This window comes from Mus caroli, unplaced genomic scaffold, assembly GCF_978045245.1.
Source record: "Mus caroli unplaced genomic scaffold, Mus_caroli_1 scaffold_6, whole genome shotgun sequence".
Classification (NCBI taxonomy): domain Eukaryota; kingdom Metazoa; phylum Chordata; class Mammalia; order Rodentia; family Muridae; genus Mus; species Mus caroli.
The window spans coordinates 60,918,620-61,050,261 of NW_028227261.1; the positions used below are offsets into that span (position 1 = coordinate 60,918,620).

General features: G+C 38.6%; 2 protein-coding genes and 2 pseudogenes across 2 annotated transcripts; 2 read left to right on the forward strand and 2 right to left on the reverse strand.

Moving 5' to 3' along the window:
* The first annotated feature begins 9,160 nt into the window (after positions 1-9,160).
* Positions 9,161-41,999, forward strand: Plaa (phospholipase A2 activating protein). Its single transcript, XM_021159280.3, has 14 exons — positions 9,161-9,519; positions 19,656-19,849; positions 22,360-22,460; positions 22,546-22,666; positions 23,224-23,391; positions 23,715-23,850; positions 26,176-26,345; positions 26,608-26,765; positions 27,476-27,695; positions 31,968-32,036; positions 35,470-35,538; positions 36,604-36,705; positions 39,268-39,432; positions 41,263-41,999. The coding sequence occupies exons 1-14, from the start codon at positions 9,371-9,373 to the stop codon at positions 41,823-41,825; spliced, it is 2,385 nt and encodes a 794-aa protein (XP_021014939.1). The 5' UTR covers positions 9,161-9,370; the 3' UTR covers positions 41,826-41,999.
* Positions 42,000-54,675: 12,676 nt separating this feature from the next.
* On the forward strand, positions 54,676-111,091 carry Caap1 (caspase activity and apoptosis inhibitor 1). Its single transcript, XM_021160373.2, has 6 exons — positions 54,676-54,994; positions 60,174-60,374; positions 61,134-61,218; positions 62,423-62,498; positions 92,418-92,491; positions 109,755-111,091. The coding sequence occupies exons 1-6, from the start codon at positions 54,752-54,754 to the stop codon at positions 110,144-110,146; spliced, it is 1,071 nt and encodes a 356-aa protein (XP_021016032.1). The 5' UTR covers positions 54,676-54,751; the 3' UTR covers positions 110,147-111,091.
* Positions 69,580-69,930, reverse strand: LOC110292795 (cysteine-rich protein 1 pseudogene; annotated as a pseudogene).
* Positions 111,092-113,659: 2,568 nt separating the features above from the next.
* Positions 113,660-114,237, reverse strand: LOC110293360 (ATP synthase peripheral stalk subunit b, mitochondrial pseudogene; annotated as a pseudogene).
* Between the last annotated feature and the right edge of the window lie 17,405 nt (positions 114,238-131,642).

Consider the following 131,642-nt stretch of genomic DNA (forward strand, 5'->3'; position numbering starts at 1 on the left):
TACGGATGGTTGTGAGGCACCATGTGGTTGCTGGGATTTGAACTCCAGACCTTTGGAAGAGCAGTCGGGTGCTCTTACCCACTGAGCCATCCCACCAGCCGCAAGGCTTTGGTTCTTAAACACATAGGTACTCTGCATTCCCAATACTGCCATAGCACACTAGTGCTAGCTGAAACACCTTGGCTCAGATTCCAGGCTACTGTATGCTGGGAATTGCAATGTTTTTACTATGTAGTTTCTCTAGTCTTATGAAAACATAAACTTTCTGGGTGCTGAAGTAACATTTTTACACTCCATCAGAATCCTATAACGAAAACTTTGGAATTTTGGTTTCTTTTAAAAACATAGAAATATCAGGGTATGTTTTCATTTCAATCCTAAATATGGGATATGGGCTGCTTCAGATGGTCCACAGCAGCAGACTATGATTTATCTCATGCTCAGGCAGGGGTGTGACTTTGCCAACTGTAGATATTTCTGCAAGTTTGTGACATTTGGAATTCTGAAGACTTTTTTTGAGTGTATATAAATGTTAGGACCCTGGGAGGCAGGGTGGGTTATGAGGTGGTCATTGTTTGTCATGGTCTGTTAAGTAGTCATGTGCAAAGAAAAAACAAGAAGAAAAAAAATTACATATCCTGATCAAACTTGCCCCAGGGAACTCAAAGCCTCTAATTAACAGTAAGTAGCCCAACAATAAAGTTGCCCCTTTCAGACCCTTGACCTTATTAAGGGATCTCTTTCCTTTCCTCTCTGTCCTTTTTTCTCTCTTATCTAGTGTTTGGGGATTGAAAGAATAGAAGAAAACAGGGTGGAGAAGGGTGGAAGAAAGAAGAACCCACAAAGTAGCAAAGACAAGCTACAAAATCCAACATACATTCTATCCTTGAGGCAGTGCTTTTGAAAGTTGGGCTTTCTTTTTAATTCCATTAGGTATGACTAGTCACTGATTATATTTTCTTTTTTTTTCAAAGATTTATTTATTACTATATATAAGTACACTGTAGTTGACTTCAGACACACCAGAAGAGGATGTCAGATAATTATGGGTGGTTGTTCCCATGTGGTTGCTGGGACTTGAACTCAGGACCTTCAGAAGAACAGTCAGTGCTCTTACCCGCTGAGCCATCTCACCAGCCAGCCCACACTGATTATATTTTCAGTGACTAATTTTAAAGGTTTTTGTTTGGTTGGTTTTGGGGGCGTGATTTTAGAACCTGAGATTTTTTCTTTTTCTTATATTTAAAAACTATCAGATCTGTGAGCTGGAGTGATCTCTCCTGTCTCGAAGAACCAAAAAGAAAAAAAAAAAAGAGTTATCAAATCATAATGTTGATCTGTAAAACACTCGAAATTAAAGATATTGTAAATCCTGAGTTAGGTTGCCAGCATCCTTATCCAAAGACGGAAACTGCCTAGATTCTACTAGCACTGCACTCATGTGCACATAGACACACACACACACTTAATTAAGAAGCTATGAGTAGTATTTGTTATAGGGAAATTGATTAAGGCACTGCAGGGTTCCCTGCAAAGCTCTCCTGCTGGCAAGGACACAGTCCATGTGAAGTAAGGAAGAAATCTTGGTTCAACTGGACTTAGTCAAGCTGGATCAAACTTGTAGAGAGGCTGATGCCAGGCAGTTTATTATAAGCATATTCAACACCATACAATTTGGAAAAAAGTTTCCAGGCAACAATCATTCCAATTCCAGTCATACTATAAAGTTTAATGCATGACTATATAGGAACTCCTTTGCATAGTAGGTGTGATCATGAAGATAGCTTCTAGAGGTTAAAGGCCTAGGACCTAGTGTGGTCTCTGACTGAGACAGCACAGAGGTCAGCAGGCTAGGAAGTACTGAAGTCATCTCCCTTAGGGATGACTTCTGTTAACTGAGAGCTAAAGATAAAGGTCTAGGGAGGAAGTACTTGGGATAAGCATTCAAAGGATGTCATTGAGGTCTGGCTCTATAGATAGCACAGGTCACTAGGTCATTAGCAATGTCCACTCCCAGCCTTTGCCAAAGACCAGCATCTGCTAGGTCTAGGTTCCTGAGAGAAGGAGTGTCTGGGAGCAGGGAAACAAATGACTTGAAGTCAAACTGTGGGTCAAAGCTGGTCACCTATGCTCTGCTTTCTGTCTTTTCTGCTTTCTTTCTCTGATCTGCTTTTTTGGAGATCTCTAGACAGCTCTAAGTTCTGCTCGAGGCAAGCAATTGTCTTTTCCTATTCTTTGGATAGCTTACCTTCAGAAGACCATAAGCCCAGCCTTTATTTTGCATATCAATCAATATTTTACTTCTGGATTCCTTTTGATTATCCTAAGAATCAGCATCCAGCATCCGGAGACAGTTGGCACACATTTTCCTTTGACTTTACAAAAGAATTCAGAGATCTGCCTGCCTCAGAGTATCACAGATAATAAACTAGCAGGGTGGGAACCCCTCCAGAAATTACTATTTCCACCATGCCTGGACCTGGACTCATTATGTCCCAGGCTGACCTTGAACTGCGAAATCTGCCTATACACAGTATAGCTACCTCTTGTTCCTTTAGATTTGTGAAGCCCCTCATAATTCATATTGCATCCTTATATTTTTACATAGTTGAGAAATTATATATTTTTGAACTCATGTTTTTAGAGTTCTTTTCCACAGCCTAAGGGCTGTCCTGAAGGTCCCAGCATTTACCACTTTCTAAAACCACACCTTCGCCTCCCAGACTCATGTATCTGAAAACGTTAACAGAGAAATTATAGAGGAAATGAGGCCATCAAGGGTGCTTGAGCTGTTACCTTGCAGAAGCTACAAAGGCACACCTGTATAAATGGGGAACACCACACACTTCCTAATTTGCTCCCCTGGATTCCCACTTGTATTTCCTAAGGCATCAAGGAATGTTATTCATTGACACTTTTCTTTAGCATCACATACCAATTTTTTGTACTAAGTTGGGCCTACAAGCTTTTAACCATTTGATGAAACAACTGTTTCCTTTATTAGCTCAATTTGTGTAAGAACTGACTCTTTCTCCACTTTCTTTTTTTGAGGGTGGTGGGGGTGGGGTTGCGAGACAGGGTTTCTCTGTATAACCCTGGCTGTCCTGAAACTAACTCTGTAGACCAGGCTGGCCTTGAACTTAGAAATTCACCTGCCTCTGCCTCCCAAGTGCTGGGATTAAAGGCTTGCGCCATCACTGCCCTGCTTTTTTTTTTTTTTGGGGGGGGGGGGGATTCAAGACAGGGTCTCCACATTTTTAAATATGTATTTTGTTAGTTATTTCCTTTTTGGAACAGTGCCTCTTGTAGCCCAGGCTGGTCTTGAACCTGCTACATAGCTTCTGACCTTCAACCTGTAAGTGCTGGGATTACAAGCCTGTGTTCCTATGCCCAGTTTTGGTTTTCTTCTGTTAATTTGTATGATCCCAAGATACTGAACACAATTGGGTAGATGAAAAGAACTTTTCTTCCCCAACAACATGGAACGGTATTCAGGATATATTGTTAAAGAAAGATGAAGAAGTGTTCACAGCAAACACATTCTTGCATATAAATAAATGATTTCTGGGAAGCATACAGGAAGGCAATAGTAATTGTGGCCTCCAGAGAAAAAACTGGATGGTTAAGGCTTGAAGAGTTGCACACTATCCTGTTGAAGTTTGGGGTTTTAGTGCAAACAATATTCTATTTTTGTGACAAAGAAAATAAATAAAGAACATAATTAATTTTCACACTTACTAAATGAATTCAACAATTACCTGGACAATGTTTCCAAAGCACGTGAAAATACATGAGTTCCTCAATGTTGAGCAAAAAACCAAAACCAAACCAAAACCTTGTCAGCTCAGGAAAGTATCTCTGTTCTCTTGGTGGACCAAGCTTGAAGACAGCTATTACCTTATGCAACACCATGGGAAAGAATGTTGAATTGTATTTGCTTTAAAAGCCGTTCCTTATTCTCTATTGCTCTATTGCTGGTAAGTACAACACAATGAGCTGTAGAGACTTCATGATGCACCCTGCTTCAGTAACTCCACATCATATGAAGCAGTACTTGTCAGGCTGGGCCATGGGCTGAGTGACTCCATTTTATAAGACAGCAATTAGCTTCCTTTTGAGAGTAAATGCTGAGGCAGTCTTAGCTGTGCAAGTGAACAATTACCATCTGTCTAACAAAAAGTACAAGCACAGACAGATCATGTAACTAAGTAGAATATGAGTTTTTTACACAGAGCACACAGCTATACATGGCCACATGAAAACCACATCAGAAATCCAGACCCATGAGCTTATTGAATACATTATTCCAATGAGGGGTGTGATCTTCCATTAGGATCATATAAAAGTAGTACAGTGGTACTAAGAAAATCCTACTACCTAGGACTGAAGTAAAAGGATGTGTGATTGACAATGGTCATGACTATGAATGAAATTAGTGGCACTTGGCAGCAAAGGCCAACAAATGTTTATTGGTGTTCGATCAATTCTGACAATGCAGAGCAATACAAGTGTGCCAACCTATATTTCTGATAAGCTGCTCAGCTTTTTAGTAAAATAGAGTTCGAGTTAAAGTATTTGCTTTTATAACCTTTGATTATGAAATTGTGAGTTTGTCAATTTTCCACAAAGAAAGGAAAAATAAAACTTTCTTTTGATATTCCTGCAATTAAACATAAGAATATGTGGACAACTGTAATGATAAAATAATATTGATGATTAATTTACAATTTGCTGATGCTAACTTTTTGTTTGTTTGTTTTGTTTTGTTTTGAGATTATAATCATTTTCCTCTGCCCTTTCCTTCCTCTAAACCCTTCCAAATACCTTTCCTTGTTTCTTCATATTCAGGCTTCTTTTCATTAATTGCTGCTGTGCATGTGTGTGCCTCAGTGTATGTATGTGTTCCTAAATGCATAAATACAACCAGTTCAAGCTATATGATATTACTTGTATGTATATTTTTAGGGATGGCCACTTAATATCAGCTAACCAACTGGTGTGCTCTTCCCTAGAGAAGACCTTCTTTCCCATCACCTGCTCTCCTTAGTTGCCTATAGTTCTTTGTGTAGCACTGAGGCCCTGAGTGTGTTCCCTGTCCATGTTAGCATGGCTGTTGTGGTTGTCCATGTTCAGCTCATTACTAACCATTTCTAAAGCTAAAGCTGGGGCCAGAGAGACAGGCTGCAGGTAAAGATGGCTGCTGCCAAGGCACCTGAACTGGATCTCTGGTCCCCATGTACGTGGACAGCTGACTCCTATTAGCTGTCCCTTGACTTCCACATGAACTCCATGGCATATGTAGATGGTGGATGTGCATACACATGTAACGAAGCATTTTTTAAAGAGGTGAAGTCCATTTTATCTTTCCCTTTTCTGTTCTAAGGGACTTGGACTTTTAACAATTACCCTTTTTGGGGGAAGCAGTCTGAGTCTCAAGTTTTAAAGAACTGTGACTACAAGATTCCTGCCATGTTACCTTCATGCACTTTTAACATTTTATTTCATGTATAAACCCATGGTTCCTAACTATCAATCGTTCAACCTTGGTGGTTTTGAGTATATGATACTGTGGAGGTGATGTGGATTACGCAGAAGCCACAGTTCACATACGGTATTTTGTTTTTTCTCGATGGACTGGTGGAATATATGATTTTTTTGTCTTTTGGTTTTTTGAGACAGGGTTTCTCTGTGTAGCCCTGGCTGACCTTGAACTCAGAAATCCCCCTGTCTTTGCCTCCCAAGTGCTGGGATCTAAGGCATGCGCCACCACTGCCCAGCATATGATATGATATGATACTCTGTTGCAATACTGAAATGCAACAGATCCCAGCCAGCCAAGGCGGATCACAAACGCATAATTGTTCTGAGTGTGATTAAAAAACAGACTAAGGAGCTAGTCCACTTTTCCTTACCAAATACGATTTGTGCCAAGAGCTTTTGCTCAGCAGCAGGCTAATATAAATGTTCTAAGTGTATCTAAGGTGGAATAGGCTAACAATGGTACTCGATAGCTCAATTTAATGTTAAATGCATTTTTGAAAGTTGTAGTTACTATGAGTAGTGTGTGTGTGTGTGTGTGTACACACATGCTTGCAAAAGTATACCCTTCTGTGTGTGTGTGTGTGTGTGTGTGTGTGTGTATCAGAGGATGACTGTGGAGTCAGTTCCTTTCTGCCAACTTTACTGAGGTTCTGGGAATTGAATTTAGGTAGTCAAGCTTGTATGACAAGCATCTCTACTTGCTGAGCTATCTCTCTGGCTTCTTAACTACATTTTTGCTTATGACATTTGCAACTTGTGAGAAAGCAGCTCCTTTATAAGTTGAGGATCACCTATATTTTGGTATTTTAATCCAAGCATTTGGCACTTTGGCCAAAGAAGTTAAAATTTTTGGAGACCTAAAAGAACAATATTCCTAAAACATCGTTCTTTTAAAATACTCTGCAATTTGACTTGAAGTATAGTACACTGCTAAATTAAAACCACCTTAAAATTCTGCATTGGGAGTGGGGGAAAGTACAGGAAGTCGGCAAAGTTACCTTTCAACCTGACCAGAGCAGCCAAGAGGAACAGAAAGCCTGAATCTTTCTACTGAAAAATCTCATTAACCAGAGAAGACTAAACTCACACTGCAGGACAAAAGCTTAGAGTCTATTAGCAACTGGACATATTTTTGTCACAAACGACTGTCCCTTAGAGAATCACCCACAAACTGAGGTTTGTTCTTTGAGTCAGCCAAAGTTTGTCCCAGCATTGTATGCTTTTCAAACTTACTTTTTACAAAAACTGCTTACAGCCACTTAATATTTTCTGTAACTCCAAATTTCTTTTCCCTTTAGACATGAAGAGGGTTGGAAATATAGTGTAGTAGTGTATGCTTACCATGTTTATGTGAACCCTTGGTTCTACTTCTAGAATGATAAACAAAAGCTCAACACATCTACAGACATGAGGTATATCAGCATCTATCATGTGTGACCAACATATGCCCATGGGCCACTGGATAACTGACAATGTGTCCCAACCAATTGCTCTCATAGCCAAGGCCAATGTGAGACTGTTTAATAAAACAAACCTGGGTTGCTGAGATGTCTGAGTGGGTAAAGCTGCTTGCCACCCCACCAAGCCTGAGGACGTGAGTTATAACCTCAGGAACGATGTAGTAGAAAAAGAGAACCTCTTTTTGTAAGTTTGTCCTTTGGCCTCTCTGTATGTATATCCTGGTGCATGCACAAACACACACACGCACAAATATACACACAAAGAGACTAAACATAATAAAAACTAAAAGGAAAAAAAAAAACAAAGCAACAGCAACTATAAAAACATTGAAAAAGAGTGAAATGTCCTAAGAAAATTTAATCTTGCAGAAATGATCACTATACAAATATGTCACAACACCATGAACACTAAAGAGGCAATAATAAAACTGTATTAATCTAAAGAGGAACTAGGAGGGTCCAGAAGATATACAGTATTGAACTGTGAAAGATGGAGAAAAGATTACAGACTGTGTGTGTGTGTGTGTGCTTGTTGAGGGGTATGTGTATATGTGTGTGGTGTGTGTGATGTATGTAAATGGGTGTGTGGTGTGTTTATGCGGGTGAGACATTTATGGTGTGTGGTCTGTTTGTGTGTGGGGGTGGGTGGGTGGTGTGTTTTCTTAAGATAGGAATTCTTCCTGTAGCCAGAATGACCTAGACCTCACTAGATAGGCTATGCTTCATTCTCATGATCCTCCTGCATCAGCCTCTCATAGCACTAGTTTTTGTTTGTTTTAGGAATCTAGAAACAACAACTTCAAACATGGTGTGTTCAGAGAAAGATGGCAAATTCAATATGGCAGAGGCAGACACACACCTAAAGGAAAAGACCTTAGTAAAATAAATTAGGAAAATGGGGAAAGCCTTATATAACAGTGTATTCTCAAGAACGAAAAGCTGTTGGGGCTGGAGAGATTACTCAGTGGTTAAGTTAAGAGCACTGGCTGCTCTTCCAGAGGTCCTGAATTCAATTTCCAGAGACCACATGGTGGTTCACAACCATCTGGAATGGGCACCCGATGCCACCTTCTGGTGTGTCTGAAGGCAGCGACAGAATACCCACATAGACGAAATAAATCGATCTAAAAAAAAAAAATAAATAAATAAATAACGAAAAGCTATTGGGGTTACCGAGCAAAGTGGAATAATACATTTCAGAGCTAAAGTCAAGAGAAACACACACACACAGAGGAATTGTGATTTCAAGCCTAGAATGAGGGTTTTAAGAAGAGTGAAGAAAAACACACACAAATTGGATTTGGCAACTTAACAAAGGTTTGTGGTGTGATGGATGCCGTGCTACAATATGGAAAGCTAACTTTACTACAATGTAGACTGACAATCTCAATGCAATGTAGTGAGACTCCTACCTACACCATCGGGGTTTGGCTAAAAATATATATTCTCACCTGTAATTTCAGAGTTCAGAGACTGGAGCAAGGAACCACGAGTTTTAGGCTAGCCCGAGCTACCGTAAGACCTTTTAAATAATTAAAGGCATTTTCTGCTTCACCTTAGACCTTCTGAGCCAAACCTCGGGCAAACAGTGGTCACGTTAAGGAAGAATGTACTTGGTCCATCGTATCTGCAAAATCTGATATTATAGGTAAAGAACATACGGGGTAGCTTGAGGTGAAGGCAAGTTCATTAAAAGTTCCCACTTTGGCTTCAGATTCAGTCATCTTAAATGAAAAAAAAAAATTAACTGATGAAAATCTTGGGAGACTCTCCAGAATCAAGCAGAAAGCGGGCAAACAAATCGTGGCGTAAGGCAAACAAGCAATTTTGCTCTACTACTTAGAGTAGTCAAACGAGCACCTAGATTTAAAACATCCGGATTCAGCGCGCCGGCGAGCCACCCGGGACGCTCGGCATTGTGGGATTTGTAGTTCCTATTTACCCCCACCAACTACTACAGATTTTCGGTTGTTCTCTGAAATGGACCGGGTTCGGACGGGACCCAGACCTCCGGCGCCTACGCAGAATTTCCTGATCTCACCGTCCCTTCTTCGGCCGGCGATCCAGGGCGCAGAAGGCTAGCGGGCCTCGGTCCGTGATGCTCAGGAGCCCGACGCACACACTCTGCGTCACCGCGGGCCGCGGCGGATGATGAATTCCGGCGTGTGTGTTAGGGTTGCTGTGTCACTCAGGCGGCTCGGCGCGCCCCTTCCCCCGCGGTCCTTCCGCACCGGCTGACTGGCTCTTCCGGTCTCCGGCGCCCCTCTCCTGCTGGCTGGTCTCGGGCCGCAGCCTGGCGCACGCCGGCTCGGGCCTGTGGACGAGTCTCGCGCTGTGCCCGGGAGCCGGGCTCCGGATCCACGCTGGCCATGGCTAGCGGCGCCTCCAGATACCGGCTGAGCTGCTCGCTCCCGGGCCACGAACTAGACGTAAGGGGCCTGGTGTGCTGCCTCTACCCGCCGGGAGCCTTTGTGTCTGTGTCCCGGGATCGGACCACCCGCCTCTGGGCTCCAGACAGGTGAGCGCTGCTAGTCCCGCCGCCCACGGGTGGACCTCAGGCTTGCAGACACGTGGGAGGAGTGACCCTCCTTCCCTGCCCTGAATCTCTCCCTCTTCCTGGTGTCCGCGCTGCTCCTGCCTCCCTGCCGAGTCCTGAGCTTTAGCTTTCCGGGCGCTGTCTGTGAAACGGACAAGATTTCGGGGGAATGATTATGGATGGGATTGGAGGACCTGGCTGGCTGTCCTAACTTGACCACTAACGGGCGACTTGACCTTGGACGAGCATCTTAAAACACCTTAAGGGCCTTCAGCTTTGGCAGATAACCCCTTAGGTTTCTTTTAGTCTTTAGTATTTATTGCTGCTTGCGCCCTCCCAGTTTCGGCGCTATGAAAACATCTGGCTTGCCCCTCGGGCTCCGATCTTAGGAGTTGCTCTGTAGTCATCTCTCAGATTTAAATTTTTGAAGACTATAATTCTCAGTTATTGCTTTACAGAGAGTTACACATAGTGTCCTCTCTTGGTTGTCCAAGTTATAGTCTGTTTGGGGAGGAGAGGATGAACCTCCTCTCATGTTAACCTCAAATGTTATCGTTGTGTAGGAATGTTCTGTTTTCTCGAGGAGGAAAAATTATCATTGCTTTGAAGTTCAGCTTCCAATCCCCCCCCCACACACACACACACACTCCACCCCCCCAAAAAAAAAATAACCAAAAAGTTAAAATCCAGCCCAAATCAATATCAGAGGTTGCGTTTAAAGCCCCGATTAGTCGAAAAATTTATGACAGCAAACAGGTTAGTGATTTTGGGAAGGTAAATTGAATTTAGATGATGAGATACATATATGTGTATCTCCTGGGGAGAAAGACATCACTGACAGGAAGACAGGTGCTCTCTGTTTATAGGACTTTCTTATATTCTCTCGTGAGAATATAGAGTTAGACCGGAAAAGATATTAGTAGGAACCTTTTTTTTTTCTTTTTCTTGGAGGTGTTCCTCCTGTGTGTGTGTGTTGAAACTGATATCTCTTATTAGATTGAGTAAGCTGATCTTGAAGGGTGGACTGGGGCAACTTTAAAGTGGAAAAACTGTAGTTGGAGAGCTACGTTCTAGAGCGGCAGAAGACATAGTATGCCGTGAGCGCAGGTCCTGAAGGCTAGCAGAAGCCAGGTTGTAGTGTTTATATGGAAAAACTTTTGAATTGGGGCCTGGAGAGTTGTCTCAGCCGGTAAGAGCACTGACTGCTCTTCCAGAGGTCCTGAGTTCAAATCCCAGCAAACCACAAGGTGGCTCACAACCATCAGTAATGAGATCTGATGCCCTCTTCTGGGCTGTCTGAGGATAGCTACAGTGTAGTTACATATAATAAATAAATAAATCTTTTTAAAAAAAGAATAAAGAAAAGTCTAAAGGCAAAGCATGGAAGTAGATTTGTTTGATGTCTTTTGCAGTGCAGCCAATGGACGTGGTAGAGTAAGAATGTTATAGAGCCAACTGCTGTGTTGAATTGGATATGGCCTCACATAGTCTCTTCCAACTATTCAGAGTCTAACATTCTAAACCACTTAATAAAACTAGGAATAATTATAATTATTGGTGAAAATTGTACCTCTAAAACGTTTAGTCCTTGTTCTCATTAAATAAACTTCAGAAATATTGGGGTATAGCACGTAGCTCACTGCTTGGCCTACATAAGACCCTGAATTCAGTGGCCAACAAATGAAGAAGCTAAGTCCAGTAGAAGCATATATCTATCTAAAAGGATGAAAACATTGGTTTGAGGAGTACCTATTCTAAAGGATGCCTGTTTTAGTAGTTGATGAACCAAGAGTGGTGGGAGAATTTAGGAGGTAAAAGGAGCTGGGTTTTAGGGTGGACTTAACAGCTAGGTTTTTGCCAAAGTCCACTGAAAAAAACAAAAGGTACAGCTTAGCAGAGAAAACGTGGTCTTATGAACTAGACCAGCAGCCTGCTGTGGTTTCACACGGCTTCAGACCTCTCTAAACTGGCATCACACTAAATATGACTCCATTACTCTGTCACAAACTTGTGGGGTGCGAGAGATGAGGTATGACTTCAGCATCTTTGTCTTTGTATTGATTGGCCTCTTGAAAGCCACCCATATTTGGAGATACAATTTAAAATTTATGACCTTACATTTTATCTTTCTTGACTCTGCTAGTACAAAAGTGTCTCCCTCTGGTTAACACTGAGAACCTGGGATCCTAAATCAAGACGGTTCTATGGGGTTAGCTAGGAAAGCCAATTTCTTTTCTCTCCCATCCCAGATTTCCTTTCCTCAGAGGCAATGTTTTTATCTAACTGCTCATTTTGTGTTTTATTCCTATGTCAATGTAAATTGCAATGTTGCAATATTTATGTGTTGATTTTTTTTAAAGGAATTATCTGTTAGTTTCTGCTAGGGAACATTTGAAATTAGTGTTACCTATTTTCTGCCCACCCTCATCTAGTCTGTCTTTTTTTGTATGCTCACCTTTGCTTAGCTTGACTAAATCAGTGTTTATTACTATTTTCCCCCCTCTGGTTTGGGTTTCCATTTACTGAGTTTTTTATGTATTTATCTTTATTTATCTTAATTCTACTTAAAATTCTTTTTTTTTCTTTTTAAGAGAATTACACTCTCTTTCTGCATCTTGTTAAAAATGATTTATTTATTTATTGTATATGAGTTCTATAGTTGTCTTCAGACACACCAGAAAACGGCATCTGATCCCATTACAGGTGATTGTGAGCCACCATGTGGTTGCTGGGAATTGAACTCAGGACCTCTGGAAGAGCAGTCAGTGCTCTTAACCACTGAGCCATCTCTCTAGCCCCCTACTTCAAATTCTTTAAAGTAACATTTAAAAACGTTGGATAATTTAAGGTTTCCTCTTCTGACAATGAAGCTTTCTCCCGTTACTAGAGCGCAGGTAGTCGTGGGTAACTTTACTGTCCCTTTCTTTAGACTGCTGGTGTTGGATTTCTGTTATTTAGACATTAGCTTTCACTTTCTTGGCGTTCTTCATCTGTTGCCTTATAGCAATCCAGACGCTACCTGAATGTAGGTTATCAATAACAAAGGTGCTTGTTTGTTTGACTTGCAAGTTTGAAAACATTTTTTTTCTGTCTTGCTAGAGTAGTGACAATTGTAGTGGTTACACAGTTCTGATCCTGAAGTAATTTTCTATCCAGAATTTGCAACATTGCTCCATTGTTTTATTGATGTTAGGCTGTTCAGAAGTCTAAACCATCCTAGTTTTTTACCTATTCTTCTCCCTCCCCTCTCCCATGTGCACACTTTAAAACTAGTCTGTTTTCATCCATTTTCCTGGATCATTAGTTGGCTTTTTAATTTTGATAACCTCTGCCCAAAACGTTTTCAAATTAACACTTGGTTTCTTTCTCCCTTTCTTTTCTGACTTCTTTCTTAGGAACTTCCTATTCGGGTGTTGAGTTTGTTTTTTCTACACCTCTTTTCTCAGCACCTGTGCTGCTTTCTAGTGGGTCGTGGTTGCAGTGACTTCCCGTGTCTCTAGGGTTGCAATGAGTACTGGTTTAATTTTTAAGTTCTTTTGTTCTTGGTGGTCTGCTTCCTCCAGAGTTGTGTTTTCCCACACTGCTCTTGGAATGTTGGAAGTTCTCCCTGGATGCCTGTTATTTATTATGTGCTCAGTTCCAAGGAGGAAGATCTGAAAACCTTCTGGGAAGCTGTGCTCTTGGGTGGGGATTGCTGGCTGAAACCTTTACTAAAGTAGCACTATCAGGGAAGCTATTTTACTGTGTTGATCTGCCAACTGGCTACCAGCCTGACCTCAGGTGTTTTGTTTTTTTTATGATCTTGGACTGTGATGTAAATGTACTTACACTCTAAGATTCAATGATTCCTGTGTGTCTCTGCTGCACTGCCTCCCTCTCCTCCTCAAGACTTTTTCTAAAGTAAAAGTTTCAGATATTCGAGGGGTAGAAGAGGGCCGCTGTCTCCCTGCTCTGCCTCTGTCTCCCCCACCAATGCTTCTTAAGTATTTTGTCATTGACTTATGAATTACTTAATACCTTGTAAAATATTGTGGTGGAACTTGGGAAGATATAAAGAAGAAAATGAGACAAATTGTGGAACTAAGAACCTAATAGATCACTGTAAATAACCTAAATAAACAGCTATGCTGGGGCCTGCTGAAGTATGCACATATGTTACATGATGCAGATTGTGATGCTGGGAGTAACACTCATGGCCAGAGAGTGGGTCCTGTGAGCTAAGCTTGGACTGCCTCATACCACTGCTTCAGAAACAAACAGAAACGGAGTCTTCGTTGTTTTCTGTGCCCTCTCTTCTGCCCCAGAGACATTTTAGAAAATGTTTTATCTTAAATTTCTCCAAGCTTATTAATAAAATAATTTGAAATCACATTTTAAAAATCCCATTAAAATAGATAAACTAAAATTACCTACTACCAAATAGCCTTAAAAGAATTTTCTCTATGATAACTTCTGACTGGTTCTAAAGTCTTTCTTACAAAGGTCTGGTTTTTTTGGTGCTATTTTAAGAGATTCACTGAACAGATAGCCCTCTTATCCACTCTTCTCTGTAGCTCAGCTTGTCCTTGAACCTTTGATCTTACTGCCTTAGCCTCAACATATTCCACACAACCCATTTTTTAAAAAAGAGTTCTGTGCAGAGACACCATGATCAAGGCAACTTATAAACTACAATAAAGCATTTAATTCGGGGCTTGCTTACACTTCATGAACCTTATGGTGAGGAGCACAGCTGAAGGCAGGCAAGCATGACACTGGAGCTCAGAGCTCACATTTGATTTCCGAGTTGCAGTCAGAGAGCAAGATTGGCACAAGCTGGGATGGTGAGATGGCTCAGCTGGTAAGAGCACTGACTGCTGAGGTCCTGAGTTCAAATCCCAGTTGTTTTTTGAGCCATGTCTTCTGCCCCAGAGACATTTTAGAAAATGTTTTATCTTAAATTTACATGGTTGCTCACAACCACCCATAATGAGATCTGACGCCCTCTTCTGGTGCATTTAAAGACAGCTACAGCGTACTTATGCATAATAATAAATAAATCTTTGGACCTGTGCAAGCGGAGTTGACCTGAGTGAGTAGGGCGACCAGAGAAACTGGAGCAAGTAGAGGTCCTAAAAATTAAATTCCCAACAACCATATGAAGGCTCACAACCATCTGTTCATGTACTCACATACATAAAAATAAATAAATAAGTAAATCTTAAAAAAAATAAAAGATTGACATAAGCTTGGCTTTTGAAACCTCGAAGGCCACCCTCAATGGCATAGCTCTTTCAATAAGTCCATACCTACTCTTAACAAGGCCGCACCTCTTAATCTTTCCCAACTAGTTCTACTAACTGGGAGCCATATATAAAAATAATATAAGCAATTCTCATTCAAACCACCACAGCACGTTTGTCTCCATGCTTTTGCAGACACCCAAGGATGGCTTTGAGTGTTGTGTCCAGGCTAGGCTGGCAGTCAGGCTCCAGGGATTCTCTTGTGCCCACCTCCCTCTGGGCAGCACTGACTTTACAGTTGCTCACAGAGATGACTGATTACTTATATCAGTCCAAGGGATCCAAGCTCAGGTCCTTATGCATGTGTGGAATGTGAGCTTACCAACTAAGCCGTTGATATCCCTGCCCAATTTCTAATAAACGACAACAGAATTGACCCTCGAGTATTTTTAGGTGTATAGTTTGGTGGTGTTTACTACAGTCATAACATTGAACCACCTTTAGCAGCAGCATCTTCATAATCTGTTCTTGGAAAACTGAAACTATATACCCATTAAAGTAGTGGTTAGCTCCTGGCAACTACCATTCTGTATGTCTTCAAGATTTTGACTAAGTAACTTGTACTTCATATAAGTGGACTCTACCGTATTCACTTTATAACTGGCCAGTTTCATTTAGCATAATGTCTTCAAAGGGTCATATGGTGGCATGTGTCAGAATTTTTACATACAAGTGAGACTGGTGAGTGTAGACAGCACATACTTAGATCATATGTTTAGGCAATCTGTCGATCTGTCTTTTGATCAGAGCACTTAATCCATTGACATTTAAAGTGACATAAAATTCCCCTTTCGGGCTGAATACAATTCTATTTTTGCTTAAACATTTTTTTTTTCTGATTGATTCATCTATGGTGGACATTGGATGGTTTAGCTATTGTAAATTGCTATATGATAATTTTTGCTTAAGGAGCTCTTTGAGACTGTTTTTATCCTATTGCACATATAATCAGAAATGGAATTGCTAGATCATATGGTGATTGTGTTTTAATTTTCTGATTAGAAGAATTGCCTTGCCTTTCATAATGTTTTGTTCTTGAATAGAATATACTGTTATTTCTAGTTGACTTACTGTGCAAGCTGTTTTCTTTATTTTATTTTATTTTATTTTCTAATTTGGCTTTGCTGGAGATTGGACCCCCAGCCTTACCTGGGCAGAAAGTGTTCTGCTGCTGAACTGTACCCCAGACCCTTGGCTTATTCTCTATGTTGTCATCCTGTTATTGGGTGGGATATTGAGGACGCAACTGTGACAATGCAACTCAGCCAGTCAGTTGTCACTTGCTGCATTTTGATGATCATTTAGATACATAACTGTATATTTATTGAATATTATTGCTGTATTTATTCTTTTTTGGTTTTAATTTCTTGGTACAAAGTTTTGCCATGTAACCTAGAGTGACCTAGCCTGCAATTTGCTGGAATCACAGGCATATGTCAGCATACCTGGCATGAAATTTTATTAATATGTAATAATATATTTGACTTGATACCTGTTTTTAACTAAAGATGTTTGGTTTAATATTTATATAGCTCCCCCTTGCTCTTTTTTGTTTACTGTTTACATGCAATATGTGTTTTCCAGTGTGTTTGTGTTTGGGGAGCTAACTGAAACTCTTGTGCGTAGACAGCACATACTCAGATCATGTTTTTAGGCATTCTGCCAATCTGTCTTCTGATTAGATCATTTATTCCATTGACATTTAAAGTGAATGCATTTTATTATTTTCTATATTAGCTTAGTTGATTTTGGGGAGTATCTGAAACTGTGTGTGAGAGTGTGTGTGTGTGTGTGTGTGTGTGTGTGTGTGTGTGTGTGTACAGCTAGTAGGAACTAATTCTCTCCTAACAGCTCTTGGGTGCAAGTCATTGAAGGCTGGCCTCAAGGTGGAGATTCTGCCTTGATTTCCCAAGTGCTAAGATTATAGATAGGTCTGTACCTTTAGCACAGATGAGGACTGTTGTTTCTTTGCCTGACTGAATTCATTTCATATGGAAAACACATACTTCTTGGAGGGCAAGTTTGATAGTATGAAATGCACTTGCTTTTGTTATCTGGAAATGTCTTCATTTACCTCCTTTTTGAACAGCAGTTGAACAAAACATAGCACTATTTGTTGATGGGTAGGTTTTGTTTGGTGTGTGTATGTCTCTGTGTTTGTGCACGTGTGCAAGTGTTTGCACTTTGAATACATTGGCCTAGTGTCACATGCCTCAGAAATTATTTGTATAGGTACACAGAGGCACGCCTTCAAAGGGTTTGTTGTTGCTTTTGTTTTGTCTTTAATGGGAAATTTACCTGGTGTCATTTTGTGAATAAGGTTTGTGTGTATGTAGAGGGGAGAGGTGGATATTGATGGTTTCCTCAATCGCTGTCCACAGTTTTTTGAGACAATGTATTCCACCGAGTCTGGAGCTCATCTATTTAGTTTAGCTGGCCAGTTGAGCTCTAGGGATCTGCCTGTTTTAGCTTCTCTATTGCTGAGGTTACAGACCTGGGCCACAGCCTGACTTTACATGAATGCTGAGGCTCCAGACTTGGTGGACTCAGTGCTGGTTGCACAGCAGATCCTTTATCACTTTATCAGCTGAACCGTTTCTCTGTTTCCAAGCCTGGTATCTTACAATTCCCACCCCCACCTCTTACATTTTTATTACATTTTATTTATTATGTGTATATGGGAAGATACAATTTCCACAGTATTCTGTGGAGGTCTGAGAACAACTTGCAACAGTAAGTACTTTCTACCTTGTGGGCCTGTATGATTGAACTCATGTTTTTAGGCATTCTGCCAATCTGTCTTCTGGTTAGAAGCACCAATACTTACTGAACTGTCTGTAGGATGCCTCTTTTAGATTTTTTTTTTTGACTAGTGGGCCTGCCATTTGGCTTTTTGGTCTTTTTCAAAAACCACTTCTAGTGATATATTTTGCTCCTTTGAGTAAGCCAGAGTTTGTTAATGGTTTGTAGTCCCATGTCTCTGTGTCAAATCCCAGCCCAATGTGTATACTTGATGTGTACACTTAGATCTTTTCTCACTTGCGTTTCCCCTCATCATGCACATTCAGTTGTAACATCCCTGTATATGCAATCGGCTTTTGAATATCCTTGTTTTAAGGCAGTTTGTATTTTGAGACAGCCTCTACCTGTGTAGCCAAAGCTTACTTAGTTCAAAGTCCTCTGAGTGTTGGTATTGCAGACATATACTTCCACACCTGACAACTAATATCTTGGGTTTTATTACTTACTGGCTCTCAAAAATAGGTAACGAGTATGCTAACGGGGCAAAATGGTCAGTCCTTTAAATTTCTTATAAACCACCACTTGGAGAGGCAGTTGGTATGAACAGGGCAGACAGGAAGTTTCAACAATGGCCATCTATTTTTGAATAGCAAACAATGATCAGAGAACTGATCTCTGCTGTGTGGAGAACAGGATGATTTATGCACACTTTGACTTCTGCTTCTGTGTTCAGCCAGTCTACTATATGTGGAGGATCACCCACCATAGAGTTAGACACTGACAGATCAGTAGCTACTGTTCCTATTGCTAAAATTGAGTAAAATTAGCTTCAGTAGGCTGGATATGTGGTGTGCATAGGCTCTGGGTTTGACTTCCAGTGCATTTGCTGTCTAAATGGGGAGAAACATTCCTGGTTCTTCCTATCAGCTAGCATTTTCATGGGGACCTCTGTAGTTTTTGCCCTTTTGGGGAGAGGGAGAGGACTGATCGGTACATTGTTTCTCCTCTAAACCTGCTGTCAGTGTAGAAATCATTTTTCCACGGGTCTCCTAGGCCTTTACTACTTCTTCACAGCTGGTCTGACAGTATTGAAAAGTGTATTTTTGTTTGTTTGTTTTTACCTTCATCCTCCCTGCAGTGCTTTTTTATTTATTGTGAGGACACTGTAGCTGTCTTCAGACACTCCAGAACAGGGCATCAGATGTCATTACAGATGTTGTGAGCCATCATGTGGTTGCTGGGATTTGAACTCAGGACCTTTGGAAGAACAGTCAGTGCTCTTAACTGCTGAGCCATCTCTCCAGCCCCCTGTAGTGCTTTTATTGAACCATGAACTTTGTTACAGTTAGATGACTAGTTAATGTGCTTTTGTCCAGGAGTTTAATCTTGTTATGTGCACTTGCCTTAGCTGTTGCACGTAGTTTGTAAACTCTTTTATTGCTAGAGACATACCTGTACGAGCCTCTTAGTTACTAGCTTATTTTCTACATAGTATATGGTATCATTGTTTGATTTACCTAGGCGGGGATGCTAAAAGATTGATGTATGTGAGAAGTGGGTAATCTAAGGCACTTATTAATGTATTGTGCTCCCCCAAATAGTACATTGGTTTCTCGTTTTTATTGTATACTAAAAATGATTCATTTTTAGTTGTCCAGATGTATTTATTATACTATACTAAAGGGTAGTAAGGTAGTAGTTCATTTACTTTACCGACAGTAGATTTCATTATCTTAATTTTTGTTTCAGTTCCCCAAAGATTTCTTAGAGCAGCAATACCTGATGAGTAGAAAGGTGATGGGGGCATGAGAAAAGGGCACTTGTAGTATTCATCCCCTGCCCTTTGCTTTCTTGTTTTTCCTGCTAATCAGTGTACTCGTACTGAGAACTCACATCAGATTTTTCCCAATCTGATATATACTCCCTTACTCATGCAACATAGCTATTTAATGTTTGATTAAAAACAGTATGTTCTTTGAATGGTGTATTACTACTCGACCTGTGTACTGAGTAGTAATGGATGTCTTTTATGTTTGATGTCTTAGGGTAAGCCAGGGGCCAAGTGTGTTTGTATTAATGATCCTCTCTTTCCAGTCCTAACAGGGGCTTTACAGAAATGCACTGTATGAGCGGCCACTCTAATTTTGTGTCTTGTGTGTGTATCATACCCTCAAGTGACATATATCCTCATGGACTGATTGCCACTGGAGGAAATGACCACAATATTTGCATTTTCTCGCTGGACAGTCCAATGCCACTTTATATTTTAAAGGGTCACAAAGATACTGGTAAGTATAACATGATGGTATTTTTGTATTTGAAGAAGTTTCACTACTTTGAATTACAATCCATGTATTTTTCTTCCTTATATTTTTAGCTATGTTTGTTAGTGGAAACCTTTTTGGACCATCTGGGGTCTGTAAATTTTTCGTTATAAATTTACTTGCAGATTTAGAGACTGGTATATTCAAGTAGTTATTCTTTTTTGTTCTGGGTTCAGATAGCTTTGGGGATCTGATATTATTAATGGGAAAATACTTCAAAAATATCACAGCTCTTTCTTATAAAATGATGTGCTAAATCAGTGTGGCCATGCATACCTATTTTTATTTTAAGATTTATTTGTATTACTTTTAACTATGTATGAATGTCTGTGTGGGTATATACACCTATGCTCAGGTGCCCAGGGAGATCAGAGACAACACTGGAGCTATATGTTGTCATCAGCCACTAGATACGGTCTGGGAGCCGAACTCAGGATTCCTAGAAAAGCAGTTTGCACTCTTAATAATGGAGGCGTCTCACAGCCTCCTATACTTTGTAAATTATGTGTAGAAGTTTGGAACATGATTTATAAACACTTAACATTAATTCCTGTACAGAGTAAAGATGTTTGTGTATATGTAATATTTTAAATACAGAATGATACAAATTTTAAAGTTTTTTTTTTTAATTTTGGAAAGTTTTAAATGTATACAAATTATAGACTTGGTATTTTCGAGTGAGTTCTAAATAAATATGTGTACTATTTACAACAGTAAATAGTATAAAAAGTCCCCCATGAGTTTATATAGCTTCTGCTTTAAGGATTATCAGTGTCTTTTATTATTTAATTTTCTTACCCTACCATGGTATTATTTTAAAATGAAATTCTTGATTTTTTTTTTCTGTACTTCAATATGTAGCTTCGCAAACTTTTTCTTTAAAGTGTTAGTTATTAAATGCTTTAGACTTTTTAGACTATAAAGCTGTTATAACTCCTCAATTCACACAAAAGCATAAATCAAAATGTCTGTTTTTCAGTAATTCTCTAGGGCTTCTCACATGATAGGTAAGTGTTCAGCACTGATGCATCTTAATTGCACAAGGTACTCTTGGACTCATGGTATATATAGTATAGGAAGGCCTTTAACTTGTCATCTTCTTGCATTAGCCTCCTGGGTAGCTGGGATTCTAGGCTTATGCCACCAGGTCCAACAAATAATCTTTCTTTATGGACACTTGAAATGTTTATTTCATGTAGCTTTTACATGTCAACAAAGGTAGTTGTCACTTAAGGTAAAATTGTTTGGCTTTTGTGGGTTGTGAAAAAACAAGTGGTTTGTGTGCATTAATTTGCTGATTTTTTTCCCCCACTAAACAATGAATGGCTCTGGGGGCAGGGAGGGAAAGCTTTGGGTGTTATTCCTCGACTGCTGTCCACCTCCCCCAATCTTCCTTTTGGGCCAAGTGTGACATCCTTTAGTCCTATCACTTTTGAGGTAGAGATAGTTTGGGGCTAGCCAGGGCTAATAACTACATAAAATTATTTTAGTAGTATATTTGGCAGATGTATGTCACAGCACATGCAAGGTCAGAGGATAACACTTGGGAGTCAGTTCTCTTCCTCCTTCTTAGGAGATCCAGTGATGGAACTAATATTGTCAGGCCTGTGCACAAATGTCTCTTCTCATAGAGCCCTCTATCCACACTCACCTTTTTAGTTTTGAGAAAAGGACTCTCAGTAGCCTGATGCTTGCCAAGTTACCTAAGCTGCCTGGCCAGATAGATAGCCTGTGGAATTTGCCAGTTTTCACTAGCACTGGAATTATAAGCATGTACCACTCTTAGCCCCTTGGCATTTTTGTATGCAGCTTGAACTTAGTCCTTTGTGCTTCTTTGTAAGGGAAACACTTTACCATCTGGCCCTTCTCCCTAGCCCCAACTTTTATTTTTTTTAACCTAATAGGAGGAAATAACCATATTATCATAATTATACTTAAACAAACAAAAAATTCTTACTATCAACTATCTAATGAGTAGTTAGAGTTGCTGAGCTGACTCAACATCTTTTTTATGCTTTGAATTCTGACCCTCGCAAGGTCCATTTGCTAGTTCTTACCTGACACCCATGAAGGTTGGGTAGCTCACAACTGCCTGTAACTCCAGTTCCCAGGGTATCTAATGCCTTTTTCTTGTCTCTACAGGCACCTGCGCACATGTGGCATACACTCATACACAGGCATATACATATAAATGAAAATAAGAATAAATTAAAAACAAAACTATCTCAGAACACTTGGACTTTTATGGCCACACGGCTTATAAATGGCTCAGCTAGGCCTTGTCCCTAGACATTCTGGCACCAAAGCTTGTAATCTTGATCTCCATGTTCTCTTGCAGTTCCACTAAATAGAACTTTATTGGCTAAAAAAACCATCACTTCACAGATTTACTTAAATATTTTAATACTTCAAAAGATTGCCAGTTGAACATTTGTTCACATAAAAATGTACTAACTAATCATTTTCCCCCTTAGTTTGTAGTCTTTCTTCTGGAAAATTTGGGACATTACTTAGTGGCTCATGGGACACCACTGCTAAAGTCTGGCTGAATGACAAATGCATGATGACATTACAGGTATTGTTTTTGTGTGAATATTTTAGATAAAAAATGAAAATGAAGGTTCTGTGACATCTTAAGTTGATACCCATTTTCCTTACAGGGTCATACAGCCGCAGTATGGGCAGTAAAGATTTTACCTGAACAGGGCTTAATGCTAACTGGATCAGCAGACAAGACAATTAAACTATGGAAGGCTGGAAGATGTGAGAGGACTTTTTTAGGTAATGTCGGGGTTAACAGCTTTTGTAATACATAATATACTTCTTACCTGCTCAATTGTTTACTCGAAAGTTTAGAAGCTGAAAAGTGATAATTTTAAAAATTCAGTATAATTGAGGCCATTTGGGTGAGTCTGATTTTGTGTATGTTGTAATGTGTGTAACTTCCTAAGACTGGAGATTAAAAAATTAGTATATTGCTAAATGGTCTAGTTACCACACCACTTTCTACAGGAGAAAATAAATTTCTATAACTTTTTTTTTTAATGTATTTATTTATTATATGTAAGTACTCTGTAGCTGTCCTCAGACGCACAGGAAGAGAGCGTCAGACCTCATTTCGGGTGGTTGTGAGCCACCATGTGGTTGCTGGGATTTGAACTCTAGGCCTTTGGAAAAGCAGTCGGGTGCTCTTACCCACTGAGCCATCTCGCCAGCCCATCTATAACTTTTAAACTTGGATTTTACTGCTTTCTTACAAGTTTTATGGTGTTAATAAGCTGCATAGTACAGTCAACCAAGTGGTACATTTGTTGATTTGTATTCTTTTTAAAATCTAGGGCATGAAGACTGTGTAAGAGGCTTGGCAATCTTGAGTGAGACAGAATTTCTTTCCTGTGCAAACGATGCTAGTATTAGAAGGTGGCAGATCACTGGCGAGTGTCTGGAAGTATACTTTGGACATACAAATTATATTTATAGCATATCTGTCTTTCCAAACTCCAGAGGTAAGATTACCTTAACTTCTGTATTTACATTTGTGCTGTTAAATTCCATTTTTCAGAAATTCTTTTACTACCTTCATATTAGTTCAGAGTAGATTGCTGTATTATTAAAAAGGCTCTTGAGTGATTGAGGAAAGACTTTGTATAATTAATTGGTCCAAAGAATAGAGTGTATAATGTGAAATGAAAAAAACATGATTTTGAAGTTGTAATAAGTTACAAAATCTAAAATTAATTTTAAATTAGTATACATATGAAGAAAGACATTGTTTATGAGCATACTCAATTTTATCTAAACAAATTCATTTCATTTTCATGAATTTTAGATTTTGTGACAACTGCAGAAGACAGATCTCTAAGAATATGGAAACATGGTGAATGCGCCCAAACGATCCGACTTCCAGCTCAGTCTATATGGTGCTGCTGCGTACTGGACAATGGTGACATTGTGGTTGGTGCGAGGTATTTATATTCTAGTCAGTCAATACATTTTCTGTGTCTAGGTGGTTGGTAGGTACTTAAGCATTGGAGGATTGCTTGCACATTTTTGTTATCAAGTAAAACAGCAGTAATAAGAACTTTCCAAGTATTGATGCTTACTTTGTGGTATAGTATTATAAATTATATAGTGAAACCACTGAATACCAAAGAAATTAGAAAAAATAGAGATCTCTATGGAGAAACTTTCTGGAGAAGTTAAATTGGATTTTCAAAGTTGAATAATGGACATTAGAATTCTGATAAATAATAATATAGTAAGTTCCCATTAGAAGTGAATGTTCTGTGTTTAGATTAGGGAAGTACTGGATTAAGGTTGGAGGATAGCAAAAGGTGGACTTACCTGTGGCTAAGATTCAAGCTAGGTCCTTTTTACATTTGTTGCTTAGTGTTAAAGGATTGTAGCTCTTGACCAAGATGTGATCAGATTTAAGTGGGATATATAACTTTTGCAGATTGAGTTCAACTAGAGGTAACACTGACCTCACAACACTAATGGATAAAAGGATGAAAGAATTAGGAGAAAAACAAGAAAAGGACAAAGCTTAAAACAATAGTTTGTGGTAATCCTCATTAATAAACAATAGAAAAATGGGAGAATTAAATTGGTCTTAGTGTCATAAAGAAGGTAATACTTTGACTTAAGACTTAACTGAAGCCAGGCGTGGTGGTGCACGCCTTTAATCCCAGCACTCGGGGGGGGGGGGGGGAGGTAGAGGCAGGCCGATTTCTGAGTTCGAGACCAGCCTGGTCTACAGAGTGAGTTCCAGGACAGCCAGGGCTACACAGAGAAACCCTGTCTTGAAAAACCAAAAGAAAAAAAAAAAAAGACTTATTGAATCTGAGTAGTATCTTGCCACACTGCCAGTGGGTCCTGAGTAGTCAGTTTGAATCTAGTATAAGAATGATAATGAAGATTTACACAAAACTTTCTCTGAGTAGACAAATATAGAAGAGAGACGGAAGACTAGCAACTGAATTTTGTGAAATACTCCGAATATAGAAAGGTCAGTAGGTTAAAACACACATACAGGATTCTAGATGTCAGAAATGGAGGAGATGGAAAAGAGGCCTGAGGGAGCTTTCTGTCAGTGTCATAAAATGCTGAGTGGTCCGAGAATGGAAAGGTAGAAAAGCAATGGCTTCATTTTGAAAGATGGCACTGCCTGTTATTGCTGTTATATTTTAGTAGAAAATTCTACAGCAAAATAAAGGAAATAAAGGAGTATTTGATCTAGGAAGAGATTGGGAACAGAAGAGAAAGGTGGACAGCTCTGAGTGCCGAAGGTTTGGTAGACCTCTGATTTATGGTTGTGGCAGGGATTCATTTGTCAACATAGGTATATTTCACATGAAGCTTGGTAACCATCAAAGAAATATGAGCCAACTGAGAAAGTGAACAGGATATTAGTAGAAAGTTGGGAAATAAGGTATTCTGTAGACTTCATTAGAATTAATGCAATTTAAATGAGCTAGCGTGACTCCCTCACTTTAAAATCAGAATTGAGAAATGTAGTCATAAGATTAGAATATTTTCTTGGGAATATAGGTTGAGGACTATATTTAGGTAATTATGGAGCTATATTTGAGGATATTTGAGCATATTGAACATAAGACTAGGTTGGGTCTTTGAACCAATTTTGTAAAACAAACTGGCCCAATAACCCGTTTTTGTTGTTTTTTGATTGCTTGTTTTAGTTTTGTGTTTTCAAGATAGGGTCTTACTGTGAAACTTAGGCTCATTGTACATTCCCCAATGCCCAGCCAACTCTTTTTGATAGTGTATGTTGACTATGTGGTAGTGATTTCAAAAAGTAAATGCTGTATTTCTAAATTATTGCAGTAAATACTTAATATAGAATTGAAAATTGTGCTGGACACAGTGACCCCTGTAATGTCAGCGCTTGAGAGGCTGAGGTGGGGAAACAAGTTTAAGGCTGGCCATGGCTATGTACCAATACCTGTCTGGGAAAAAACAAATGCTAGGAGACAGCTCAGTGGAGGGGCACAGGCTAATGGACACAAGGCTCTGGTGTGTTTACTCACTGGCAGTTCTTTTAAAAAAATTGAAAATTGTGTTTTAATGTCTTTCTCCTTTGCCTGCAACTTTTTTAAATAGCTGAAAAGTAATATATGTCAGCTATACTACTACATAGTCAGCTTACTTCTCCACAATACATAGTGATATTTTTTCATATTCATGCAGACAGATAAATTATTGCTTTATTCACATGAGAGAATGTTAATAAACTGTGGCAATGACTTAAAATGTGCCTGCTTTTCTCGTAGTGATGGTATCATTAGGGTGTTTACAGAGTCAGAGGAGCGGACAGCAAGTGCTGAGGAAATCAAGGCTTTTGAGAGAGAGCTCTCTCAGGCAACTATCGATTCCAAAACTGGTGACTTGGGGGATATTAATGCGGAGCAGCTTCCTGGGAGGGAACATCTCAGTGAACCAGGTAACTATTTATAACAATGAAATCATAGCTAAGAATGCTACCACATAGCCTTTTGGAATATCAGGAGTGCTAAGGGGAGTGACGTTCCATGTGTTCTAAATGCCAGGTACTGATACTTGAGGATTAGTCCTGTCACACATAACTGACAAGACAAGGTTTTTAAACTTGGAAGCATCCATAAAAAACATGTTAAAATTTGTCTAAGTGTTTTTGCATTTTACTCTTCTAGTTGACCTTTGACTCTTACAATATTTGTTTTAAGGTACTAGAGAAGGACAGACTCGTCTAATCAGAGATGGAGAGAGAGTTGAAGCCTATCAGTGGAGTGTTAGTGACGGGAGGTGGATAAAAATTGGTGATGTTGTTGGCTCATCTGGTGCTAATCAGCAAACATCTGGAAAGGTTTTATATGAAGGGAAAGTATGTCAATTTCTGCTTTCTAATTATTATTTTAAACTATATACAAAATTAGAAGTTTTCTCTGCTAATAATTCTCTTTGGTATTTTGACATTTAAAAATAAATTGTAAAAATCTTTTATCCTAAAATAGATTTAAAATATATATCAAGATATATATAATTAAAGCATTTTAAATATCCGTATAAAATCTTTCTATGTAAAGGAAGCTACATGTGACAAATTAGCCATTATCTGTCTTTTAGAATTTCCCATACAAAACTGTTTCCAGCCATTTTTGGATTGGAAGTTTCTTCCATTTCATGCTTAATGCCTGTCTCTGCTAAACTTGGGAAGTCATGAGAGACACTGCAGGACTGTGCTTATAATGCCAGTATGTCATGGTTACTGGGGCACCCTAACAGCTGATCATTTTAACCATAAGATCAACCATTTGGGAATCATCTTTTGGACCTAGTATTAATAAATAGTTACAGTCCAGTCCCACCTCAGCCATCACCTGCCCCATTCATAATGAAACAACTAATTTTGCAGCACATGCACACTTTGGTTCCTTATCTGCCAAAAAGAAAACTTTATCATTGCATTGTAGAGAAAAGTTTTAAATCTAAATGGTTAGAATAAAAAGACCGCATACCATCTATATTATGCTATATATATCTTCAACATATTCGAACAGGTAAATTATCTTTGATTTTCTGTTTCCATTGCAGGAATTTGATTATGTTTTCTCAATTGATGTGAATGAAGGTGGACCATCATATAAATTACCATATAATGTCAGTGATGATCCCTGGCTAGTTGCATACAACTTCTTGCAGAAAAATGATTTGAATCCCATGTTTCTGGATCAGGTGGCTAAATTTATTATTGATAACACAAAAGGTCAAACACTGGGACTTGGGAATACCAGTTTTTCAGATCCGTTTACAGGTGAGTTTAGTCTTATATACTAAAATTAGTATTGGGGATTGTGTATGTGGTATTTGTTTTAGTGGAGATATTAATCAGTGTCATGTATGTACAAATCTGTACTCTTACTACTGAGCTACAACCCAGCCCTTGCCAATCTTTCTCATCGTCTAATGATTATGTTATGTTTTTAAATAAAAACTAGGATAGACAGAGTTTTACTTCATATTCTAATTAGTAAGCCTCAATGTATACACCAAGTTTATATTTTACAGAAACAATTACAATACTCTCTGCCCAGAGAGATGGGTCGGTGGTTAAGCACATTCACTATTCTTCCAGAGGACCTGGGTTTAATTCCTGGCACCTACATTGTGGCTCACAACCATCTGCTACTCCAGTGCCAGGGGGCCTGGTGCCCTCTTCTAACCTCCTTGGGCACCAGCATGCATGTGGTATATAGATATACTTACAGACAAAACACCCATACACATAAAATAAAATTAAAAAATTAAATTACTGTCTTTTGAAATACAGCTTTGTGGGGCTAGAAAGATGGGTAAGTGGTTAGGAATGTTTGATGCTTTTTAGAGGACTTGAGTTTGGTTCCCAGCATATCAGGAGGCTCACAGCTGCCTATAACTCCAGTTCTAAAGAATCTTAATGCTGTCTTTTGAACTCTGCAGGCACAGTACACATGTACATACCATCATTACACATAGGTACATACATAATTAACAATAAATTCATATAGATATATATGGTCTAGACAGATGGCTCAGTGATTAAGCACTCTTGCAGTGCCTAGCTTCAGTTCCCAGTACCCACAAAGTGGCTTACTACCATCTGTAGCTGCAGTTCCAGGGATTCAGTTCCCAGTACCCACAAAGTGGCTTACTACCATCTGTAGCTGCAGTTCCAGGGATTCAGTTCCCAGTACCCACAAAGTGGCTTACTACCATCTGTAGCTGCAGTTCCAGGGATTCAGTTCTCTCTTCTGATATCTACAAGTATTTTGATGTCCATAGGTATAGGGCACACATAAAGTATACATACATAACATACAAAGCACTCATACATATAGAATAACAAGAAAAGAATATCTAAATTTTTTTTAGATATATAAAAATAACCTCCCAATAAATTAAATAAAATCAATGAGTTTTTAATGTTTATTTTGTACACATTTTGTGGACATGCATAGGACGTATGGAGGTCAGGAGACAACCTTCAGGGGTTGCTTCTCTCCCACTATGTAGTTCCAGAGGATCAAACATGGGTTACTAAGCTTGCTAGCAAGGTGCTGCTACTCTGAGCCATCTCACCAGTGCTGTTTTTTAAAGAATGTGTATCATGGTTGTCTTTGTTACTTTCTTCTTGCTCTGATAAGATGCTGTGACCAAGGCAACTTATAAAGTGTTTATTTGGGGATTAAAGTTTCATGGTTAAATTCCATGACCATCATTGGTGGGGAGAAATGGTGGCAGGCAGGCAGGCATGGCGTTGGAGCAGTAGTTGATAGATCACATCTTTGGACACAACCTGGGATCTGCCTGGGCTTTCTGAAAGCTCACAGCCTTCCCCTAGTGACAAGCGTCCTCCAATAAGGCCATTCCTCTAATTCGTCCCAAACAATTCCACAAGCTGTGTACCAAGTATTCAACTATATGAGCTTATGGGGCCTATTCTCTTTCAAACCACCACAGTGGTAAACAAATTAATGTTTTCATATGGGGCTAAATTACATAGATTAACAGCAACTTTAGGACAAAGTTTGAACATGTGATTTGTATTCCGTTGCCTGTAATTTAACATGTCATCTATAATAAAAAAATCATTAATGGGATTAGGAGTTAATGCCGGAATCTAAATTATAATCCAAGGAGTATTACGGTAAGTACAGGGTCCAGAAATTTGAGGTACAGAGGAAATAGATTGTCTTGTCTCCTCTTTGGACAAGGCTTCCTCTAAAATTTTAAAATAGATACTTAACAGTTATTGTCTTTGTTTTGGGGATGTGTGTATATGTATTATAGTTGGGTTGGGTTTTTTTTTGTTTGTTTTATGGTTTTAGAGCTTTATTATAGAAAGGCAGGGGGAAGGAGAGAAGGTTGAAAGAGGGGGAGAGGCCGGCCATGGCCACGTGGAGAAAGAGGTGAAGGGAGAGAGAGAAGGAGGGCTAGAGAGTAAGAAAGGTGAGAGCTTAAAGAGCTCTAGTTAGGATTTAACTCAGGGAAGGCCTTGTACATTCTAGTTGGCCATTCTTTTCAGTCTCCTGTTCTTATTTCTATTTCTTACCACTGTTTTTCCTGTATTTTTAGTTTAGTTTGTTATTGGTTTTTGTTTGTTTGTTTTTAATAAAAATTCATTTCACCTTCCTCTTTCAAATTCTGTAGTAGATGTTATGGTTTGAATATGTTTGGTCCAGGGAATGGCAGTATTTGGAGGTGTGACCTTGTTGGAATAAGTGCATCGCTGTGGTCGTGGGCTTTAAGACCCCCATCCTAGCTGCCTAGAAGTGAATATTCCACTAGCAGCCTTTAGATGAAGATGTAGAACTCTAAGCACTGTCTGCACCACGCCTGCCTAGATGTTGCCATGCTCCCACCATGGTGATAATAGACTGAACCTCTGAACCTGTAAACCAGCCCCAATTAAATGTTGTCCTTACAAGACTTGCCTTGGGCTGGGCAGTGGTGGTACACGCCTTTAATCCCAGCACTTGGAAGGCAGAGGCAGGTGGATTTCTGAGTACTCGTCCCGCCTGGTCTACCAAGTAAGTTCCTGGACAGCCAAGGCTACACAGAGTAACCCTGTCACGAACTCCCCTCCCCGCCCCCCAAAAAAAGACTTGCCTTGGTCATGGTGTCTGTTCATAGTAGTAAAACCCTAGCTAACAGCAGATCTTAACCCCTTTCCTCACAAATACTGCATGCTCTTCACATTCTCTTCTCTTCTAGGGTTTTCTTCTTCTAGGCATTGCCTATTTACATAGTTGAACTAATTTAACCTATATGTTATCATAATTAAAATTTCAAAATAATTTATTAATATAAGTGGCTTAACCCTCCAAATACTTGCGTTTAGCACAAAGAGAAGTGGTGAGGGAAACTGCATGCTTAGTGCCTGAAGATTTCCATTGCTATTTCAGACTACAGGACAAAACAGTGAATATATTGAATATTGTAAAAACTAACCCCCTGGCTATGTCTAGAAAATTAACAAAATACTTGGCTTCTAAGACTCTTTAACTTTTTAAGAGATGTGTGTGTGTGTGTGTGTGTGTGTGTGTGTGTGTGTGTACATGCAATTATTTCCTCCAAAGGTACTAACAAAACTATTTCACATACCACATTTATGTACATGTCAATGAAGCTCTCATTCCCTATAGCATTTTTCCCCACTGACTATCAAGTAGCAGCATCAGAGGTTACAGTTAATGTACCTGGCTAGAATCTCAGCACTGAGGGCACATTTGACATGTGAGGTAAGGAACCCAGGGCTTTCCCCAGAAGATTAACATTTAATGCTTGTGGTTTTCATGCAACAGCAGCCACAGGAATCCTAGTAAATCTCTACAGGATCAAGGATAGGAATTACATATGTATATTGTTGACTCAGAGACAACCTACAACTTTCTTATATCGATTTCACTTATTTCCATATTTATGTGCTGGGGATAAGACTTCAGAAAGGAGTTAGTTAAGAAACTACACTTAGGAACTGGAAAGACAGCCCAGTAGTTAAGAGCACTCACTGGAATATACAGGTTCTGGTCCCAGCATCCATATAGCAGCTCACATTGTTTGTATCTTCAGTTTCAGGGAATCTGATGCCCTTCTCTAGCCTCAGAGGACCCTAGGCACATACATGCTGCACAGACATAAATGTAGGGGAAAAATACATATTAAAACCATTTTTATGCAATATATTTTAAAAAGGCAAAAAGGCTGCAAAAATACAGTTGATTTTGTTTTGCATTGACCATCTACTACTGGGCACAGGGTCTGCCCTGAAGCATGGTTAATATCCCTAGTAAGACTCCATTGGAGAAAATTAATATTTCATTTGCAAATGTCATATACATAAAATTAAAAAGGAAAGGAGCTATGCTTGGAGAACCACTGAAATTTTAGTTTCTGCGCAGTACTAAAACATTTGACTATAATTCCTATCATGTGACAGCTTTGCTTTTGCTCTTCTCTCCAAGCTTGGATTCATTTATCATAAGCATTGTGCTATTAGGAATCTGTTTCCATATACTCAAGCTTTCCCGCTGTTTTGCATACATAGGTGGTGGTCGCTATGTTCCAGGAACTTCAGGACCTTCCAACACAGTGCAGACAGCAGATCCTTTCACAGGTGGGATGCAGTTTTCATTAATATAACCATGGCTCAATATATAGTACTTACATGACATTTATGTATAACGTGTATATATGCCCCTTACATTTTGGAGATATAATCCAATAATGATTAATTCCCTTAAAACTATTTTAAATTTTGATAGATCTTTAATTTTTACATTTTTCCTACAATGTATAGATTTTCTCCTGATTTTAAGTAATATATTACCAGAAACATTGTTTTCTCCAGTGGTTCTTTCTATCTAGAGATCAGAGTAGCTGGAAAGAGTTAGAAATAGAAGGTTTGCCGGGTGTGGTGTTTAATCCCAGCACTCGGGAGGCAGAGGCAGGCGGATTTCTGAGTTCGAGGCCAGCCTAGTCTACAGAGTGAGTTTCAGGACAGCCTGGGCTACATAGAAAAACCCTGTCTCGAAAAAAGGAAAGAAAGAAAGAAAGAAAGAAAGAAAGAAAGAAAGAAAGAAAGAAAGAAAGAAAGAAAGAAGAGAAAGAGAGGGAGGGAGAGATGAGAGAGAAGGTTTAATGTAAAATGACTGTAGTTCAAAACCTAGCTTTTTCATATTCTTGCTTTGAGAAATTGGCAAGTTACTTAACTCATCTGTGAAATTAGGTAATAGGTTGTTCAACCAAGATATAGTATCACTGTTATTGTTGGCATTACACTACCATAAATTGTGGACAAGGAGGAGCCATGTGAATCCTTCATATTGGAGAGCGCAGTACAATCAAGGGGTCTGCTCACACTTTTTGACTAAGCACGGAAGGAGGCATTCTACCCAGCTATCCAGGATCAGTGTTCCTAGTTGAAGTTATTAATGGCCTTCTTGAAGTCCTTGAAGTGTCATTGTAGGAATGCATTTACTTCCTGAGATATAATAAGCAAGCCTCAGTTGAGTCAACGCTACTGGAAAAACATTGCCAGAGTTGAACTTTAATGCTGCTGAAGAAACTGGTAGTTTCAGAATGCATTAATTTATCTTTATACACCAGCGTTGGATCTTGAGGTTGAGTTTATGGACGGTATATCCAGTTTGGAGGAGATTTGTGACCTTTAATGGAATCCAGTGGCCATCCAGACTTAGTACTATGAGCTATGGAAGTTGAAACCCGTTACCTTTTTTAGCCATAAATTGTTTCACTATAACTGTAGATCAGTGTCATAAAGCTCTGAATTTCTCTCATTGAGATTCCTTTCTCTAATGAATAATGTGATCACTGAAATGCAAGTGGTTGTACCTTGTACACTGACAACCAGATCTCAGGGCTATATGCTTTGGCAGTATGGTGTCTGTTAGGGAATGTTTTTTGAGTACATGATTTGATTTAAAATGGTAATGAAGACCTGAAGAGTATTTAAATGATGTCTTTCTCTTTATCAGTAGTTTTCAGAACAGTGATGTCCTGAAACTTAGTCCAGCAGAATTCCATAATTATTTTCCTGACCTCTTTTTTTCTTTTCCTAAAATAGACTAAACTTACCAAGCTTAAACACATACTAAGAAAAATCAGGAGAACTTCTGGGTCCATCATTACCAGAAGATACCTTCTTAGGCAAGTTGTCAGTGACTCAAGAGGTGCAACAAGCATATAGACATACCAAGTAGCCTACTAAATATCTAAGAGAATTAAGATACTGAACTCCACACTTACAGAAAGTAGATTACAAAATTGTATATGATGGTACCGATTTCCTAGCACTCGGGCGGTTAAGGACAAACTGAGAGTCATAAAAAACCCTGCCTGTTTTTTTTTTTTAATTTTTAATATTTTTTATTACATATTTTCCTCAATTACATTTCCAATGCTATCCCAAAAGTCCCCCATAGCGCCCCCCACTTCCCTACCCACCCATTCCCATTCTTTTGGCCCTGGCATTCCCCTATATTGGGGCATACAAAGTTTGCAAGTCCAATGGGCCTCTCTTTCCAGTGATGGCCGAACAGGCCATCTTTCGATACATATGCAGCTAGAGACAAGAGCTCCAGGGTACTGGTTAGTTCATAATGTTGTTCCAACTATAGGGTTGCAGATCCCTTTAGCTCCTTGGGTACTTTCTCTAGCTTCTCCATTGGGAGCCCTGTGATACATCCAATAGCTGACTGTGAGCATCCACTCCTGTGTTTGCTAGGCCCCTGCATAGTCTCACAAGAGACAAACCCTGCCTGTTTTAAGAAACAAGACCATCAAAATGGTAATATCCTACCATATAAAGATAAGCAAATTAAGTGGCATAATGCATACAAAGGTTTTTTTTTTTTTTTTTTTTTTTTTTTTTTTTTTCAAAATATCAGGAGGACATTTAGGTCATCAGCATTTATAACTAGTATTGCTGCTGCTTTTTCCACTTTACCAGCGATGTGAAGTTAAAAGATGAAAGAGTCCCTCATGAGGCTCACAATTTAAAGTTCTTAATTCTTTTCCTTATTAATGTATGTAGCAGTCGAACTTTTAATGTTTGTTAGGATGATCTGGGGAGCTTGTTTAAATTACTTATTTTAGTATTCTGGTTGGCATACACTTAAAATCAACAAATTCATTTCCTCTGTCATTATTATTATGTACATTTTTTGTTGGTTTTTGCTTTGCCTTTTTTGTCTGTGATGCCTTGCTTGTGCCATCTAGATTATATGTAAACTTAGGAAGTTTTCGTCTTCCTTCCCTCAGGCTGACAGAGGGCTCTGAACATCACAAAATTCTGTTGGTGCTCTGCATCTAGTATTCATGCTTCTGTCTGAAGTAACACTGCCAAAAGTACAACCTGAGATGTGGCTAGGCTGTTGTTAGAGCATCCCAGACACATGTTTAAGTCTTTCTGATTGACTCATGCACCAGCAGCTAGTCCTGTTCTTTTTCCTTAGAATAAGAGATTCATATATCATCCATTATTCATATATCATTGAAGGAAAAAGGCCATTTTCCCACTTCAATCTACTTATGTTTTGCAATTCACTAAACTGCTATAATTATGATGTAAAAAGCTAGTTTATTTTGTCACTTGAAAAGTTTTATGTGTAATAATTTTAAATTATTTTGTTTATTTGCCATGGGTGTTTTGCTTGCATGTATGTCTGTGCACTGTGTGCATGCAGTACACTGAGAAGCCAGCCAGAGAGAGCAGCAGATCTTTTGGGGCTGGAGTTAGAGATGGCTGTGAGCCACCATGTAGGTGCTGTTAATGAGCCATCTTATTGAAAGCCCAGGTCCCCTGGAAGAAAATCCAGTCATCTTAACCATTGAGCCACCTCTCCAGCCCCAGGAATTACTTTTTATCGATCATGTGATGACCTTCCTGATAAGCAGCTCACTGGAGGCATTTTCTTAGGTGCTGTTTTGAAGTGTGACCAGTGGTTTCATCGCTAGGATAAGGAAGCAATGGTTAGGCTTTATGATGTGTACTTACCTTCATTCATAGGACTCTTTTTGCACTGTAGGTGCTGGGCGTTACATGCCAGGTTCTGCAGGTATGGACACCACCATGGCTGGAGTTGATCCATTTACAGGTAGCTACTTTAAAGTTCTTTTTCTTTTAGATTTTTTTTTTTAAATTGCATTCAGACTTTTCAGGCCTTAGCTCAGTTGTTGAGTTCTTGCATGAACTCAACATGAACACTGCCTTGACTTTGATCTCTGATGCTGCAGAAGAAAGTTTTGGGTTTGATTCTGTTAATTTTAGCCCTGTGTCTTCCAAGTGCTGGAACTAAAGGTGTGCACAAGCACATTTAGCAACAAAAGACAATTTTAATTTGAAGTCATTTTATTCCACTAAATATTATTGAAATCTCAGTTTGTTCTCATTTGTTAGTCCTGGGATCTCTCTTTGGAGTGTGACTGTTCTCAACCTTGTTATGTAGACCAGAGAAATCTAGAACTTACAGAACTCTGCCAGCCTCTGCCTCTTGAGTGTTGGGATCAAAGGTGTACACCATCACACTTAGCTATTTTGAACCATTTTGTCCGTTATCAAGTAACTGAGTTTAAGTTAACATGGATAATTTATGAAGAAAATTATGCCACTGTCATTTGGCATAACCTATGAACCACATGAGAAAAGAGTTGTTAGCATAGTATTCAATTAGGAGAAGAATGAAGGTTCAAAATTGTTTTTTTGTTTGTTTGTTTGTTTTTTAAGATTTATTATTATATCACTGTCTTCAGATGCACCAGAAGAGAGCGTCAGATCTCATTACAGATGGTTGTGAGCCACCATGTGGTTGCTGGAAATTGATTTCAGGACCTTCGGAAGAGCAGTTGGTTCTCTTAACCAACCACTGAGCCATATCTCCAGCCCCGTTTTTGTTCTTTAACCAGAATATTTTCAGTTGAATATGAAGAGCCAAATTAGGAAATATGACATGAAAAGGCCCTTTCCTAAATCTTCTTCCATTTCCCGAACCAGAAATGATTACATTAATAAACACAAGTACTATATAGAAGTTTGTGAATGGCTTAAAGATGGCTCGTGTTATTGCGTGCACATGTCTCAGTAGTTGTGAGAACATAGTCAAGCATTTAGAAGAATCTTACTTTTTAGTATGCCTTATGACTTTCCTGATCTCTGTAAATAGGGAATAGTGCCTACCGATCAGCTGCATCTAAAACAGTGAATATTTATTTCCCCAAAAAAGAAGCTCTTACCTTTGACCAAGCAAACCCTACACAAATATTAGGTAAGTCTATATTCATATTTTTTGCTTGCATATTCAATGACCATTAGAGATGCTCTCAAAACTTAATCTTCCAGATGCCAGGATTTGCCTACCTAAACAGAGACTTACAGTGAGACATTTGTTTGTTTATGTTTATTTTTAAATTTACTTTATGTATACTGGTATTTTGTCTCCGTGTATATCTATGTGAGGGTGTTAGATCCCTTGGAAATGGGGTTACAGAGAGCTCTAAGCTGCCATGTGGGTGCTGGGAATTGAAACTAGGACCTCTGGAAAACAGCCAGTGCTCTTCCCTATTGCACCTTATCTCTAGCCTCCTTGAGGTATTTATTTTCCAGCTGTGTTGACTGCAGTCTAGTAATTTCACCTTAATGGATTCTAAGAAGCTTTGTACAAATATAAATGTTTTATCCTGACTTTAATAAAAAAATGAAAGTCCTGCCCTCAAACTCTTATTGTTGTTTGGGTTTGTTTGTTTGTATTGGATTTTTTAGGTTTTGGGGGTGACAATGAATGAATCTTTAAAAAGAAATCTTTGAAAAATAAAGGTCATAATTTTTTTTTTTTGGTTTTTTGAGACAGGATTTCTCTGTGCAGTCCTGGCTGTTCTTGAACTCACTCTGTAGACCAGGCTGGCCTTGAACTCAGAGATCCACCTGCTTCTGCCTCCCAAGTGCTGAGATTAAAGGAATGAGCCACCACTGCATTTTTTTGTTTTTTTTTTTAAAGCAGGTTTTTATTATGTATCACAGACTCACTCTGACTCCTGATCTTTCTGCCTTAGCTTCAAAGATGTGTGCATCTTTGTTTCTAAATGTTTCTTGACCTTTTTATTTAGCCTCTTTTCTCTTCTGTTTTTTTGACATTTACTGTGTTGCTTTTCTTTTATCTAATTATTCTTATTATTGATACTGATTTATATGGTTTGGAGTGGGTGGAGAAGCAGGGAGGATCTGAGAGGAGTTGGGGAAGGAGAAACCATATATTATTTTAAAAATATGTTTTCAGCTGGGCGTGGTGGCGCATGCCTTTAATCTCAGCACTCGGGAGGCAGAAGCAGGTGGATCTCTGAGTTCGAGGCTAGCCTGGTCTACAGAGTGAGTTCCAGGACAGCCAGGGCTACACAGAATAACCCTGTCTCGTAAAATCAAAAAAAAAAAAAAAATGTTTTCAATTTAAAAGAAAAAATGAGTGTCCTGTAGACAGAGGCAGTGTAAAGTACTTGTTGCCATGCCTGAGCAGAGTTCAGTTCTTGGGACCCACATGGAGGAAAGAAAATGGACTGCATGTCCTCTGACCTCCATACCTGTCCAGAGTCAACAGTTTATTGTGAACCCTGCACCTTGTGTCTGGAGATCCTAAAGCTTTTAAAATGATGAATAAAAACAGGTACTAGGGGTAGGTGTTCTTAGCATTTAGGATGATGAAGCAGGAAGAGTTTAAGGGTAGCTTGAGTTGTATATGAAACTATCTTGGAGAAAGGGGGCAGCGATGGTGAGAGAAACTGTGCTGTTTGCTTTGATTGCTTTTCTTGTAGTTTTTCTCAAATTGAAGTGAATAAAGAAAATCTGTGACTGTAAATTACTTTATCTCTCAGTCACAAAGCAGATGGTGACAAATGAAAAAAGGACTGTACCTAGACATAGATATAAAGCAAATATTTTATTATTATTATTATTATTATTATTATTATTATTATTATTTATACTGGTACCAGGAGCATTGATAGGCCATAATACTTTGACCTAAAAAGTTAATGCACACTTAGGCATTTGTTAATTCTACTACAAATCTAAGAGATTTTTACATTCCTTAAATGTTGTTTCAGATAATTTGCCAGTTTTTAAAACTGTAGTACCAAATACAAGTGAGATAGGTTCAAAGTCCATTTGTGATTGTTAAAAGATTTGTGAGTCTGAGACTGGCAAGATGGCTCAGCAACTAAAAGTACAAGCTTGATGCCCAGAGTTTGATCCCTGGAATCTGTGTGGTGAAAGGAGAGAATTGATGCCTTAAGAATATTTATTTCAGCCGGGCGTGGTGGCGCACGCCTTTAATCCCAGCACTCGGGAGGCAGAGGCAGGCGGATTTCTGAGTTCGAGGCCAGCCTTGTCTACAAAGTGAGTTCCAGGACAGCCAGGACTATACAGAGAAACCCGGTCTCGAAAAAACCCCCCAAAAAAAAAAAAAAAAAAAAGAATATTTATTTCTGTACACACACACACACACGCACACACACATGCACATACATACAAACACCATACACAAAAATAATAGATAAATGTTTTAAGTCATTGTGAATTTGGGGAAAATAGGAGGTGACTTAACTTAAATATACATAACTTCCTATTGCTTTGGAAGACAGATTGGCTCCAGAGCAGTACCTGAATGTCTGGAAAAACAGGTCAAGTCAAAACCAATGTGGTCACCGTTCTTATGCTCATAGACTCAGTTTATGGTCTTTGATAATTGCCAAGAAGAATGGTGCTGTACAGAGAGTTTTCCTGAAAAATGTTGTCTAAGTTCAGTAGGGAATTTTGAAAGATTGATTTTGGTTTCTAGGAAAACTGAAGGAACTTAATGGAACTGCACCTGAAGAGAAGAAGCTAACTGAAGACGACTTAGTACTTCTTGAAAAGATACTGTCCCTGATTTGTAATAATTCCTCAGAAAAGCCAACGGCCCAGCAACTTCAGATTTTGTGGAAGGCTATCAACTGGCCTGAAGGTAAATAAGTAGTCTTCAAAATTTAACCAAGAAGTTTTTATTTCTAACAAATTACTGATATTCCTAGATTAAATAGAAGTTAACCTGGGTATTTCTCATTTAGATGATAGACAGTTGCACAGAAAGGCTTTGCCACATCACTAGAGTTCATAATTATAGCCTATGAGAATCTAATAGTGTATGTTTGGTATTCCTTAACTGAAAGTTAGGAACCAGGAATGTTTTAGAATTTGGAGATTCTCAAAGTTTAAAATATTTTTATTGACTTTACTGATTGATTTTTGGGTTTTCAAATTAGATACCTAATGCTAAAACATTTGAGATTTGAGATTTTAGGATTTAGGATTCTCAATCTATACTACAATGATCCCTGTACACACAGCAGTTTGTGAACTCTGTCATATTGTCTGATCTCTTTCAGACCCTTTGGCCTATTTTATGTGTGTATAGCTGTGTTGCCTGCTAGTATGTATGTGCACCACATGAGTGCTTGATGAATGTAGGAGTCAGAAGAAGGCAACAGAACCCCAGGTGCTCCAGTTAGAATGGTTGTGAGCCACCATGCGGGTCTTGGAATTTGGACCTGGATCCCTGTAAGAGTAGTTAGTGATCTAAATCACTAAGCCATCTCTCAAGCCTGTGGTTTATTTTCATGACAGTAATTTATTGGGGGTTAAAAGGCTGCTTTCCTTTCCTACGAAACAGCCACTTTAAAGATTTAACTGATGCTTTGGCTGTTTATTGTGTTTCCCTATCTCTGTATTTCCTTTGAGTGGCAATTAGACTCTAGCTTACTAGGGTTGTTTTATTCTAGTTCATGTGAAGATCTTTTATACATGATGGTGCCTTTTGTTTTTGTATTATGAAGCATGTAATGTCCCATTTTTCTTAGACTCAAAGAAGGACTGTTCAATAAATGTTCAGATGACATCTATGTGGCCCTCAGTTACAAAGCTCTACCAACTTATGAGGATCCTTTCAGCATTTGTTAACTGAAATTCTTCTTTAACTTTTCCTTTAACTCTATAGCCTAGTTATCAAATATTTAAAATAAGCCCTTGTAGCATTCATTTAACTCATTGATGGCTTAGCTGTGTCAGACTATTTGACAGTGGAGAGAGTTGCCTCAGTTTTGAAATGTATAGCAATCAATGTAGTCTGTGTTGTGGTAAATATTATTTGGGGGTTTCTATCCCACCTTAGATCATTTAATTCCCAAATAAAAGACACAAACCCTTTATATTCACAGTAAGCCTTAAAGCTCTAGAGCTGGGCAGATATCAACTCTTTATGCTATTTTGTCTATTTCCTGTTACTGTCAATAACCCTGAGATATAGATACCCCTGCCATGTTCCTCCTGGGTCTCTCCTACTCCAAGTGGCCAGCCCTCATGGCTGTGCTTCATGATCTGCCTACCCCATGGCATCTTTAGACTTCTCACCTTTCTTCCTCATGGTGTCTGCCTCAGACTACGAGCCCAGGATCAGAAGCCCCACATACCTCTCTTCTGCCCAGCTACAGGCTCAAGCATCTTTATTCAACAAATAGTTTTAAATTAAGGAGCCAGATTCAAAGCATCACTTGGTATACATGAGGATCTCATTGGGGTTGTCATTGGGGACAACCACATCTTGAGGGCCAGTATTTAGCATTAAAATACATAGCAACAGACCAAATCTCAACACTGTGCAAATATAAAAATAACATTTTTTATGTATTCTAAAAATGATTGTTTTGTAGTGGGAAAATAAAGTACATTTGAATAATAGGTATAAGGAATTTTCTAGATTTTTTTTTTATACACATTAATGAATATTTCTTTTTAACAGACATTGTCTTTCCTTCACTTGACATTCTTCGGCTATCGATTAAGCATCCCAATGTGAATGAGAATTTCTGCAATGAAAAAGGAGACCAGTTCAGCAGCCATCTTATCAACCTTCTGAACCCCAAAGGAAAGCCAGCAAACCAGCTGCTTGCTCTTAGGACTTTTTGCAATTGCTTTGTTAGTCAGGCAGGACAAAAGCTCATGATGTCCCAGAGGGAGTCACTGATGTCACATGCAATAGAACTGAAATCCGGGAGTAATAAGAACATTCATATTGCTCTGGCTACGTTGACCTTGAACTATTCTGTTTGTTTCCATAAAGACCATAACATTGAAGGGAAAGCTCAATGCCTGTCAGTAATTAGCACAATCTTGGAAGTTGTACAAGACCTAGAAGCCACGTTTAGACTCCTTGTGGCTCTTGGGACACTTATCAGTGATGATTCAAATGCTATACAATTAGCCAAATCTTTAGGTGTTGATTCTCAAATAAAAAAGTATGTCTCCGTATCAGAGCCAGCTAAAGTAAGTGAATGCTGTAGACTTATCTTAAATTTGCTGTAGCAGTAGAGAAAGGAAGCTGAGGGGTTTTCTTTTTTGTTTTGGGGGTTTTTTTTTCCACATTTTACATGACTGATTGCAGATGTTTAAGAAGAAAGAAAGGAAAATTGGATTAAGTTCAGATCTTGTAGAGTTGTGTTGAGGAGAAACAAATTATAAATAAAGTTTTTGCACTGATGGTTGTGAGGTTTTCCTGTGTAATGGAGTAGATTTTCAAGGGTGTAGAAATGTTAAAAACTATAATAACAGCACAATTACAACAGCATTTTCTTCCTTACCTTCACCACTCAGGAGAACACAGAGGTTCTATAACCTGTTTCTGATCTATGACATCTTGTTCAGTTGACTGTTCTCTTTTGTACATTAGCTTCTCCACTTTCACTGTTGTATTCTTTCAATAGCACTGATGCATTTCAAGGTCTTCTTTTAGGATTTACTTGAAAAATCATTTTAATTAAGTTTGTTATAAATTGTAAATTGGTAGATAATAATTTCTTGAGCCATTTGTAAATAGAAAGTGTCATCTTTCATGGTTCAATTTTACATGAAGAAAGCACATTGGTAAGCTGTTACATTACATATCATTTCAGACAACTGAGGCCTTAAATGAGTATGGCTTAGGACTTTCTTACACTATATGAGGTAACTTCATTTTTTCTTGTTTTGATATCTTACAAGTTAAATCGTTTCTTTTATCCTTCACCATTTGAAGTAGTAGTGTCATCTTTCATTTCAGTTTTGATATGATTATGTACATGTTGATCATATTCATTATTTCAAAGAGAATATTTGGATTTTTTTTTTACTTTTACTAGACAATTGTGTAAGCAACAATTATCAGACTTTAAAGTAAAAAACCTGTCATGTGAAATTAGTATTTTTAGTCCCTGGAATGGTCCAGGTATTACATTGCTATCTAATTCTCAAATCAGCTTTCTTTGAAAAGTGGTTATTGTGCTTCTGTTTTCAAAAAGAAAGGTAATAGAATAAATTATAGGAAGGTTAAACATGAACATAAAGGCACGAGTACTCCATGTAGTCTAGTCTACACAGAGCACTTGCCATGATGCAGCTTCCTAGAAAGCCACAGATTTGTTTCTAAATATCCCAGCAACTAAAAACAAAGGAGGAAACATCCTTTAATTGAACAATTCATTATGTCTATGACAGTGCTGTTTCTTCTTTCTTTTTTGGTTTCTCAAGACAAGGTTTCATTAGCAGCCCTGGCTGTTCTGGCACTCACTTTATAAACCAGGTTGGCCTTGAACCCCGAAACCTGTCTGCCTCTGCCTCCTGAGTACTAGGATTAAAGCCACCACTCCCAGCTCAGTCCCTTTTCTTAAGAAGTGTACTTATATTGGTATGTGTATGTGTGTGCCTTTTGGTTTTATTTGTTTTTCGGTAATAGGGACCACACCTGGGTGCATGTTGGGGAAGGTCTACTCACTGGATTACATTCCCAGTTCCAGGCTTTCGTCTTGATTATGGAAGAAATGGTTTTATAAGGACTTTGTTAAAAATGGTGAGCAGTGATCTCAACATTGCCATTATGGAGAGCCATGGGTTTCCTGACTTAATGCCATATCACAGTCTAAGAAGAACACATTTTTTTTCCACTAAGGGGAAGAAGATTCCGAGTGTTGAGATTAATACAGGAAAGAACTTGTAGAATATCAAAAGGGAGTGAGGAAATGTAAATAGGGGATGTGTGCTTTACTGAGTATTAAATTCCAAGTTCCTTGTGTGTACCTGAACTTTAAACTTTATGTTGCTGGTTCATTTATGTACTCATACTTTACCTGTATTGAATTGAGATTTAAATTTTTATATCAGAATTAAATGGTAAAAAAATCATCCTGGTGCCATTATAATACTTGGCTTGTTAATACATCCATTCTAGCATGCAATTTTAAGTACAATTTATGTTATATTTTGAAAAGCAGGGTGGGTATCTTTGGAAAAAGGATGGATGTGGTCTTACTTAAAACATGAGTTCACTCTTCAGAATGTAAGAGGTGGCAAATTGTAAATACTTTTGTTTCTAATCACTGGCTTTTTTATAACTTTTATTTGTACAGCCTAACAAAAACATAATCTCACTTGAACCTGTCAAATGGTGGTTTACATATTTTGTTTTTCTTTAAACTTTTTTATAGACCTCTTAATGTTTTCTTGAATATAAAAGAAATAAACATACATTTAGTAAATCATACACACATCTTATTGACTGTAATCCTACTAAGTAGAAAACCATTCTTAGTTTTATACTACATTGACATGTCTGTAAATGTGCATTTTAATTTTTCAAAAAGGGAGGTATTGGTCAGAAACTTTAATATACCCATTCTCTATTATCTGAGACTTTCCTGCTTTTGATTATCAAGCGATGCTATTAAAGATTGCACAACAGTCTTTACCATTCCCTTAGGAATATATTTTATGCATGAAATTGATGGACCAAGTTAATAGGCAATTTTGGATTGATGTCTGTCTAAATCAACTCCACTGGGACAAATACAGGCTAGTGAATTTCCTACTGTATTTTCAACTACATTATACATTCAACTACAGACATACATGATGTCCCTCTCATAACTATTGTTTTTATCTCCTTATAAATGCTACTGCTGTGGTTTTCTTATGACTAGCTGCGTTTGTTTTACTGGTAATATATCACCACACAGCATTATAGTTAATTTTTTTTTAATCCACTGCAGTTTGACAAATGATGGTAGAAACATAGCTAAAGATAAATCTTTTACAAAGATAATTTTGGAGTTAAATGTAGGTTACTTGGTACACAGCATTTTATGAAGAAGTGATAAAATGAATAGACAAGTGTTTGATGTGTTATTTTTCCTTCAGGTCTTTAAAGGGTTTCCTCCTGCATGTCTTAAGAGAGAACTTAACTACTCAGGATTAAGACTTACCCAGGGGCTGGAGAGATGACTCAACGCTTGGACACTTGTTGCATTTACAGAGGACCTGGGTTCAGTTTCCTATACCTAATGGTGGTTCACAACCATCCATAACTCCAGTTCCAGAGGATCTGATCTCTTCTGACCTTTGTGCACCAGGCACAAGCATGTTGGACATACATCATACATTCATACATTCATAGATATATACAGGCAAAACCTGTATCTGCAAAAAATATGTAAATTTTAAAGTGTTACTTAGTTGTATTAAAATATACTTTCTAGGGACTGGAGAAATGGCTCAGTGGTTAAGTTTGTGTTCTGCTTTTCTACAACTTGAGTTTGAGTCACAGTTCACAGGTGGCTCACAACTGCCTGCTAACTCCAGATCCAGAAAGACTGGATTCCTCTGGACTCTGTTGGCTCAGCACTCAGGTGCCTATGTAGACCCACATATCTACGCATAATTTAAAAGTAATAAATCTTTAAACTTTCTAATTTTAATTCCTAATGCATTTTCTGTAACAAACTGAATAGTTTAAGTATGATTATAGATACAATACCGAAGACCCTTTTTAACATTTTCCCATGAGTTTTCCTTTAATATTCATAAAAGTTACAAAAAAATTCAGTGAACCTCTAAGGACTTAAAGCTATATAGTACTCCTTGACATGGAGTTAAATCTCTTCCCAAATCTACCACTACCTCAAGTTGAAAACACATGTTATTATACTGAACCTGTTAAACAGCAGCTTGAGACACTGGAGTACTGATTCCTGTCAGGTTAATTTAGCTGTCCTGCATTGCCTCTGCTTTCTACAAAAGGGTATTTTAACTAGATACTGCTATTTGAGAAAAGCTTAAAATCTAGTTTTCTTCTGAGTGGCATTACTCTTGTGCCATCATAAAGTCTATCCACTGCTGTCCAAGACTAGATCCTACATTTTCACCATGTTTGCTTTCTCTATACTTTAAGACTGCATAAATTGCAGATTTCTCATCAATTAAACACTTCAATATAAATCCCTGAATACAAGCATATTTACACATTTTTGAAATTACTTATTTGCCCTAATATCACTCTTGCTTTAAAAGTACCTACTCAGAAAAAAATCATCAGGATTTATGAGTTGTAGGCATGTATGTAATATTTCTTACTCTAGAATAGTCCATCTTTTAAAGGTACTGTCTTTAGAATTCTGACTACTATAGAATTTGAAGTAGCTCACATGCTAAAACATTTCCTATAGCCCTTCTGTATTACATATTGTTTAATAAAATACCCTACAACTTAAAGGTTTGAGATAATGTATTATTACCTAGCTTACCCAATGGTGCCTTGTGTGCTACAATACAGACTTGCAAGGCAAATGTGCCCATTGGGGCAACGGCAGTATGGCTCTTCCAGAGGTAACTTGCCACTCTGATTGTATCTCAAGTCCACCTCACAGGAAGGAATTTATGCCTGGTATTGTAAACCTGGTCAAAAGCCTATAACTGAAGCAGTCATAGGTCCCAGTGGGGAACCTAATACTGTTGTGTTGCTAAATGGACATAAGGCCAAACAGGCTATGTAGAGAAGTACTGTTCTCAACCTTGATCTAAGAAGCTTCTTAGTGAAATGCAGAGCCTAATGGCTGCTCGAGGTGCTGAGCACAGGTGACCATTGCATACTCATCTCTAAAGAGGATATCTTACCCTGTCTAAGGCTTAGAACATAGTAGGAGAAACAGCAGAAAGAATCTAAGAGCTGGATAATGGAGGGCAGAGCCAGGAAAGACCACCTTTGAGCATGCGAGGTCATTGCAATCACAAACTCAGCTGCTGTAATTGATTACCTTCAGTGGGCCTGCATAAGATTGAGCTTGTCAGCATTCAGTCATGACTTGGAGAGGGCCTCATTGATAGGTAATGGGGTGGGAGTGGGGAAGTCATTGCATACAGTGGGAGGAACTTGAAGGGAGGGGAGGACTGGGGACTAAGATAAGAAAGGATGGGGGAGTGCATATAATTGGAATATGTGTGTGTACCCACATATGTATGCTAAGTCACCATTGTATATCCAGGTCTAAACAGACTATATATTATTCTCTCCAAGGCTTAGAAATAAAATTGTCAATACAGTTGAAAAAAACTTAAAAGACAGATGGAAGTCGGGCATGGTGGCGCACACCTTTAATCCCAGCACTCGGGAGGCAGAGGCAGGTGGATTTCTGAGTTCAAGGCCAGCCTGGTCTACAGAGTGAGTTCCAGGACAGCCAGGGCTATACAGAGAAACCCTGTCTCGAAAAACCGAAAAAAAGAAAAGAAAAGAAATAATGGCCTACATAAAAGAATATTTACCTTGACTCAGCTCGAAGGTACGCAGAAAGGCTAGTTACACCCATTTGCAAAGTAACTGGAGTCCTGAAACATGAAAGTCAACCCAAGGGTGACACCTTGAGGGAGTTATGGTTACAAGCAGCAAGCTTGTCATACATTCCTCTCTTGTCACAATCAGGAAATCACTCATCAAAACCTGGGCAGTAATTTTGCTTCCTTCCCTTCCTAGGTATCAGAGGTTGGGGACAGGCAGGTCCTGAGAGCTCTCTAGCTAGAAACAGTGAGGTTCTGGTTCAGTGAGAGACTCTTAAGACAATAAGGTGGAGAATGATACAGGAAGCCATCCAATATGTAACTCTGGCCTCCACACATGCATGTCTGGGCAACTGCACCAGCACACACAGGTGTGAAGGGGGTGGGGGAGGAGAGAGAGAGAGAAAAGGAAAGCGGTGGGGAAGAGAAGATGGAAAGTGCCAATGTAATTTGGTGACTACCCCTACTCCTTTCCAACTAATAACTCTCAAAGACTTTTCAAGAGAAAAAAACGGACAAGTCCTTTTAAAAATGAATCTTCAGCTTCAACAGCTGTGCTAGCTAGTTTTGAATGTCAAGTTGACACAGACTAGCGTCATTAGGGACGAGGGACCCTCAACTGAGGAAATGTCCCCACCAGGTTGCTTGTGGGCAGCCTGTGGGCATTTTCTTGATTAATCACTGAGTGGGTGACTCCATCCCACAGAGGGCAGTGCTAGGGTGCGTGGTCCTGCAATGTATAAGAAAGCAGTTGAGCAACCCAGGAGGAGCAAGCCAGTAAGCATTCCTCTATGGCTTCTGCATCAGCATCTACCTCCAGGTTTCTACTCTATTTGAATTCCTACTATGACTTTTCTCAGTGAAAGACTGTGATGTGGAAGTGTAAGCTGAAATAAACCGCTTCCTTCTCTAGTTGCTTTTGGTTGTGGTGTTTTATCACAGCAATAGAAACCCTAAGAAAGACAAGAACCAACTGGTGAAACCAAACTTTCTGACCAGACATCCTTTGACAAGAAAAATGTCCTGAACATAATAAAAGAGTTTGCTGTGGCTGCTGTAAAAGGCCAGGGTACCTAAAAAGGAACTGTAGAAAATCCAGATATTAACAGGAGGAAATTAGAAGAGGAACAGGATTTCCTGTTTTACATGAAAATAAAGAAAACACTTTAGAGGGTCTTACTAAGGAAAAAGAAAAGAAAAGAAAATAGCAGACAGAAGAGACTTCCAGGATATTACTGCCAACAATTAGTCCAGTAGTCAAAGGTTGCTTCCTTGTTTCAGAGAGCCAGCAGCCATACAGTGACGTCTCATAAGTTGAAGGACAGTGGCTGTTCTATTTGTATAGCTCATCCTGTAACTGACTACCAATACTGTCAGTAGGCCTGCCTCAGAAACAGAGCTTCCTTTCTCTTTCCTTAAGTCTCTCTGCTTGTCTCTCTACTACTCCTGCCATTGCGTTCTGCAGAGCTTCTTCTCTATGCTTATGTTGCCTGACTGTTTGCTCTTCATGCTGGAGAGAACTCTGAGAAAAACTAACACATATTGCTGATGTTATTTGCTTTATAGAGCAAATGTGTTTTTAAAAATTCTAATAAAAGGCCGGGCAGTGGTGGTGCAGGCCTTTAATCCCAGCACTTCGGAGGCAGAGGCAGGTGGATTTCTGAGTTTGAGGCCAGCCTGGTCTACAGAGTGAGTTACAGGACATCCAGGACTGCACAGAGAAACCCTGTCTCAAAAAACAAAAAACAAAATACAAATTCTAATAAAAACACCACAGGGCGGTCCTTTGTCTCTTTAATGGAAATCAAAAAACAAACAAAGAACCCAAAGCCCTCTCCCAAACTATCACCAACTCAGCAAAGTAAACTGATTACCTAAACTAGGTCCTACCACGTGGCAGAAAGTAATGTGACTAGTCGTTATACAGACAGTCATCAAATATTTGAAATGGCACAAGCTCTGAGCATGTTGTGCGGGGGTGGGGAGGGAATGGTTTCCTTCCCTCTTCAGAACAACCCATTAAAAAATAGTCGCCCACATTTAGACATAAAAGCAATTTTAAAACCTAGCTAAAGCCATCGTTTAAGTTTGATTGTTGTTCAAGAGTTACCATGTATTCCAGGTTTAACTTGAACTCAGTCACCTGACTGTCTCCCAAGGGCCAGGATTACTGTGTATCATGACACTGGGTGGAACAACAAACTTGTTGACTTGCCCTTGCATAATCAGGCCCAGTGCAAATTGTTAAGAGAGAGCTGCTGAGAATGAATGATGAATGAACCATGGAGAAACAATCTTTTTGTTTGCTTGGCTTTAGGTCACTATGTAGCCCAAGCTAGCCTCAAACTTCAAACTTGATATATTTCCCTGACTGTTCACCTCCCCCTCTCTCTCTCCACCTTTCCCTCCCTCCACACATACACATTACACACAATATACATATGCATACACACTACATACACACTACACATACTGCACACTACACACATATACACATACATTACACACACCACACACATACTACACGCATACATATATATTACACATTATATATACACTATACACACACACACAAACAGTGCTTCTATTGCAGGTACATGCCAGGGTACTCAGACCTTTACCAGAAACTAACTTACGGTGTGGCACAAAGAACAGACCACTTCTCCATAGTCCTTCAGCCTACCTTCTTACAACATGTTCATGTGTTTATTCTTAGGAACCACATAAACTGCTTCCTTATTAGGCTGGGATACTTCTTTTTTTGTTTTGTTTTGTTTTTTGTTTGTTTCTTTCTTTGTTTTTGAGGCAGGGTTTCTTTGCGTAGCTTTGGCTGTCCTGGAACTCACTTTGTAGACCAGGATGACTTCAAACTCAGAGAGAGATCTGCCTACCTCTGCCTCCCAAGCGCTGGGATTAAAGGCGCATGTTACCACCACCCGACTAGGCTGGAATATTTCTTTGTTGCAAAGCCATGGCTCAAAAGGTAGTGGAAATCTTTCCAGAAACTCTGTTCTCTTCTGAAGAGGTCCTTCTGAATTTTAGTTTCCTGGGCCACATGATTTAGTTAATTTGTAACATGGTGAATTCTCTTAGACTGCAGTTATACTTACTCTCCATAGTTTTAAGGACGATGGAAGACACAATGTAACAATAAATCCCAGTTGTTAACAGTGGTTTTCAACTTTGACTGGGCAAAAGCTACTTTGTTGATTTTGCTTAATTAAACTTTGTTCCAATCTCATTTGGAAAAAAATCAAGATTTTTTCCCCTTTGAAATAATAACAGGAAGGCCCATCTGCCTAGGAGAAGGGAGCACATGAGCTAACTCTCCTCCAAGGAGATAGTTTCCACTGCTGGTGAGACCTAAACTTAAAAAAAAAAAAATCCAAGATTTTAATGGGGAGCTCCTGAGGATAAAGATATCATTCCAGATCACAGCTTCCAACCTGGGGGTTGAGTTTACTGGAAGCTAAATAAAGCGCTCCCTCCAGCTTCCTGGACATATTGTTATCCCATCCTGCGTCACTAGGCATTGACTCATTTGAAAAAGGAAGACCTCACTAGAGAGCCTCACTAAAATTGACTACCAGTTCTATTTTTTTCCAATTTACAAGCATTTTTATTGAGATAGGGTCTCTCTATGTAACCCTAGCTGTCCTGAAACTCACTTTGTAGTGAGGGCATGACCTATAGCAGGGTTTCCCATGGTTCACTGTAACCTGATAGTTTCCATTAGAACATTTGATTAATGAACTTGTTCTGTTCTGTGACAATAAGTATTCATTTAACTGCTGCCATGTTGGAACATGATATTTGGAGCAATCTGGGATCTTGTTTCTGTGCAATGGTTTTTCACGCTTAGCTCATAATAAGTAACCCTTACTCTCTTTTAGGTAAGAGTTATGTTTTGCATCGACAGGTTTACAGGTCTGGATACTCCCAGGAATGTGACTCGCCAGTACAAAGCTAGACACTGGGCAAGTACTGATAAAATACTGGAATCATGGATAAAAATGGCTCCATTGGAAATGAAATATATGACTAGAAATATCTCTTCAATTATTAGGAGAATCACTTCTTTTGTCAGAGCTACTTGGGTCTGAGAATGTTCTGTGACTCTTCATCTAGTGCAGTTTTTGTTTGATTTAGACAAGGTGTGTCATTGAACCTGGAATTTAGTAATTAAGCCAAATTCGAAGGCCAGCAACTCCCATGATCCTCCCATCTTTTTCCTTGAGGACGGGATTGCAGGCACAAGCCATGGGACTTGTGCTGTTCAGGCTAACTTCCCTACACATAGCTTTGGCATGATCATGACTGAGTGGAGAATTGAGCCAGAACAGAGACTAACAGGCCTCAGGCAACAGTGAGCTCAATGACAATGGACACTTGCAAGCAGCTTCGGTCAGACAGCTCATTATATCAGGGGAACAAAGCCCATTTAAACCTTTTGGGGGTGAGTAGGAGCTATAGGGGTGCATAACATTGTTGGCTGTGATCAGGGGGCTGGGGATGCCTCACTTGCATAAGGAGGAATTGCAGGTGCTGCTGGGCATGACCTTATAAAGGGAGAGGAAGTTTAACTTGGTAGGCACAGGGGCAAGGGGCATCAATACTACTCCTGTTGATCTCAGGATGAGATGTCCAGGCTTTGGATGCACCTCTCCCCCACTCTTGCTGCAGGCCCCTCCTCTCCCTTCCCATGGCTCCCTGGCCCCACAGACTTGGCTGTTGACTTTATGAACTCAGGTCCTCATGCTTGATTGCCCCAAAACAGATTGTGCTAGTTACAAAGGCGCTTATTTTTCATGCTGTGTGTGGTTAAATGCCCCTCAGGTCAACTGTGAAACTATAAAGGTATTTGAGCTTACCAAAATTGACAGAAGGTCATAGTAACTTTCCAGTTGGCTTGAATTCAAGCTTTGTGACACTGGTAGCTGGTTACCCTAGGAACTGAGTCTCCTTTCAGATGCAGATCTCAGCATTTACGATGTATGCTTGCTGTCTTTCATAAATATTATTGTCTCTCTTAATGTCTTAGAACCACACATAAACTTACTAGAATTATGGATGCTCAACAGCTGGACATGATTCAGGAATTTTTTGTATTACATGACAGAAGCCCTCACTTAGGAGACCCTTGCTATCTAAAATTTAGTTCAGGACTCATAACTGCAGCTTTGTAGGATAACTACTTAGGATCAAGTTTCTAGCAACATGGTAAATTCAGTTCTATTTTTAAAAAAGATTTATTTATTTATTTATTTCATGTCTGTCAGTACACTATCGCTGTCTTCAGATCCCCATTACATATGGCTGTGAGCCACCATGTGGGTGCTGGGAATTGAACTCAGGACCTCTGGAATGTGCTCTTAACCACTGAGCCATCTCTCCAGCCCTACATTCAGTTCTTACGTCTTGAGAGTGATCAGCTGATTATCCCTATGTCCTAGAGAAAGATTTTAATCAAAATGGGTAATTAAGAGAGCCTGGGAAAAAATCACAAAAAATGAGGCCAAAATTCTTTTTTTTTTTTCCCCCGAGACAGGGTTTCTCTGTGTAGCCCTGGCTGTCCTGGAACTCACTTTGTAGACCAGGCTGGCCTTGAACTCAGAAATCCGCCTGCCTCTGCCTCCCGAGTGCTGGGATTAAAGGCGTGTGCCACCATGTCCAGCTGAGGTCAAAATTCTTTAAACCAGGAAAAACAAGAGGAATAATAACTGTAGTTCCCTAGAATATTAGCAAGACAGGTTTCTCCAGAGTAGTGGCAAAAAAAAAAAAAAAAAAAAAATTAACCTCAGTAAAGGCCATTTTCTTACTACAGCTATTAGAACGGCTTAAAACATTTTTTAAAGATTTATTTTTAAAATGTTATGTGCTTGTATGTGTTCATGTGGAAGTATGTGTACATGAGTGCAGATGCCAATAGAGGCCAGAAGAGGGTGGAACATTGTATTGTTGTCATAATAGCAGTGCATCTTTAACTACTGAGCTATTTTGTCATAGTGAGATGAAACAAAATTCTCCTGCTATCTTTGTCAGTATATGAAATTGAGACAATTACTTTGTTGTAACATAATTTTGGCTCTTTAAAAAGAAGTCAGTCCTGTGTGGCTCCATACAGGACTGATACATAGTACTTGCTCAGCATGCACAAACCCCTGGGTTTGATCTCAGCATTACATAAATTAGGCCAGGTGTTACATGCCAATAATCTCAATACTAGGGGAGGGGAAGCAGGAAGATCAAGTGTTCAAGCCTAGGGCTGGAGAGATGGCTCAGCAGTTCAGAGCAATTATTGCTTTTCCAGAGTTCCTGGGTTCCATTCCCAGCATCCATATGGTGGTTTACAACCATCAGTAATTTCTTTCCCAGGGATTCAATGCCTTCTCTTGATCTCTGAGGGCACCAGGCAGTGGTGTGGTACACATGTCTATATGTAAGTCAAAACATTCATGTACACAAAATAAATACATCAATCTAAAAACAAATGAACAAACCAACCAAACCCCCAAAGAAACAGTTCAAGGCCATCCTTAGCTGTACAGTGTGGCAGGCCACTCTAGACTCGGAGAGAACCTGCCTCAAAACAACTGTGAATAAAAACTCCTGAAATGCTGCGTCTGGCTGGAAAAACAACAATAAGCCTGGAAAAAACAAACAAACAAACAAACAAACAAAACCTGGAATGAGTCTGTGTCCACAGAGACTGATGGATGAATTAGAATTTCAGTACTGTGAAGAGGTTGGAATTTTGTAAGTTTACAGGCTAATTACTTTATCTTGGGCTATTTTAGCCTTCAGGAACAGCCAGCCATTCCTTGCCCCACTGTGTATCTATCTGTGACTAAACTGACTCGACCGTTTCTTTCTTTCTTTTTTCTTTTTCTTCTCTTCTTCTTCTTCTTCTTCTTTTTTTTTTTTTTTGTATAGCCTTGGCTGTCCTGTAACTCACTTTGTAAACCAAGCTAGCCTTGAACTCAGAAATCCGCCTGCCTCTGCCTCCCAAGTGCTGGGATTAAAGGCGTGTGCTACCACCGCCCGGCTACTAAACTCACATTGTTAAACACTGAAATACTACAGGAATTGTCTTTCTTCTGACACCCTTTCCATTCCTTTAAAAGTAACATGAAATCATGCTACGAAATTAGTTTTAATGATACAAAATACGGAAGCATAAGACTGTTATTTTTGCACAAGTCCTTAAAGTGTACCTTAAAAAAAAAACAACAACCCTGCTCAAATGAGGTCGTAGTGAGATGAAGCAATTTTTTTTTTATTCTGAAATTCTTTTTATTGTTATATCATTGAGTCAAACGAGGGAATCGAAGGTAGAGGAAATTGGAGACTCAGCAACTTTAATTTTACCTTTCAACGTACTTGTAAGCGGAGAAACCCTAAAAAGAATTAAATCTTCCCAGAGGTTGGGAAAAAGCAAACAGATCCGTTGCACCGCAAGCCACCTTTTAAACTCCAGACAACCTCAGCAGCTGGCACTGTGCACCCAAGCCCCGCCTCCAGAAGCTACGCGTAGTAAAACGCGCCGGGACCGGAAGTGACGCCAAGTCTGCGACAGCAGCGCCGGCCGCTACGGAAGCGGGGTTCTGTTGCTGCAGAGACGGCCGGCTGTCGCCGATGGTTGCAGCGTGAGGACCATGACGGGGAAGAAGTCTTCCCGAGAAAAGCGGCGCAAGCGGAGCGGGCAGGAGGCAGCCGCGGCGCTCGCAGCCCCGGACCTGGTGCCCGTGCTGAGCGGGAGCGCGGGTGGGTGCGGGAGCGGCGGCTGCTGCGGGGTCGCCGGCGGCGGGACGAGTGTGGCGGGCGGCGCGGAACGAAGCGAGCGCCGAAAGCGGAGGAGCACCGATTCGTCTTCCAGCGTCTCGGGCTCCCTGCAGCAGGTGCGTGCCTCGCTTCGCCTCGCCTCGCGCCGCCTCCCGGAGCTGCGGCCCCTCAGAAGAGCCGGGCTGCAGAGCCGCGCGGGCGCGGGTAGAAGCTCATTGTTAGTGCCGGGGTCCCTTGGGCCGCCGGTTCCGTTCTGAGTCCGTTTGAACTCGTCCCCATGTATTAAACTTCTAAGTTTCTGGATTTACTGATCAGTACTCCTTCCCCATTAAACTTTCGCGGTTTCTTTTACTTGTGGTTTCCCCGATCTCCGTAGAGGATCTGTGGGTCGGGAAGTAGTTACAAATGCCGGTGTAAGCACTGATCACCACTGTTTAATAGATTCTGATTATTTTCACATTACACACACATAAAAAAAAAAAAAGCCCACAACAACAAACACCTGAGACCCAAGTTCGGGAATTTTACCCACAGTCACAATCGCAAGAATTTCGTAGTTCCTACATTTGAATTCAACAGCTGGGACCAAAATGTGTTTCTTATGCATCATCAACCTGCCGCGATACCACTATTTAAAACAGTAGTTTGTAATTTACTGTAAAACAAATGAATGTGTTCTTAAAATTCATCGGACACAGAATCAAGGCAGGAGTTGAACGCCCTTCGTAGTGCCACTTGGTATGCATACCTTCTGTGGATGTGTAGTCACTCTTCATTGTTTACTTTTACGAATGTAATTGGGTATATTCTCGCATTGAATGGGTCTCCTTCCATACATGGTGTGTTTTAGGTGTCCCAGTATACTCGTATCTCTATTGTTGAATATTTAGGTTTTCAGTTTTATTGATTTTATATACAATACCAAATGGAACAAACTTGTCATAGATCTTGTGCAAGAGTTCCGTAGACTTGGACTTACAGAAATGAAATTGCAGTGTCAAAAGTATATACGTTTAAAAAGGTGATGAATTCCACTTGCTCTGCATATCGGCACCATATGCTATATTGACCAAATGCTTCATGCTCGAGCCACTTGGGCTTCACAGCACAAATGAACCAAACTCTATATATGTAAACCCAAACTGTTCTCTTAAAATAAAACAGACAGGAAATAGAACCAAATGCTTTTAAAGCAAGACTTAACTGATTTATAGTTGAAATAGTATGGATATTCATCTCTGCCAGTCTTCACAAGCATGTTATCTTCCTAACATGGCCACCCCACCCCCCACCCCCAATCTCCAATAGCCCTTGCTAGCCTGGAACTTGCTCAATGTATGCTCCTTAGACTATGTTGGTCTCATCCCCTGCCTTTGGCCTTGGGATGCTGACATTACAGGTGCGTCCCCCTCCCATCCCTGTTTTTTCTTTTTTAGAGAGTGATCAGATGGACAGACCAAGTAATTATTACTTGTTTTTGTGTTTTTTGTTTGTTTGTTTTCCTTTGGTTGTTGTTAGTTTGTTTTTTGAGTCAGGGCCTTACTGGTCTGGAACTCAAAAAAAATTTTTTTTTTTGCCTGCCCCTTTCTTCTGAGTACTGGGATTAAAGGCATGTGCCATTGTACTCGGCTAACATTGTTTTAATATGTATGTATGTTCCTGATGAATAGTGGTACTGAACATTTCTACATTTTTATTTACCCGTTGATTCCTTGTGTAGTTGTATAGATTCTTTGCTTGTTCTTCCTTTTATTCAGTATTTCACTGAGAAGTCTCATACATATTTCAATTAAGCGTTACTTTTAAACTTGTGTATACAGTAATTGTTAATATAGCTTGGTTTAAAGCAGTGCTCCTACCATCCTAATGCTGCAACCCTTTAATACACTTCCACATATTGTGATGACAACCATAAAATTATCTTCCTTGCTACTCCATAATTGTACTTTTGCTACTGTTTTGTAAATATCTGTGTTTTCCCATGGTCTTAGGTAATCCTGTGAACAGGTCATTAGGCCACTCCCCAAGGGTTGAGAACTGCTGGTTTAAAGGGTGCTGGAATGCTTGATTTTTTTTTTTTTTTTTTTGATAGCCAGAGCTGGTATTTTTTTCTTTTACCTTCCAGATTTTGTGTTTTGGAAGACTGTAAAATTTATAAAAATTATTCTGTATTTTTAAATACTTCACACATTTCACATTTATTTATTTAATTGAGCATATAGCACGACAGAGGAGTCAGAGGACAACGTGCAGGTATTATTTCCAGCACATGGGAAGGACTGAGCTCTCATGTTAGGATGGTGACAAGCACCCTTACCTGCTGAGCCAGCTCACTTACCTGCACTTGCCAGCTCTCTTCCCATAGGTTTTGTATTCAAAAGTTGTTTGGTTTTTAAAGTTTTTATTTACCTTTATTTTATGTGCTTTGATGTTTTACCTGAATGTATGTCTGTGTGAGAGTGTCAGATCTTGGATTTACAGACAGTTGTGAGCTGCCATGTGGGTGCTGGGATTTGAACCCAGGTCCTCTGGAAAAGCAGTCAGTACACTGAGCTATCTCTCCAGCCTCTTCTAATAATTTTTTTTTTTTTTTTTTTTTTTTTTTGAGAAAGGGTTTCTCTGTATAGCCCTGGCTGTCCTGGAACTCACTTTGTAGAACAGGCTGGCCTCAAACTCAGAAATCCACCTGCCTCTGCCTCCCAAGTGCTAGGATTAAAGGCGTGCGCCACCACTGTCCGGCTAATAATGCTTTAATATTAAAATGATTTTTATTTATATTTTTAATGTGCATTTGTGTTTTGTCTGTATATATGTCTGGGTGAGGGTATCAGATCTTGGAGTTACAGGCAGTTGTGAGGTGCTATGTGGAGAGAGCTTCTATCTTCTGGAAGAACAGCAAGTGCTCTTAAATGCTGAGCCATCTCTCTAGACTCATACTTTTTTTTTTGGTTTTTGGAGACAGGGTTTCTCTGTGTAGCCCTGGCTGTCCTGGAACTCACTTTGTAGACCAGGCTGGCCTCGAACTCAGAAATCCGCCTGCCTCTGCCTCCCAAGTGCCGGGATTAAAGGTGTGCACCACCACCACCCGGCTAGACTCATACTTTTTAACATTACAACTTTTTTTTTTTTTTTTTTTTTTTTGGCTTTTCCAGGCAGGAAACTAACTCTGTAGACCAGGCTGACCTTGAACTCAGAAATCTGCCTGCCTCTGCCTCCCAAGTGCTAGGATTAAAGGCATGCACCACCACTGTCCAGCACATTACAAGTTTTAATTAGGATTCATGGATTCAACTACTTATATGATTTTCTTCTACCTAGTCTCATTATTTTTTATTAGTCATTTTCTGCAGTATTTCTGCTCACACTGAATTTTGACAATTTTAGCACTTCTTTTGTTGTTAATTTTGAATTATCAAAGTCTAGGATAGTATTAGATAGTAGCAGTAATAATGGGTGTTCTCTTCCCATTTTGTTTTTAAAGTAAGACTCCCTCCTTCTTTCCTTCCTTCTCCCTCCCTCCCTCCTGTCTTTTTCCTTCCCTTCTATATTGAACCCAGGGCCTTGAACCTGTTAGGCAAATGGTCTAGCACTAAGCTACACATCCAGCTCTAGTGGGAACAGTTTAATGATGTACCAGTAAGTGTATTCATGACAGAATGTGAAGGTGACTTTGCTCAGGTCAAGAACATTTTTTCAACCCTGGGTTCTGTGGGTTTGGTTTCTCATGTGGCTTCTTGGCATGGTATTGATGTGACTGTATCAGCTAGTTAATGTAATTATGTTGTTTAAGTATTTATTGGTAAGTTTAGTTGATAGTAAGCTATATGTGCTATCTTGGGAAAAGCCCTCTTTGGTGTGTTGGACTTACATGTTGTATGAAGTATTTTTACTTTGGGGTAGATATTTTTGTTTATTTTTTGAGACAGGACTCCTATTCGTGTCCCTGGCTGTTCTAACATTCACTATCTAGACAAAGATCTGCCTCCTTCTGCCTCCTGAGTGCGGGGGTACATCAAAAGTTATGTTAGCCCCTAGTTTCAGTTTTTGTAGTGAGTTGAGTTGGGAAGTTTATATATATTTGATAATTTAATTTTTCCTAATATGCTTATGAAAACTTTTAGACCTAATTGGTTTTTGTTTTGTTTTGGTTTGGTTTTTTTGCTTTCAGTCAGGGCGTCACTATGACCTCCTGACTAACCGGGAACTCATTTAGTAGGTTAGCCTGGCTTTGAATTTAGAGAGATACGTCTGCCTCTCCCACCCAAGTGCTGGGATTAAAGGTATACACCTTCAATCCTACCCTGAAAAGAAGTTTTAAGAGCCTGTGAGATGGCTCAGTTGGACTGCACAAACCTTACACCCAAGTTCCATCCTTGAAACTGCAGGGGGAGAAAATCTACTCTCAAAAGTTGTTGTCCTTCAACCTCTCTATGTGTAAACTCACACATGATACACTCACCTAATAACAATAAACACAATCTTAAATTGAAAAAAGAATGAAAAATCATAAAGCTTTTCTGCTTTCCCACCTCATTTGGACTTTCAAATTTGTATCAGATATGCATGTGTGCTGTTAATAGTGTGATGTGGTATAGTGTAGGGAAAGGAAAGAGGAAAGACTGCCTTAGAATGTATACAACATGAGGCCTAGTTTATAAAATTCATCTTGCTAACAGTTAACCAAACAGAAATCTCATATGGATGAAATTCATAGGATGTGGAGAACTTAGCTCCATGGCTTTTAGAATCAAGGAAAGATCATGGCCAGAGTTTTGATAGTGGGTTTAGAAAGACTGACTAGTTATGGGAGCTAGAAGTAAAATTGGCAGAAATGCCTTACATTACTGAAACTACTTGAACCTTTTGATATATGATTAAATCATATAACAGTGTGAAAATGATAGCTTGTAGTTGGAATATGGCTTTGTAATTATGGTTTGTAACATTTGCTGCTGTTTTGTTTCTTTACATGAATTTAAGTAGAATGACAAAGCATTTCTGGTTTTTGGATGAATGATTCTTGAAGGAATCTCCTAATTCTTCAGGTCTGAAATGTTAGGAACTGGTACATTTTGATTTGTAAATTCCGAGAGGATTTTCTTTTATTACAACTCCTTCAGTTAGCTGCAGTGTGGAGAGTAATAGAGTGATGAACAACTAAATTTTCTAATGACTTTAGATAGACAATTGTGCAAATAAAAGAATTTACAGTGCTAAATGAAGAATGAATAACTGTCATGTATGCATTCTACATGTTTAATATTATTTAACGATTCCTTATTTCTTTACTTGTAGGAAACCAAGTATCTTTTACCAAGTCTGGAAAAAGAATTATTCTTGGCAGAGCACAGTGATCTTGAAGAAGGTGGACTGGATCTGAATGTCTCATTAAAACCTGTTAGTTTCTATATATCAGACAAAAAAGAAATGCTGCAGCAGTGCTTCTGTATAATAGGAGAGAAGAAGTTGCAGAAGATGCTCCCTGATGTACTGAAGGTACTTTCCTGCGTTAGTCGGCTGCACACACGGAGAAACAGCCTTCATTCGTAGCAGTCATGTCTTTGAATGTAGTGTGTGATTGGATGTTCTAATCTGAAACAAGTTACTTGAAAGAATTTAAGGAAGAAAATTTAGAGAACCTTAAATGGCCTTATATATCTAAGCATTTTTTTTTTTTAAAGAAAAATTAGGCAAGACATTTATTGATTCCGTGGAAATAATTATTTCCCAGTAGTGGTACTAATTGGTGTTATAAAGAATAATATGCTGCTGTGTAACAATCCACAATAGTTTGTAGTAGCTTACGTTTCATCATATTTATAGGTTTTTTTTTTTTACATATATATTTCTGGAAACTTCAGGAAAATATGTGATATTCTGATTTTATGGTTATACAAAGCCAAACATAGCCTAAGGGCAAGTATCTCATGGTCACGCCCTAAAGATTTAAATCTTTACAAGAATTACATGAGGTAAATAGACTACATTTAAAGGTGTCTGGAAGACTGACTTTTAGTTCAGTTTTTGCTTCTAATAAACATGATTTTATGTATTCCTTCAAATCTCTGAAATATTCATGTCAAATGACAGCTTTTCAGACTTTATCCCATAAATTCATGTGAATATTCTTGAGGCTTTTATTTGTTTGATTATAAGATTTTGCTAATTCGAATTTTTTTTTATAATTGCAGTTTTCCAGTTTACATTGGAGCTATAGTACATAAATGCAATTTTTTTAAATGTCATTTTCTTTAGAACTGTTCAGTAGAAGAAATTAAAAAACTATGCCAGGAACAATTAGAGCTCCTGTCTGAAAAAAAAATCTTGAAGATTCTTGAGGGTAAGAATGAATATTTCTCTATTCTGCAAACTTATTAAGTGGTTCTCTGCATACATACTGAGGTTTTCTTTCTCTTGCTTGAATGTGACTTTAATTTCTTTATTGAGGAATCACTGAAGAATATCTTGATGTCTGTCTGTACTGGAAAATATAATTTACATATCAGAATAGAATGAATGAATAGAATGAAAACCCCAAATTTGATATACACTTTTTCCTTAACCAGTAGATAGATGAGTCCATGTGTATACAATAAAATAAAATGAAAAATAGAAAAAATATCACAAGTACTGAAAAAAAATCACTGAGAAGTTACATATTCTTTAAAATAAGTAAGACATTTTTTGCTTTATTTTCTTTATGACTTATAATGAGCTATTGCGTATGTTAGAATTGTTAATTTTCCAGCATTTATTTCTTCCAAAATAAGATTATTATTTGATACTGATAACTTTTAGAATTTTGAATTTTCAAGTGTTTGTAGGTTTGATTTGGAATATTGAGAGGATTTTCTCATTTGCATAACTGAAGAAACAGAAAATAGTTATATTGAATTTCTAGTGACTGATTTTTTTTTTTTTTTTTAATTACTGTAAAGTAGTAGGGTTGGAGAGATTGATCAGTAGTTAAGATTGGAGTTTGGTTTCCAGCACTAACATAACTCCAGCTCCAGGAGATCTGACATCATCTTATAGCCTCTGTAGTCATCCTCCCCACTGTACACAAACACACACACACACATAAAAATACCACAAATGACTTAATCGAATTTGTAGTTCTGGAAAAAAATATACATATACACATAAATGTATATAGTCTGTTAATTACATATGTACACATTCTTGTATGTATTTAATAGGTAAAAAGCAGATAATGGGAAAAACCCTTTAAGATCTAACACTGGAGACTGGAGAGATGGTTTAGGGGCTAAGAGTACTTGCTGCTGTTCTAGAGTATCTGAGTGTGGGTTCCAGCACCCACATTGGGTGGCTTACTGCCACTCTGTCCTCTGTGGATACCTGAATGCATTTACCCACAGATTTACACACATACACGTAAACAATATCAATCTTAAACAGTACAAGTAATAGAAAAATATTTTGTAAGGTTTTTTTACCTGTATCTTTTTTAAAGATGGCACTTTTTATGTACTGATATAGTAATTTTATAAACATGTTTTCAGTAGTTCATTTTTTTTTATAAGGTGACAATGGTTTGGACTCTGATATGGAAGAGGAGGCAGATGATGGCTGTAAGGTGGCACCTGATTTAATCAGTCAGTAAGTTAAAACACAAACACTTTTCTTTTCATTAAAAATTTTTTTTTTGCTATTTCTTTGAAGGTCCCTGTTTTGAAAAAAAAAAAAATGTGTGTGTGTATGTGTGTGTGTTTGAGTATATTGTCACATGTGAGTAAGGGGAGGCCAGAGGAGGACATCAGATTTTCTGGAGCTGGAGTTACAAGAGGTTGTGAGCTGCCTGAAGTGGATGCTGGGAGCCACACTTGAATCCTTTGGAAGAAGAAAAAATGTTCCTAATTGGTAAGCTGTCTCTCCAGCCTCACTTTGAAGATTATGATGATTTTTCTGAGTGTGTGTGTGTGTGTGTGTGTGTGTGTGTGTGTATGTGTATGTATGAGAACCTTTATTTATATCTATGTACAAGTTTATTTGTCCTTTTTATTTTTACCTGTATGTTTATGTGTATTGTTGTAAGTATGTGTAATTGGAATATTTTGATGATAAAAAGTACTTAAAATTTTGAGAACCATTGCCAGTGGCCAATAGTATAATAAATACTACATATTTAAGCTGAATCTAAGAAACTAAAATCTAAGAAAACCTAAGAAAAAAATTTTAAACTGTAGAGAGAGCATCAAATCTGTGTTGCTTGGCTGCCTTGGAGTCAGTCTTAGTCACATTGTACATCTTGCTTTAAGTCATTTGACAACATAGAAAATGTCTACATTTTAAATAGTTTTAGTAGCTTTTCTTTTAACATACTTAATGTTAGCTAGGCGTGGTGGCGCACGCCTTTAATCCCGGCACTTGGGAGGCAGAGGCAGGCGGATTTCTGAGTTCGAGGCCAGCCTGGTCTACTGAGTGAGTTCCAGGACAGCCAGGGCTATACAGAGAAACCCTGTCTTGAAAAAAACAAAACAAAACAAAAAAAAACCCCAAACCCCCAAAATAGTGTTAGTCTTTTATGTACTATAGAAATGCATATTACTCAGTTTAATTAGCTTAACTATTTTTAAACCTGTTATTTTTTTTAGTACTTCTAAGTTTCTTCTCCCATACCCTTTTCTCCCTTCCTCTTTGTTCCTTGTTTTTTAAAATTTTAATGCCAGGAATTGAACCCAGAGCCTCACACATGGTAGGAATCTCTGTACCACAAAGGTATATTCCTAGCCCTCAGTTTCTTTGTTTTATTTCTTTTTTTTTTAAAGATCTATTTATTATTTATTTTATATGTAAGTACACTGTAGCTGTCTTCAGACACACCAGGAGAGGGAGTCAGATGTCATTAAGGATGGTTGTGAGCCATCATGTGGTTGCTGGGATTTGAACTCAGGACCTTCGGAAGAGCAGTCAGTGCACTTTAACCACTGAGCCATCTCTCCAGCCCCATGTTTTATTTCTTGATGTTACTTTTAGAACCTTGAATTAAGCTTTTGCTTAATTGCTTTTACTTTCCTTTTATTCAATTCCCTCTATTTTAAAGGTATCATTATTATTATTAAAAGATTTATTTATTATATCTAAGTACACTGTAGCAGTCTGCAGACACACCAGAAGAGGGTGTCAGATCTCGTTACAGATGGTTGTGAGCCACCATGTGGTTGCTGGGATATGAACTCAGGACCTTCGGAAGAGCATTCAGTGCTCTTAACTGCTGAGCCATCTCTCCAGAACGTTTTAAGGTATTATTATTAAGGCTTAATTCTTTTCTGTCTCATACCTGAACACTGGTGTTACCTTTTTTTAATGTGGAAGCCATTTAATGGTTGCCTAATTATAAAAGAAACTTGGTTCTCTTTAAAATTACAGTAAGGTATTAGAGAGATGGCTCAGTGCTTATAAGCACTGGCTGCTCTTGTAGAAGTCCTAGGTTTGAATCCTGGCTCCTGGGGGTCCAACATTCTCTTTTAGCCTCCACGAATACTAGTCATGCATATAGTGCACATATATGCATGCATGCAAATCACTCATACACATAAAAGAAAGCTAAACACAAAATTCGAAGAAGGGCTAGCTGTGGATTTTAGCCCAGTGGCTGTGGACTTGCTTACTATGAACTAGACTTGCAGTGTAACCCCTAGAACCAAAACAAAATTTAGTACGTTTGAATTATTATAATGGGAAAGCTTTACATAGCTACAAAGCCAGAGTCATAAAGAACCCACTGTGTGATCAGACAGATAACAGTTTTTTTTTGTTATGTGCTACCAGATAGACCAAGCATTTGGAAACACAGGCTAAGCACCTTTAACCCAGAAATCTCAAATCCAGGATCTAGAGCTTCTTGATTTTTATGTTGGAACTCAAAAAAGTTTTAATTTCTGGCTTGAGATTTTTAGTTTAGGGGTTTTCAGCAGTGAATTGTATATAATTGTTATTTTATAGAGAAGCCTCTGAGGCCTGAAATTCTGCTGTTCTGAGCAGTGTGGGCAGGAGACACTACACCTGTGTTTCCACACATTGTTATTGTAGGCAGCAGTGGAGCTGACAAGGGCTATTATTGAGTTCTTTAATATTACTGATAAATACCAGCTTTTACTTTTATTGTTTATTTCTTTAATAGCTATTTTTTTTCTTTAGAGTTATTTTTATTTGTGTATGTGTTTGAGCTTGTGTGAATGCATTTGTCTGCTGTGTGTATGCCATATGTATATGGGTGCCTGTATCTGTAGAGGCCAGAAGAGGGTGTCAACTGGCCTAAAGGTGGAGTTATAGGCTGCCTGATGTGGGTGTTGGGATCTAAGCTTGGGTCCTCTGATAAAATTTTATAGTTTACACTGATTCATCTGTCACTCTAGCCCTTTTATTATTCATGATTTATTTTCAGATGGGTTCTCAATATGTGACCAGTCTGTCCCTGAGCTCTAGGGCTCAAGAGTTCTGTCTGCCTCTGCCTCATTCTTAAATAGCCAAGTCCCCAGTCCTATGCTACTATATCCAGCTTAGTATATTTAATTAGGTCAGTTTATCAGCGATACTGAGGGACAAAGCCTTTGTGCATGCTAGGCAAATGCTCTGCAGCCCAGCATCCCCCCTTTAGTCAAACTTCCAAGCTACAGTAAACCAAAATTAACACTAATAACTAACATTGAACATTGTGTTACAACATTTCAACAATCCAGTATTGTTCATGTGTCATTATTCACCCATTAGCTTTGTATAACAACCTTACAACATACATAGTAGCATTTTATGTGTGGGAAATGGGGCCAGGTAAATTTGTGTGCCTTGGATTGTAGAAATGCCTATGAAAGTTAGTGGTAGTGTCTCTTAAGAAGTAGCTGCAGACTTTTTGATTTAAGTGTTCCTGCCTTGGCGGCTTTGAAATACTTAATCTTCCATAATAGTCATTGTATTCATTTGTAAAGTGAAGATAACCTTTCATAAGACTAATATTAAATGAGCTAATATGGCTAGTTTTTAATTAAGAATGATGTAGGCCAGTGAGATCATTCATTGGATAAGGCACTTGCCATCAAGTCTTATAACCTGAGTTCAGTCTCCGTGTCTCATATATTGGAAAGAGAGAACTATCTCTCCAAATGTATTTTTTTTACCTCCTCACAGGTACTCACCACAACTCTACATGCATATCTATAAAAATAAATGCATGTAATATACATATCAGTCAGTTGTGAAAGAAGGAACCATCTTAGAGTGTAAAGCAAAGGTGCCAGGGAAGGAATGGACATGTAGAGAACGCGCTGTGAGCGTGAGCTCTGCTGCCCACTTTAATTTCCTCCTGCTTCAGGAGCAGAGTAACCTAATAAGCAAACCTGCAGAGATAAGGAAGGAAACAGGTTTTCAGACAGAATGCAGGTAGGGCATTTCATTCTCCTTGCTGTTGAACAAAGTCAGAGGCACAGAATAAAGATACATTTGCATTTTCTCAAAGCTTGTAAGAGCAGTTTAATAGGCCTTTGCTGATAGTATCCTTTTGAATGTTACTTTGTGCTTAGAAGATCAATCAGTTCAGCTCTGTTCATCTTAGAGGTAGTGAACTAGTTAGTAGATTGGTGTCATGATTTTTTTCTGGGGTTCAGTAGAAGAGTCAGCTTGGCATATTTGGTACTTAAACTTCCCATGACCTATGATCTGCTGATATTCCCTTTGACAAGTGCATGCCGTCTGACCAGGCTGCATGCTAAGGGAACACTAAGTCTTGAGCAGACAAAAGAGGCTGAAAGGAACTTAGTAGCCTCTATTGAGTATGGAGTTATTAGAATACAGGAAACAAGGTAGTGAGACTACTTGAGGAATTAGAGCACAATGTAATTTTGGAGCTAATGCTGTTCTGCATTTCTTATTTCACTAGGCTAACTGATAAAAGATTGGTTATGACTGGGAACTGAATCATTGCCCTCAACAGTCAGCATGGGCAGATAGATATAGGTCACTACCGAAAAACCTCAAAAAAAAAAAAAAATGTAACTCACAGTTTTAGGAGACCTATCATGGATCTACTGGGCAAACAAAAAGCTATACATTTTGAGTTTAAAATTGTCTTAAGATCCTATAGGAAAGAAAAATGAGAAAAGATCTTATAGGGTAAATTATGTCCTGAAGACTTCATTTGTTGAGGTCTTACCCTACAGTGGCTTAGAATGTATCCTTATTTAGAGGTAAAAAGAGATCATAAAATTACAATGAATTTTTAGCTGGCAGCTCATCAGATCTCACTGTGTCCTGATAATAAGCAAGTTGAATTCACTGGAAGTCTCGGGAGACGACTAATCTTTGTATCCATGCATCTGTGGTCCTAAGTAATGAAGGGGCTAGAATTGAATAGGGTAATTTCTGCTGGGCGCTGGTTTCTTTCAGGGGATGTGATTAGGTTAAGCGTTTGAGTCAAGCTCTTGGCTGCCAGACTAAAGAGAACAGAGGAAGAGTCAGCTTTTCTCTTGACTCTGAGTCGTCTTCTTGTACCTCCTCTTCACCTAATCTAGCAAGAAGCAAGCTGGGAGAGAGTGATCCTGTTGTTAATACCACAAACACCAGTTTAAAGGGAACATTTGGACATGAGAGAAAAAACACTTATAATTAGCCTAAGATCTTCCTTCACATTTAAAAGAAATTAAAGTGTAACAAACTAAAAGAACTTTGAGAAAATGAAACATCAAAGGTAAAAGCTCAAAACTTAAGAGAGCAAACACACAGAGCTTTAGCCATTCAGGAACTTGGTCTTTGTTCAGGCTACACATAGAGAGCTTTTTGAGTTGAAAGAAATAAGTGAAGGACAGTTTCCTTGCAAAATACAAGAAAATCCTCACAGAAATGGAAACCACGGGAAGTTGAGTGAAGTCTGTTGAAGACGCAGCAAAACAAAATAGATGCATTCATACTTGAAGTGCTTCTTGTTTAATGTATTTACTTCCAATGAAATGTTCTATAAATTCCAGCTATTTATAGCCAGACATGTCTGTGTTATTATAAATAGTATAATACCTAGAAAGAGATGAAAAGATTTCCCACTTACCTTATGATTTCTGCACACTCTTAATATACAAAATCTTGTAAGTAGTGCCAGAAGAGTATATGGGAGATTTAGGCCATTTCACTTGTGAATATATGTTTGTGAATAGAAACAGTAGCATGTAAATCCAGCAGTGAGTGTATCAAGTGAGTAATTACACTGCTGACCACGTAGGATTTATTTCGGGAGGTTTATAAGAAGCTTTAATTACAATATCTATTAGGATAATTTATTTCACTAAATTGAAAGAGAAAAAATATATGTTCATATAAGTATGTATAGAAAAGGCCTTTGGTACTGTTCAGCAATCACTTATATGTAAGGTATAGAACACGTTGTTTTGACCCATTATGAAATGACTGTTAGGCAAGCAAATAAACCTATTCATCACCTTGAATGGTTAGTTTTGTGTTTTGTAACAGCATCTAAAATCCAGTTCAATAAACTTCCTGTGTTTATTTTTTTTAACTATAGTCCTCACATTATACATTTTATTTCTGAACTTAGTCAATTCTCTATAACTTCAACTTTGCTCACTTTGTCCCATATCCCCCCTTTTTTTTTATTCTGGTAAATACTATTTTATTCTGTTTCAGTGTGTGTTTTTTTTTTTTTAAAGATTTATTTATTTTTATTGAATGAGTGTTTTGCCTAAATGCATGTCTGCACTATGTGCATGCAGTGCCTGAAGAGGCCAGAAGAGGGTGTCAACTCCTGGAACTGGATTCTAGACAGAATAGGTGCTCTTCAAGAGCCCATGTTCTCTTCAAGAGCAGAAAGTGTGTAACTGCTGAGCCATTCTTTCAGCTCTATATTTGAAACTTTAAAGATCTCCTGTGTAATTGAAATCATGGTGTTTCTTGGCTTTCTTGTTTTGTTTTTGTTTTCTTCCTTTTCTCGTTTTCCTTCTCCTCCTCCCCCTCTTCTTCCTCCCCCTCTTCCTTCTCCTCCTCCTCCTCCTCCTCCTCCTCCTCCTCCTCCTCCTCCTCCTCCTCCTTCTTCTTCTTCTTCTTCTTCTTCTTCTTCTTCTTCTTCTTCTTCTTCTTCTTCTTCTTTCTCTCTCTCTCTCTCTCTCCCTCTCTCTCTCTCTCTCTCTCTCTCTCTCTCTCTCTCTCTCTCTCTCTCTCTCTCTCGATGTGATCTAGCTCTGACTGTCCTGGCATAGACCAGGCTGACCTTGAACTCACAGAGTTCTCTAGAACTCACAGCCTGCCTTTGCCTCCAGGGTACAAGGATTGAAGGAGTGTGCCACTGTGTACTGCTTTTGTTTTGTTTTTTATGTCTGACTTATTTCACGTAGTGTAATGGCTTCCATGTTCATCCATGTGGTTACAGATGCTAGGATCTCGCTTTTGAAAGCTGAATACATACATACATGCATATATTCATGTGTGTATTTGCATATAGTATGTGTGGGAATGTATGTATGTAAGTAGTGTAATAGGTATAAATATACTATTGTATTCTACAATTTCTTTTTCCATTTATTTATTGTAAGACTCGTGGATAGTTACTATATCTTGGCTGTTGTGAATAAAATGGCAATGTAAATACGTGTAAATATATCTATGAGGTGCTGATTTCATTGGTTTTTGGTATATATAGAATTGCTTCTTTCTCTCTCTCTCTTTTTTTTTTTTCCCAAAGATCAGGTTTATTAAAGGCACTGAGGGCTCCCGAGAGCCCTGCTGTCCGGGGGTAAGGCTTGGCATGTGCCTGGGCGGGTAGGGGGAATTTCCACAACCTCAGTCTACTTGAAAGTGTGGCTCTCAGCTCCTCCTCGCCCAAAACCTTTGGGCCCAAACATGGCGGAGTAGCAGGGATGATTGCAGTAGGGCTTGCCTTCATGCTCAGCATGACCCCCAGAGGTCAGTGTCTTTCCACATTTCTCACACTTCAGGCAGGGATGATGCCAGTCCTTGCCTAGTGAAGTCACTTGCTCAGTAAAATACACCTCCTTGTCGCACTTGGGGCACTTCGGCATGGCGGTACCTGGTCCTGCACCTCTTTTTTTTCTTTTCTTGAATTTTTTTTTTTTTGGGAATGTCCATTTTGTTTTCTACAGTGGTTATACAATTTATATTCCTACCAGCTGCTTGCAAGGTCTTCCCTTTCTTCACATTTCCACTAATCCTTACCCTTGTTATTTTTTATTTTTTTATTTATTTTTATTTATTTTTTTTAAGATTTATTTATTTATTATATGTAAGTACACTGTAGCTGTCTTCAGACACTCCAGGAGAGGGCGCCAGATCTCGTTACGGATGGTTGTGAGCCACCATGTGGTTGCTGGGATTTGAACTCTGGACCTTTGGAAGAGCAGTCGGGTGCTCTTACCCACTGAGCCATCTCACCAGCCCCCCTTGTTATTTTTAAATATATAATTTAATATTATTACTTATTTTTTGTGTGTGTGTTTTCTCTCTTTCATATTGTGGGTTGTAGGGATATATGTACTCAGACCTGGAATTGTGGGATTCTTAAGTAAAACTAAAACTTCAGAAGCCAGAAAGGAACATTTGTGTGAAAATATTGAAAATGGTTGAGTTGGTTCAGTAGGTAAAGGTGCTAGCTGCACAAGCCAATCAACGAGGGGCTGACTCCCATAACCCAAACAAAGATGTGGATGCAATGCAGGAAATTCCAGGACTCTTGACAGTGAGGTGTGAGGTGGGGACAGAGAGTCACTTGTAAACCCATGGCCAGCAAGCCAGAGGACAAAGCACAGCAGCAGAAACATCAAAGTCTATGCCTTAGTAAAGTGGAAAATAGAACTGACTCCTGAAAGTTGTCCTTTAACCTCCACATGTGTACTGTTTTATATGCCATGTGTGTGTGCGCACACAACTTTAAAAAGTAGTTGAATGTCCAGATATGGCAGAAAACCAGTAACCTGGAAGAAGTACACATATTCTCCAACTTAGTGTTAGCCCAACTTTTTTGTGGGACAATTGTTTATCCATATTAGCATTTTGTAATATGTGTACTTCCACTGCAGTATTCAGTAAATTACATGAGATATTCAGTATTAATGTGAATGAGGAGGGAGAGATAGGTAGATGCTGATATAGATACTATGTTACATGTAGATAGGAGTAAGAAGCTCTGATGTGCTATTACACACTAGGGACTGTCTTAGCAACTGTTGTGCTGCTGTGATGAAACACTATGACCAAGGCAACTCTTTTTTGTTGTTGTTGTTTAAAGATTTATTTATTTATTTTATGTATGTGAATACACTGTAGTTGTACAGATGGTTGTGAGCCTTCATGTGGTTGTTGGGAACTGAATTTCTAGGATCTTTGCTTGCTCCGGTCAACCCACTTGCTCAGTTCCTGCTTGCTCCGGCCCACAGATTTATTTATTATTATAAGTAAGTACACTGTTGCTGACTTCAGACGCACTAGAAGAAGGTGTCAGATCTCATTACGAGTGGTTGTGAGCCACCATGTGGCTGCTGGGATTTGAACTCAGGACCTTTGGAAGAGCAGTCAGTGCTCTTACCCACTGAGCCATCTCACCAGCCCCCAAAGAAACTCTTAGAAAAGAAAGTATTTAATTGGGGACTTGATTATAATTTTAGACAGTTTTAGTCCATGACCATCATGGCAGGAAGCAGGCAGGCACATCGCTAGAGCTGTATCTGAGAGCTTTATATCTTGATCCTCAGGCAGTAGGCAGTGAGAGAAACAATGGGCCAGGCATGGGCCTATGAAACCTCCAAGCTCACTCCCAGTGACACATCTACTCCTTCTCAAACCATTCCACTAATTGTGTATACCTGTAGGGGCCTTTCTCATTCAAATTACCACAGTAACTATAGATAACAAGTCAGTATTGTATAGTTTAAAAAACAAAAATAATTATGCTCCCCTCCATCCTCAGACAGGGTTTGTCTGTGTAGCCTTACTTTTCTGGAGGCTAGGCTGGCCTCAAACTCAGAGTTCTGCCTGCCTCTTCTTCTCAAGTGCTGGGATTAAAGGCATGTGTCACCACCACCTGGCTGAATTATGAATATTTTTACCACAAAGAAATGACAAGGCTAGAGAGATGGCTTAACAGTTAAGAGCACTTGTTCTTCCAGAGGACCTGAGTTCAGTTCCCAGCACCCTTATAAGGCAGATCACAACTGCCTCTTAATTCCAGCCCTAGGGGGATCTGATACCTCTAGTCTCCACAGACATGCCTTGCCCCAGATATGCATACATATGCATAATTAAAAGTAAAATGCTGATAAATGTTTGCAGAGATAGTTTAACCTGATTTAAATATTACCTATTGGATGTATATATGGAAATTTTATATAGTACACTATTAATGAATCAATTAAAAACAGGCTTTGTTGTAGATTATTTTACTCAACTATTAACTAATGTGAATATTCTGAGCATGGTTAAGGTAGGCTAGAATAAGCTGTGATGTTCAGTTGGTTAGGTGAATTGAGTCCAGTTTGAGTTGTTTTTATTTTGCCTTGTGTGTTCTTTTTTTTTATTAGATATTTTCTTCATTTACATTTCAAATGCTATCCTGAAACTCCCCTATACGCCCCCCCCCAACCCCCTGCCCTGCTCCCCAACCCACCCACTCCCGATTCCTGGCCCTGGTATTCCCCTGTACTGGGGCATATGATCTTCACAAGACCAAGGATCTCTCCTCCCATTGATGGCCAATTAGGCCATCCGCCTTGTGTGTTTAGAGACAGTGTTTCATGTAGCCTTATGTGGCTTCTCATTCTGTGTAGTTAAGGTTGGTTCTGTATTCCCAATCCTCCTGTTTTATCTGGTAGGTCCTGGCTTTATAGCTACTCACCATCAATTCATCCCAATATTTTCAGTTTAAATTGGGATTAAAAGTATTAGTACTTGACAAGCAAGGGATAAATAACATCCTTATACCAGGCAAAGATGGACTCCACAGTAAGTACAGAGGTTATTGATGTGCTTTGAAGATGGAAGAAGCAACCACAAACTAGGAAAAGTAAATGACCTTGTAGGGAGTCAAGAATAAACAGACTTCCTGGACCTCAGAAACACCTGCCTCTGCCTCCTGTAGGCTGGGATTAAAGGCGTGCGCCATCACCTGGCTGTAAGGCTGTAAGGCTGTAAACTCATCTTTTTTTTTTTTTTTTTTTTTTTTTTTGAGACAGGGTTTCTTTGTGTAGTCCTGGCTGTCCTGGAAGTCACTCAGTAGACTCAGAAATTCACCTGCCTCTGCCTCCTGAGTGCCACGCCCGGCTCAGAACTCATCTTTTTAAAGGTGAACAGTGTGTGTTATCCTATCCCTAAATAGGCAGAATTCTTGCTGAAAAAGTCTGCCCTGTTTAACTATTGCTGGCCTGTGGTTTTGAATGTAATAGAAGCGTCTGCTCAGCCTGGTATAGTCCTGAGCCCTTGAAGTAGACACAGTGATGTCACCCTGTTCCATATGGCATGGAAAAAATATCAGTGTCAGTCACACCTTGAGATCCTTAGACTGCTGTTACCCCACAGTCTGTCCAGTGGCCTCTGTCTTACAGAAGCCTCAGCCCAAGTATTTCATCTACTCCTAGAAGGAATGGCCACAGATGGGCTTCAGCCATATGGAGCAGGGTAGCCACGAGTCCTGTCTCCCAGACCCTGGACGGGCTTTGGCCGAGGAACTGATACGGCTTTCTCCCTTCTGGACATGGTTGTTTGCTGTCAATCCTGGGGTGCCTGGCCTGGCCTGTAGCCTCTGGTGAGCAGCCTTCTAGCCCTGGAATAGACATAAGTAATTTGAATCTCTCAACTTCCATCTCCACTTACCTTTGCATATCCCAAGCGCCAGAGACCTAGAGGAATCCCTTTTGGTGGTTAATAACCTTTAATAAATGTGGAAGGAAGAAAAAAAAAGAATAAAGAGACTTTAGCGAAGGCATACAGCAGTGTTTTCATTGCCGTTTCAGTTCCCTAAGGTTCCGATTGCATTGCTGGCCTATAGAGAGCTGTTTGGGAGTAGATGTATCTTGTTTTAATTTCTAAAACCTTTGTTACAGGAGCAACAGGAAACTGATGCAGTATACCTGCTAAAACCTGGGCAATATGCCAAAAGTTATATATAAAATTTTTTTGAAATGTTTTCTGCCTTAGTTAGGGTTTCTGTTGCTGTGAAGAGACACTGTGACCACAGCAACTCTTACAAAGGAAAACATTTAATTGGGGCTGGTTTATAGTTCAGAGGTTTAGTCCATCATCATCATGGCAGGAAGCATGGAGGCATGCAGACAGACACAGTGTTCGAGAAGGAGCTGAAAGGTCTACATCTTGATCTGTAGGCAGTGGGGAAAGAGAATGCTATACTGGACCTAGTTTGAGCACCTGAGATCTCAAAGCCCTGTAATCCACTTCTTCCACCAAAGGCACACCTATTCCATCAAGGCTACACCTGCAAATGGCACTATTCCCTATGAGCCTATAGGGCCATTTTAATTCAAAAACTACATTCTACACCCTCGTCCCGTAGGCTTATAGCTATATCATAATGCAAATATATTTAGTTCAATTTCAAAAGTCCCCATAGTCTATAATCGTTTGAGACGTGTTACAGTCAATTGTGAGCCAATGTGTAGGTGCTTAGAACTGAACTGGGGTCCTCTGCAAGAACACCAAGATCTCATTAACTGCTGAGCTGTCTTTCCAGTCCCACTTTACAAGACTATGACTGTACAATATCTGAATTATTGTAGTTTTAAAAAAGTAGTTTGGTACTTCTTACATTTTTTTGTGTATGTATTGTGTGTGTTGTATGTTTGAGTCGAGGTGTTATTGTGCAGCCTATGCTGTCCTTGAACTTGTGTCTTCTGCATGTTTCTAAGTGCAGGGATTAGAGGTATGTTCTGCCAGGTCTGGTCATTTACCCTTTTGTTGCTTTTATTTTGTTTGTTTCTATGTTGTATTATTATTATCATCAACATTATTTACTATGTCTGAGTGTGTAATGTGTGAGTGTGGGTGTGCACATATCATAGTGTATCAGTAAAAGTCTGGAAAACTTTGTGGAATAGGTTCTCTGCTTTTGCCTTTATGTTGGATTTAGGTCATCAGACCTACATGGCCACTGCTTCACCTGCTGAGCCATTGCTTTATTTATTTGTTTAATTTTCAGACAAACTCAGGTCCCCTAAACTGGTTATCTGGTCTCCTTCCTATGCATTAAAAATACAGAGATTCTAGGTGTGTTCACCATGCCAAGCTTTTATCTCAGTAAACATAGTTTTCAACTGTCCGAATGAAGTAATTGATAATATTAAGATTAAATGCATCTCAAGGGCTGCAGAAATACAGCAGTATAATGTTCTTACTAATCTTCATTCTCCAGAATTGGGAGAAAAGAGAACAACAACTACAAAAAAGCCCCAAACAAAACAAAACCTAACTTGAAAAGCAGTTGTCTTCTCTTAAAATGGGCAGCACATCTTCCTTTTATTAGTTACAGTTTTAATCAGAAAGGTCACAACATTGGCAGAATTGAGACTGAGATGCCGCGAACAGCTTTCAGCAGGAATCCACGGACCTGTGTGTGTGGTGTTTAATATGCTTTGTTTCTGTTAATTTTCTTATACTAAAAATGTATTAAAAGTCTTTATGGAAAGACACACAAATGTTTATGCACAAAATGTAAAAGTTCCACAGTTATCTTTATAGTTTATCCTGAGTCATTATTGAGACAAGCTTAAACATAAAAATTGTATTTATTGTCTAAGGTCACCTTTGAAATGCTTTTCTCTTCCCAGACTTTGTACTCCCCTGCTTAAAGTTTATTATTTTTAAAAAATATTTCTTTATGTATTTATTTTATTTATATGAATACACTATAGCTGTCTTCAGACACACCAGAAGAGGGCACCAGATCCTATTATAGATGGTTGTGAACCACCATGTGGTTGCTAGGAATTGAACTCAGGACCTCTGGAAGAGCAGTTAGTGCTCTTAACCGCTGAGCCATCTCTCCAGCCCTGTGCTTAATGTTTACTTACTGTTTCTCATTTAATTATGTATATGCTTGTCTGTGGGTAGTGCACACAAGTGCAGGTTCCTGCAGAGGCCAGAAGCATTAGTTCCCCTGGATTTGGAGGTACATACAGTTGTGAGCAGACCAGTATGGGTTCTGGGATTAGAACTCATCTTCTGGAAGAACAGATAGTGCTCCTGACTTCCTATCCCTTTCTTCAGTCCTGCTTACTTGAAAGGGGGTTTATCTAACTTCCCAAGTAACAGCAAACTAGGTAATTATGAGGGAATTTGACACTTGGTTATTTTGAAATTGATAAAAATTTGAAGTTGGTAACCTAGGACTTGTTTTTGTCAGCTCAAGTTATCTGGGAAGAGAAACCTCAGTTGAGATAATGCTGCTATCAGATAGGCCTGTGGCAGGTCTGAGCAGCATGCTTGTTTGGTTATATGGGAGGCCTTTGCTCATTGATGGTGGTTCTATAAGAAAGCAGACAAAGCAACCCATGGGGAGCAAGCCACTACACAGCACTCCTCCACTGTCTCTGCTTCAAGCCTGGTCTGACTTCCCTTTACAATGTACTGTGTGCAACTAATCTCAAGCTGAAGTTAACCTTTTCCAAGTTTTTTTGGGCATAGTGTTTAGTCCCAGCAATCGAAACCTAACTAGGACAGTTGAGTTTAATGGCAAATATTTATAATTCTGGCTCTCAGGATTATGAAACAGGAAGGTAATAAATTCAGGGACACCCTGGGCAATGTGTAAGACCCTACCTCAAAAGACAAAGAGAGTAGTAACAATATGTAGGAACTCTGAGTATCTAATATCCATGGTTTCTAAATCACTGAAAGGAAGCACACAAGCTAACTAATATTGCAGATAGTCTAAAGTTTACCATTTCAACTTTCCTAATTAAGAATTGTGTCAAAACTTATGAAATTTACAGATTAAGATAAATCGCAGAGCCTGAGAATTAACGTGGTGTATCTATCTGGGGATTGGCTAGAAGAGACGCTTTATTACAGTTAAAATCACACTAAGGATAAGAATGGTTGTTTGACCTATAATACAATGTGATTATGCTCTAAAGAATGTGTTTGTAATGAAATTTAAGTCTTGAATAGTTCAGTAAAATAATCAGAATGGAGATTTTTATGTGTAAAGGATAAGAATACAAACACTTTAGGGAAATCATAGCATAGTTTTAGAATTGTTATTGCAAAATACCTTTTTATGAATTTTAAATGCATGTGTTTTTATTGCAGGATATGTCAGTGGAAATGAATTTGTATTTCCCTATAGGTAATGAGCTATGTGGAAATAGTATTATAGTTTTAGAGAAGAGGAAAAACTGAAATTCTCCGACTAAGTTACACTGCTGGTTATCTGTGTATTCTGGAGCTCTTTCAGCCACTCCTCACATCCTTTTAGCAGCGGGTGTGCTTTGAATTAACTATCAAATTCAACTTTTAATTTTAACTTTAATGCATAGCATACACTTAAACTTTGGATATACATATACCAAATTGAACCTTTTTAAAAATTTTTGAATTTGTAGAAAGACTTGGACTTTTTAAGAATTACTTTAATGGCCATTGAGATGGCTCAGAGGTAGAGGCCTCTGTTCGTAGAACTTGATTACCTGAGTTTAGCCTCTGGGATCCATAAGGTAGAGAGAGATGAGTACTATAAGGTGAGCCCAGATCTCCACATGTGCATTGAGGTGGATATGTGACCCCTCCCACACAATAAGAAGGCCCTCAAAAGCCGCCTTTGGGGAAGATGGTTCAGTGCATAAAGACCTTTGAAGCCAAGTCTGGCAGCTTGAGTTTGATCCCAGAACACACATGGTAGAAGTAAGACAACTGACTCCTAAAAATTGTCCTCTGACCTACCTGTACATGCCTGTCATTACATACATGTAATGACAAAATAAGATACTGTAAAAAGTAAATTAAAGAAATAGCTTTATGTCTTTAATTCCAGGAGTGAGATACTGTTTCAAAACAAACCAAACAAAAGTATTACAACTACAATTAAAATACATGGTACATTAATTACCTTTCTTGATGATGTGACAGTGATAAAAATATCCAATATAAGCAATTCAGTAAGGGTGTGTTATTTGTTATTTGGTTTACACATAAGAAGTGTGGCCTATGGTGGTAGGAAGGCATAGCAGCAGTAGCATGAGGCAGCTGGTTACAGTCAGGACAGAGACAGACAGATGCTCATGCTCTCCCATCATTCAGTCAGGGAAGCAGCATGTGGGATGGTGCTATCCACCCTTAGTGGGGGACTTCCTTCCCCACTTAAACTGTAAATACCCTCATTAACACACCCAGGAATGAGTTTCCATCTTGATTCTAATTTAGTCAAGTTGACAGTAAGGATTAACTATGACACATGGAGATCCTGCCTGCCTCCTTTCCTTCTTCCCTTCCTCCCTTCTTTTTTCCTTCCCTCCATCCTTCCTTTCTTCCCTCTCTCCCTTCGTCAGTCTCTCCCTGCCTTTCTCCCTCCCTCTCTCCCTGCCTTTCTCCCTTCCTCCTTCCCCTTAGTATTTTTGGAGTTCCTTAAACTTAAGCATGCATAAAAGCATCAGTTGGTTTTATTTAGTTACTAGTTTTGCAGTACTGCTTAGTAGTTATGCATTAGTTTAATGTATTAGTTAGGTTTCTTTATAAGGCTATTCTATCTTCAAAACAAGTTTCCTATCTTTTATAGTTAGACCAAATACTTTGGAAGCTAGAACAAGAGAATGTAATGCATAAATGGTGATGGCTTGATGATTTCTTGGCAGTAAAGGTTGTTTTAGTTTAGGAGTCCGTGGGCTCTATTGTCTTAAGAGCAACAACTAGAATTCGTTTGTGACCACTTGTCAGTTGTTGAACCAAAGCAGTGATGTGTTGTGGACTCTGTTGTTGTTGATTGGTTTAATAAGCTTTTACATATTCAAATAATAGTCTAGTTACAGAGCTCAGTTGGAAGCCAGCCATTAGTAGCTGTTGGTTTTCCTGTTGAGCTCTCACAACACAGCTGCTCACCACTTTTTTTTTTTTTTTAGTAAGAATGGTGATCTCTGTTTAGTGGTTCAGCTTAGCTGTCAGTATAGTGCCAAGAGTTTGTTGTGCTGGAGAAACTTTCCTTGACTGTGTTTGTATAAACACCTTTGAAAAGGTGAACGCCCTTGAGCTAGATGCTAAGCTGTCAGTAGCTTTTAACAAAACTTGAACTTGTTAGGAATGAGTCTTTCTTACTTTTTTTTTTTTTTAAGATTTATTTATTGATGTATATGAGTACACTGTAGCTGGCTTCAGACACACCAAAGAGGGCATTGGATCCCATTACAGATAGTTGTGAGCCACCATGTGGTTGCTGGGAATTGAACTCAGGACCTCCTGAAGAGCAGTGAGTGCTCTTAACTGCTGATCCATCTCTCCAGCCCAGGAATGAGTCTTTCAATAGCCACTTTTATTTAACTTTAATATTAAAATTTTGAGTACTATGAGTGCCCCTGAGCTTGATTAAATATTTCTATCAATGGATTTTTTTAAAAGGGGGTCTACATTTAGAGACTGCCGTATCCAGGGATCCATCCCATAATCAGCTTCTAAACGCTGACACCATTGCATACACTAGCAAGATTTTGCTGAAAGGACCCAAATATAGCTGTCTCTTGTGAGACGATGCCGGGGCCTAGCAAACACAGGAGTGGATGTTCACAGTCAGCTATTGGATGTATCACAGGGCTCCCAATGGAGAAGCTAGAGAAAGTACCCAAGGAGCTAAAGGGATCTGCAACCCTATTGTTGGAACAACATGATGTACTAACCAGAACCCCGGAGCTCTTGTCTCTAGCTGCATATGTATGGAAAGATGACCTAGTCGGCCATCAATGGAAAGAGAGGCCCATTGGACTTGCAAACTTTATATGCCCCAATATAGGGGAATGCCAGGGCCAAAAGAATGGGAATGGGTGGGTAGGGAAGTGGGGGGCGCTATGGGGGACTTTTGGGATAGCATTGGAAATGTAATTGAGGAAAATATGTAATAAAAATATTAAAAATTAAAAAAAAAAGGGGGTCTAAGATAGATCTGAGATCTGGGCTTGTTGGGAATGATACATTTGGAAAATTGACTTGTGATTCAGTCAACTCCTTTCACTCATCTGGAATGTATGGCATTGTTTTGTTTAGTTGTGAAAGTATGGAATAATTTTAACACATAAAAAGACAGTAGGACTATGAACTCTCACACTCGCCACTCAGTTTCTCTGCTTTAAACCTCCTGTCATCTTTTCCCAGTCTGATTATTTTGAAGCAAATTGTGACCCAGTTGTTTTAAAATGAGAAGCAGATAGAAACTTGTCCAGAATCCATCAAGAGTATTTCTTATCATGTATACAGGCTAGTTTTTCTGTCAGCTTGACACAGGCTCGAGTCTCTTGGGAAGAGACCCTCAGTTGGGAAATATCTCCACCAGATTGGCTTGTAGACAAGCCTGTGAGGGTACTTTTTTGATTGTGATTAATTTGGAAGGTCCCAGCTCATTGAGGGTGATGCCACCCCTGAGCAGGTGGTCCTGGGTACATACAAGAGAGCAGGCTAAGTGAGCTGTGGGATGCAAGCCAGTAAGCTGCACTCCTCCATGACATCTGCTTCCAGTTCCTACTCTGAATGTCTACCCTCATTTCCCTCAGTGATGGGTTATGACCTGGGAGCTGTAAGATGAAAGTAAACCTTGTCTTTTCCAGGTTGCTTTAGGTTGTGGTCTTTTATCACAGCAATAGTTACCCTAAGACATCATCATGTGAGTGCATTTTTCAGTGGCTGTGGGTGGGATCCTCATTTTAATGGTCTATATGATCTGCCAGTTGATTATACATGGAGAGCTTTGAAGGACAGGAGATTATTTGTTGTTTCAGTAGTTATTTGAAAATTTATTTCTTTGTTGGTATCATTGAAATCTAATTATTACACTAGATTGCCACTTTTCTTTTGTTAGTAGAATACATGTCTATTCCTGTCACCTAGTTTTAATATTTGATACATTTTCCATAATCAGGTCACCTATTTTCTTATATTTTTAATAAATTAGATAATTTGAAAGTAGTGGGTTTTTTTTTTTTTATTTTCTAGAAAATTCCCATAAAGCTCTCTTATAAAACAAAAACTTGGGATAGTCTTTCAATATCTGTGACACTCATTTCATACTCTCATTTTTCTACTTACAAATTTAGAAATGCCCACTACTTTTCTAATTAATATTCTGATATATTGGGAAAAAGTAATTTATCCTATGTATTATCTTACCTGAGTTTATCTGAGTGCTTCTTTAGGGTTTTGTCTGACTTGTTCCTGTGTTCCTTGAATATTCTTATAGGGTAGAACTTATTAGTACTAGATGTATTCGCTTCCTGTTGCCAGTATGAAAAGTTACAGATGGGGTGGTTTAAACTGACTCATATTTATTATCCCCTTCGGTGTGCTTTGTTTTGTGTTGTGTTTTGTGGAGGCAGGGTCTCACTGTGTAATCTAAGGTGACCTCCAAATCACAACCTTCTGCCACCTCTTGCATGTTAGGTCTGCTGGTTGACTGTAGGCGAGTACTGCCATGCCTGGCGTGTCCTTTTATCTTACAGTTCTGGAATCAGTTTTCCTGGGCTAATGCTGTGGTGTCAGCAGGTTAGCCATTTCCGTGACTTCATGGCTACTAGGTGCTGTCTTTCCCCTTGTCTCATGACCCTCCTTTAATCTTCCAAGCATGTGATGTTGCCTTCTTTTCTGTGTCTGACTTTTCTTGGCTCCCTCTTATGATAACTGCTGTAATTGGACACATCAGGATAATAACATGAAACTATTTCATTTATTTTTAAGCACATCTACAAAGTCCCCTTTTCCATGTAAACAACATTTATATATGTTATAGAGATTAGAAAGTAGGCGTTTATTGACCCCTACCAACAATAAAAACTAAGGGTGTATGCATATATGTTTTTATGTATATAATATACAGTGTCCAGGAGTATGAAATGCTAGTAAGAACCTTTGTATTTTATCTTCTCATCTTGGAGAATAAAAATACCACAATAGATGTGTAGGTAGAAATATGTTGTTTTCCTAACTTTTACTCTAATCCTTGAAAGTATTTTGGCTTTTTGATTTTGGTTATGCACTGTCTTTACTGAAAATTTCCACTTTTAAGATAATAAATCTATTTTGACTTGAGAGTGTACACTACTTTTCATAATAAGAAAGAAATGTCTTATTGCCTTGTCAGATTCTGAGTAAAGCCAGGTATGGTAGTGTAAGTTGGGAGGCTAAGACAAGAGGACTCAGTTGTAAGCTACTGTGGGCAGTGTAGCAAAAGTGTGCTTAATGGAAAACAAAACAAACTTCTGAATGATAGCTGACTTGTTACTCTGAGGTAGATTGAACTGTTTACTGTGGTGTGTTATTTTTGGTGTTACTACTTAAAGGACTGTTTCTGTAAGCTGTAGAGTTTGTATAATGATACAAGTGGGGGCTCTCAGCTTTAAGGTGGCCTCATTTTAAAGAGACAGTCACAGTTTACTACCAGCCTGACATTTGGCAGACTGTTTAACTTTTGGCTTCAATTTCCTCATCTGAAGAATAAAATTCTATCTCATAGAACATTATGATGATCAAATGGGGAAAGGATTGTACATCCTTAAAATTGCCGTATGGTAAACATCAAAAAATATCACTGTATTACTGGACAGTTTTTTGTTATGAATCTATCACAGTAACTTTTAAAATTCCAGTTTACATTGATGAATATTGAGAATTTCCCCAATTCCTTTTGTTATGAAACCCAAAGAAATCTGTGAAATGTCTTTATATTTTTTACTATTTTATAAAACACAGTTCATTGCTTATGTGTCTTTGTTTTTCCACTTATAAAAAAGTGCAGCTATGGCTGGATATGGTAGTGCATGCCTTTAATGCCCAGTTTGGCAAGCATATTTTACATAATAAGATGGCCATGAGCCTGTGGGAGGTAGAATATTATGTTCTTAATGTGAAATGTCTCCCAGAGGCTCACATGTGAATACTTGATTCCTAGCTGGTGGCACTGTTTTGGGGGCTGTGGAACCTTTAGGAGGTGGATTCTAGCTAGAGGGAAGTGGGCACATGGGGTTTGGTTCTAGGGTTAGAGTCTGGCCCTGCTTCCATTTTCATAATCACGCACCTCCACCCTCTGTTGCTATCTAATAAGCAGCTACTGTGTGATTCTGCTGCTATGGTCATGAGTCATTTCTGTTGCCTGTCTGCCTTGCAGGTGGATAGGGTTTGTTTGTTTTGTTTTGTTGGGATCAGATACTTGATAACAGCAGTGAGAAAAGTAACTGGTATAAAAATTTCTACTTATTACACTTAGAATAATACTTTTTTCTCACCAATGAGAACACAGCCTTCTTGAGTTTAATTCTTCCTATATGTAATAGAGAGCTCACTATGCTTTAGGCAGCAAAGACTAATAAGTTGGTTATTTGCACACATTTGGCTTCACAAGTACTTAATTGTTTTTTGGGTCTAAAAATTAGAGTAGTCTACCTAACATAGTTTACTCTGAAAAAACAGAATAATGTTTTCAGAAAACCTTTAGGGCAAATACTATGGAATCATTGACAACATCATACTTTGTAATATTTAGTATCTGACACTTAAAGTAGTGGTACCTGGTGCTTCTACTTCATGTTTGCATATTTAGATAACTTCTAAAGTGATATTTTGTTAGTTTTTATTATTAGAAAAGACATGAAAACAAGACTGTGGACATAGCAAAAAGAAGACACTTTGTTAGTTCTGTGTATTTACAAGATTGTTTGTTACAAAACTTGAGTTACAAGCAGTAATTCATGCAATATATTTTTAGAGAATCATAGGCGAGAACAGAGAAAGAACTGGAATGTGGGAACTCTTGGCTCTGAATTATTTTATTTGGGAAAAGTGGAGGGAAGTGAGCTTCCCTTTGGTTAGGGTAGGATTGAATGTTGCTATCTTTTGTGGAAGGGGTAGAGTAGAGATAAAACTTGATTTGTTACTTGGAAAAGCTTTGTTTAAAAAATTGGGTTGTTTTCCTTCTTCGTACAGTGATTAAAGGTTATAGTCGACTGCCACTTTGAAGGGTTTATAAGTCACTGATGAAGATGCTGGGTCTGAGCTCTGGTATCTCAGAACAGTGAGCACCTGCATCACTGAACAATTTCTTTAGCTCCGTATTACTCTTTTGAGGCTGGCTTTATTAGCATAATGTATTTGGGATTCAAACATGTTTTGAATTTCAGTAGTTTCTTCTCATTGCTGAGTAGTTAGTTCTTCATTCTGTGAATGTATCAGCTTTTAATTCCTCAGTTAAGGTACTTTAAGAATAATGGCATCTCACTGGTATTTACAGTTTAGTCTCCAGACCTGAGTTCATATTGCTTTATACAGCAAAATAGACTTTAGATGTAAGATTAAGGACCTTGATAGAGTTCTTATCCTAGATTATCCATGTGGACCTCCTAAAATCATCTGAACCCTTTTTAAAACTTGAAGAGAGAAAGAGGAGAAAGAAAGACATGAGATCAAAGGTTGAGGCTGGTAGCCACTTTAAGTTTTCAAACAAGGAAACAGAGATTTTGGTCCTGTATTCTCAACGTCAAGGAACTGTATGTCAAGAACCCAAAAAACAGACAATGAATCCATACTGAGATCCTTTGGATTGTAGTCCAACAAGATTTATACCATACTTTTGACTTGCAGAATATGAATATAGTGAATTTTGTTTTATTTTATTTTTGTTGTTGTTGTTTTGAGATAGGTTTCTCTGTATAATAGCTGTGGCTGTCCTCGAACTTGCTCTCTAGATCAGGCTGACCTCAAACTCACAGAGATCCACTTGCCTCTGCCTGTTGTTTGCTGAGAACAAAGGTGTGTGCCATTGCACCCAGCAAAAATTTATGCTCTCTTAACCATCAGCTTTCTCATGATTTGTTATGGCAATGATAAAAAACTAATGAGGGCATAAGGCAGTTTCTCATTTTTAATGATTTTTTAAAAAAGATTTATTTATTTTATGCATGTGAGTACACTGTAGCTGTGCAGATGGTTGTAAGCCTTCATGTGGTTGTTGGGAATTGAATTTTTAGGACCTCTGTTCACTCTGGTCAACCTTGCTCTCTCAGTCCCAAAGATTTCTTTATTATTTTGCATAAGTACACTGTAGCTGTCTTCAGATGTTCCAGAAGAGGGCGTCAGATCTCATTACAGGTGGTTGTGAGTCACCATATGGTTACTGGATTTGAACTCAGGACCTTTGGCAGAACAGTCAGTGCTCTTACCTGCTGAGCCATCTTGCCAGCCCCATAACAATTTTAAGCAAAGCTATAACTAACATTTCAATGCAAGCATTTGTGTGAACAAACCTGGGTGGGTTTTTGTTTTTTTGTTTTTGTTTTTTTTGTATTAAAAGAAGCACCTAGGGTCAGGATTGTTGTGCCGTGAGAGTTCCATTTGTTGGTTGTTTTGGGTTTAGCCTTCCTAACATGTGCAGTGTACCATATTGCAGTTTTAATGTGCATTTTCCTAATAACAAAAGATACTGGATTCCAGTTACTTGGTATATGTGCCATCTCCATGTCTTCCTCAATTGAAGGCATTTTAATATTTTATTGTTTCTTATTATGGTTTTATTTTTTTATTGGTTATTTTACTTATTTACATTTCAAATGTTATCCCCCTTCCTGGCTTCCCCTAGGCAAACCCCCATCCCACTCCCCACTCCCCACTGCTATAAGGGTGTTCTCCCATCCACCCACCCACTCCCACTTCACTGAATCTCTATAGGACCAAGGGCCTCACCTCCCCTTGATGCCAGATAAGGCAATCCTCTGCTATTTATGCAGCTAGAGCCATGGGTCCCTTCATGTGTACTCTTTGGTTGGTGGTTTAGTCCCTCCAGCTCTGGGGGGTCTGGTTGGTTGATAATGTTGTTCACATAAGTGATTCCAAACCTCTTTAGCTTCTTTTTTTTTTTTTTTTTTCTTTAAAATTCCCTTACTGGCTGATAGTTTATTCTTAATTTACTAATTTTTTAAATTGGGTATTTATTTCAATTATATTTCCAATGCTTTAGCTTCTTAAGTCCTTCCTCTAACTCCTCCATTGGTGTCCTTGCGCTCAGTCCCATGGTTGGCTACAACTATCCTCATCTATATTGGTCAGGCTCTGGCAGAACCTCTCAGGGAACATCTATACCAGGCTCCTGTCAGCAAGTGCTTCTTGGCATCAGCAATAGTGTCTGGGTTTGGTGTCTGCAGATGGAACGGATCGCTAGGTGGGGCAGTCTCTGGATGGCCTTTCCTTCAGTTTCTGCTCCACTTTTTGTCCCTGCATTTCCTTTAGATAGGAACAATTCTGTGTTAATATTTTTGAACACAAGATATAAGATACAATTTGCTAAACGAATGAAACTCAAGAAGAACGAAGACCAAAGTGTGGACACTTTGCCCCTTCATAGAATTGGAAACAAAACACCTATGGAAGGAGTTACAGAGACAAAGTTTGGAGCTGTGTCAAAAGGATAGACCATCTAGAGCCTGCCATATCCAGGGTTCCATCCCATAATCAGCTTCCAAATGCTGACACCATTGCATATACTAGCAAGATTTTGCTCTAAGGACCCAGATATAGCTGTCTCTTGTGAGACTATGCCGGGGCCTAGCAAACACAGAAGTGGATGCTCACAGTCAGCTATTGGATGGATCACAGGGCCCCCAATGGAGGAGCTAGAGAAAGTACCCAAGGAGCTAAAGGGATCTGCAACCCTATAGGTAGAACAACATTATGAACTAACCAGTACCCCGGAGCTCTTGACTCTAGCTGCATATGTATCAAAAGATGGCCTAGTCGGCCATCACTGGAAAGAGAGGCCCATTGGACTTGCAAACTTTATATGCCCTAGTACAGGGGAACGCCAGGGCCAAAAAGTGGGAGTGGGTGGGTAGGGGAGTGGGTGGGAGGGTATGGGGGACTTTTGGGATAGCATTGGAAATGTAAATGAGGAAAATACCTAATAAAAAGTATTAAAAAATATTTTTGAGATGGGTGGGTAGCCCCATCTCTCAACTGGGGGCTGTGCTTAACCTCTGAATATGGTCTCTACAGGTTCTCTCTCCCTTTGGGTATTTCAGTCAATGCCATCCCTGTTGGGTCCTGGGAGACTCTTGCTTTCCTGGCATCTGAGACTTGCTGGTGGCTACCCCCAATTCCCCATCCCCCATTGCTACACACCTCCATTCAATTTTCTGGCCCTCTGTGTATCATGCCCGTCTCCTCCCACACCTGATCCTCCCCCTTTTCCCCCTCCACCTCCCCCTCCCTCTCCCTTTCCCTCCAGTGATTATTTTGTTTCCCCTTCTAAGTAGGACTGAAGCATCCACACTTTGGTCTTCCTTCTTCATAGCTTCACCATGGTCTGTAAGTTATATTGTGCGTATTCTGAGCTTTTTGCCTAATATTCACTTATCAGTGAGTATATACCATGTGTGTTCTTTTGTCTCTGGATTACCTCACTCAGGATGATATATTCTAGTTCCATCCTTTGCTTGTGAATTTCATGAAGTAATTTTTTTAAATAGCTGAGTAGTACTCCATTGTGTGAAGGTACCACATATTCTCTATCCATTCCTCTGTTGAGGGACATCTGGGTTGTTTCCAGTTTCTGGCTATTATAATAAGGCTGCTATGAACATAGTGGAGCCTATTATGATTTTATAGTTTATCTTAGTTGCTCTTTTGTTACCACAACAAAAACAACTTAGGGAGAAAGCTTTTGTTTTTTGCTGCAAGTTCCTGAATGGTTCCCGTTCATCATGGCATGGGACATTAGAAGCAAAGAGGGAACATGAAATGTGGCCTTCAGTGATGTACTTCCTCTGTAAGATTCTTTCTCTTAGAAGTTCTATAACCTTCCTAAACACTATCATCAACTGGGGACCACGTGTTCAAACATATGAGCCTGTAAGAGAAGTCTTACATCCAAACCACAGTGTAATTCTTCTGTATTCTAGATTGAAGTTGAAGTTGTTTGTTGTGGACAAGATTCACTAAGTTGTCCAGGCTGGGGTCAACTCTGGGGCCTTAAAAATTCTCTTGCATCAGTTTTCAAAATACCTGGCATTGCTGGCACATTCCAACTACCTTGCTTGGATACATGTTCTTTTTTCTGATATGTGTATGCAAATATTTTTCTAGTCTGTTGTTTGGCTTTCCATTGTCTAGTCCTTTTGGAAAAATAGAAGTATTAAATTTTGATGAAATCTAACTTAGCATTATTTTAATTTTTAGGTCATGTTTTAAAAATATTTTATTTGTTGTATGTGTGTAAGTGTAGGTACATGAGCCATGATTCATGGGTGGAGGTTAGGACAACCCTGGAAAGTCTCTTCTCTACTATTGCATGATCCAGTCATTGAACTCAAGCTGTCAGGTCTGCTGAGTCATCTAACAGCTCTAGGTCTGGGTTTTGGTAACATCTTTGCTTATCCTAGCATAAACCAGAAAATTTTCTGTGTATTCCTAAGATTTATATATTTAGACATTTGGGTCTGTTTCCATTCAGAAATACTATTTGTACATGTTATAAAAATGGAGTAAGATAATGTGCAAGCTGTCTAACTTACTAACAGCATTGAGTCAAAGACTGTCCTTTTTCCATTAAATTTCCTTTGTTCTTTTATACTGCGGAATGTGGAGAAAAGCCAGCACTGTACCTACCCTTTGTTTTTCCAGTTTACCTGATTTTTGCCAGTTGACATTTACCATGCAAGAAAAATCAGACTATCTTTGTTCTATTTATCTTTTTGTTGAAAGAATTTTCTGACACTTTATATTTGCATAAGAAATTGATTACTCTTCCTCTCCCTTTAGGGGGGTATATACATACATACATACATACATACATACATATATATTAAGGGCTGGAGAGCTGGCTCAGGCATCAAGAATACTTGCTGCTCTTGCAGAAGACTGAACTGAGTTCCTAGCACCCATGTCAGCTGGTCCCAATTTCCTGTAACTCTAGCTAAGGCAATCAGATACCATCTTCTGGCCTCCATGAGCATATGCATATGTCACACGCACACACATACTAAAAAAAGAAATATGTTTCAAGCTTTTGTTAATTAACATGTGGTTGTTCTTGATTAAATTCCATAAATTACCTCAGTGTGTTAATGTCATTCAAAAAAATTGAGTTGTGAAAAAAAAGAGAGTAGTGTCACATGAGAGGCAGTTGGGCTTACATCAGTTTGAGAACTTACAGGTAGGGCTACAAGTAGAAGGCCATTGATCATAAATTAAGCTGTTAAAGAAAGAGAATACAGGTTGAGAAGGGAATTAGAAAAGTAAAAGTAAAGTTGTTTGTTCTTAAGTTGTTTTCACTAGAGTCTCAGAGATGCCTGTAGAATTCTCAGTCCAACCTGGCTTTGCCTTGTGCGCTCCCTTAGGCTCTCCTTGCCCTCCAGGTGTTTACTCCAGTAGTCTCAGTTTTAAAGTGTGTAGTACAAACACATGTTTTAATCGTAAATGGCAGGTTTTTAAATTTTTTAAAATTCTTTCCTAGTTTGGATAACTCACATATTTTATCATCTTAAAGTAGACTCAGTTCTCCCCACCCCCACCATAAAATGAGAAAGAGAAACACATGCATGTAGTAGTTTCCTTAGACGTTTATTATGTTTTTGTAAATATTATTGCGTTCTCTATTGTTTGATGTGAGTTTTAAGTTGTGTAAAGTACTAAAGCTAGTTGACAATTTTAGTTGTGAAATATACATCTTAGAGGACTTTTCCAGTATTTTTATTTCTGTTCATTTTATTTGCTTATTTATTTATAGACAAGGTCTCCCTCTGTAGTTCAGGCTGACCTCAAATTTTTGGAGATCTTCCTGTCCCTGACTCTTTGAGAACTGGGTTTTTTACAGGTGTGTATCTCCATCTCCTGCTTAATAGTGATTTTAAAATTTTAAATCATTCAGAGCTACTTTTGGAGGTTAAAAAAAAAAAATGTGTCTTTTCATTTTTCTGCCACAGGGTGGCATGCTGTACCTACTTAAAGAAATTCTGTTTTGTGACTTCAACAGCCTGATCAAACCTAACTTAAAGTAGAATTTTAAGCATGCAAATAAATTGTTTATAACAGTAGATAATCTTTATAGAGTCTTATTTGAAGGATATTTAAGGGGCTTTGATCAGTTTTTATTGAAGTTTTACTTAAACATTTTATTTGTAAGTAATTTAAGACTCAATACATTGTAAAAATCAGACTAGAAAAGGAGAAATCTTTATAGCATATATCTAGGTTTACTTCTTATTAGCATTTGATCCTGTTACACACCATGTATATACATGTATACATGTGTGTATATATATATATATATATATATATGCATGATGAGTCTTTTCGTGCACACATGAGGATGTCAGAGACAAGTCTTTCCTCTGTTTACATGGCTTCCAGGGATTGAACTCAGGGTGTCAGGATTGGGTGGCAAGCACTTTACCTGCTGTGCCATCTCTCATCTTTACCTACCTGTGCAGTTTTTTATGTATGAGTGAACATTTGAGGCTTAAGTTACATTATGATGACACATTTCCCCTAAATGCTACATTGTGTTTTCAAAAGAACAGACATGGCCTTTCTATAACCACAAGGATCAATTTCAGGAAATTTAAACTTTCACAAAAGGCCTTATCCAGTTTTACCATCAGTATTTCAGTTTCCCTTTTGATTCAGTTCAGTTCCGCCTTTACTCCCTCTCCAGTCAGGTCAATTGTTACATATAATTGTCATGGCTTTTTAGATTCCTCTGACATGAAGCATTCCTATGACATGACCATAGCCTTTTGTATTTCATAATAGTGATATTGAACTCAGCTTAGTGATGGTCTTGTTTGATGCTTCGTCATAATAGAGGCTACACATTCTCAGCTAGATTGCACAGATTTTGTTGTGTTGTCTTTGGAGTATGATATATGACTTACATGCCTTTTCTTAGTGATACTATATTGTCTTTTGTTGCTGATAATTTGGGGTACATTAATATTAATTAAATTTAACTGATATCTAACAGCACAAAAATTTACATACTGTCATAGTTTGGTTAAATTGTATACTTTTTGTGAGTTTAGGTACATGCATGTAGTAGATAAAGAGTTATATGCCATTTGAGGGCACAAAAGCCAATGTTTTCTTTAATGTTGATCTGTGTTTGGAGTATATACTATCTGAGTTTTCTGGGATGCTTGAGGTAGAACATTTTAACAATATTCCTAGCAAAGTTCTGTATTTTGTCCCTGGATTACCAAGAAGAATGTTTTGATGCCCTTCTTGGGACATGCTAGTCATTGTAGTGAAATGAAAGATTAAAATCTGAGTAGGTGACATTAGATAGCAAATAAATATTAAAAATTAGAGTCAGGGCAACTACAAATCTCACAGAAATTATTGATAGTACCAAAGCCAAATGAGTTTCTTAAGATAGATATTGCTATTTCTGTTTCCTTTTCCTGTGTGGTAGAATTACTGATGTGCAGCACCATGCCTGACCCCAAAGACATGATCTTACAGCCCGTGAGTTTGGGTTTGTATTAGTGATTTTTTAAAATACAAAATAAACATATACTTTACCAAGTACTTGATTATAAAGAATAAACTTGGCAAAGAAATATTTGCAATTCTATTTTATTCTTAGAAAAACTTGCTACTGTTAACTGGATGAAATATGTTTGTGACTAGCAACATTTCCCAAATGGTTCCTGTAATACTTCTTTTAGGAGAGGATAAAATTCTCAGAGGGAAATAGTTATCTGATTTGAGAAGGTCATTGCTTATCTTACTTGAATATGCACCGATTTCAGGTGTTTGTCCCATCAGCACTGAGATGGTATAGCACTGAGATGGTATAGCACTGTATGCAGCTCTGCTGCGGGTTGGGCAGTGAAACTTCTCGAACATTCTTACATTTAATCTATTTACATTGATTACATATGTATATTACATATCAAATATCAAATATATCAAATATATTTTCCATATATAGTAGACATCAAAGCATTTGAGGTATGAAATTAGATGAATATAAAGTAATTTGAATGTTAAAATGCCCATTACATTTAACTGTGAAAACTGAAAAATTATTGGATACTGCTGTGAGTTGTGATTTCTTCTATCAGCTACCCTACTGAGTTTTGGGAGAAAAAAATTGCCTCCAAGTTCCCCTAGGTTTTCCCCTTGATTTTACAAAGAATTACATTATATAAATTAAGTACCAGTTTATAATTGCTTCTTCTGACACATGTTTACATGGTTCTGAGTCTCCATAGTATTAAATTATACCCTGGGGCTTGGAATTCATTGTGTCTCCCTGGCACCTAACATAATTCTAAGAACTTGGGCATTAAATGATTGAATACTATTTTAAAAGTTTTTATTTTTATTGCTTAGGCAAGATACCTGTGTAGATTCTACTTCGTCCCTGAGAGAGAACAAACAACCAGAAGGTTTGGAATCAAAACAAGGTATGGATCAAATACTTAATTTTATATAGCTTTTACCAATGGTAAATTTCCAGTCTGAAAATTCACCTTGTTTTACAGAGAGGGAAATGGAGTGCTGTGTTTGTCCATGATCTTCCTAGCTACTTGGTGACCTGAGTGTTGTGTGATTGGTTTCAGGTGCCTCCAGAAGGTTTTACTATCTTGAATGGTTTCATGTCCATGATTTCTATTATGTGTTTTAGGTTGCAAAATAGAGGTGAGTTAGTTGGGTACCTTTGGGTTATATGTGCAACAACAAAGATAACTTTGTAGGATAACTACCCCTAATCCCTGAGAAGATATTTTTCCTTATTTTCTTTCTTCCTTAGAGAAGAAATTCTTTAAGTGAGTTTGACATAAACCATCTAGTATATATAAAGTAGTAATATTAATTTATTTAAGCCATATAGATCAATGGGGCTGATTATTTAAATGTTTTAAAAATTCTCATCTTTACTAGGAAAAATTGGAAGTAATATTTTTTTATTGTTCAAATGTCATCTCATGTTTTTTTCTATTTGAAAAATGATGACTTAAGAACATTTTTGTAAAACTTGAGCTGCAGGAACTTTGCAGTAGAGAGAAGCAGGTTTTTATTTCTTTTAGGCAGAAGTACTGAAGCTTCATGTTGTTACTGATAATTGATATACCAAAGTAGAAAATACATAATTTTGTAATTTGTTATATGTGTATCTAACATATATATATATATATCTAGATTTTTTAAATGCAATCATGTTTATTAACATTCTTGATGCTGTTGGAAATTCTCCAATGCTTTTTAGAAATTCTCTTGTATTAGGCTCTTAAGTTGCCAGAGAAAATTATATATTTGTGCTGTGACTACTGAGTATCCTCACAGATAGAAACAGATTTGGTTCATCAGCATTTCTTTGTCATAGAAATACAAGTCATAAACACATTGTTTTCAGTTAGTATAATTATTATCATCTAACCATCTCTACATTTCACAAATAATTAGACCATAGTGCGATTGTGGCTTTTTTTTTTTAATTTTTATTTTGAGACAGGATCCCACTTTGTAGCCAGGCTGGCTTTGAACTTGTGATTCCCTTGCCTCTGCCTCAGGAGTGTTATGAGTAGGCATATGACTATCACACTCAGCCTGCCTTTATCACTTTCCTTTGTTCCTAAAGTTCTTAGTATTGACTGAGCAGTGTATGTGAGTATGCTACTGGATCATCTAGGGGAAAATAATATCATATGAAGAATAGAAAAGGCTAGAATGAGGCAGGTTGATTCTGATTCCAGTAGAAAAGAAGCCAGAAACTGCACTGCACAATTTACACTACGACTAATTTTCTAAGGGTAGATGTTTTGTGGCTTCATGTTCGGAATTATAGAGTTCTTAAAGACTCCATTGTAGGATCAATAGCCTATTTTGTTTTAAGTTTTGTATAGTAACTTTAATCATTTAAAAACCAGCTATGGAAAAGCCAAGAGGAAGAAAAAAGACCCAAGTAGCCATATGCCAGAACATGTATGCATTTTGTATTTAGGAGCCTGTAGACTTCACTGAGGTTCCCACATAAGCATGGGAAGTACAGTGTTGTCAATAGGCAGACATAAGAAAAGTGAGGTTGGAGCCTTAACGGACTGCTGTGTAAGCTGTTTGTCTCGATTATAACTAACCTGTAGGAAGTGGTTACATGTTCAGGGGTTTTTTGATGTTGCTGTTAGTTTTGTTTTCCCGTGGATGAGGATGGAGCTCAAGAAGGAATTCCTGTATGCTAGGCAAGTGGTCTACCATTGAATCAATCCAGTTCCACGCCTCTTAAAACAAACAGAAGGAAAGGTTTTTTTGTTTGTTTAAGAAAATGTTCATAAGTAAAATATAAAATTCTTTGCTGCCTAGTAAGATGAGAATGAATTATCTGGAAGTTTTATTTATGCAGAATATCTTTCAGGTAAATTCTAAATGAACAAATTATTTTCTATTTGTAATTTGCAAAACTCTGAAAATGTAATACTGTTTCTGTAACAGCCATTCTGCTCACAATAGTTCTAAAGTTCAGTAGGCCAAAATATAAAGCAGCACTGACTTTTCTGTTTCTTCTTTCAGCATGAATCTTATTATGACCTATTATTTCTATATGGAACAGACATGTTATTTAAATTTGCTTCCAATTCTTTTTTTTTCAGTTTGTATAAGGCTCAAGTATGACTTGAGTAGTTATCCAGGGAGGACTCAGGTGTCCACTGTCAGTTAGTTAAGGTGATGTTTCTTTGTAAAGTACTGATGGGAAATACCATGTCTGAAACTAGCAGTGCTAAGGATGAATATTGAATTCATACACTAACCTTTATCATACTGATGCGAATAACTAAAGATCTACTTTAACTATGAAAATATTATTTAGATGCGGGCATAATATTATTTGATTGATTGGAGTGGTAACAAAATTAAAACTCTTGTGTTAGAAATCATTCATTTTCAAACAGAGGGTAGTTATATGAGCAATATCAGTTATATATATATATTTTTTACCACAACTCTGTGTATGCATATACATGAGTATGCACATGGTAATAAAATTAAACCACTCATGTATAAGCTTGTTGTGCGCTTCGGAACTTAAGGTTTGCCAGAATATCAGTGATTGTACTGTTGAAAGACTTAGAGCTGCTTTTAAAATAGTTATGGTATATTTAAATTTAAAATATGGGTCATTTGTGCTATAGATTGAAAAACGGAAATTTCTGTTTGCTGAAGGTAATGTGTAGGAAACATTTTTAAATTTTAAAATACATTTATACTATTGTGTAATAAGTTAATTTTCCTACAGACATATTTATGAGAACATTCAGCAATATTAAAATGCAGATTTGTATTTAAATTATTTATGTCTTGGGGATAATGTGTAGCTTACAAATTATTGTAACTTAAAAATTAAGTTAAAATTTATGTTTGCATTACATTTTTAGAGTTGTAATGTTAATGAAATTATACTACACTTGAGAAAGTTGTTTAGATACTAGGTTAATAAGAGTTCAGAGGTTTATTGTTATTTTAAAACATTTGAAAAGTTGTTAAATAGAAAAGTGATTAGTTTGTTTTGTATTGCTCATAAGGATGAAGGCAGAGTAGGCAATATTATCATTAGATAAAATTTTGGAGTTTTATTTCTGATTCCAGAGGCATCAGCTGATGCATTGGATTGCCCCAAGTTTCTATATGCAAGGTGCTTGATTGAAGATTGCATAAATCACCACCTGGTGGCGCTGTTGTACAGCAGACTGAAGCAATGCATGGCTGCTTGACTTTGATATTGAAGTCTTTGAAATTGTCAGTTTTTGTAAATACTAGTGTCCACTGCATTTTTTGTACTTGGGCAAAGTGTTTAATATGTTTTCTTACTTTGTTTTGCTGTAGAGCGAACTATATAAACTTGGTTTTTTGTTATCTCTACATTTTTTTGTAATATTAAAAAAAGGATGCTTAATTTAGTCTTTAGTCTGTTTGAGGATTCTTTGTAATATATTCACTGGCTTATCAGTGTCAGTAAGGCACTTGCTGTATTTTACTTGGAATCTTATCTATTCATGTTTTTCATATGAAACTTGAGCTATGCATATGCACATAAAATATGTACATGAGATTTTTACCTTGGTTGGCTCAAATCTTACCAGACTTACATAGCTATAGTTTAGCCTTTGAATTCATGAGTTAATGAATACTACCCAGCATTAAGGATTGCTTAGATATGCTAGGAGTATGGCTCAGGAGTAGAGCCCTAGTCTAGCATATGTAAGGTTCTAGGTTTGATCCCCAGCAGTGAAAAAAAAAGTTAAATAAGGCTTTTATAAGAGCTTCAGGAATTTGAAAGGCAGGCTTGAATAGGAATAATTCGTAAGGCAGGCTCTACTAGGAACAGATGTCAGTGGTTAAGCTATGTGATAAGAGCTTTTATTGTTAAATAAGCGTTCAGCCATTCAGACCACCAATGTATGCTGATCATATTTCCAGGGATACGTGGGCAAATGCCGCAATTTATAAAGGAAATCAATAGCATAAACTAATTATGTTTTTAATTCTTTCTTTCATTCATTTTGATTATATATGTTCATTTATACAGTATCTATGTAATTTTAGTAGTATAAACCAGCTTTTAAGAATACAAAATATACGTGCTGGTGGTATAGGTGTTTAAAATATTTTCCTTTATAGACAGGCTGACAGGCTATAGACTGTTAAAGAACTGCAGGGACTAGAGAATGGAGAGAGGCTAGCAGTGGTTCTCAACCTTCCTAATGCTGCAGCCCTCATGGTATGGTGATCCCCAACCAGGAAATTATTTTATTGCTACTTGATAACTGTAATTTTATTACTGCTATGAGTTGTAATGTAAATATCTGATATGCAGGAATCTGACCCCAAAAGGGTCACAACCCACAGGTTGAGAAGCAGATTGTCTAACAGCTAGACAAAGGGAAAGTGTCAATGCAGCAGTTTGAGTCTTAGATTAATTTCTGTAGTTCTTTAGTATAAAGTCATGATTATATATAGACGGCATATATTCATATAGATCGATCTAACTTCTTCAGCTTCCCAGATGTTAGGATTAACAGCTTATGCCACCATGCTCAGGCTCCCCGAAGTTACTGTTTATTTAAATTTTTTTTGTATAGTATATGTGCATTTCTGTATACACAGTGCATGTATGCATGCACATGTGAGTGGTCACATGTGTATACCAATGTTTGCATGTGTGTGTGTGTGCGCGTGTGTGTGCGTGCACGTGCTCACATCTGTACCCGTGTATACAAGTGTGGAGGCCCAGAGTTGATGTCTTGTTTAATCCTCTCACTTTCCACCTTTAGTTACTGAGGTAAGGTCTTCTTCCAGTTGAACCTGGAGCTAGCTCACTGATTGACTAGACGAGCCAGCCAGCTTGTTCTGGAGATTGCCTCTCTCTGTCGCCTGTGTGGTTGCCAGAGTGGCTTCCAGGTTAGCCTTGCTTTTACATAGTTTCTGATGATCCAGACTTTGGTCTTTATACTTATTTGGTAAGCATCGTCTTCCTGGCCCCATCTCCCACTTTGTAATTCATCTCCTTCTTTGCTTAAGAGTTGAATGAAATGATGAAAATTACAGTTTGTATAGTTTATTAGTTTTTTTTTTTAATCATTTGAAGTGTAAGAATTTTCTACATTATAAAAAAGGTAAATTGTCAAGACTTTTGGAAGCATAACGCCTTATCTTTTTATTACAGGAAGCAGAGTTATGGTATGTAGCCCGAGCTGGCCTTGACTTTAGTTCTCCTTCTTTTAGCCTCTGAATGCTGGGATGACAGGCTTAGGCCACCAAGCCTGATGTAGTGATTTGAATGTTTGGCCCAAGGAGTGGCACTATTTGGAGGTGTGTAACTGTGGGCGTGGGCTTTAAGACCCTCTTTGTAGCTACCTGGAAGTGACTCTTTTCTTGTTTGGGTGAAGACATAGAACTCTCAGCACCTGTTATATCACGCCTGCCTGGACACTGCCATGCATCTGCTTTGATGATAATGGACCAAACCTCTAAACCTGTAAGCCAGCCCCAGTTCAATGTTGTTTTCATAAGAGTTGCCTTGGTCATGATGTCTGTTCACAGCAGTAAAACCCAAACTAAGACAGAAGTTGGTACCAGGGACTGAGATATTGCTGATACAGGTCGGACCATGCTTTTGTTTGGAAGAATGTGGATTTGGGGACTTTGGATTTGGAAAGCCATGGAATGTTTTAAGTGGGGTTTACTGAGCTATCCTAGTAGGAATATGGAAGACTTTGTTGCTGTGAGTGATTTGAACTGTGCAGACCTGGCCCAAGAGGTTTCAGTGGAGAAGAACTTCAGTGTGTGGCCTAGAGAGTTTTTGAGATATTTTGGTGAAGAACATGGTTGCCTTTTACCCTTGTTTGAAGAGTCTGCCTGAGACAAAGGTGAAGAGACTCAGATTAATTGTATTGCCAAAGGAAGTTGCAGAAATGTCCATTATAGACTTTGTTCTCTTGTTAAGTCTCATGAAAAGTGGTCTGAATAAGCACAGCAAACTTAGAAAGGAAAAATATAAAATATATCGCTCAAGTATTAAAGGGGCAGCAGGAAGTGAAATGGAGCTGAATCCTGTGTTCAAGGATATTAAAATGAATTAAGGGAGTGATGACTTTGGGGCAAGATCCCACCCAGCTAAGTTTATGTCCAGGAATGGTGCTGCACGTATTTAATCCCAGCATTCAGGAGAGAGTCATTCGGATCTTTGAGTTCAAGGCCAGCCTGGGACAGAGCAAGTTCTTGGTGAAGAAAAGCTTAAGTCCAGGCAAAGTGGCAAATACCTTTAATCCCAGGAGACAATCTACAGAGCAAGTTCTAGGACAGCCAAGCTTAGGCAGTGAGTGAGTTAGAAAACAGAAAGCTGGTAATAGAATAAGGGGCTGTGTTTTAGTCACAACAAGCAGCAGAACATGGCAGCTTTAGCCACATGGCTCTGGTGTTAGAGTCAAGAATAATAGGGACTACTGGGAAAATTGATGCTGCTTAGCTGGAGCTAAGAAATTAGTGGTGATTAAGAGACCAGCATCACTGAGGTGAAATCTTCTGGGAAGTATTTTCTGAGAGCACACAGAAGCTGTGTTCCAGTGAAAGACAAGGTTGTACTTTGTGCTGCAGCTGTACTTAGTAATGTGTAAGAGTCACCCAGGTGGTACCGGTTTTGAAGGCATGAAAGGGTCATGAAGAACAGCTGAGGCTTGGTACTGTGAGAGGCCATGGAAGGCCATTGGTGAAGGTGCAGCCCCACTTGTAGTGAAGGCCCAGGTCTGAAGGGGTCATGCAAAAGAAGCTGAGGCTTGGCACCATGAAGAGAGCCTATGAGAGGCTACTGGTGAAGCCTCCATGCAGAAGACCCCAGTGTATTGGATAACCAGTACCATGGGACAACCAGCAAGAACAGTAGCAGCAGTGGAGTAGAAGCAATCTGAGCCTAGAGTGCTACAGATTGTAGATCTGGAGAAGTGACCCAAGCTCTTTGGAGGAGCCTAGATCATGTGTGGATCCCCAGACATTGGAACAAGAAGCTGTAAAATTGAAGTTGACTTGGAGACCCCAAAATGTTAAAGATGCCAGAGCCTTGAAATACCTGCTGAGGAATGCTGCTAACAGGGAGTGGAACGAGCCCAGGTGAAAGAAGTTTGTTGTAGTTAACACAGATGGAAAAGGAATGGAGATCTGAAGACATGGAGATGCAGAGTTTGGAGTTTGCCCATCTGGTTTCCTGTCTTGCTTTGGGGATTACAATGAACTGATGAGATAAATCTCAGAAGAGACTTTGTACTTTGGTCTAACGTTATTGAGACTGTTATAGACTACGGGAACTTTTGAAGTTGGGCTACATGCTTTAGCATTATGCTATGTTTATTTATGGCCCCCATAAGCTCATATGCTTGAACAAGCCTATGGGGGAAGGGAGTAGAATGTAGTGGTTTGAATTGTTGGCACTATTTGGACTTGTAGCCTTGGAGTAGGTGGGTCACTGTGGGCATAGGCTTTAAGACCCTCTTCCTAGCTTCCTGGATGCTAGTCTTTTCCTACATGTAGGACTACAGGTATACACATTGCACCTGTTGTAGCAATACACTACAGTAACCCATATTTTTAAAAAACAAAAACTAGTCATAGTAACATATGCACCTATAATCCCAGCACTAAGGAGGCAAAGAAGCTGAGTCCCTGGGGGCTTCCTGTCAGTTAACCTAACCTAACTGACAAGCTCCATTCCATGTGAGACCTTGTCTCATAATAAAACAAGGTAGATGGCACCTGAAAAACTACACCTGAGGTTGACCTCTCACCTCATCTACCCATTCATGCAACTGTGTACACACACCAAGAAATCTCTACAATAGGCACAGTGTATAAGCCTGTAGTCCTACCTATTCAGGAAGGAGATCGGGGAGGGATATATGGAGATTATGGAGTGAGGAAATGGAAAATAGAAATGAAGTCATTTTTAAGATAAACTTTAAATGCTGTTTGGTTGTATCTTTTTAAATCTTGGAACTGATCTCTTCATCCAACACATTGTTGTTTAGTGCTAGGCACTAGGGCTAAAGAGAGATAAAATGACCGTGGCCTGGAAAGAACCTAAAAAGAGAAGCAGGTATATACCTCTCCCCCATCCTCACCCGTTCCTGACTGTATGCGTCATTTTCTCCTTTTGAGACTGATGAACTCTCACTGTCAGGATCAGCCCTCTATTTGTGTACAGGTTGTGTTCTCTGACAATACATATTTTCTCCATCTCATACTAAACCATTCTCTTCCATTCTTGTGAACTGTTGCTACAACTCAGTCACTGCTGACTGCTCATCCTGACCTCCTGTCTGCATTTGACCCTTTGATGATTTTCCTTTTCTAGGAATTATCCACCTTTCTCTTTTTTCTTCTTGATTTCTAAAGACTGTGTAGTCCAGGACTTAATCTTTGAACTTTTCAACATTCCATAGGTGGTGATCTATTAAGTAGTCCCAGGGCTGACTCGAAGAAAGCCTGACTTGCTTTCAGCACTCCCAAGTGCTCTTATCTTCACTGTTGGGTTTTGCTTTCTGGTTCATAACATGGGACTTCCACATGCCAATTATTTCTTGATCAAATGTTACCTGACCTGTCCAAACTAGGTAGCACCCCCATCACCTCCATTTTCTAGAACTCATAGCCCCCCAGCTCATACCTCAGCTTTCCTAGGAATTGGTGTTATGTTTGCTGGGCTGTGGTTTAAAGAAATCATCGTCATTTGATGACTGGCGCTGCATTGCTCTCTTACATCTAGTTCACAGCCTGCCTCAGAGTACATTGCTGAGAAGCCATCAGTTGTGACTGGGTTTCAGTGCTTGTGATCCAGTGTCTAAATCTGAGATCTGAGTTCATTGGTGTGAGTGGAAAACTGTAGGTAAAGTCGAAACCAAACAACCAAACAGTTCCAAATCTGTGTTGCTATCCTAGTCTACTGCTTGTCTCACCTCTTCTTGATATGGAACTGGTCAGCACTTGATTCCTACCATCCTTGCCTATTTAACACCTACTAGTTACTGTTTATAACTTGACAACCATTTAGGGGTACTCGGGTGTTAACTGGACATAGTCCTTACTCTTAACTGCCTACATTGTAGTATTTTTTATTTACATCTGACTGTCTTCTTTAAATAGAGTGTTTCATTAGATAAAGGGTTATATATATCTTTGGTTCCTTTAAGTCTTTGATACTAGTCCATAGAAATTGGACTTAAGTCAATTATTTTGAAAAAGTAAGGCGACAGGTGTGTGTGTCTGTTTCTGTGTATATTTCTGTGTATGCACGCACCATTGTGGATATGCAAGTTAGAGGGCAGCTTGTAGGTGTCTGTTCTCTCCTTCCACCTGTGAATATTGGGGATTAAATTCAGATCATTAATTAGCTTGGTGAAAAGCTATGATGGTTTGTACATGCTTGACCCAGGGAATGGTACTATTGGGAGGCCCTTGTTGGAGTAGGTGTGTCACTGTGGGCATGGGCTTTAAGACATTCTTCCTAGTTGCTTGGAAGCCAGTATTCTGCTAGTGGCCTTCAGAACAAGATGTAGAACTCTTAGCTCCTCCTGCATCATGTCTTTCTACTTGGATGCTGCCATGCTCCTGCCTTGATGATAGTGAACTGAACCTCTGAACCTGTAAGCCAGCCCCAGTTAAATGTTGCCCTTATAAAAGTTGCCATGGTCATGGTGTCTGTTCACAGCAGTAAAACACTAAGACAGCATCTTTACTGGCTGACCACTGGCTGGTAGTCTGTACATTATTCTTTATACAGAAGATGTAAGGAAAAATACTCTAGCATTTTCACTAGCTGTTCCAATGCCGTCTCGGAAAAGCATATTGTTTCTGAGCTTAGTTTTTCTTCTGTCCTCACCAAGATGAGGCCATTTTTGTTTGTTTGTCATAGTCTTTGTCTTTACTACCTGTGTGATACGACTCCACACTAGTCTACTATGTTGATGAATGATAATGGCCTCTTTAAAATGTGGTCAGAATAGTCACTTCTCTGTAGATCATGTTTCTTTTGATAGTTTATAATTTGGGTAATTATTGTTTCTTGAGTTTTATATAGAGCCTCTTTTACACCCCTAAGCTGTTGATTTCTCCACAAGAAATAGCCTTTTCTCTACCATTCTGAAAAACACAAACAAAAAAACTGAAACCTATGTGATGCTTTTGTGGTTTTCAGTTTATTTTAAGGTGATAATTCCCTAACCAATTCCTTCTCCTTTTTTCTGTCTCTTGGAGGGAAGAATGAAGGTGGAAAGAACTGACCATGATCATTATTTTTACTATTTCTACATTCAGACTATTCTTAGTTTGAGGAATGATTTGTGTGTATCCAACAAAGGACTGTCATTAGCATGTTGATAATGATTGAGTTTGCTTTAGAAGTTTATAAAAAGTACTTTTATATTTTTATTTTTCTGAGCTTATATATATTTGAACAAAAGCAGTGCTTTAGACAACATGTCCATGTGTGAAATAGACAGTGAAACAGAGCACAGGCTCTTTGGACAGATTGTCAAGTACTGAGATGTTACCAGGAGGGAATATGTGTGTGAAGCCTAACAGTTAGTGTTGTTCATGTACAGGGCATAGGCTGACTGCTTGAGCATGAGCAGCCTGTGGGGGCTTGCCCCTGAAGAAAACACTTTCTCTTAGCAGGTGGCTGCCTGTAGATTTTCAACTAGGGATGGGACCTTATGAGCCCTTCCCCAGTTCTTGCTGGGATACCAATTGGTATGGTTTTGTGCAGACAACCATATTGTTTCTAACTTTTAAAGTCATGTCCAGAAGATACATGAAAGGTATTTTACAACAGTCCTAATCCTCAGCCTCTTAAAATATTTCCATCTCCTCTTCCTTGATAACCCCGGAGCCTTGAATATAGTTGTGTTTTTTATAGATGTCCCACTTTAAGGATGGGTACCCCATAGTTTTGTATACTTTATACTTTGACCACTTTGCATTTCTCTAATACTTTCCATTAGCTGCAGAAATCTCTTGCTTTTCTTGGATTTATTGAGATGAGGTCTCACCATTGGCCTTAAACTCAAGATCTTCCCTCAGTCTCCAAATACTGATTTAAGTGTTTTCCACCCTTCATTACTAAAAAAAATTTTTTTTGTTAGATTTTAAAATTTTTATATGTATCGAGTGTGAGTGTATATTTCTGATGATGCCCATGAGGTCAGAAGATGACATCAGATCCCCTGTAACTGGAGTTAAGGATGGTTGTGTGTCACAGTGTTAGTGTTGGAAACTGAACTCAAGTCCTCTGCAAAAGCAACAAGTAACTGAAACTATTACAGCAGCAAACACCGAACCATCTCTCTGGTCCCTTAACTTACTTTTGTAAAAATTTCCACTTTGTCAATGTTCTAGATTCCCTCCTGCCCTGCAAAAAAGTCCTAAGGTTTACTAGTCAGTAAAAAGTAGGTTTTGTTTTTGTTTTTGTTTTGGTTTTGGTTTGTTTTTTTTTTTTTTTTTTTTTTTGTTGTTGTTTTTTTTTTGTTTTTGATAGGTTTATACGTGAGGTTGGCCTTGAATTCCTGAGTGTTGCAATTAAAGGCATGTTCTATGTTCTGGCCTAAAAGCAGTCTCTTTTAAAATTACATTTCCTTAATTAGAAAATATGTTCAAAAACATTTTTTCTGGTTCTTAATTTGTGAAATGCCTGATCTGTTGCTACCCTTTGTTCTTATGTCTGGCTGGTGCTCAGTATGTATGGATGTACATATACATACATGCATGCATAGACACACACACACACACCCAATATACATACATATATATTTCTATATTTTTTCCTTTTTACAAAAATATTTTGGTAGTGTTTTCCTGAGTTCTGTCCCTATCGAAGAAATCCAAACTTTTTTCTTTTTTCCCTTCCCCTTCTCCCTTCCCCTCCCCCTCTCCTCCCCCTTCTTCTCTTCTCTTCTCTTCTCTTCTCTTCTCTTCTCTTCTCTTCTCTTCTCTTCTCTTCTCTTCTCTTCTCTTCTCTTCTCTTCTCTTCTCTTCTCTTCTCTTCTCTTCTCTTCTTCCTCTCTTCTCTTCTCTTCTCTTCTCTTCTCTTCTCTTCTCTTCTCTTCTCTTCTCTTCTCTTCTCTTCTCTTCTTCCTCTCTTCTCTTTCTCATCATATTTTTACAGTACCAGGGATCTACTCAGGGCCTTGCATGGGCTAGGCCACGCCTGCCAATGACCTGTACCTTTAATCCTAGGATTTTGATAGAAAAACATCATTGTGGTTTCTTTGTGGGTTTCTCAGTTTTCTTTTTGTTTAGGAATAGCTCATATTTACTTGTCTTCTGTTCAGTTAATTTATATTTTTGTGCTATTATCTTTTAGGTATCCCTCTCCTGTGTGACTAGTTGCCTTTTGCAGGAATTTGGACAGCTGTGTAAATAGTCCCTCTTTCCTAGGCTTGTTTCTTGGCTTTATGTAATAATGTACTATCAAAAGGTTTCACAGGTAGGCTAGCTTTTCATGTTATAAATAAGAACTGAATTAACTAGAATATTATAAGCCCTTACTGGTGTTAAATACACTAATGTAACTTAAAAAGGCTTTTTGCTTTGATGAGCTACACTGTGATGTCATCAGTGTTTTTATGTTTGCTTTTATTAGCTGTCTTATCTAAAACACTTATGAAAAATCAAGTTTATGACATGAAATATTTTCCCCTTACCTAATTCGTAGAATCTTGAAGTTTTCAAGCAGTGAAATTTGTTCCAGATTATAGTAAAAGTTAGGTATTGCATTTTTGCTTTTCCTATTTTGTAGTACATACCCTTTTATTTACACCCTTGGTATGTTATTTGTGTGTGTGTGTCTTAGTGCATGCACAGCATTTGAGATTGAACCTATAACCCTTGGCCCAGAAGTTTACTTTAATGAATGCATATTGGTTAGTTTTTTTCTCCTTGGCAGTAAAGTATTTGAAGACCATAAGATTTTGTGTTTAATTGTCAGATATTTATCCTTTATGTTCTTACCCCATGCTCATATGTGTAGCTCATCAGATAATGTAAACAAGTATTTCTCTGTTAAATCAGACTGTTCACTGTGTCAGTGGTTAATTTGAGTAATGATTGATTCATATTTCTATCTAGATATTGAGTCTAGATGGATTGGTTTATTATTTAAAACTTGTATTCAGAGTTTGGGATAGGAATCAAATAGGTAGGCTAGAAAGAAGATAGCAAGAAAATGAACAGACAAGAAGTGGTGAAATCATGTGGGCAGAGGACAATGAACTAGAATGTCATTGGCATGGAGTTGACTACAGCATCAGCCATCAGAGAAAGATGCTTAGGGAGCACCCATGCTTTTTAGTACTCTTTACTCCTCCACTTTCACTTTGTCTTCCTATCACTACAGCCTAGTCAAGCTCTTGAGGTCCTTTAAGCCTTTCCCACAGTCAGTTTGCTCCACTCTATTTAGACTACTTTCCTCTGAAGTTCTGTAATGCTCATATGGTCTGGAATATGAGGCGTCATCCATCTTCCTGGAGGAGCAGAGTTAATATAAGGAGTATACCACAGACTCCTGTTTCCTGTGAATAAAGTTACTTTAATTATTCTGTGGCTCCATAATAGCAACTTGGGTCCAGTTTTTTTTCTTGATTTCTTTCCTGTATTGTTCGATTATTAGTCTTTAATAGTTTGAATTTTTATTCTCATTATTTTAATTGCATATTTGATATTTTAACTCAGGCTTATTTTAATTTTATTTTTCTTGTTGGATTTTAATATCATTGGTTTATATCATGCATATATCAAACCGTTTTTAAAAGATCTTTAATAAAACTTGAGTAATTAACTAGACTTAAGTACTAGTGCTTTTATAAAGTCCAAATATATGATTAGCTTACAAATTGAGTTTTGGGATTCTTAAAAAAATTCGTGATACATGAATATCTTTATTATGAAAAAAGTTTGAATGTAAATTTCTGAAAAGTAATTCTAAAGCTTTATTAACACATTATCTGTTCAAACTCTTCCTACTTACTAGAGTTTTTTCTTTCTTTTCTGTTTTTGTTTTTGTTTTTGTTTTGTTTTGAGGTAGGGTTTCTCTGTATAGCCCTGGCTGTCCTGGAACTCATTCTGTAGACCTGCTGGCCTCAGACTCAGTTATCCACTTGCCTCTGCCTCCCAAGTGCTGGGATTAAAGGCATGCGCCACCACTGCCCGAATTTTAATCTATTTTTAATTTTTGTCTTCTTCCTTTTTTTCCCCTTTGAGATCCCTGCCCCCTGCCCTGCACCGGCCCTGTCTCACACACACACACACACACACCCTCATCTCCCCTTAACCCCCACGTGACCCCACCTCCCATCATCCCTCTTCAAGGGGGGGCATCAAATCTTTACAGAATTAGGCCCATTCACTCCTACTGAGGCCTGGCAAGGCAGTCCTCTGCTACATATGTGCCGGGGGACTATGGACAAACCCATGTATGCTCTTTGGGATGACCAGCCACTTCTTTGAAAAAAAAAAGTATAACTTTTGCCTTTTCTGCTTTGTGAGACACAAGAAAAATTCTTAAATAAATCTTCATTCATTGTTGATAAACCATGAGAACAAATTATCTTGGAAATGTGTCCTCATGTTTACATTTTCTTGGCTTGTCCTTTGAGATATTGGGTCTGAATACATGAACAGTTTTACCCTGAATCTCTGGTGGGACTGACTTTACAAAGCATTTCATTATGTCAGTTCAGGGGAGACTGACTCTTGAGCTGTGGCTACTTCATAAGTACGCCACATAAACAGGCTTTGAAAATTATTCAAAAGCGAAAGTGTGTGTAGTTTTGTGCTTCTTAGTCCCAGCAAGGTGTTTGAAAATTGTCTTCCTGCTGAAGGGGGAAAAAGAAGATACACTTTGAGTCTGAAATGTCCCCACAGACTCAGTGTGGTATACCCTTAGTCCCACGTGGATGGTGGTTTGGAAGGCTGCAGAACTTTAAGTGCCCAGTCACTAGAAGCAGGCCACTGGGAATTTATGCCAAGGAGATGTGTGTCCCTGGCCCTCTGCCTATTCCTCTCTTACTGTTTGCCATGTAACCATGAACTGAAAGCTAATAAATCTTTCTTCTCATAAGTTGTTTCAGGTGTTCTGTCAGTCTGATAGACTTAATTCCATATTTCCAGGCCTGCTGTGAGACAGAGCATTGTGGCAATGGGAACATTTGGCAGAAACTGTTCATGTAGTCGCAAGGCAGGAAGCAGGGAGAGACAGAGACAGAGACAGAGACAGAGAGAAAGACATGGGTGAGGACAGAACAAACAAAAGAAGACAAAAAGAACAGAGGAGTCAGGGCAAGATACCCCCTTCAGCATCCACCTTTGCAAACCATTCTCATGGCCTGCCATTGTGTCTACTCCTCTTCATAATGATAGTGGCCCCCGCTGGAAGGTCAGTAACATTGTATATTCACTACTTAATCCTCTCTTCATTACCCCCAAAGGCTCATGGCCATTGTGTAATGCAAAACACACTTAATCCATTTTTGGACCTCCCAAAGTCTTAATTGTCAGCATTGTCCAAAAGTTTAAGCCCAGCCTCTCTGAGGGGATGATGAGAGGGATCCTAATCCTGCTACACAATCCCTGGCTGCTCAGACCTCTCTTGGTGACAGTGTAATTCATGACAATATAATTCATTTGTTCTGCACAGATGTCAAACCATGATATCTGTTTGATTATAAATGACCTCAAGTCTTCTACCCAAACATTGACTTTTTGAGGCTTCGAACAACGTGGCACATACTTTATTATTTTTTTCCTTAATTTTTTTTTAAATCTTGAACTAGAATATTTTTATCAAACATCTTGTACAACAGAAGGGTTATACATTTTGCTGTAATTATTTTCTTCCTGATTGTAAATTCTTACTTTGGGGGGAAGATACATGAAATGCTCTTTAGAATCTTCCAAAATCAGAACCTTTTTACACATTTTATTTGTGGCAACAAAATAATATATTGATTGGTTTTCTACTTTAGTTTTGGAATTGGAAGTGGCTTTCTAATTGAAATGATTTAGGATAAGGTCAACAGAATATCTGTTATAAAACAAACGAAGTAGAATTGTTTCTTTCCTGTTCATTCTGTTAACATTGTTTTCATTTGCCAATCAATTTTATAATTAAGTTTTCTGCACTATAGGAAAGGTATCGGAGCCAAAGGTTTGAGAATTGACTTTTAAATAATAACTTAAAATAAAATAAATTAGGGTAATAAATGAGAACTCAGAATTGTAAATGATATCTGAAGTTAGGAATGTCCAGTGCCAAGGCCAAGATGGTACTGGAACATCATAATCTTCGTTTGGATTAAATTCTTCAAATATTATTTATTTGTTTAATTTTTGTTATATGAGTACACTGTAGCTGTCTTCAGACACACCAGAAGAGTGTACATCAGATCCCATTACAGATGGTTGTGAGCCACCGTGTGGTTACTGGGAATTGAACTCAGGACCTCTGGAAGAGCAGTCAGTGCCCTTGACCTCTGAGCCATCTCTCCAGCCCTAGATTAAATTCTTGACATCAGGGTTTTGCAGTTATTATTAAAATAATTGTATACCAACTTTATTAATCTAAAATGAAGACCTGTTTTTAATCTTAGTTATTAGTAGCTTTAGATATTCTTTAATTTATTGATTTAGAACTAAGTGCTTGAATAAGTATATAAGATTTGAGATAAATGATGTATACAATATCTAGCTTCCTGATGATATTTTTCCCTCTTTCTAGTCTACAAAGCAAAGTGTTTTAAATATCTTCTAGGATGAAATTTTATTTCCCCAGTAGTGCTCAATTTAAAAGGATTTCAACATGAGCCTTGACTTCCGTAATGTATAAACTTCATTGTGGTATAAGACATAACATTTTAATTAGGAGAATTGATCAAGGGAACTATGATGGGCTGAGTTTCCCAATGGGCTGTGTTTCACAAAGTTGGAGTGAAAACTATTCTTGGATTTACATGAAATATAATTGTTTTTCAAGTTGAGGAGTCAGGAAAGAAGTGAGTGTAATAAGGATTATAGATTAACTTGGGCCTTTATAGTGGGGGTAGGTCAGAGCAGCCCCTTCATCATCAGTAGAAGGAAATGTTGACCCAGGGCTTTGGGTTACATGGTTCTCCCCCACCCCCCTTTTTTTGTTTGTTTCAGGCAAAGGGGAAGATAGTGATGTACTCAGTATAAATGCAGATGCTTATGACAGCGATATAGAAGGGCCAAGCATTGACGAAGCTGCTGCCGCCGCCACCGCCACCCCTGCTGCTACTGCTGTTGCTACTGCTGCTTCTGAGGTCCCAGAAAATACAGTCCAGAGTGAAGCTGGTCAGATAGATGACCTGGAGAGAGATATTGAAAAAAGCGTGAATGAGATTTTGGGACTGGCAGAGTCTAGCCCAAAGGAACCCAAAGTGGCCACCCTGACAGTTCCTCCACCAGAAGACGTTCAGCCTTCTGCGCAGCAACTGGAGCTTCTAGAACTTGAAATGAGGGCAAGAGCAATTAAGGCTCTCATGAAAGCTGGTGATATAAAAAAGCCAGTGTAGTTTTCTGACTTGAATGTTATGTGTGTTTGAATGAAGCCATGTCATATAATTTTGTATCTGATGTTTATTTGGGTCTTATGTGATATTTCTCATGTAAAACTTATTAGGTAAACTCATCTTAGGCTGAAAGTATATATATTTTTTACTTTTATATTATAGATTATAGATGAATATTTAAATTCATGACAAATATGGTTGGATACCCTGGATATTTCTTTTAGTTAATGTCTGTAAACTTGGTATCTTAAAAGCCAACAGGAAGGAGACAGAATATTTTTTTTCCTTTCTTTTTACAAGTTTGGGCAACAAACTCAAAAGCTTTAAGAAAGATTGGCCAAGCATGTTTCTCTTAAGGCTACCTGTATTTTTCAATAGAATATTAAATTATTGCTCCTAGCTTTGTTAACAGTTTAAGAACTTTAGTTTTCTGTATCTATACTTTGAAGATATGTACTGTTGGAGGATGCCTTTTGTGGGTGTGAATCTCCTAGCAAAACCTAATGAACTGTTTTGTTGTAAGGCTCAGAGATCGAACTTGCTTTAAAAGCTTTTTTAATAAAGAAAAAAAAAATCAACTTAAGGCTATTTTTTTAACAATGTAAAGTTAATTTGTTCATGTTAAATTCCAGCAACAAGTCTTTCTGACATATGTTTGATCTTTTGTTCACATTTTTTCCTTCAATAAAATAAAACAAAACAAATTTCCATTTACATTCCAAGCTATCTGGAAAGGGACAATATGATACAGGGTTTTGTTGGATGTCTTTGTGAGGAGGTCTGATGTATAGTTACAGAAATCACGATAATAAAAGGCTGTTATTCTGGATATGAAGACTTGATACTTTTCCAAAAGCAAAATTGACTTTAAGAACCTTTGATAAGTTGATGTTGTAATTAAGCTAATTTTGTATACTTTTTAATAAACAAATTAGCACCTTGCCACAATTACAGATATCTTTTGCTTCATTACTAGTTATGCTTTTTTGATAACAAAATACATTTTGGTAGGGTCCCATAAAATACATGACCTTTTTTTGTAAAATAGAAATTTAGAGCTGTTTTTATATTTGATAGCAAGTGCTTTGGTATAGTTTATTTATGAAACACGCTTTAGAGATATAATATGGGAAGCCTCTTTTCACACAGTTTGCAGGGATTGTGTTTCATTAGCTGACTTAATTATATGTTGATTTTGAGAGATTTCAGAGACACAGAAGACATATTTATAACTACTGGTATTACAGATATATTCATTGCTCCTGAACACGCCTTTAAATAATCCTTTCAATTTTTTTTTGCCCTCTGAATTTAATGAAGCATGGAAGCCTTTGTCACCTGAACTTGTAGGCCAGGAAACATGGATATGATTTTAATAGTAGTGAGTGCTCATTCTTAGTGCTTCAGTATGAGCCAGCACTGATTATAGTGAAATAATTTATCTTCTCTAACATAAATGTTAATGAAGCAGCACAGAATAACTGTTACTACTTACTAACTATAAACAGCAGATTGCATTTGTGTGTCTAAATATACAAGAGTAGAAAAGGCTCTAGTTTCAGTTACTGCTATAAAGCCTTGGGTGTCCTGTTTGGTATATTTGCTATAGAGGAAATTTGAAGTAGAATATATGGGAGAGAGAATGAACTGGACATCCTAAACATTACATGTCTGCTTTAAAAATGAAACTTTTTTTTTCCCTGTTGAAATCTTAAGCCAGGCATGGTGGCACACGCCTTTAATCCCAACACTCAGGAGGCAGAGGCAGGCGGATTTCTGAGTTTGAGGCCAGCCTGGTCTACAAAGTGAGTTCCAGGACAGCCAGGGCGATACAGAGAAACCCTGTCTCGAAAAACAAAACAAAACAAAAAAAACCAAAAAAACAAACAAACAAAAAAAAACCAAAAAAAGCAAAAACAAAAAGAAATCTTAAGAGCTTCCTGAAAATGATTGAAAATAGGAACTTTTGAATTAGAAATATGTTATAATGGGAAAATGACATACAATTACACATAACCTCCAATTCAGGGACAGCCACTGAATGTCTCTAGGATTCTGAACATGAAGTAGACTGATAATGAAGATAAGGGTACAATATCTTTATATGTGTAATTTTTTTGTTAAAGTGAGGGAAATCCTTGGGTGATATTTAACTAGTAATTACGTTTTAAAAAGGTCAAATAGTTCTAACATGATTAGGAAAATGACTCAAATGTGGGCTGTGGTTTTTTTTTGTTTGCTTTTATTTTATTTATTTATTTATTTATTTTTGTGTGTGTGTGTGATGGGGGATGTTTCTTTTTTCTTCTTTTTAAGATTTATTCATTTTATGTATGAGTACAATTACAGCTGTCCTCAAACACACCAGAAGAGGGTGTCAGACCCCATTTCAGATGGTTAGGAGCTACCATGTGGTTGCTGGGAATTGAACTCAGGACCTCTGGAAGAGCAGTCAGTGCTCTTAGCCACTGAGCCATCTCTGCAGCTCAGGATGTTTCTATTATGGGGACATTACCTGTCTTGTAGTCCAGGCTGGCCTCCATCTTACTCGCCTTCTGCCTCCAGTTATACAGTTAAACCTCCAGTGATTAATGGTGTATGCCACCAAGTCAGGCTTTGACCCAGAACCTGAATGCAGTGTGGCACCTGATGATGGGTTCTCAGCATTAATGAGCTGTTGTCCTAAGTACAGTGCCTGTAGGATGCTACCAATTCCATAGTTTCTAAGCTGGATAGTGGAGATCTTTTGTCAGAACTTGTTTTGAGTTGAATATTAGATGCTAGGTTATGATCACTTATCTGAATAAGGGAATTCTCCATAGTTTGAACAGGTACAAATACAGTAAAATATGCACTTTTCATTTCCATTTTCAAGCTGGACAACAAATGAGTGAGTCTATAATTTGGGCAGACTAAAGATGTTAAAATTTCTCAGTTCAATTTTTTTTTTAATAAAAAGTAGGAAAAGAAACTTTATTTCCCTAATTCTGTCTGTCTTACAAACTAAAAGATCAGTGTTTCAAGTAAAATTTTATTTTTTACTTTTTTTCCCATTTTACTTGTCAAGATAGTATACTATCTTGCAATAAATTGACAAGGTTACAAGGGTAAACTGTAGCTTGGTCTTTTTAGTCAGCAAGTTGCTGTGAATTGCTCATGCAAAACACTAATCAGAAATACCTGACTGAACGGTGGGTTTAAGTCACTCATTGAATCTTGATCATTGTAATTTCAATAGCTATCAGAACAGAAGATATTGTCACACAGACCATTTTTTATTTATTTATTTTTATTTTTTACTTTAAAAAATTTTTTTATTAGGTATTTTCTTCATTTACATTTCCAATGCTATCCTAAAAGTCCCCCATGCCCTCCCCCCCCACTCCCCTACCCACCCACTCCCACTTCTTGGCCCTGGCATTCCCCTGTACTGAGGCATATAAAGTTTGCAAGACCAATGGGCCTCTCTTTCCACTGATGGCCGACTAGGCCATCTTCACACAGACCATTTCTTATTTAGTGAATTCTTTCTGCTGTCTCAGTTGAGATAGAGACTTGACACTTGTCAGTTGTCTCCTTCCCCTGCTGTACAATGATGCTCTGCATCTTGTTCTTCACCCGGTCTGTCATATATTCCTGGTCCCTTTGCCACATCATGTCCACAAATATGGTAGTCAAGGTGATTCTTTCCCTCCTTGTACTGATACCCTATGAAGCTGTTGCCAGTAAGTGACCTCCAAGGCTATGCTGATGTCATGTTTCTAAACATCAGAGGTATTCCTGAATGAATGCCTGCTGTGCCTTCTCTATGTCAGTTATATCCTAAATTCCTTTCATGGTCACTTGCCTTACTTCTAGTTGAGCAATGTTTTTGCTCACTAAGTTTATCAATAAATTCTATAAAGTTATATAATTTTTAATCCCATAGTCAGCCTTACTACTGATATGATAGAGAAGGTCTCTGAGTTAATTGCATTTATTTCTTTGGATAGGAAATATAAGATAAGCCCATATCCAAGCATGTAGGGTCTTGTTACACCAGTTTTAGGATAAATGAATGGGAAGAACTCCTCAGGGGTCAGTTTTTTCTTCATATTCAAGAAGGGGTGGTAGAGAAGCAATACACCTGGTCCCAAGATGGCTGTAAATCTTCAGACACTGCAGAACATCATGGTTAATCAAGTTGCAGCCATCTTCCTATTTTCGCATTGTCATCTTATATTCAAGTAGACTTTAAAAAAATGATTTTCTGTTTTCATTTATATGTGTTTGTGTGTATGTGAACCCAGGTTCCTGTGGAGCCTCTGAAGCTAGAGTTACAGGCAGTTGTGAGCAGCCTTCTTTGAGTACTGGGAACCCACCCGGGATCCCTTTAAAGGGTGGTAGATACTTAACTCGCTCTGCCACCTCTCCAGCTCCACTAGACTTTTTGAGACGAAAATTTTTAATTAAAAATCAATTTTATTGGGGCTGGCAAGATAGCTCAGCGGTTAAGAGCACTGACTGCTCTTCCAGAGGTCCTGAGTTCAATTCTCAGCAACCATCTGTAATGGGATCCGGTGCCTTCTTCTGGTGTGTCTGAAGATAGCTATAGTGTACTCATATACATAAAATAAATAAATCTTTTTAAAAAATCAATTTTATTTATTTTTGCATGTGAGTCCTCACATTTAATTGTGTGTGTGTGTGTGTGTGTGTGTGTGTGTGTGTATGAGTGGACAACTTAGGAGTTACTTTTCTTCTTGCATCCTGTGGGTTCTGGAAATGCAATGAGGTCTTCAGGGTCGAAGCATTTGGTTTTGCCCAGTCAGTCATCTTGTTGGCCAGAGACATGGTTTTTCTATGTAGCCCATGCTGGGCTCATTTGAACCATTCGCTCAAGCGAATTCGTGGTAGGCGCCCTGTTGCTTCATCTTCCTAGGCACTGGAATTAGAGTCATGTGCCGCCAGACCAGCCTGAATTCTCTTTTTAAGTGAAGTGCTAGTTATTACTAATAAGCACTGAATGTATTTAGTAATTAAGGCGCATTTGTAGGGATGTAGGACCCTGGATGAAGCTTCTGTCACACAAACATAAAGACTTGAGTTTGGGTCACTCAAACCCATATAAATACTGTGTGTATGTGTGTGACATCCACCATCCAGCACTTGGAAGTTGGAGACAGTTGAACACAAGAGCAAGATGGCTATTTAGGCAGTGTACAGGTGAGCTCTGGGTTCAAATTGAGAGGTCTGCCTCAGTAACTTAGAGAACTACGGAAGAATTCCAGTGTTAACCTCCAGCCTCACACGTGAACTCAAATACACACACTCATAATATCACACACATGCTTTAAAAAATAGATGCTCTGTGATGTAGTGAATATGAGGGTTAAGGAACAAAGCGTTCAGATTCTGCACTGAGCAGCTGTGTAATCTTGTCCAAATAGCCACAAATGAGGGAAATAGTTAGCCATGTGTATAATTTCTTACAACTACAATAGTCTGTAATTCTAATAAAGTAGAACCTACAATTTATGAAACAGCTCTTAAGTTCAATTGTTTCTTAGCTCCTCCAAAGCAGTTGTTATCCTTTGTTTCTTGCTACTCCTTGGTATGAACTGCAGTCTAGTTGTGATTTTTTTTTCTTTACCCAATTAACATCTTCACTGTCAGAATCTCTTGGTATGCATACTGATCAAAATTATTCATGTTCGACCATGAACTTAGATGATTTTAACATACTATTTTATTGTAAGTAATTTCAAGTTGAGGATTTTATTTAATTGAAATTTTCTTCTCATGCAATATATTCTGGTCACAGTTTCCCCTCCCACAGCTTCTCTTGGATCCTCCCTATTCAGTAAACTTAGTAATTAAGATGCATTAGTAAGGATGTGGGACCATGGATGAAACATCCATCACACAAACATAAGGACTTGAGTTTGGTTCACTCAAACTCATGTAAATACTGTGTGTGTGTGTGTGTGTGTGTGTGTGTGTGTGTGTGTGTGTGTGTGACATTGCCATCCATCACTTGGAAGTTGGACACAGTTGATCGCCAGAGCAAGCTCTCACTAGAAAACAAACAGGCAAACAACAACAAAAACAAAAGGAAGCAGAATATAGAAAAAACACAAGATACATGGATACACACACAGAACAGAACTCATAAAAACACAAAATTGGAAACTACATGTATGCAGTGTTGGTTTTTTCCTCCCTGTGCTTTTAGTGAAAAGAACAGTTTCATTTTTTGGTTTGTTTTATCCCCAGCTTTTGCTGCTCAGCGATAACCACTTTCAAGTCTTTCACTGTCTTGCAGTATTTGTCTTTGTCTCACCAGATACCATGATTCGTAGGCTGTTCTCTGATATTTCTGCTTTAGACGTTACCTGTTCCTCTACTATGGACGATGGAGATTAAACTTCAGTTCCTATACCTTTCCCCTAAACACTCACCTGTCTTCATCGTCATACAGAAGATGTCACTTCTGCTAAAGTTAGCAGTTGGTATTTACATTAGTTTGTCTATATAACTACCCTATAGCAGGATGAAATGACACGCATATAATATTTCCTTCTTTGGTCCAGTTTTTTTATTTTGGAGTTTATATGACTGCCTTATTACCTCTCTTTCTGAGGGTTCTGGGTTCACTAATTTTAGACCCAAATATAAATCTGAATTGGATTCAGAGACACATCTGATTATCTTTCTTCTTTTCTCTTTTTTGGCCTTTCAGCTGACTCACTTTTGGAAGATGATCTCGGTTGGTTGGTTATACCTCCATCTTTCAGGCAGTCTGTCTTCCTTAGCTTTTGCTTTCCATTTCGATGACACGCCTATTCTGGTAGCTTCCTTTTAAAGAGAGCATTAGGAGTATAATGTTTTGGTTCATTGATGTAACTCAGTATGGTCCAGTTCTAAACAAGCCTTACCAAAACTTTATGAGGAAAGGAATATAAAATTGAAGTCACCAGAAGCACCATACCAGTGCCTATCAGGCGAAGCTCTTAAGAGTCCATTTGTCACCCGAGTTTTGATCCCTAATGTGTATTGTCTCCGTTCCTTCGGAAGCTTTCAGAGTCTGATCTTTTGTCCCCTGTTCTGCAATTGCCTGATGAAGTGTCAGGGTGTGGATTTTCATGCCATTCAGCTCTGAGAAGCTTTTACAGTATTGCTTCTTGGGTAAGTGTTTCTTCTCTGTTGTGGCCTTATGTTTTACTGGGTTATCTGATTTAAAATTCATTTTCTTACTTTCAGTCAACTTTTTCCTTCATCTTTCTCACCTACTTTTTAATTTTCTTTTCCAGTATTCTCTGTAGCAAAGAAAAGTCACCTTTTTAACTTCCTAGAGATTTTACTGCTCTTATCTTGTGAATGTTCTCTTTTTAACCTGACATGAAATATTTGTGTCTATAAGGTAGTGGTTCCAGAATGGAACTCATGTCCTGGTTGTCCGTGTTGGTCGAGCTTGGACCTCAGACTGACCTTCATCCTAATAGAGCAGCCTCTGAGCCTCTCAGGAGCATACCAAGACAGTCATATGAGGTACACATATGTAATCATTGTCAATGTCTGTGTTTATTTTTGTGCATTTAATGTTTTAACTCTAATATGTTGTGGGGAATTTCTTTTCTGGTCCAGTTTTATTTAATGCTTGGTAGGTCTCTGGTACCTAAAGGCGTCTCTCTGAATTTTCTTCTTTGATGTTACTGAAAAATTCTCTACCTCTTCATTGTTGTCTTAGTCTCCTTTCTATGCACCTACTTTGAAGGTAGGTCTTTTCATGGGGTCCCAAAACTCTACTGTGTCCCATTCATAGTTTTAAAAGAATGTTTGTATTGGGCTTCACTGAATGGCCTGGTTCCTCCACGTTGTCTTCCAGCACGGTTTCCCACATAATCCATTCTGTTGGTGAGGCCATCCCCCCGAGCTCCCATTTACCTGACATATTCATTTCCAGCATCATTTCAATTTACTTTTCTTCTGCAGTGATTCCTGCCTTTACTGAATTCCGTTTTCCACCTTGGATTAGCCTCCATATTTCACTTGGCTTATTGTTTTGGTCTCTTGAAGTATTTTTATATACTCTTGAAGGTGTTTGGACATAGTTCAAATCATTCTTTTAAGGTCTTTGTCTGGAAGATCTTCCACAATATTACTTGGGAGTAACTTTTGGGGGTGACAGTTGTGTACATGTTCCTGTACCTGTTTGTTTGTGTGTTTGTGTGTGTGTTAATGGATTCCTTTTTTCCCACCCTGAGGCTTGTATATCTGAGCTACTTTGTTAAGTGCATCCTTCTTTTGCTCTAATAGCATTTCTTCTTCCAATGCAGGCATTCACCGTGTTCACGAGAGGAATTAAGTTGTAAGAGGGATGAGCTGTTGAGTTTTCTCATGGAACTGGTACTGCAGGCTGCAGGTTGTATCCCTAGTTTTGTTAGGAGAATTGGCTACTGTCTGCACAGACACTATCCAAGAGGCAGCACACTCGTGGCTGTTTTCTTCTGCCTTTTGCTGTGCTCTCCAATCCAGTTGGCAGTTGGATCAAGGAGATCATGGGAAGCTGGATGTATAGTAAGGAAAGCCTTGGATGCAGAGGTGCATGACCTGTCTGGGAGATGTGGAAAGCAAGATTCTGAAGGAGAAGGAAAAGGCAGCTTAGAGAGTGGGAAGGAATGGGGATAGGAGACTCCACAGTAGTGAGGCAGTAAGCAGGCCTTAAAGTGGAAAGGGCCTCAGATTTAAAGCCTGTAACTTTATAGATTTAAAAGGACAAATATTTTAATGTTCCTTTAAGAGATTAAGAGAATAGAATTCATTGTCACTACACGCTATGTTATTCTTATACTTGTTTATTTTAGCATATTTTCTCCATGTTTTTGTCAAAGTTCAAAAAAGATCAAGAAATCTTGTAATAGGTTTGCCCTAAGTAAACACTTTCAGGGTGAGAGTTTTAAATAAGGTTCAGTTTCTTTTGTGATATTCAGGATCACCAGAATAATATAAATTTGTACTGCTGCCTATAGTGTTTGCAGGCTGATTATAACATAGAAGGAATGCTAAAAAGCATCCAAACGAACACCTTCTCTGCCTAAAGAGGTTCCAGATTCATCAGAAAGCATGACTTACTTGTTAATCTCTATCTCTTAGTGGAAAAGATAACTTCAGAATGATTGTTTTATTGATAACATTGGTATAATAGCTTTTTGCAAGATTTTACTATTAGTTAATGTGGAAGAAAATATTTCAATAAGATTAAGATATCAAATTATAATTTGAGTATGGGAACTTTTACTTATGATATAATCCTTTTTTATTTCTACAAAAAATGTGCAATGTTTAAAAGATGCAAATAAGGAAAAGATGTGCAATGTTTAAAAGATGCAAATAAGGAAATACAATAAATGCTAAAAAGCATTTATTGTATTTCCTTTTTAGCATTTATTGTATTTCCTTATTTGCAGCTAAATTCAAACATTAAAATACTGCGTTTTCTTGCCAAATTTTATACTTATAGTTTTTCCCTGCTATTAACTTTAAATTATGTAAACTGAGTAGTTATGTATTCTGCAGTGTGTAAAAAACTGGTTTTTGTTTTGCACTAGTTTATCAGATTGTTGCTCTAGTCACTGGAGAAAAAAAAGACTAAATATTGCATGGTTGTATGTGGAGGACACTGGTCAGCCTTTCATTACTGTAACGCTTGTTCATACAGTTCACACCACCACCCACTTTAATATTCATTCTTCCCCCTCAGTCTGGACATGGAAAATTGTCTGACTTGAAATTCTGTTTTGTCAGGAGATGAATTTTAGTCCATGTGTCAAAAAAAAATTCTCTCATGTAGCTTATAGGTTTCTCTGTGGAGTAAGTGAAATGCCCCTCTACCAGTTGCAGACTCTGTTACATGGGTGTTTGACAATAGAAGGTCTCGGTTTGCATGACTCCACTGCTTTGTGAGCCAGTGCTGATTGTTTCTAAAGCTTCATAGTCCTTAATGAAGGATAAGCATGCTGTTGATAGTTAGTTTTGAACCTTCAAAATTAACCTTTAATTAAGCATATTGTTGTGAAATCCAGGAACTTTCAAATTATAGTTTCTCTAACAGTAAATCTGTAAATTCATCAGTGTTGAACACATTTTATTGCTAATTGGTTTGAAATTACTTGCCTTTTATTTCTGAGCAGTTGTTAGAAAATAAAACTGTGACTGGTTCGTCAGTGTCTAGAGCTTATGGAACTGTGTGAGCAGAAGTTTAGGGTGACTAAGTCAGCACTAGCCTGCTCTGAAGCAGCCTTTCTGAACAGCCGTTCTGTGTGCTCTTCTTCCCCACTAGGAACTCCTTTCTTCTGCATTTTCTCATCTTTCACTTTTCTTTTTCCTTGGGACAGGATTTCTCTCTATAGCCTTGGCTATCCTGGAACTCATTCTGTAGATAAGGCTGGCCTCGAACTCAGAAATCCCCCTCTGGCTCCCTGCTGCTAGGATCAAAGGCATACACTGCCATCACTTCTACCACCACCACCCCCAGGCTCACTTATTCCCCTTAATTGGTCATTGAAACTTACTATCCACTTATAAGTGAGTACACTTAGGTTTGTTGGCTGCCTAACTTCTGGGAGTTAGGGGAATCCTGTGGAAGAGTTGGGGGTAGAATTTAGGACCTGGAGGGAATAGGAATTCCATAGAAAGACCAACAGAGTCAACTAACCTGGACCCTTGGGGCCTCCCAGAGACTGAACCACCAACCAAAGAGCATACATGGGCTGGACCTAACTCCCCCTCCCCCATCCCCCAATCACTTATGTAGCAGATGTGCAGCTTGGTCTTCATGCAAGTTTCCCCCAACAACCGGAGTGGAGGCCGACCATGTTACCTGCCTGTGGATCCTGTTGCCCTAACAAGGCTGCCTTGTCTGGCCTCAGTGGGAGAGGATGTGCCTAGTCCTGCATTGACTTGATGTGCCAGGGTGAATTGGTACCCAGAGGGTGCCTCCCCCTTCTCAGAGAAGAAGGTGAAGGGGGATGGAGGGTTATGTGGGGGGACTGGGAAGAGAGGAGGGGCTGTGGTTGGGATTTAAAGTGTATAAATAATGGGAAAAAAATCTAAAAAAAAAACCTATTCTCAATTTGTAAATATTAAGAAAGGGGCTGGGGAGATAGCTCAATGAGGAAGAGGATCTGAGTTAGCTTCACAAAGGCCATATTTAAAGGCAGGGTGTGGTGGTGTATGCCTGTGGTCGAGTGCTGAGGCGGTCAAGCAAGGAGACAGCTCCCTTAGCCTCACAGCCTAGCCTGGCCTAGTCTAATTGGCAATCCTCAGACCTATGAGAGATCTTGTGTTTAAAAACACGGTGAATGAGTGACCTCTGGCTTCCACATTCCTGAAGATATATGTGCATGCATACTCACACCCACATATACATCCACAAGAACCTTCATAAAAATGTTCAGTAAAATATAATTGAAAAATAATTTTAAGTTGTTGTGAACTTAAAATCGTGTTTTTTAATTTTTAAGCAGAAATGCTCTATAATCATAGAACCAAATCAGAATTTAAAAAAATTAATTGTATTATATTTACCTGTGCGTGTGGAGGTCAGAAGACAGTTGATGGCAAATTGGTTCCTTCTTTCAACCATGTCAGTCCCTGCGGTGATTGCTCATCAGACTTGGTGGTAGGTGCCTTTACCTGCTGAAACATCTCATGGGCTTTGGGCCCGGGATTTCTTTTTTCTTTTTGTAATTGTACATATTAATGTGTGTGAGTCTGTGCACTTGAGCACAGTGCCCACAGAGGCCAGAAGAAGGTGTCTGATGGCCATGGAGCTGGAGTTACAGGCAGATGGGAACCTAACTCGGGTCCTCTGCAGGAGCAGGCATGCTCCTGACCACTGAGCCATCTCTCCAGTGCTCACATTTATTTGTTTTGTTTATTTGTTTTTTGACTAGCTGAGATCTTGTTTCAAATATTGCATTTAATTGGTTTCTGTGAATAGATCAAACTCATTTTTAATATTTATTTGAATTGCAGTGAAGAATCTAAGGGTTTTTTCAGCCCACAATCATTTCAGTGTATGTAACTACTCAAATGTAGTTCTTTTCCTTGTATCTATTTTCCACGAATGGGATTTGGTTATCAAAAGTACATGCATATTCATTTATTTTGAAGTAGAAGATTTTTCTATATTTAGGAAAAGCTTTTTTTTTTGTTAATTCCTAATTTCTTTAAAATAGTTTGGATTTTTGTAACTTACTTGGACAACAGAGAACACTATTGGGCGGAGTCTATCTAGATATAATTTAATAGTTGTATTGCTTTCCTTATTTCTAAATTATGATCTGATAATTAAATTAATGGTATGCAAACTTTTTCCCTAAGTAGACTATACAGTGATAAGTATATGAGACTCCATTTTCCAAGTATATAAGAAATAAAACAAAAAAGGCATGCTGCAATCTGGAGAGAAAACATTTTCACAAATAAGAAAACCAAGGGGCTGGTCGATATCCTTAAGATATCAAGATATTCTACATATAATTATGAAATTACAAAGTCTTAGTATTCTAAAACACTTGCTAACTATGGTTGCTTACTCCAAAGGTTCGGTGAATGTTGCAGGTGAGAGGTGTTGGGAGATACACAGGGGAAGCACACACAGCAGGGACAGGTGACATCTGGTAGTGAAAGACATGACAGAATGACGATGATGGGTCTTGGAAAGAAGCAAAGGCAAACATCATTCCGCAAGAGTGATATCCGCTCTAAGTATCCTCACATGTATCCTATGTTAGTTGGTGTTTCTAGTGATGAGTGAGGTTAGTCTGCAAGAAGTGGGAGCAATTTTGGCAAATAGATTTTGTTGTAAAAATGTATTGTCGAGGAGATTTTATTCAAGCTTATATCAAGACTTTATTCTTGATTTCCTAGGTAAAAGTAGCCTCAACCACGGACAACTATTTGAAAACACATTATTAGACACATTTACATGTATTTGGATTTGAATTCAGTCTTGGTTGCAATCACCTTCTCTTAAGCTTGCTGGAAACAATGGGATTCTTTTTCATTGCAACAATAGAATGAAAGAAATGGTTTGTGCACTTCTGGTCCTTAGTCCCTTGATGTCATTTAATGCACATGTTTATTGCTGGAAGCTCCGAGAGGCCCAGAGCTAGTGAGCTGGGTTTGCAGAGCACTGGGTGCTTTCCAGGTGTCATTTCTTTTTCTTTTTTCTTTTTCTTTCTTTTTTTTTTTGCCAGATGTTTCTTTTTAATGAATTGACCATTAGATTTACAAATTTCTGAAATGGCCAACAGACCAACAGCTTCAGTAAACTGCTGACCTTGATTCAGGGCCAATCCAGGTATAAATTAAGACAAGCATAGTGGCTCATGCCATTTAGCTTCAGCACTCGGGAGATAGGGACAGGTGAATCTAAGGTCAAGACCAGCCTGGTCTACATAATGAACTAACTCCAAGAAAGTCAGGCCAGATAGTGTGACCCAATCTCAAAAAAACAGAAGACAGGCCTGAGGAGATGGCTTAGTGGTTGAGAGCACTTGCTACTCTCGCAGAGGACCCAAGTTTGGTTGCCAACACCTATGTTATGTTATAGCTTCAGATGCTCTTTTCTGACCTTCATAGGTACCAGGCAGGGGCACATGTGATGTGCATGCATACATGCAGGCAAAACATTTGTATGCATAGAATCTAAAAAGAAAATGCTCTCTTTAAAAAAAAAAAACCTCCAAATAAGTGGAGTGGGGTTGGGTAGTGGGATTGGGGGTGTGGCGGTTGGAATGGGGGAAGATCTGCATGAGGGGTACTGGGAGGAAAGGGGTGGCTGATAATGGAATATAAAGAGAATCAATAAATTTTTAAAAACTCCAAATAAATAAAGGTATAAGTTCAATGAAGAGCATCATTAGGAATGACAGGCTGTTCAATCTGGCAGATAAGTGACAAAGTTAACAAATACTGCTTACAACCCTCTTGCTCTCCCAAATATTTAATAGTTACTGTTCTAGCTCTGGTGTTTATGATGGTATAAGAAAGACCTTCGTGTATGTGTAAATGGTTTGGAGGCCTAGGCAAAGTGAAATTTCATAACATGCTCTTCATGTAGTAAATATGAGCAGAATACTTTATTTGCAAGAGATTGTTCACACAATGGTTAAGTAATCATATTTTTCATTAGCCATGAGTTTGCTGTCTCGGGCTTTCAACGAACATTCTATCAGTTCATTGTTTTAAATGTGGAGGCTTGCGTTATCTTGAAATGGACAGTCCTTGTGTAAGCATTTAGATCTATCAAGTCAAAGCAATGGCTATTTCAGGTGTGTGATAGCACCTCAACAAAATAACAAAAAGCACAAGGAACTTAAAATAAAATTTCCATGTTCTAAATTTGTCCATTCTTTTATAAAGGGTGGAGTTATAGAGAGGAGAGAACATCAGATTTTTATGTTTAATTGCACTAACAGCACGTGTTGACAAGTCATAAATAACCCACTCGGAGGGACTAAATAAATTGGTTTCCACCAGCAGTGATTCATCTTCTGTCTTTCATTGCCATCAGGCTAAGAGACAGCTTCTTTCTGTCGGCTGATAGGGAAAATATTTGATAGTTTAACAGCCCTGTTTCTATTCTTACAATAGCTATCTCACCTTCTGTAGCAGTTACATTTAAAACACTTAAATGCAGTAATTAAATCTCGTTGTTCTTTTACTTAAAACTCTGCAAATTTATAACTGCTCATTCTGGCATTTTTACAGTATTCTGGTGGAGTCAAAGTGCGTTGGGCTAGCAGTGTTCCTCAGTGTATCTCTGCCACTTTAATCCTCTCCGTTTGGTTGCCATGCCATTCACATATGTAAAGTTCAGCCTTTAAAGGTGTACAGTTCAGTGGCTTTTACAAAATTATGGGTTGCCATTATCTAAGTCTAGAAAATCTTTATAATCTGAAAAAGATGCATCTTACTGATGAAGGCATTCCTTCATCCTTCCTTCTCTCAGCCCCTGGCAACACTAATACAATGTTTATACTTGGACTTGCCTACCTGGAGTAGGTCATATATATGGAAGCATGTAATAGGTGTCTGGCTTTGTGTCTAGCTTTTTAATTTTATTGTTCATCTGTCCATGTTGTCACATGTATCAGTACTTCCTTGTATTTACCCCCAACCAGTACTCTGTCATCTATAAACCCTAGACTTTTATTCACTACTAATTTTGGATAAGTTGACTGCAGTGTGGTTTACTGCATTTTCTTCCTATTTTCTTTCATTTGGAGGTCACTGAGATTCTTAGATTTGTCACCCTCTTTTTTAGGCCACATTTGGAAGATTTGACGCCATCATTTTTACAAATATTCTTATTGCCCTACATTTTTCTTTGAGCACTCCAAGTATACATATATAACACTGTATTTTTAGCACATCTTACTAGTGCTTTGTTCATTATCAATCTTTTAAACTCACCAACCTAAACTGGTGTTGATCCCATTCAGTGCGTTTCTCGTGCTAGAGTTTTTAAGAACTCTGTATATTGTCCACCTGACTTTGAACGCTTCTGGAATCAGTTCTGATACCTCTTTTAAAATGGTGCTTGTCCTCCTAACTTAGCAGCTCTGCAATTGCAGTTCTAGGCTTCTTTCAGTTGATTTCTTTATCTTTGTCCACCTAGCAACTGTTGATGGAATGCCAGTCATTCTGAATGCTACTTTGCTGCCTGTGCAACATTTTAATTGCATAAGTAATAATGAACCTTTTATTGAAACAGTTATTATAAAGAGTATAGTGCTTTTTGTTCTTGCTTTTGAGATCTGGCAGGCAGAACTGTATTATATTCAACCTATGGCTAACGATTCCCTGGTACTGGGACATCCTCTGTGTCTAATCCATAAACTCCACATGGCTAAGTGAGCAGCACTGTGCCTGGCCTTGAGGGGGGGAACACCCACTCCACCCCTACCTTTCCTTGGCCTCAGGTTGCTTTGGTGCTCAGCTGCATATTTGTGGGATCCGTGGCAGACCTTGAGTTCTCTCTTTTTGTATTGCTCTCTTTTATGTCTGCTGTACTTTCCTGCGAACTCTTTTTTTTTTTTTTTTTTTTTTTTTTTGTGAGGCTATTCTGGGGCCTAGCAAACACAGAAGTGGATGCTCACAGTCAGCTATTGGATGGATCACAGGGCCCCCAATGGAGGAGCTAGAGAAAGCACCCAAGGAGCTAAAGGGGTCTGCAACCCTATAGGAGGAACGACAATATGAACTAACCAGTACCCCCCGGAGCTCATGTCTCTAGCTGCATAAGTATAAGAAGATGACCTAGTCGGCCATCAGTGGAAAGAGAGGCCCATTGGTCCTGGGAACTCCTGCACGCTTTCTGGACTTAGAGGTGACTTCCTCATCTGAGGGGCTGATCTGTGCTCCGCCTGGGGTTCCATTGCTTCCCTGATCATCTATTACCTAGACAATCTCAAAACGGTTGCAGGCCATACCTTGTTTGGTCCCTGCTTCTGTCCTGCCATATCTGGAAATTCAGGTTTCCCATGCTCTCTCTGGGTTTTGGTTTTTATGGATGAGCAAACCCATTTCCTGTTACTTCATTTTGAGCAGAGTAGAGCACTTCCTTCATTTTTGGTATTTTCACTGAGAATAAAATCCCAAGTTGCCTCCTTTCAGCACTGGGATGTCATTCTATTGTTGTCTGTCTGGCCTTTGTACTTTCTAAATAAGCTCTTACTCTCTTGTGGGAAATATGCCTTTTGTTTACTGTCATAATATTGGCTTTATTTTTTTTTTTTTTGGTCTCCTTGTGTTCTGCAAGTCTAGCTACTTGTGTATTAGGCCTTTTGACATTGTCACAAAGATTCCCCAAGGCTTTGTTGAAAGTAAAAAGGTTTCTCTTATTCTGACTAGGTAATTTACTAGATTACCTTAAAATTGACTGATTCATCCCAATTTCATCTCAGTCTTTCTGTTAATCCCATACAGTATCCTTTAAAGCCTTTTAAGTCGTGTATTTCAATTATTAAATCTCCATTTGGCTCGTTTGTTTGTTTGTTTTGTTTTTCTAATGTCTGTATTGAGACACCTGCCACTTCAGGCATCCAGATAGTTCTTTACTTCATTAAGCATGGTCAAAATAGCTGTTGTTATGTCTTTAATAGTTCTAATGTCCAGGTAATATAAATTGAACAGATATCTTATTACCATTTCAGTTAAACAAAAGAAGATTGGTAGCACTCCAGAAACTCCAGGATCATTTGCATTTTGTTTATTTATTTGTTTGTATTGATTTTTGGTTTGTTAATCAAAATTGAGAATACTTAGGTTATGTTTATATGGGAGATAAATTGTCAAGTTCTTGAAAGAGAAGAAAGTTAAAGTTCTTGATCATATTAATTATCAATCACACTTCACAAGTTAAAATACAGTGAAGTGCCTTGAATCTGCCATCAGAGTGCAGACCTCCTCCGTTAGCCAAGGGCCCATGGGGAGCTGGGTCTTTGGCCACCATCTCAGAAGCTCCAACACTGGCCTTTGCCTGTAGCCAAGAGAATAATGTGTGTAATGTGTAACTTTGTTGTAGAGTATATACCAGAGTTCATCCTCAATGCAGACTTTCCTTTGTCTACTTCATTTTGATTTCTGATTTAGAAGACCTTACCCCAATCTTAAAAAAAATTGAGCCATGCACACTCTTTGCAGATGTGGAGCCTTTATTTACCCTGATTTGGTCTGGGTTCCTGCTCCCCGTAGCAAAGAATTGTCTTTTTGTTTTCAAATTTATGTTTTAATCATTTTTTATACAATATAATCAAATGAACGATCAGGTCTCCCTCAACTCCTCCCAGTCTCTACCCATCCAACTTCATGTTCTCTGCCTGTTTCTCTCTCTCTAAACCAGCCCACAAATTGAAAATCAAAACATACAAAAATAAAACAAAAGGAAACAAAAGCATCCACTGCTCTGTCCCCCAACCAACCAAACCATGAACTCTATGTTGTATTGGTCAATTAGTTATTCCTGAGTGTGGGGCATGGCCTGCAGTGTGGCTGATAGACCCAGTGACACTCCGTTGGAGGAAACTGACTTTCTCTTTCCCAACAGCTATCAGTTTGCAAATACCTTCCTGGTACAGGGTGGGACTTTGTACTAACCTCCTCTTCTTCATGCTAGCATTTTCTCTGATTTGAACCTGTACAGGCTTGTCTTAATTACTGTTTCATTGATGTGAAGAGACACCATGACCAAGGCAAATCTTATAAAGGACAACCGTTAATTGGGGTTCATGTATACTTTCAGAGGTTCAGTCTGTTATTGTCATGGCAGCCGGCAGGCAGACATGGTGCAGAAGTTGCTAAGAGCTAGACTGTCTGCCAGGCAATTAGGAGGAGGCTTTCAAAGTCTCCCTCCCTACCCCAGTGACACACTTCCTCCAACAAGGCTATACCCACACCAACAAGGCCACACTTCCTAATAGTGCCACACCCTGAGCCAAGCATACTCAAACCACCACAAGGTTTTATGCATTCTGTCACAGTCTCTGTGCATGAATATGCGTATCTGTCCTGTTGTGTCTGGAAGACACAGGTTCCTTGGAGTCATTCCCCATCTCTGCCTCTTATAATCTCTCTGCCTTCTCTTCTGCATACATCCCTGAGCCTCCAGGGGAGGGTTTTGATGAAGACATCCCATTTAGGACTGAGTGCTCCAAACTTCCCCCTCTCTGCACACTCTCTGCCCGTGGATCCCTTTGTTAATTTGCATATGTTTCAAGAAGAAACTTCTGATGGTGATTGAGTGATGTATTGATCATCTATAATCGACGATGATGATTTCCACTGCGGTGCAACACAAGCTCAGGCAGGGAGTCTCAGCAAATAAAAGGCTACCTTGTTTGCCTGATAGAATGCATTGCTTATTACATTAGTTTATTCATCTGTACTTTGTTTTATGCAAGAAAATGTTTACCCTTGTTAAAAGTGTTAGTGGCCCTGTCACCTAGCAGCCACTTGGCCACCCCTGGTTCTTTTAACAGTGTGTTTTGACTTAGTTCATCTGTTTTCCCTATTCATTAGCTTTTCAAAATGAGGTATTTTATGCTGGTATAAAATTTAAAAATTTCTTTTTGGATTTCTTCGTTGATGATAAAATAGTATGCTAACATCTTGTTTTTTTTTTTCCTGTATTAAATAGGATTTGATATACTTGGAATGATAGCAGCTTTTGGCCCTTATTAAACAGCAAAAAATAAAATAAAATGAATGTACAGTTCTGTTTTATGCTTTAAAATAATGTTTATATGACAGTGTCATAATACAAAGGCAGATGCTACATTAAAGTATAAAAGTGCAGTAAGTTTATTTAAAGTAGAGGTTCTCAGCCTGTGGATTGTGACCCCTCTAGGGCAGGTGTGTGTGTTTGTGACATATCAGATATTTACATTATTCATAACAGTACTGAAATAATTTTATGGTTGGGGGTCATCACAACATGAGAAACAATATTAAAGGGTCCCAGCATTAGGAGGGTTAAGAATCACAAGTTTTATTTTATTATTATTATTTTTAATCAAATGGACAGTTAGCCAATGACCTGCTGCCATCTTCCTGTAAGAAATAATTGAATTAAAATAATTTAAGGGTATTCAGGAATAGTTTTCTAGTCATGAAACACTCTTCCTTATTTTAATTCTCATGTGTTACTTATTTTTCATTGTAGCTTAGGCTAGCCTGGAACACTCTATGTAGCTAAAGGCAGGCCTCAGACACATGAGCCTCCTGCCAAAGCCTCCTAGGTGTTGGGATTAGAACATGAAAACTTCTCTGATTTTTGGAAACACAGAAGTGCTAAAGTCCTTCTCATCTTTAACAAGTGGCATTTCCTTCTACCTATGAACAGATTCTGTGGCCAATCAATAATTCAGCAGTTGTTTTGGCTTTAAACAAAAGAGATAACATTCCTAAGAATTTATTATGTATGTTTTTTGCCGCTGAGTGAGCAAGACAAATACTTACCCATCAGTGCTGACGGGTTGGCAATTTCTGAAACATGAAGGCACGGCTCCTCATAAATAACAGAGTAACAGAATCATGGAGAATTTGGCAGAGATCAATCTGTAGATGGATGAGTTAGTCTGTAAGCAAATAGCTGCTCAACTTCTAACTTTTAAGGATGCCCTTGTTTCTAACCTAGATGCTTGGATATTAGTAGAGATGAGAGAATTTACAACAAAGGCTAATAGGTCATCAGCTGAGCACTGTATATGAGGGCATATTATATTTTAAGTACAGCGGAGGGAGGAACATTCTACCCTGCTAGGTCTACAAAACCACCTTTCCATGCTGTTGTACAAGTTAGCTATGACTGTTCAGATGAGTTGAATTTGACATAGTGTCTTGGGATGAGAAATTGATATGTTTTGTTGATGACCTTCAAAACTCTACCATTAAAACATTTGGCACTAGCTGAGCATTAATCCCAGTTCAAGAGGCAGAGGTAGAGGCAGACACAGGTGGATCTCTGTGAGTTTGAGGCCAGTGTGGCCTACAAAGCAAGTCTGGGACATCCAGGGCTACACAGAGAAACCCTGTCTTGAAAAACCAAATCAGAACACCCAAAACCAAAACCAAGCAAGCAACAACAAAAACAACCAAAAAAGGTTTGGCAGTCTTGTTACATTATTTTGGCCATACTTATAAGACCTTGTTTTGTGACATGTACTATGTGTATGTCAGTTAATGTGTATAAAAGCATACACACATAAAAGCATACATATGAACTTTTGTTGTTCAGCACTGTTACTGGGCAGATGTGACAACAAATTAATGATCCCAACTAAGAGCCAACTTGGTGAACCAGTGAGTCTTATTGGGGTTATGTATAGGAATATGCGTGAGGGGTTACTTAAAGAAGAAGAAATGACTCAGACTGTCGCATCATCAAGAGCCTACCTTAGCAAGATTACAAATCTAGAAGCCTGGATCAGGCTGCACAGCTTGCAGGCAGCTTGATGGGTAGCTCAGCTGACCTGAGCTGCTTCTAGGCATCTTGTCTTGTCCGGGAGTGTCTCCAAGCTGCCTTTAGTATTTAATTTGCTCTCAGAGTCAGGGGCTAGTGCATCCTGTCAGGTTCAGGAACTTCCTGAGTTTTCAGAGTTGTTTACTTCCTGGAACTCAACAAGCTTCTTGCATGAGGGAATTGCATCTCTCTCTCTATCTGTCTTTCTCTCTGTCTCTCTCTCTCTGTCTCTGTCTCTCTCTTTCCTTTCTCCTCCCTCCCTCCCTCCCTCCCTCCCTCCCTCCCTCCCTCCCTCCCTCCCTCTGTCTCTGTCTCTGTCTCTGACTCTGTCTCTGTCTCTGTCTCTGTCTCTGTCTCTGTCTCTGTCTCTGTCTCTGTCTCTCTCTTTATTTTTTGTGTATGGAATTTTGCCTGCATGCATGTCTCTATACCACTTGTATACCTGGTAGCCTGTGGAGGCCAGAAGGGATTGGACACCCTGTAACT

What these genes read in the sequence shown, in the direction of transcription:
- Plaa (XM_021159280.3), top strand. Translation starts at nt 9,371, where the DNA reads ATGGCTAGCGGCGCCTCCAGATACCGGCTGAGCTGCTCGCTCCCGGGC. An exon ending in AATGCATGATGACATTACAG is followed by an intron (nt 22,461 to 22,545) that starts GTATTGTTTTTG and finishes TTTTCCTTACAG; the next exon opens with GGTCATACAGCCGCAGTATG. An exon ending in GACATTGTGGTTGGTGCGAG is followed by an intron (nt 23,851 to 26,175) that starts GTATTTATATTC and finishes CTTTTCTCGTAG; the next exon opens with TGATGGTATCATTAGGGTGT.
- Caap1 (XM_021160373.2), top strand. Translation starts at nt 54,752, where the DNA reads ATGACGGGGAAGAAGTCTTCCCGAGAAAAGCGGCGCAAGCGGAGCGGG. An exon ending in TCTCGGGCTCCCTGCAGCAG is followed by an intron (nt 54,995 to 60,173) that starts GTGCGTGCCTCG and finishes CTTTACTTGTAG; the next exon opens with GAAACCAAGTATCTTTTACC. An exon ending in AGGTTTGGAATCAAAACAAG is followed by an intron (nt 92,492 to 109,754) that starts GTATGGATCAAA and finishes TGTTTGTTTCAG; the next exon opens with GCAAAGGGGAAGATAGTGAT.